Here is a 143,803-nt window from a genome sequence, read left to right as displayed (position 1 = left end):
GAGGCCATAAGAAGATCATTTGTAACCTTCACTAAAGCTGTTTCTGTGCTGTGATGAGCTCTGAAACCTGACTGAAACTCTTCAAATAAGCCATTCCTCTGCAGATGATCTGTTAGCGGTTTGACAACTACTCTTTCAAGGATTTTTGATGTGAAAGGAAGTTTGGAGATTGGCCTATAATTAGCTAAGACAGCTGGGTCTAGAGATGGCTTTTTGAGTAAAGGTTTAACTACAGCCACCTTGAAGGCCTGTGGTACATAGCCGATTATTAGAGATAGGTTGATCATATTTAAGATTGAAGCATTAATTAATGACAGGACTTCTTTGAGCAGTTTTGTAGGAATGGGGTCTAAAAGACACGTTGATGGTTTGGAGGAAGTAATTATTTGAAGTTAACTCAGAAAGATCAATTGGAGAAAAAGAGTCTAAATGAACATCAGTGGTACTAAGAGTAGCTGTAGATAATGTTACATCTGTGGGATGATTATTGGTAATTTTTTCTCTAATGATAAGAATTTTATTTGTGAAGAAGTTCATGAAGTCATTACTAGTTAACGTTAAAGGGATTGTTGGCTCAGTAGAGCTCTGACTTTTTGTCAGCCTGGCTACAGTGCTGAAGAGAAACCTGGGGTTGTTCTTATTTCCTTCAATCAGTGACGAATAGTAAGATGTTCTGGCTTTGCGGAGGGCTTTCTTATAAATCAGCAAACTATTTCTCCAGGCTGATGATCCTCTAAATTTGTGACACGCCATTTCCTCTCCAGCTTACGAGTCATCTGCTTTAGGCTACGTGTTTGAGAATTATACCACGGAGTCAGGTACTTCGGATTTGAGACCTTGGTTTTCGCCGGAGATACAGTATCCAGAGTCGTACGTAAAATTATTAACTAGATAATCGACCTCTGTCGGCATAGCGTTCAGATAGCTGCTCTGCTCTATGTTGGTACAGGCCATTGAAGATGATAACAGTGGGTGGATTATATTCTTAAACTTAGTTACAGCGCTTCCAGAAAGACATCTGCTGTGATAAAGTCTACTCTCCACTGCTGTGTAATCAATTATAGTAAATGTAAATGTTATCAGGAAATGATCAGACAGGAGAGGGTTTTCAGGAAACACTGTTAAATGTTCAGTTTCTATGCCATATGTTAAAACAAGATCTAGAGTGTGATTAAAGTGGTGGGTGGGTTCTTTTACATTTTGAGAGAAGCCAATTGAGTCTAATAACAGATTAAATGCCATGTTGAGGCTGTCATTTTTAGCATCTACATGGATGTTAAAATCACCCACAATAATTATTTTATCTGAGCTGAGCACTAAATAAGATAAAAAGTCTGAGAAATCAGAGAGAAACTCTGTGTAAGGCCCAGGTGGACAATATAACACAATCAACTTGCGTGTACAATAGGGAACATTAACAACAGTAAAATGTAATGGCCAGTCTAGGAAATTCAGCCAATCTTCAGTGTCTAATAGCATTTTCAGTGATAACCTTTGGATCATTTCAAATCTGCAGATGAGATAATCAGTCGTCTTACAGTCTGTTGTAGGCTTACACCAACACCCTTCCATCTGGTGGGACTTAATTAGGCCTTGAGTTGTTGGCTCCACTAGTGAGGCTCTCACAAATAAAACAAAAGCCTGAGTCTTATGAAAGCACTTAAAACATACAGATGAGATGAGCGTCGAACAGTGCTGTATGTAATGTTTGCAAAAATATTTACAAAATATTGTGATAAGTCAATTTTAAACCAGCTTTTCTGTTGAATTCTTAATTATTCTTAATCCATCCTCAACATTGTTCATTCATGTGGTACTTTACATGCATACACACACCCATCTGTCAGAGTTATTCTTATGTATACGCTTTTTTATTTGCCAAAAGAGAAATGAGGAGATTGATTTTACTTATACCTCTTGATTAAATATTAGGCCAACCAAGTTAAATAGCAAATGTATTGAGCACAAAATTAAAATATAAACCTAAATTGTTCCATGCCACCATTTTTATAAACTCTGACATCACAGAAAACTGCATAATGCACGATGTATAGCAAACACCAGTCAAACAGTGGTGAACTTTACTGGTATTTCTGGAAGTTGTTATGAATCTTCAGCCTTAACAGTAGAAAAAGAATTCTTCATCCTTTTATAATCTTTTCCTCCAGGAGACACCACAACAGCTACAGGACAGTTAATTAATGTACATTTTGCTGTTACACAAAAGAAAACAAACAAAACAAAAAAGCATCTGTATAAACAACAAATATTTGTTTTATTTAAAATCTTTATACACTTTGACATATATTAGTCCAACATTACTGTGACATACACAAACTAACATTTGTACAACTGTACCAATAGAAACTTAACTACTGGAGATTTAACCTAACTAAATGAAATAATTTTCACTGTACATGGATAAAATAAATCAAAGCAAAATCAGAGAATCAAAACAAAAGGAAAAGGAGAAAAGTGATGTGCCATAAGGTGGGCTGATATAGTGACAACTAAAATCTCCATCAATCCACTTCTATTTATCCAATTCAGGGTTGAAGGGGTGTTGGAGCCTATTCTAGCTACCATAGGGTGAGAGGCAGGGTATACCTTGGACAGGTCACTAGTCTGTCACAGTGCTGCAACTAAAATTTATTTTGAGCAATCATTTGTATTGATAGAAGTTTCAACTGAAGCCTTAGCAACCCTAATATTAAGCAGAATTAAACATTTTGTATATTGGACTAAAGCAGCCATAAGGTTAGAGAGGCTTTTTGTGGAAGCCAGTGTGTTCCAGGCAGATGAAATACAACCCTAATTCCATAGAAGTTGGGAGCCCCTCCCTCAATAATCATGATAATAATCATAATAATAATCATGATAATACTTTTACAAAATGAAAAGCTCATAAACTCATAAACAATTCACAAAAGAACATGGGAAACATACCAAGTTTTTAAACTGAGATGTACCTTTTTAAGACAAATATTAGCTCATTTTGAATTTGATGGCAGCAACTGATCTAAAAAAAAAGACTCTTCTACTATGAAGCCACCCTGCTGTAATAGAGCCAGTATGTCGTTTATCACTGTCTTATGCAACACATGCCCTGAAAAAATGTCATCAACATGGGAGCATATGTTGCTCTAAAATCTGTATATAACTTTCAGCATTGATGGTGCCTTTCCAGATGTGCAAGTTGCCAATTCAGAAATGTAAGCTTTCGAAGGCCCGTCTCTTTTTTAATCCAGAGAATTGATCTGACCACAAAACAGTGTTTCATTTTGCCCAGAAAAGAGGGTGGTATTTCTGGACCATGGGCTTCTTTTTCTTTAACTTGGATTTGTGGTTGGCACAGTAAATTATTTTCACATACAGCAATTTCTGCAAGTGTTCCTGAGCCCATGCGGTGATTTCCACGACACAGGCATACTTCAAATCAAATCAAATCACTTTTATTGTCACATCACATGTGCAGGTACACTGGTACAGTACATGCAAGTGAAATTCTTGTGTGCGAGCTTCACAAGCAGGTGTGTAAAAACACAATAACATGAGAACAAGCAAATTATAAGAATGGATACTTGCTTTTAATGCAGTGCTCTATTAAGGCGTGAAAATCACAGGGCTTTGTCCCTTGCGCACAGAGATTTCTCCACATTCTCATAATGCATTGATGATTTTATGTATTGTAGATTATGGGATATTCAAAGCCTTTACAATTTTAAATTGAGGGATGTTATTCTGATTTTTTTTTCACAATTTGGAGATGCAGTTTTTATAGACTGATGAAACTCTTCCTCTCCAAGATGCTCTTTTTATACCACATTACTGACCTGTCTTTCATGCAACTGAAAAATGTACAACAAGGAGACAACTTATCACAAAAACAAAGCAGCTAAACTAAAAAGACTAAAAAACACAATTTTTCTTCTGTTTTTCTTATCTGTTTGTTAAAAGGTGGTTTGTTTCCTGTCCTGACAGCATTTAGTTCAACAAGCAGTGACTTCCAGAAGTCTGATAATAGCTTTTTTTTTTTTTTTAAGTCTCTAACAGATTTAGACAGGCTACTTCCTCAGTTGTCAAGTGAACAAATATAAAGTAGATTTAATGAATTATTTGATTTTTTCTCTACACTGTTTTTCTCAACTGCATGAGAAATACTTCAGGAGAAGGCTTTAGAAGAAAAACACTTCAGTGCGTCTGAATACATCTTCTCATGTCAGATTGTTAAATCTGACAAACTGGGGATATTGACTGAACTTGACAAAAATAATATCTTAGTTGCATAAACTCAAAGTGTTGCAGCTGCCTTTTTTCACAATTTCTAGTAAAGCAGATGAGCCACCGGTCTTTCTGTGGTTGAGGCTTTCATGTTGCAGTAGAAAATAAAACATGAAACCACTAAGCCAAGCCAAGGCTTTTGCTGTTTCACTTTCTGTCTTTGACGCAAATGTCACTGAAGAAATGAATATTGATGGTTAACTGCTGAAAACTGTGCATGTGGTTGAACTAATTAAGAATCTTGTGCACAAACGAGCTACTTTGTGAAAAAAAAAAACCAGGCATGTATCATGGGACATCTGATAGCAACTCTACCAGGTCACTAATCTATAGTTCTCTTTCCATGTCCTATTTTTTCTTCCAGAAGGAGTCAAAAGAAAAATAATACATCAGAGGATCCAGACAGCAGCTCAAAACAGTCAGACATGCCAGTGGAGTTATAGTGATACTGCTTTTTGTAACTTTGTGTAGTGGCATGGGCAGAAAACATGTGCAGAACATAACCAAGTTGATGGCAAAAATCAGCATTACATTCACCTTGTTATTGACCTTTGCAGAGTCACTGAGATGGTTGTGTAGAGTCCAGCAAACCTTAATGGTGCACACAATGTTGACTGCTAGCATTGTGACCAGCAACACAATCTGAAGGTAAATAATTGCTGATCGTGTTACACTTTTATAATAATGAGATTCAAAACAACTGTGTTCTGTGTGGTTCTGTAAGTGTTTTAAAAATCCTATGCCCTCTGGGATATTTACCAGCAGCAAAAAACCCCAGATGAGTGCTGCTCCTTTCCAGGCATTGCACGAGGTCCGAAGATGGCGAGACCTCAGAGGATAAACCACAGCCAGCAGTCGGTCCACGCTTATGAAGGTGATGAAGGAGGCGCTGGAGCGGAGGTTGTTGCGAAAGATTAGTACGCTGAAGAGGCATGTGATAATTCCCAGTGGGGTGCCTGTTGCATGATGGTAGATCCTCATGGGCAAAGAGATGATGACTAGCAGGTCTGAGAATGCCAGGTTGACCATGAAGACAGCGTTGGGTGATCTGAGGCTGTGGCGACGAAGAAGAATCCACAGTGAGACTGCATTGAGTGGCAGACCTAACACCATAATGCAGCCAAAGACCCCAGCATAAACCCGGTGATCTTTTTGATGATATTTGATGTGTTCATGATGAGAAAAGAAATGTTTGCACGTCCTTTTTAAAGAACTGAAGCCGAGCAGCAAAGGTTCCTCTTTGTGTGGTTTTTCTTTGTGAGTGTGGCGTGACTAGTTTGTGACTGTTACCAGTCTGACTACAGGAAACTCAACCTCATCTCATCTCATAAGCTCTTCCTCTACATTTGTGCTTTGAAGGTATGGTGATCTTGGATGGCAGAGCCACTTTCATCATGCGGCTCTCTTTACTACGGAGAAACTATTGCATCTCTAAGATGCTGCTTTTATACCAACTCATGTTACTGATCTGTTGCCCATTAACCCATTAAGCTGCAAAATATTGCTCTCACTATTTCTGCTTTCTAGCTTTTGTTGCCTCTGTCTCCTAAGATATATTGCTGCAATCAAATTCAACCTTTCTCACTGTAAATATTTTACATGTCATATTGACATTTGGGACAGTGTCCAAACTTTTTGGAGGTGACATTGTAGGATTTTTACACAAATTGTTAACGCAATACGGCTATGTCTAATGTAGGGGACGGCAACCTTTAACATCCAAAAAGCCATTTTAGCCTCTCCAACCACAGGTCTATTTGAGTTCACACCTTGTGGAAAATTCATCAAATAACAAACAGCCCACTTTCAAATCAATAAAACGTAGCAGTGGAGTAATAATTTTAAAATAAAAAGAATAATCATGAAAACTTTTTGCATGAAATTATGACTTCAGTCCATTTCAGTGTACTGTCCTCTTCTCGACAGGCGGCAATAAAACAGCATGAGCTCCGGGTCGAAAATATATAGATTTGCAAAAGATAGTTGAGATATTTTGTGATGCAAAATAACAGCATATTAAATAATAGTGTTCTCACTTTCTGATTTCAATATCAGGGCTGTAAGAAGTTACTGTAAAATTCATGCAGCTCTACAGAATGTCAGTCAGGAAAGAGCGCTGTTTGGACTTCCTGTAGTTCATGTTTGAGAAAACCTGCACCCATTGATATGCGGATCCAATGATGCACAGGACTCCGAAATATGCAGAGAAATATGTCTCAAAAGCGTAAACTAAGCTTTACAAACGTGTGCAATGATATGTGTCTAACTTTTGAGGACTCACGCGCGTGCTTCAATCCACAAATATATCTGACCATGCGTAAAACTATTTTACAAACGTGTACATCCAAACCTGAATAGATACTGATCATTTACGCACAATTTATTAAGTTCAGCTTCAAGAATCCGATCATTTTGACTATCAAAAACCTTTCTGTGCGTACAAATGTTTAAGACTACACGAAAAATCTCTCTCGCGCGCTCACAAAACCTTACATACGTGTGGACGAATCACCTGATACGCACAGATGACGTCGGCATGCCCACGTAGGTTTTGAGGTAAATTTAACACTGCCAGCTTCTGCGTTCAAGTGCCAGTGTGAGTCAGAGTTTATCTCGTAGCTGCTATAGCTTCCTGATCTGGTATACTAACATTTCACTTACAAATGGGTCCTTTACGTGCCCCTCTGGTTGCACTAGCTAGTACTAATAGGTTTCTTTTTCCCAATTTCACTGCACTTCACTCAGTCGCTGGCGCGCACCGTGCACCGCGGTCAAGTGAGCCGTCATTAGTGAGCCGTCATTTGTGAGCCGCGGTCAAGCCAGCCGCTTCTTATCCGCCGCATAAATTTCGTTGCGCTTTTACACCAGTCTTTACGGTAGCACCTTTTCGCTTCATGTCCCGATTGAAAGCCTAGAGCCGCGCGCACGTGCACGCGCGCACACAAATTGCAATGGAACAGCCCAATAACACCAAAGTGACAGTCTGGTTGCATATTCAAAAATTCATTAAAAATCATCCTTAGTAGTTGAGGTCCCACTTTCAACACATCCCTCCTCTGGGACACCTACTGTACCTCTGTGCCAAGTTTCATCAAGATTTACTGTAAAATTCTTCAGATCTTAAAGGAGATTTATATTCAATTCACAACAGCCAATACACAACAATTATGTAAATTTCAAAAATTCATTAAAAATCATCCTCAATAGTTGATGTCCAACTTTCAACACATTCTTACTCTGGGACACCTACTGTACCTCTGTGCCAAGTTTCAGCCAGATTTACTGTAGTATTCCTCAGATATTAACGCAAACTTGTATTCAATGCAATACAGTCAATACAATAGAATTATGTCATTTTCAAAAATTCATTAAGAATCATCCTCAGTAGTTGATGTCCAACTTTCAACACATTCCTTCTCTGGGACACCTACTGTACCTCTGTGCCAAATATCATCAAGATTTATTGTAATATTACTCAAAAATTAAAGGACATGTATATTTTATTCAATAAACTTACTTAAATATTGCATCATATTCAAAAATTCATTAAAAATCATCCTGAATAGTTGAGGTCCAACTTTCAACACCGTCTTCCTCTGGGCGACCTACTGTACCTCTGGGCCAAGTTACATCTCAATCCGCTGTAATCTTTATCAAAAATTGAAAGAACAATTATTTGTCAAGGCTGGCTGTTTGCCTTTCAAAGTTACACTAAATAACAGAACTCAGGCACATCAGGGAATAATCCAAAAAGCGGTTTTATTAAACAAAACAACATACAAAAAAAAATATATTTTCATCAGTTTGGGTTTCAGTTTGAATTTTTAAAGAATCAAATCCTTTGTCACTATCCCTACCCCATACTACATAACTGTCAAGAAACTTCTATATCAAAAACACTCCACTAAAAACAATATTATACATTTGAAAAAAATATTCCCATACTACATAACCTAAAAAGAAACATAGTGGAAACAAAGGGACACTTAGACGCACAAGAAAACAATACTATACTGAAAGGGCAAGAGACACAGCCCAAACATAATCCACAACTAAAACGCCAAAAGTCATCCCACATAGCAGACAGGTCTGGCCTGGATCTGGTGTCAAGCCGGCACTGCTGGCTGACTTCTGGCATGGTAAGTGGTATGTCATCCAGATATGGGCCAGGCCTGGCGTAGATGGCACTGTTTATGTGATGGGATGCTATATCTGGCCTGATTGTGGTTCGCTGTATGTGGCCCAATGGCAGGGTGTATGTCAACCAGATGTGGGCCAGGTCTGGCAATGATAGCAATATTTATCTTCATATTTTACTGTTTTAGTTAGACGATCCAAATGCCATGTTGCAATACTATGCTGCTATGGTAGCCAACGTTTCAAATGCAGGTTTGTCAAGTTTGTGAGTGTACACTTTATCCAAAACATAGTGAGGGTTTACTCATGTTTACCAGCTGGTAGCTGTAGCTCAGGAGGTAGGGCAGGTCACCTACTGATCGGATGGTTAGTGGTTCGATCCCTGGCTCCTCCAGTCTGCGTGTCAAGAGTGTGAATGTAGTTAGGAAACATTCACAGTTTAGAGAAAGTGTGTGATTGGGTGAATGTGACATGTTGTATAGAGCACTTTGAGTAATATGGGAGAGTAAAAAAGTGGTATATAAGAATCAGTCCATTCACTGTCTGAACAGAGTTTCGTCATGTTACTTTTGCACTATTATGTTCCAGCACATGTTGTTATTACATGACTTGATTAAGGTACACATTAGGCTGACATCTGGGGCCAGAGCTGAAAGTGTTCTGGGCCAGCAGGGTGTCTGCAACTGGCCTTGTGCTGGCTGATGTGTGGGCCACCAAAGGGCCGTCATTCTTTGTGGTACACAGGTCATGTGTAAGCACATTGTGTGGGACAGATCCGGGCCATACCAATTTTGCTATGTGGGAGGAATTATGTAAAAATAGAAACATAGAAAGCGTAAGGAAATTTATGCGGCGGAGAAGAAGCGACTGGCTTGACCACGGCTCTCAAATGACGGCTCACTTGACCGCGGTCACCGTCTTCCACTTCAGCCTCTGGCACAGAATACATTACCCATCAGGTTACTTTCTTAAAGGGGAGACTATGGCTGTAACATTTCAAATGTTCCTAGTTTTATTTTATTTATTTATTGTAATATTTTTTACCCAAAGCTGCAAGCCAGTAAGAGCCATAGCTCAGGGGCGAAAGAGCCGTAGGTTATCGATCTCTGGTCTTATGGAAAACCATCAGGCAGCACACCAGTGTTCCCGTGTATGCTTGTAAACCCATCCATCCAGTTCCATCTTTTCTAATTTGGGCTTGAGTCTATCGCAGCTGTCAGTGGGTGAGAGGTGGGACAGGACACCAGTCTATCACAATACAAACACAGTGAGACAGAGAAGTATTCATGCTCACATTCACATCTACAGCTAATTTAGAATAACCAGTTAACTTCACAAGCATGCCTTTGGACTGTGGGACAAAGCCGAGGTACCCAGAGAGCACGGACAGAAAGTTTGTCTCCTTCCAGCTCACCCTATAAGGGAACAGTGCTGTATTCTACCATTGAATTGTTCTTTTCTTTTTAAAATACTTTAATAATTGCCCATATAAGGGTAGCAGGACAGATTAGGGACAGATACAGTTGTTTTTAATGAATTGTGAATTTGAATTGAATTGACTTTGATTACACAAACATTTTGTAGCAGTGGCTGATGGGTAACATGTATAACAGGACATGAATGACTTGAGCTGATTCTATAATATTATACTACAGTATACAGTAGCATTGCTATCACTTCAGATCAATCTCTGGACCTTGAAGGAGACGTCAGGGATCAGATCTGACATGATATTTTAAATCTTTATGCAATGCTTTCTATTTGCTGACCATACACACCATACCTGTAAGAACCATAGTTTAAGTTATGAGGCTTTCTTCACCCACTAAATCATTAAAGTTGACCTTGAAGACCTTGGTGGATGTAAGCCAAATTTTAATGAAGCGTTAATATGATCCCACTCTACACACCTACAAAGTTTTATCAGAATTCATGCAAAACTTTTTAAGTGCAAAACCAGAGAAAAAGAGGACAGGACTAAAACCTGTCTAACCACAACTGTTAAAACACAGAAAAACACTACTATAAATGGAATGTTCTGCCTGTGAACAAAGTGTTACCACTTTGCTTCACATTAAATGCATACATGGTTGGTATGATATAGTAAACATACCTCATAGGGCTCTACCAGTTAACCATGTCTTCTTTTTATGCGTAGAGTAAAAGATATAGTTTATCAGTGAATTAGCAAATGATAATGTATCAATACAGAAAAAAACAAGCTATTAAAGTAACTAAATGCTGCCCATTTAACATACCCAACAAGATATCAGTCAGCCACATGGGAAACACATAGCACAGTACTGGACGACTGCCAGAAGCTGGCTCTTTATCTGCCAGCAATCACCCATTTACCACTTTGTGCCCAATGTGTGGTTGAAAATTCTCCTGATTTCACTACAAGAGACTCTTATTTGTACTAAGTGGATATTAGATGGTCTATATTTACAAAGCAGTATTATATATATCTGTACAATTATTGTTTTACAAACTGACAAGACTGTCAGAATACATGAATATCTAATGTTAACTTTCCACCATTTGTTCTACTTACACAGATCTTTCCTGACAATGCCCAAAACATAATGCTGACACATTATTTGCAGCCATAGAAGTGAGCAGAGGGCCGTGAGGCTGCTGTCATTCATTTGACCACACACAGTGCCTGTGGCGTGACAGAGGACCCTCATGTGCAAAGTGAAGATGAGCAGCAGGCTGAGATGACCAGGTTGACCATGAAGACGACATTGGGTGATTTGAGGTGTGACAGCAAAGATGAATCCACAGTGAGCCACTTTGAGAGGCAAGACCTATCACCATAATGAAGCCATATATCCGGTCTTCTCTGGTGATGTTTGGTGTGTGCATGATGGAAAATAAGATATTTCTCTATCCTTTATGAAGTATTACAGCAAAAGTTCTTCCTTTTTCTGTTTATCTCTGTGAAGTGAGGCGAGGTTAGTGTGTGATGCAGCAGCTGGTCTAAAATGTAAGAGGAAACTCAGCTTTTGTGGTTGGTCATGTAAATAAGTTTACTTTCCATGACATTACAGACTCAATGAAATTATGAAACTCTGCTGCCAGCCCTTCAACACCACAGCACTTAACTTTTTGTTTTGCTTCTGAAGTGGAGCTACTATAGGGCCACATATACATATGTGAACACACACACACAAAATGAAGAGTTGTAAAAACTTCTGTAGCTACCATGTCGATATTTACATTTCGCTTACGATGGCAAGTAGTTGGGGAATTTTTTTAATTCAATATGAAAATACCTGACTAGACATAAAACTGTTTTACAGTAAATTCTACATAAATCATCAGCAATACTTTTACTGCAGAAAAGCTGTTCCCCATGTTGATCATATGAATACCGTTATATTGATCAGTATTACTGCTGCTGCTGATGTTTAGGGTTGACCTCATTTGAATTGCTTCATATGGTGTTTAATTTTTGGTAATGCCTGATATTCTATAAAATCATATGTTTGTGGAGGCCGGTGCATCTCTCAATAAACAGCTGAGATAAAAAAAAAACAAGTCTACAGCTTGATTTTAAAAACAAAATATATTACATTTATTTATAAAATAACACACACACAGCTAAAGAAAAGGTCTGAGCAGTGTGTGACACAGATTGTGGTATCCCCATTTGTGCACTTCATTTACACAACATCTTCTTTTTTCTTCCAGAAAGCGTCAAAAGAGAAGTAATACAACAGAGGATCCAGACAGCAGTTTAAAACAGTGAGACATATCAATGGCTTGACATGGGCACAATCTCTTGCCATAGTTATAGGCACAGGTAAGAATATAGCATATAAAATCAAGTTTATGGCAAAAATCAGCATTACATTCATCTTTTTGTTGACATTTGGAGAGTCACCTCTGAGATGTCTGTGTAGAGCCCTAAACACCATAATGGTGCACACAATATTGACTGACAGCATTGTGACCAATATTACAATCATAAACTGCATCATTCTTAATCGGATTCCTTTCAAAGGACATTTTTCAGATTCGTAAGACTCAAAACAAGTAGGGTGAGTTTGGTTGTTCAACTGCTTTAGAAAGTCCACACTCTCTGCGATATTCATCACCAGCAAAATCACCCAGACGAGTGCAGAAGCCTTCCAGGCATTGCACGAGGTCCGAAGATTGCGAGACCTCAGAGGATAAACCACAGCTAGCAGTCGGTCCACGCTGATGAAGGTGATGAAGGAGGAGCTGGAGCGGATGTTGGTGCGAAAGAACATTGTGATGATGAGGCACACCCCCTTGGGCAGAGTCCATTCCCCTGTGGCGTTAAAGTGGATCCTTAAGGGCAAAGTGAAGACCAGCAGCAGGTCTGAGAGTGCCAGATTAACCATGAAAACAGCATTGGGTGATTTGAGGCTGTGGCGGCGAAGAAGAATCCACAGTGAGATCGCATTGAGAGGCAGACCTATCACCATAATTAAGCTAAAGATCCCAGCATAAACCTTGTCTTCTGTTGTCACGTTAGTGATGTTTGATGTGTTCATGATGAGAAAAGAAATCTTTCTGCGTCCTTTATAAAATATTGTAGCCAAGCAGCAAGAGTTCCTCTCTGAGCTGGTTATCTGTGTGGAATGAGGTGAGGTTAGTCTGCGAGGGCAAACAGTGGAACAGGAAACTTTGTGACTTGACTCAACAGTTGTGGTAACTGACAGAAATGACGCTACATGACAACATAGTTTCTGCCACTTCTAAAAGTAGTATCCTGTTCACCCCCCTAAATCAAAATACATTTATAAGGCATGACACTATTTAGAAATAAGTGACACTAATGCTTATAATTAAATAATTCCGTTTTTGTTCCCATATTCCCATGGTAAGATAAGTGTAAACCCTGCATCTTGTGTTTACAGTTAGCCCAGAGTGGCTAACTATTTACAGCTAGCCACTCAAGGCTAAAGGCTGTTACGCACACTGAACGTGAAAAAGGGACACGAAATTCTGAATTTTATGGATCCAAACTTGCCGTGTAACCTGTATGCACACTGATCATATTGCATTTTTGTGGAAAAATCGTCCTCGAAAAGTGAAAAGTTGACATAAGGCGATGATCAGCTGGTTGTGATGCATCTAAACAAGAAAAGGAAGAAACAAAGATTCTGGGTTCATACAATTCTCATAAGAAAGCAGCATGAGGGAGAATATTATGGCTTGATCTAGTAGTTGAACCTGTATTACAGCTTTCAAACATATGAAAGGATGTCAGTGGGGCAGTTTGAACTCCTGTTAGCAGAGTTGGGACCTGATCTGAGGAGGCAGAGAAATCATTTGAGAGAGCCAATTGACGCAGAGAAGCCACTATCTGTGTGTCTGAGGTAAAAAGAGTATTTTTGAATTATTTACATATCATTGTATATGCAGTACCAGTGCATGATGTCAGCTATGAGTGTTGCCCAATGTAGTGATCTCAGTGGCCAGATCTGTTTATTCAGATCTGAAAAAAAACCTGATAAATCAAACTTGGTTCAAAACAATAAATGCTGCAAATTTGTCCTGTAAAAATACTCGGTTGGTGTAAACGGTTGCATTAAGAATAGGTGATTCTGAAAAACATTTTAATGGATTTTTCGTGTCAGTTGTGTAAAGGCCTTGAGTTTAACCAATGAACTTTAGCTAGTATACAGTTAACCACTGTAACTCTAGAGTTAGAGTGGGAGAAAAGACGGAGTTCTTTTTGGGAATGAATCAGAGATCAGAGTATAAAAGTGAAAATACATATTTCACTTAAGGCCCCGTGGAGCACAAAGAAGAAAAAACTAAAAACAGATTCTTAATAATTCTAAAGGATTCTTGCAGTTTTATTGAAATCTCCAAGAGGGCAGCATGTCTCTTTACATCTGTGCATATCTGTGTGTTTGTTAACTGAGAGATTCTATTGTTCCTGAAAATAACCCGTGTTCCAGTTTAGCTGGTTTCCATTCTACACTGGTTAAGCTTTGTTTTTATATCACATACTCCATTCTGACTGCTTTTTCAACAAGTAGTTGCTTCTGCCAGCTAGTATGTCATACTTGACAAAAGACCTCACTGACAAAAAAAAATGTTGCTTTCTAGTTCATACAAATGTATAAAATGTCAACATTATCTTCAGATAACAAAGCAAATTATACTGATTAAAAGTATTTGTAATGAATTTGAAATAAAAACTGCCCTTTGACTGGACCTGTATGTGTTTCTGTGACATAAAGCAAAGCACAAGCTATGGTTTTCCTCACGGCTGATCAGCTCGCAGTAGAGTTGAGTTCACCTGCATTCATCTTGTTCACTCTGTCTGCTGTTTTAACACCTGCTGCTGATTTAGGCTTCAGCTGGAAACTTGTTTTTATCCCTGGAGTAACTTAAAATTGATAGATCGGATTTTTTAAAAAAGGACTGACGGATGGAACATGTCAAATTTTTATTAAGGAACCAGGCTGGTGTAATTAATTCCAGCAGACTCATAAGTATAAGAACTATTTGTTTCAGCAGATAAAATTAAAGCGCTTGGAGTTGAGTAACTGAAGTTGCAGTGCAAGTGTAGCGAACCTTATGGAAATAATGAATTGCGACTGGTATTGTGGTGCAGACTAACCAATACATTTTTACCTGACAGAAACATTCTTTGTGTTTCCAGAGTATCGTCAGCCCTGCCTTTGGTTTTGGTTTGGTTTGGCCTTCTTTGCATTAGCTGGCTTGACAACATTTAAAACCCTAACTGTAGATAAAGGGTATCACAAGGGTTGTTATCAACGTTCTCTGTTAAATCTGTTAAGCTGGGCTTTTTGCTCGAGGCCTCTTTTACAGTCAGGGCATTCTGCAGATCATATCACTCTTCTTCTACACGAAATGATCCCTATGAGTGACGCCTACACCAAACTGACATGTTGTCAGATGATGATGATAAAATCCTGATTAAAAACGTGAAAAGAACATAAAAAATGTATCAGTAAAATGCAACACCGTAGCAAATTTATAGTTAAATATGTTGGCGTGAGAGCTTGAAGAGAACTGAGAATGTGTAGAAAACATGTGAACTTATATTTTGAATCTTTCACTTTTTAAGTTAAAACTTAACTCAAAACATTGATATTCTCATTGATATTTTCATAAATACTTGTTATTTAAATTTTACTTATATTTAAATATATATATATATTTTTACTACTGCTTAGAACCACAACTCTGATTACAACTTCTAAAATCAGTGAATATGAGTGCTCTACTGCACCTCCTCAAGTCACAAAATGACATATTTCTGTGCTTTGACTTCTGCACCAATTGCATTAAACATTTTCCCCTTCCACACACTGGCCTACTTTCCCTGCAGACGTGCTGATTTTTAGTTTTGGTTTCGTTATTTTCCTCTGAGGTATCTATTCTGTCACTAGTTAGCTAACATAACTAATGTAAGTCCTTTAGCCCAAAACCAACCACATGACATTACGTTCTGTACTGACAGAAAAACACTAAACATGTTTTTAACATTTGTGAAGTGTAACAGAGATACAGAAGTTACCAGAGAGTTAGCTCGCACATTTCCATCTATAATATACCGTGTTTTAACTAAGGGATTTCTGAAAAACTCAAACATACATCTCTTCTATTATTTGGGACATAAATGAAGACAGAAAACTAAACAGCAGCAATGTTTTGTAGGACTTTCAAAAGTCGGGCTAGCTGGTATATAATGGTGTGCATAGAGCTATGGTTAGGATAATATAAACACATTAGCACAGTAAAGCTGGAGGATGAACCCTAACTTTTTTCCTCTCAATAAAAGTTAACTTGAGGGTCCCCGATGGGCAGAAACAAATACAATCACATGAAAGGGAAAAGATGCAAAAACGGACCAAAGTTCAGTCAAGAGAAAATCTGAGATTGTCCATCGCCAGCACGAGGTTAGTCACTGCTGCATATGGTACTAGTTTGGATCACTCGCTATAAAAAATTCCTGACCCTCAGCTTCATGTACCCATTCAAATCTCGGTTAGCCTCAGAGTGATTCTTTTCTTACCTGTTCAGATATTTGGTGCCAACAAACTGAGAGCAGATGGTATGGAGGAAAACATCGTGAGACATCAGACTGCTAGAAACGTTTTACACTTCGTTTTTTTACAGAAATGAAGGAGAAATTTTTAATCTTATTTAAGTTAAATATTTGAGGCTAGAAAATAACAGCTAATGTTCATGAGACTAGTGTCATCTCACTTGTGTAATGAAAATATGATATGTTCAATATTAAATTTCTTGTATTACTAAATTAAATATATTTAATTAAAAATTTACAGCAGTAAAATTGAAGTTTCAAATACAGAGCTTCAGTAAAGATTCAACGTGCATTTATTTCTATTTCATATCACCTAATATCTTCATCTAAGAAAAAAGTGTCTTTCACACTGTATATATAGTTGTATTGTATATACAAGAAACAAATGCTAGACAATGGATAATGGTATGATTAGATAATGGTTAGACAATCGTAGAAAATAGCATAAGAGAAGGAGCATTTCTACACTTACTGTTTGTCTTATTAGGAGTACCAAATTAGATGCAATCCCAGTTGGCACATTGGTCATTAAACCACCTTTCTTTCAGCCAGGTGAGTGAACTGCCTGGTCATTAAAACAAATGTTTAACTCCGTTTGGTTCAACACCACCAAACAGGCAGAAAAATAGCTGAGTTAACATTAACATTAGTGCATTGAATCCTGAATCCTGTGTGTACTGGAACTTTAAGCGATATTCAGGACTGAAAAAGAAAAAAAAAGAAAAAAAAACACAAGCAGCATTCCCAACCTGTCTACAATTTTCAGTTTTTTCTGTTTGTGAATATTATTACTAGAATTAATTATCCATAAAATTGTCAAAATCTCTGTAACATTAAAGTCAACGTTGCTTTAAACTGCGTACATTTTAAAGTACAGGCTTTAAAAGCAAGTGGAACCTGAGCTGCATTAAGTACTAACATCACCAATGTCATGTAACTTTGCCAACATTCAGCCAAAATTAATGTTTTCATGTTCTTCAATACTGGAATATTTGTATTGCTACATAATTAAATTAGATAAAACTCAATACTTACCTTGTTACTACCTAGTTTACTCCTAGGCCATGCACAGTCTGATGCTGTTTTGACTGAGTCCTTATATTCTAATCATGTTTGGGCTGAAACCTTTTAGTCTGATGGCAGTTAGTCAGATGTCTGATGGGTCTTTTAATGAAACGTGGCGTGTTTTTTTTTTTTATGGTCTACTTCTGAGGACACGTTAAAAAGACAACAAAACGCTTAATGAATGCAGCTATTAGTTCGAGTTTTGCAAAACATTCCTTGCAAGAAGTGTTGCCAAAGTCAAAAGTCACTGTGTGCAATTGTTATTTGGGAGGTTGTAATCGCAGAGTAGTGGTTCTAAGTAGTAAAAAGGGAAATAAAAATGAGTAATATTTAATAATTACAATTATTACTCATTACGATGAGTAATAATTACAGGTTTGCAGTTCTCAGTATATTTGTGGAAATATCCACCTACACATTTGTGAATATTTTTTCAGTTACTGCAAATTTTAAAAAAACAACAAGCATGTAAAGAATGTTTACAAGTAAAAGTTTCAACATTTCTTTCTTTTTTATTCTGCAAGCTCTCACATTTTGCAAACGTATTTACCTTGATACAAATAAGACAAGAGATTAGTGCTGCCGTTAGTCTTGGGACTTATCCCACAGACCGGTAAAATAAACATTGTAATTCCAGTTAATTACTTTATCGCTGGGTGTGCTGTTTATGTCTGTTTATGTCTGTTTATGTCTGTTTAAGGCACGACTGCAGATTAGAGCTCTGAAACTCTATTTTGGATCCACTTAAACATTAAACGTTAAGTGTTCCAAAAAGTGAAATAATTGGTTGAACTGGTATACTTGTTTGTTTTACTTCTAGTATCTGCAATTTCAGGCGTGTAAGCGAAATTTAGCGGCAGATCAGAGTGCAACAACATCTACACATCCCCATGATAGTGCTGCACTTCATTCCATAGTTTTAGTAAGATACGGTATAATAACTTGTACAGATAAAGCTGTCTTCGCCCAGGAGAAAATCTGTGCTGCGCGTAAAACACGTTGTTAACACACATAGTAACACACATAGTAAATAAATAAATCAGCGCTTCTGGCCGATTTTAAACCGAAACTCTGAACATAACCTGTTGAGGTATGTGCTCAGCATACTCTTCAGGTCTTGCTGGCAGTTTGCGTGTTAAGCTGATAGCTATTTTATCCAGCAGTTGAAGACCTGTTTCTGGTGACCTATGTTTTTTCTTCTTCTTTATCATTATTATTATTATTACTTTGGAAACTTAAATCGTCTAAATGTAACCTTAATGAAACAACGTCCTTTTAAACCCCAATTTTCGCTTCTTCAATTTTCATAATTGTACCCAATCATCGACTAGAAGCGTCTGGAGTTTGATAAAACGGATTACAAAGCTGAGAAACATCAACAGCTCTCATAAAAACCATTTAAGCTGGAACAGCGGTCACGTCTGCAAGCCATCTGAAGAGGGGTTTAAACTAAAGTTTCTGTGCCTGACTGCAGCTTGAACTGCTTGAACTACTATATCTCTGTAATCTACTCTGCGTATTTTATTCAGGAAGCCTTCCTTTTTCTTGAGCGCCATAAGTAAAGGTGGACCTACTACGTACCTGCGGGTCCGCAACTCTTCTGCTGTCGCTTTCCAACAACGGAGCCCCCACATCTATCGGTGTGTTAGACTCACAGGGAAACAGCTGTATTTTAGGCGTGGCTTTTTAGGACATTCCTTAAACAACATAAACACCAAAAAAAAAGTTTTCCAGTTTAACAGGTTGCATTCCCATGCGTAAGACCGCCGCTGGAGTTCAAATTGTGAGACGTTTCCGCCAAACTCCGCATAATAAAGGAAATTGTGCACCTTTTGCTCCCACTGGACTCTTTAATAATTTTTCTTTGTATCTGACATCAGACATGCCAAGTGTGTACTGCTTTTCTTTACAGAGCCGGGCGGATTTGTATATTTGCAACGCCATTCAAAACGGCAAAACCGAAAATATGGTCTGGACTTTAACGCACTTACTTAGATTGACACGTTTTGCTTGCTTGATCTCAGCAAGCATAACACGTTCTGAGTGGAAGAAATAATAATAATAAAAAGCAGCGAGGCTTCTTCTGCTTTGCTGTGTGGTATGTATTTATTTTTTTAATTCCGTACAGCTGTAGGGAAAGCACTTAATTGCTGCATGCCATCGACTATGTACATCTAATAAAGCTCAGGGCATTGTTTATCTATCTATATTATTCTCATTTATAGATTTCACATCTATGATTTGTGTGATAGTCCTACAAGGTAGTTTTACTGGGCAGCTTCTTATTTCTGAGAATATTAAACCAAGTCCAGTCCCTGAATCCACTACAAGTTTTATCACTGCTGATTTTTAATCTCTTCATCTATGGTACGTTATGGCCCTGTCAGAAATATTAAAGAAACATTTATTCATTCATTTGTGAAACTTACTGATCTATAACCTAAATTATACATCAGTCACACTATGTCTGTCATATAAAAAGTTACATTTTATTTGAAATGTTGATCTAATATTGAGTTTAAATACAACTGACACATACATGTCTGCTTTTCACTTGAATGAATGTGAGCGAATATGCAAACTACTACACTATTTTATGCATAGTAAATAATAACTCTAAAACAAAACCTAGCAAGCTATTATGACTTTTTTTTTTTTTTGAGATTTCAAAACAACATTTCAGCAGGTCACTTCTATCACTTTTTATTGTGTTAGAAATGACTCTTGGGTTATATCAGATTAAAAATTTACACATTATCAACTAATACCTATAGTGTGGTAGTGAGGATAAAAATTGAAAACACTGTTGGTCAGCAGCAAGAGTAGAATAGATACTTAAATGTAAAGCCTTATCTTGTCTTTAATGATGGTGCCCAGAGACAAATTATATTTCATTACACTTGCTTTAAACCCTTAGAAGCGACTTTGTTTTTTTAATTTTGAACTTCAATATTTCAAACTTTATGAAAAGTTGTTTTAATCTGGTTTCATTTTGATACTCATCTTGCTAATTCCAGACTTAATTCCTGACATAAAATGTCCGTGTCACTGTGTTAAATGTAATTTAAGCTCAATAAAAAAACAAAGAACAACTTTATGAAGAAAAACAATCAAAATATGTATATTTTGATATATTGTGCAGTAATATCAACAGCTGATTTATTGAATTGGAAAACTCACCATTGAGCCATGTAAGAAACAGATTAAAAGACCTTAGTGAGAAAGTTGAAAGCTATTTTTGTGGCGCTGTTCCCACCCTAGCAACGGGGAGGAAGTGTACACCAGCCACAGCTGTGCCTAGAGGCCAAATCTGCTCTTTGCCATCGTGACATGGTGGGTCACATCCAACAGGGCAGAGGAGGATTTGGTCTTGGTGCAGTAACACCTCTCTGGCAACAGGCATCTGTACCCAAAGATCAGAAAATGGTGGTGGAGGAGGAAAGCAAGAGGAAATCCATCAATGCTCAACCTTTCACAAACCAAGAGAGTCAGTATCCATCAACATTTGTCTGGGAGGGGGACGAGCTGAGGACTAGCCCTTCAACCCCGGACCTGGGCCCACTGAAGGTCGCCAGGGATTGGCAGATGCAAGTGGACTTGGATCAGAGGCTCATTTTTCCCACAGAGATTGTAACAACTACTCTGCGACCAGACCTCGTCCTTTGGTCTAACTCCCGAAAACTTGCTTACGCCATGGAGCTGACGGTACCATGGGAGGAAGCAATTGAGGAAGCATTTGAGCGTAAGAAGCTGCAGTATACCAACTTGGCAGCTGAGGCAGAGGACAGAGGCTGGAAGATCAAGGTGTACCCGGTGGAAGTGGGGTGCAGGGGCTTTGTTGCCAGTACAACAGCAAAACTGCATAGAGAGATTGGAGTCAGAGGACAGGCGCAACATCAGGCTATAAGAGAATTAGCTAACACTGCTGAGAGGATCAGTCACTGGCTATGGCTAAAGAGGGATGACATCACTTGGGCACCTAAGACCAGGGGTGGGCAATCTCAGTCCACGAGGGCCGGTGTCCCTGCAGGTTTTAGATCTCACCTTGGGTCAACACACCTGAATCACATGATTAGTTCATTACCAGGCCTCTGGAGAACTTCAGGACATGTTGAGGAGCTAATTTAGCCATTTAAATCAGCTGTGATGGTTCGAGGACATATCTAAAACCTGCAGGGACACCGGCCCTCGTGGACTGAGATTGCCCACCCCTGACCTAAGACAGTCAGCTAACCGTGAGACACACACCAAGGATTGATCAACCTGTGGTGGGCCTGCCGCAGCAGAGAGCATCAAAGGGGTAGAAAACCTAATAATAGAATTTTCACTGTGATAAACCAGAACCCTGGTTGACTGATACAGCGGTCTCAGGGCCTCCTGGTGTCACAGTCTGGCTGGGGCAGACTGTATGTATTGTGAAAAAGGACTCAAGTGCAGACCAAAACTATGAAACGTGACGTGGTTTAACAGAAAACGAGCAGTTTATTAAGGCTGGCAAAATAAATACAAAGGGCATGGGTGAAACTAAATAATAACCTAAACTGGATGAACTAAAACATGAAAAAACCTGAAACATGGTGAACTGACATGGATACCTGAAGATGCGACGTGGATGAGCAGATGACCTGACAAGGAATGACTGAAAACACATGGACTAAATACACACAGGAGGATAATGAGGGAAGTGGGAACACATGGGGAAACAGCTGACACACGTGAACATAACAACGTCACAAGGGGAGAGTAAAACTAAACACATTGAACATAGGAACACAGAACCTCTTCCAAATAAAACAGGAAACATAATGAGATGCAGACATGACAACATGAACTTGACAACATAAGACACACAGACAGGAAACACATGAAGAGCAAGGGAGGCTTAACAGGGGTTGAAAATACAAGGGGAAACTAACAAGCAAATGAACTTAAACAAACCATAAACATCAAAATAAACTAAAACTCAAAATGCTGGGTCAAAGGACCCAGGATCGTGACACCTGGAGGCTGTGCAGTTAACCTCATGGTAGTGAAACGTAACGAGGAATATAAAAATGTTCTGCTATTCTCCCCTCTGCTCTTTTTCCCTTTTTTGGGAGGCAGTGGGGAGGTAGAACATACAGCCTGAACCGGCAGGGAGGTATGGGATACCAGATCAAGCGCCCCTCTGGCGCTCTCCTATCTTGTCTCTTTTGTCTTACTTCTCTCTGTCACCTTGTATATCCCTTTGAAGAAGTGAGGCTCTTTAAATATTATAAAGAGGTAAGAATTACTTCTCGTTTTGCAGTGAATTGATAGAGAAAATAAATTGTAGAAAAAGTTATTTCTGTTCTTGTCAAAGGAAAAAAACCTTAGAGAAGCAAGAAACACAAACTCAATTTATGGCATGTACATGGGCGAGGCTTACTGCGTGGCAAGACACAGGCAAGTCGCGCAGAGCCTCAGTCCGTTCTTTATTTTATAGCAGAGAATAGATTACGCAGCATCTCTAGGTGGAGCATACGTAATAGAAAAACATCTCTAGATATGGTTATCGCATGAGTGGCCGTTATCCATAAGACAAGAGGAACTAGTATCTTTTGTCATATCAGCTTCAGGTTGGAACTGTCTCTGCCTGAGCGTGTGTGACTTTGTAACTTCCTCACGCATGCTTCTGTTCCTTAATCTGTAGGTTGCAGGCACATCATGTTTTCACAAGAAATTATACTTAAGCAAAATAAAGGTTATCAAAGTAAGTAAATGTAAAAATCTCTTAACAGTTCTAAAAATGGAAGAGAAATAACAATTTAACATAAACCAGTGACACACTCCGGGGCCTGATCAACCCTGGCACCTTCTCCTCAGATGAGGGTGTCTAGTGATAATGGCCAAAACACCCAATGAATCCAAGGTCCACTACTGATGATTTTAATATAACCAAGATCAGATTTCTAATCCCAAGCAAGGTAAAAAGAAACTAAAAAATGGCAGAATAGCTTGTGATAAGAGACCGAAACACCCTGTGAAGTGGAGGCACACAAAGATGTGTCTCACTGGTAAAGTTTCCAGGCTGCTTTTCCTCATAGTAGCCATCCCTCAAGACTTTCTCCATTTGAAGCAATGCACTATCAGGGATTGTAACATCTAGTCCTTTTACTGAATTTTACTTAACCACTGAAAAATGTAATTTTTATAAATCATGAAAATGAATATTTTTAAACATTTGAGGGAAACACAATATATGGTAATAACTTTGATATAAAAAAAATTGTCGTGTGACAGAAATGAATGTGAACGTTAGAATAAGTGGTCATAAATTATATGTTTTATGCATAATGAAATAGTATTTGTGGGGCTTAAACTGCCATTGTCTACAATTGGTATCTGATGATTTTAAGGCTGTAACTGTTTAAGTCTCTTTCGAAGTGTTGACAACCCAGTACAATTCAAAATGTGCAGAAAAAATAATCTAATTGTCATGGTTTGGGAGGCAATGATGCAGGAGAGTGTTTCAAACTGAGAATGAGCCTTTATTGCAGCTGTAAGAATTACCACAAAACCACCAACAAAAACCCAAACTGGGGTCAGCTAAACATGAAACTAGAAACATAAAACTAAACAACCTGCAACATGGAAACGTAGCTGGAGAGACACTGGGGAAGATGAACAGGATGACCAAGAACCATGATACACAGAATGATACGCAGAAGCTCAGATGAAGAACAGAGGTAACCACGCACTAGATATGCACCCAAAGTAAAAAGGAAATGGCACACAGGAGGGAGACACAGCTGAACCTAATTAGACAAGACAACGGGAAAGCAAAACCCAAAACCCTGAACACCAGACATGGGACTCTCTAAAGTAAAACAGGAAATACAAGACAGAAAACCACAATTCCCAGAATAAAACTTAAACCAAAAACACAAAACACAGTTTGAGCAGCAGGTATATTCTTTCCTCTACGTCCACCTTTGTTGTAGCGTTCATGTCACATACTAATCATGTCACAGGATGCTCTGCGGCATTGCTATGACGACCACACACTAGGTGGTACTTGTTTGTAATGGAAAACCTGTTGCTCCAAGTCAAGTTGCAGCAATCCGTGGTGAGTCGATCCGAGTATTAGGTACTAATACAAAAAGTGCTTAAAGATCTGTGAGGTGGATGTGTGTCTGCTTTTCCAGAGACAGAAGACCAGGAAGTTTCCAGGACCTGATGGTGTGTCCCCCTTGTGCCTGAAAGTCTGTGCCGACCAACTGGTGCCCATCTTCACCCGAATCTTTAACAGATCTCTGAAGCTGTGTGAAGTTCCTCTGCTGATTTAAATGCTCCATTATCATTTCTCTCCCAAAGAAGTCCACCATTACATAATTAAATGACTACAGGCCTGCCGCCCTGATGTTTGTGGTCATGAAGTCATTTGAAAGACTGGTGTTGAGCCACATGAAGGACATCACAAAGCCGCTACTGGACCCCCTGAAGTTTGCTTACGAGGCAAACAGGACAGCTGAGGATACAGTCAATATGGGACTGCACAACATTCTGCGTCACCTCGACCTGGAACGTACAAGAGGATATTGTTCATGGACTTTGTCAGGAGATTTATTCTAAAACACTTCTTCAGTTGAGAATCAGAAAGGAGAAACACACACTGCAGTTAGTTACTTGCAAGCAAGGGCAGCCACAGCACTTGCACAGAAGTTCGGGCTCTGAGACTCGCGCCGTGCCACTGCCCTGGTCTTTATTTATACATCAGTGGGTGTTTGTTCCTTACATTGGAATGTGGATGTTTAGGTGTGTGTGTGTGTGTGGGGGGTGTCAAAGCATGACCCCATAAAGACTTCCCATGATCAAATCACATGAAGAACTGTAATGCTGTAGAAATGTTAGCGCTGCGCAGGTGTACACACACTTTCTCACAGTTACCTCTGTGAGCAACACAAGGTAGTGAATAACACCCCTGGTAGATGCAAAGACACAGAAAGTGGCATTTAAAAGGTTAAATCGGTATGGCCAAAGCTCACGCAACCTCAAATGTTGCTGTCATCTTTCTGCTCCAATAAAAAGAAACACACATAGATTTATCTGCACCTTTGTCAGGTGGGGGTTAACTTCACACAGTCGTGTTACATCAGTAAAGTCTTGTCAGCTTTTGTCAATCAGTCAGTTTTATTTCTCTTACTCATTTGTCATTCACTCATTCATGCATTCATCCATTCTTTCTTTGCTGGCAGTGGAAACTATCGTCGCATTTAGTTTCCACTCATAGCAAGATGACGTCAAAAAAAGAAAATTTCAAAAAAAAGAATTTAGACTGGATTACGTTGCTGAATCCTTTTTGACAGGGACTTTCATTTTAATTGTCCCAGATAAGTGACTTTCTCCTGAGCCCATTGTAATTTTTTGGAGAAAGTCACTTGCAACGGTTTTCTCGACATGTTGTATAGCGCTTTTGTTCCAATCGTGCAGATCTGCTCAAACAGAGATTATCAAACAAAACTTTCAGTGCACTGTGAAAGTATCAAAATAAAAAGGCCTCGTCAAGTCATGACACACACTCCTCATCTCAGGAGGGTAAATCATACTATTAGCATGATTTATCAAACCATCATACTAACTGGCAGGCTCAACTTCACAACAAAAGAAAAATCATCAGCTAGATTAATTCCAAACCAACCATCAGCCGCACAACACACAACATAAGCCTCATGTCTTATTAGCTATGAATTTAATCTGTACCTTTCACTCATTTAGGCCACAGATTTCATTTAGTTTTCCTTTTTTCCCCTTCATCATAAAACATGTGACATGTCATCAGGTATTTCACAAAAAACGTTTGTTCTTATGTATTCAGAGTTGTGTATCTGGGTGCAGGATTCACTCGCACATCACAACAGGAAACTCAGTGTTTTAGAGTCTCCACTCTAACAAACTCCAACACATCCCATTCACTCGTGCTAGAATTCAGTCACCTTTCATTAATCTAAGAACAATCAACTAATTTGCATCTCAGCTATTAACCCACTAAGATGACAGGACAACAGAAATGCATGTTCAAAATATCATCACAAAAATATATTTTTCCCCCATACAGTAAATTACTTGTGCTGCATCAGTCAAGCAGAAAGCATCTCCCAATTTACTATATTAACAACTAAATTTATTGTCTGATCACTGGTTGATCAAACCAGTCTTTTTTTTTTTCACAAAAATTAAACTGTTGTCCTGCAACCTAGAGAGTTAACTGTCGGCATTGGATAAATTCAGCATTTGATAACAAGCGTCTGCTAAATTGACACTATTTTAACACTGATGAGAGATAACAAGCTGATTTTCATTGCATGTATGTTTGTGTTATTAGGCAGGTTTAATCAATGTCTCTGGAGCTGCATCTCCAGCAGGGCATGTTCTTAAAGCTGCCTGTCCTACACACTTCTCTGCTATTATTTGATCAGTTTGTGACCAATGTGCTATGAGTCTAATGGTCTTTGCATCACACGAAGTGACTTGGACAAGATGATAAACAGACTCACATGCTCAAAATGGTGTCTAATCTTCATGAGCTCTCTTGTGTTTGTGTTAGTAGGGTTAATGCATGTTCTGCATGTGATTTTGTATATATTTCTTTTTGCAGTGTTTCAGATTCCTTCTCAATTTTCCACTTAAGCAGTCAGTTTTATTTCCCCAGGTTTGCTAACCCAAATTTTGATTTCCCACATTAACAACAGCATTCCTCTGTGTTCTCACCTACTGCTCTCACTCTGTTGTCCTCTCCCACTTCAACAGTCCAATAGCCGGCAGTTCTCTTCCAGCTTTGTCCTGTATTCTTCACTGTCTCTTCTTGCCATTTTCTCCAAAGGTGGCAAATGTCAAACTCCAACAGTCTCCTCAGTTCTCCTCAAACGTTCTTTTCACAAGCACAGTGAAGTTGCAGCTTGTTGGAAACACAGTGCCATTCATCCAATCAGTCAGGATGATTGATGGGTTTGCTCTTCTTCTCTGATGCTGTTTGTCCACACTGCTGCTGCTTGCTGGGTCTCTTTGCTCAGGACTTTGCTGGTGTCTCTTTATCTGCCATGTTATTGCTCTTTGGAACTGCATTCCTTGTCTTCAGGGAGGAGTGAGAGCTCGCTTGTGAGGTTGAGGGACACATGGTGCTGTAAATAAGTTAGCCAGAAACCTGGCCTGAATGTCTCCAATGATGTTAAACTATAACTTTCTTCCGACTGCTGCATGTGGAAAATTGATCCAGGTCTGCTTTTCATCTGAAAGTGACAAACTAAGACATTCTTCATTATTATCATCACTGCTTAACCAACACATCTCTCTCTCTCTTTTTTTTTGAACTCTCCTGTCTTGTTCTTGGCTGATAAACACAAAACCTTTTCCCTATGATTTTTTTTTCATCTTCAATGTAAATTTTGTCTCTTCTTTACTCTACACTTTTTTTTTTGCATAGTGACCTGCAGAATCACCATTCTCACAATTGGAGGCTTAAAAGTTACTTTTACACAGCGTACACACACACTGTGACATCAGACACATTCACACTCACTTTTTTTCATCTGCTTAAATAAACTATATGGCTGATGATGGTGATCCATAAGTATGATCACAAGTTTATCTAGTTAGTTTTCAACCCAACAAAACAAATAAACAAAAACATGATGCTGATGCTATAAACACTCTACACACATGAGTCAAGAGACAGGAAAACTGCTGCGCATCTGAAAGAACTCACGGAAACGCTGCACACTCCAGTTATCATAATTATCATAATTCTGTTTCCCTCTCTTTGAGTTCTCAGCCAGCTCCCAATCTGATAATGTGTAGCTTGCTAAACAGCTCAGAAGAGACCGCAACGCAACCTCACACAGTGGTTGCGTGCTTTGCCCCACAGTGGCAAAGACTTGCACTTTCATATTCAATTCAGCTTCTCCATCATGTAGTTTTCAACAGTTTCATACAGGGTTCAGCATAATAGTTTGTTTCATATCTGTGCTCTATATCTCAACAATGGCTCATATTAGGATGACAGTCTTTCAAACAGGTCAAGTGCCTCTATGCACGTCATTAGTTCAAATATTTACCTATTTTACTTCATCTCATATGTCGTTGTACTGTATTTGAGCAACCTTAAGCTTAATGCAGATTACTGTTACACAACGCACACACACACATATAGACATTTGCGCGCTTTTACAATTTGTTACGAAGTAATTACGGCTACTTCTAAAACCCAAGTCTAATTCGATTCCTTTCGGCGAACCCTAACCTATTTTAATTTGTTACGAAGTAATTTCGGCTACCTCTAAAACCAGTCTAAACACAGTTCCTTTCGGCAAACTTTAACCTATTTTACGCGTTTCATTAAACCTCTGCGGCCGTTTTATATATCAAAATAGTGTTTCTCACCCTCAGACGACTCACTGGTGGTTCGGATTGTCAGACTGAATCCCACCGCCGTGGACCAGACTATAAACACCGGTCCGGACCCGAATTCTAAGAGGGCTGTGCACAGACTTCGGTGCTGGCTTCCCACGGCGTCAGGACTCAGTGTGCCAGATCTTGGAACAGAGTCACAGATAACAGTTCTGATATTTCTGCTCCGGCTACGAAGGACCAAAACAAATGTCAGGAGATTTATTCTAAAACACTTCTTCAGTTGAGAATCAGAAAGGAGAAACACACACTGCAGTTAGTTACTTGCAAGCAAGGGCAGCCACAGCACTCGCACAGAAGTGCGGGCTCTGAGACCCGTGTGTGTGTGTGTGTGTGTGTGTGTGTGTGTGTGTGTGTGTGTGTGTGTGTGTGTGTGTGTGTGTGTGTGTGTGTGTGTGTGTGTGTGTGTGTGGGGTCCAAAGCATGACCCCATAAAGACTTCCTAAACCTGCTGGCCTGGAAGTCCAGCAGTTCATCTAAACAAAAGGCACTTAGCCTAAAACAGATATAGATACGTTTATCCTACCATAAAACAATAAAAGAAGGTACGACCTCTCCCATGCTCCCAGAGTGTGGGTGTGAAAACCAGAACACTCTGGAACCACACAAACTTCCTAGGATGAGACATTCTTTCAGGATACTATCAACTACATACTTCTAAACACAAATGATTACATGCAGCATTCTACCATAAGTAAACCTGTATAATTAAAAGATTATACTGACATTATATTGACATTCTATTGACAGACTTCATCTCAGCACCATAATCCCAGACATTCTCCACCAAAGGCCCAGCAGAGGTCGGGCTTCCTGTGTTAACTCAGGAAGTTCAACTGCCACAGGAGCTGCTGGCCATCTTCTACACTGTCATCACCTGTCCTGTGCACATGAATCACTCTCTGTGTTCGGCTTATCCACAAATCAGGACAGGGCCCGACTGCACAGGACAATCAGATCTGCAGAGAGGATCGTCAGCGCTGATCTTCCCTCCATCTAGGAAATGGTCAGACAACATTGCTACAGACCCCTCACATGCTGGACATACACTTTTCACACTGCTGCATTTTGGCAGGCGCAATAGAACACTGTTTACTAAAACCCACAGCCACAGTAACAGTTTGTTTCCCCAGGCTGTCATTCTGATGAACAGTGTGAAATATCACATTGTTATGAACTTATAGTTTGTATAGTTGCTTAAGACTTAGTTTGGAAGCCTTGAGATAGAAACATGGAAGGTTTCCCCCAAATCCAGCACCATGGGACTGTATGCTAAGTGAAAGAAAGGAGGCAAAAGGACTTGTGAGTGTCAGAACCACTGTCCAGGATGAGAAATCAAACATCCATGAGTACATCAGGAAGATGGCCACAAATGACCATGTGCTTCATGAATGCCTCAGGCTGCAGAAACCAATGAAAAAACAGAAACAAAGAGAATAACCATCATGTAAGAACAGGTTCCTGCAGGTATGTACCACCCGCAGAAAGAGAAAGTGGCTGACATCCAAAAACCGTACTCATGGCTGGGCAAAGCAAGACTAAAAGACAGAACAGAGGCACTAATCATGGCAGACAGGGATAAGGTTTTAGCACAAGGTCAGTAGAGGCTGGGGTTTACAGCACCAGGCAAGACCCCAGGTGTGTGTGTGTGTGTGTGTATACACATATACACATATGTTATGAGTTCTGCACTAAAGCCCAGAACTCATAAAGCCCAGAAACTCTTAAGGACAGGTCGCAGCAAGTCTGAAAAAAAAGCTGTTTGTACAGTACCTGAGGCTTTATGAGAGTGAAACAGAACTCTCTCTCTCTTTCACTTTCTTTGTTTCATCAGTTTTGGTGTGTGAGCATCTGCTATGTTATTTCAATAGTTTGGCTAGATGCTTTATTATAAATAAATCGAGTGAAAACCTGTCTCTTGTCTTGTCTCTCAATAAACCGGTTTGCTGTCATGAAAATGCCATTGCTAAGTTTCTAATCAAAACAAAATTTCCATAACTAAAAAATGAAATTAGAAACACTAAGCATTTGACTTTCCTACTGATTATAATAAGAGAGAAACAAAACTGTTTAACAAGCAAGGCTTATCATTTCAACAAAACTGCTACTACATGTTCTATGTTTACAGTTCTGTATTATACACAGAGATGTGAACAATCAGAAAGTTACAAACTAACAAGGCTATCAGATTCAGAAATATTTGATTCATAATATCTGAATTATTACGCTAACTTTCCACTTCCACAGATATTTCAGATGACAATGACCAGAGCAAATTCTTGACACACTCCTGCTCTTGGATTAATTTTGGTTGGCTGGCCTTTCCAGGGAAGCTCCATCATTGTTCCAAATTCTCCATTTGTGGAAAAATGCTCTCAGTGTGGTTTACCAGAGTTGGACTTTTGGCTTACTTAACAATTAAATTAATTAATTGATTTAAGAAGTTGGGATTACTTTTCAACAAAAGATCAGGTAGGTGTTAGGTTAGGGCTGTGTGCAGGCAGGAGTGGTAGCAGGAGGACCCAAAGTGCAGACGCTCGGAGGCAAAAGTGTATTTCAAAAAAACTCAGCTTTAATGCTGGATGGCAAAAAGTAACAGAAAACCCAAAAATACAAAATAAACTTACACAGGCAGGCAGACGGAACACACAGCAAAATAAACGGTAGAACGCGACAGAGAGCACAGGAAAACACAGGGCTTAAATACGCAGAGGGAGTAATCAGGGAACGGGCAACAGGAGGGAAACACAGCTGGGGCAAATCAGGACTAACGAGACAAAGAAGCATAAACTGAACACACTGAGAAAAGACAGAGACCTTCAAAGTAAAACAGGAAACACAACACAGACTGAACTTACAGACACAGACTGACTGGACACGGGAATATAGCAACTAAGGATACACAGAGACGCGAACTAGACAAGGGGATACAGCTGACAGGGGAGAGAGCAACTAGAGATGACAGAGACATAAACCATAAGACAGAACTCAAAGAAACCAAAGACTAGAAATTATAAATAATATAACAAACTCAAAAACCCTGGGTCAACGACCCAGGCCTCCTAACAGTACCCCTCTTAAGGGCTGGCTTCCAGACAGCCCAAACCAGAACACCAAAACGAAAAACAACCCAACCAGGGCGGGCGGTGGGGAAACAGGACGGAGGGCTCAAACAAACCAAACACAACCCCAAAACCAAAACGGAAAACACTGGAGCCCAGAAAACAACCAAACAAAACCAGGCACACGACAGTTCCAAAAAAAAGTTCAGGGGGCCGGCCCGGAGGCTGACGGCACCAAAGTCCAAACCTGGGTAGTTCAGGAGGCCGGCCGTGCGGCTAAAGCAACGGCGGCGAGGCAAGCGAAGAAGGTCCGGAGGCCGGCCACGCAGAGGGCAGCAGCGGCGACCCAGGCGAAGGAGGTCAGGAGGCCGACGGCCCAAGAGCCCAGAAAACAGTTCGGGGCGGCCGGGCGGGAGGCACCGGCGGCGACGGAGCAGGTCAGGAGGCCGGCCGGGCGGGAGGCACCGGCGGCGACGGAGCAGGTCAGGAGGCCGGCCGGGCGGGTGGCACCGGCGGCGACGGAGCAGGTCAGGAGGCCGGCCGGGCGGGAGGCACCGGCGGCGACGGAGCAGGTCAGGAGGCCGTCCACGACGGCGAGGACGCCAATCATCGGCCTGGAAAGCGGCCGGACAGGACGTGCAGGACAGACAGGGCGTGCAGGACGGACAGGACGGACAGGACGGACAGCGGAGCTGAAGCCGGCCGGATCAGGCGACGGCGAGGCAGAAGCCAGAGCTGGACCAGGCGACGGCGGCGAGAGAAGCCAGAGCTGGACCAGGCGACGGCGGCAGAAGCCAGAGGCGATGAAACAGATGGTGGCGCTGCAGGTGACGGCGTGGGAGCCGCAGGTGGTGGCACTGCAGGCAACGGCGTGGGAGCCGCAGGTGGTGGCACTGCAGGCGACGCTGAAGCTGGGGCTGGACCAGGCGACGGCGTGGCGCTGCAGGCGCCGAAGCTGGGGCTGGACCAGGCGACGAGGCTGAAGCTGGACCAGGAGACGGCTGAAGCTGAAGCTGGACCAGGCGAGGACGAAGCTGGACCAGGCGAGGACGAAGCTGCAGGCGACGAAACAGGTGGTGGCACTGCAGGCGACGGCGTGGGAGCCGCAGGCGGTAGCACCGCAGGCGACGGCGTGGGAGCCGCAGGTGGTGGCGCTGCAGGCGATGTGGATGAAGCTGCCGCAGGCGGGGGCGCGCCGCAGGCGGGACGCCGCAAGCGATATGTGGCGCTGCAGGCGGCGATGTAGGTGGTGGCTGAACGGTCTCCCGGAACCGTCAGTAGAGATGAGGATGTGTTGGCTGGGTCCTCCAAGACCCCCAGCTGACGAGGCAGGAGGCTGGATGGGCTCTCGGGCCCTCAGCTGACGAGGCAGGAGGCTGGATGGGCTCCTCGGGCCCTCCAGCTGACGAGGCAGAAGGCTGGAACGGTTCCTCGGACCCTCCAGCGGAGACAGAAGGCTGGACGGGCCCCTCGGACCCTCCAGCGGAGACAGAAGGCTGGACGGGCCCCTCGGACCCTCCAGCGGAGACAGGTGGCTGTGGCTGAACGGGCTCCTCGGACCCTCCAGCGGAGACAGGTGGCTGTGGCTGAACGGGCCCCTCGGACCCTCCAGCGGAGACAGGTGGCTGGACGGGCCCCTCGGACCCTCCAGCGGAGACAGGTGGCTGGTTTGGTTCACCAGAACCCCAGCAGGAACAGAAGGCTGGACGGGCCTCGGACCTCCAGCGGAGACAGGAGGCTGGACGGGCCTCGGACCCCCAGCGGAGGCAAACAAAGGCTGGTGGGGTTCTCCAGAACCCCCAGGGGGAACAGAAGGCTGGACGGGCCCCTCGGACCCTCCAGCGGGAACAGAAGGCTGGACGGGCCCCTCGGACCCTCCAGCGGGAACAGAAGGCTGGACGGGCCCCTCGGACCCTCCAGCAGAGGCAGGTGATGCAAAAAATATAGCCCCAGAATAAATAGTCCCATGGCCTGAAGAAACAGAAAAAGTGTCCTTTTCACTCACCACAGCCAGCTGTTTTGACATCCCGAAGTCCGGCTGTGGGGTGACACGCCGGTGGCGCGGCCGCCGCTTCCTCCTCGGTGATGGCTCCAATGGGCCGGGCAACTCCAAGTCCGGCAGGCTGGGCAGCACATCTTTCTCCGAGTTGGGTAGGTGAGCGGTAGCAACAGGGGCATGCAGATGAAGCTCATTAAGGAAAAACTCCTGTATGAGTGGGTGAAGTGAGTCCAAAAGCCAGGGGAGACCAGAAACCAGTCGCTGTAGCCGGTTCGCTACAGCACGCTGAAATTCCTCCCCTGGATGATTCAGCCACAGGTCACATAATTTTTCCACTGAATAAATTATATCGTTAGCTTGATAGCATAATTGCCTAAGTCATTTTTTTGTGTTTTCGGAAAACAAGAAAAAACTAATTTTCTAAATATCACATGCATATTTTTAATTGATATTTTCACAGAACATTTAAGTATATGTGAGGAAAAGTATGGAAAAAGAACAAAACCCAACATCATTTCTTTTGTCTAATAAAAGTGACTTAGGCAGATTATGCCTATGACTTAGGCAGTTTTTCTTCAAACTATAAAATGAACATGACATACTATAATGTAACCATAACACACTGTAACTTTTCAATTTTAATCACAAAATGGCAGCTAGAGTAAGGAGACTTACTCACTTCACCTCACCCACCCATTAATTTGCAGAGGAGGCCTGTAGGCTCATAAAAGAGGTGTGCGTGTGTCTATGTGTGTTTGTATCTGTCTGTGTGTGTTTGTCTCTCACTTCTCTCTTTTCTTTAGGTAAAGCGGGTGTGTGTGTGTGTGTGTGTGTGTGTGTGTGTGTGTGTGTGTGTGTGTGTGTGCGTGCGTGTGTGTGTGTGTACTATTTGGTAGGCTATGTATACTACTGATGAGGAAGATCATCATAGTACTTGTGGGCCACTCTTGGTAGTACATTTTCATTGACTGTAAGTCACTGTATTTCCTCAGGGTGATGGGCAACTGAGCAGGAAAGAGTGGGATCCACTTGAATGGCTTGTTATCGGGTATGCTGATGCGCCGAGGCAGGTCTTCCCAGTCAGATTCAAAATCCAGCTTGTACCTGATCCGTCCATCAGTCAAGTACTGCAAAGCCCGGAGGTCATGGACTGTGGGGTCCCCAACTTTTTGCCGGGTCGAATATTGGTGACATAGGTGCCAGATAACTTCATGAAGTCATTGTGGTATAGTTGAGTCACCCTGTATGGGGATGGATTAATGCGTGCAGCCTCAAAGATGACAACGTAATCTCGTGGAGTGTAAACGTCTTGCACAATGCGCCGTTCAATTAGACTGTGCATGGAGTCACACTCCATCTGTGTGTGGCCTGCAACTAGAAATTTCTGCTCAATGCTGACACCATGCTTCATGGCCAGGTAAAGGTAGGCGTTGCTGATGGTAGCACACCGGTTCTGATACCCGCAGCCATCACTCCAGACAATGACTTTCTCAATGTTTCTGTTGGCCTGTAGGACAGACTCAAAGTGGTTGGACTGCAGATGTGCAAAACCTCACTGCTGAGGGAGCCTTCATGTTCTTCCCAAGCATAACAGTACCCATCTCTGTTGTTCATGTTGAAGCAGGTAAAGTTGTGCATCTGTAATTTAGTTTTGTAGTACATTGTACTTGCTTTTGTCTGGGGGCAAAGAAGAACGCGTTGAAGGTCCATTGTCCACACTGAAAGTGTGTCACTGGATTCATTTTTGTCTGCAGCCTTTTCAGCTTGAGCCTGACTCTTCAATCTCAAGTGTGTAGCAAGAGCATCCTCATCTGTATTTCCTACCTTGGCGCTTACACAGATGTCACATTGGTCTTTTTTTGGAATGAACACAGAGTAATCCTGCTCTCCAAAAACCTTCCGAAAGTATGTCTCACTCACAGCACGCTTTCCATTCTCATTGGCAGCATTCTGGTATTCCTTGTGAAGCTCTCTCAAAACTGTTCCTGGCTCCAGGAACTTCTTGTTCTGATAAGAGGAACCTGGCGGCAGTAATGGGATGGGACTGTAGGTATTCCAGAGAGCCACTCTTTCAGGAAGGCCTGGTCTCCATCTGATATTGGCATATGAGGACCAGTCTTGTTGATCTTGGGGTTGGGCTGGGTATGAGTGTTGGGTTTCATGCCTGCAGTTAACCATGATCCAATGGTTCTCAGGGCAATACCAAGTGTGGAACAGAAAAGATTTTTGCACACAGGTATTTTGCATCTATCTGAGAGTTGCAGGTGGTATAGCAGAGATGTTGTTCTCCTTGAATCAACACCACCTTTCTTCTGTTTTATGGGCACATTTTCAACAACAGTCTGGATATACACCTTGCGTGTCTCCCAGGAAGGCATGGACCAGAAATTGTTGAAGATTCCTCTTCTCTCAACTTCAGTCAGTAGCTCACAACTTCTTGTCGTTGACTTGAAGCAGTGCTGTGATGTGCATGGTGGGCCCATGGCCTTTGGTGGTCTCTCCTGTCCCATTGTATTCTTGTAATTCTCTCCCTTCAGACGCTTTTCTTTGATGACATTTTTCTTCCACGTATGGGGCAGTGGACGCTTGTGACGAACAGCAGAAGTGCTGGGGGTTGGACTGGCTTCCTCTTCCTCTGCTTCCACCTCCCCTCCTTCCTCTTCCTCCCTTCATCTTCGTCTCCTTCCCTTTCTTTTCCTCTCCTTCATCTTCCTCTCCTTCTCCTTCCTTTTCCTCTCCTTCCCTTCCTTTTCTTCTCCTTCATCTTCCTCTCCTTCCCTTTCTTTTCCTCTCCTTCATCTTCCTCTCCTTCCTCTGGCTGCTTATCAGTCTGTTGCCCCATATCAACATAATTTCCTCCTTCTCCCTCATCTATATCCACCAACTCCTCTAAGTTCACATCAACTTCCTTTCCTGATGATACAACAGAAAATAAAATGCTGTTGGAGTATCTTAAAATGGTAAATCAAGATGACATCTAAATCTACTTGTGTAGTCAAAATGTCTGCTATGTAAAAAAAAAAAAAAAAATCAATTTGTACTATTAATATCAAATCAAATCAATTTATTTTTGTATAGCCCAAAATCACAACAACAGTCGCCTCAAAGGGCTACATGAATATTACTGGCAATAGAGTTCAACCAGTATCAGTCATTTGAACACAGTCAATATAAAGTCCAATTTAACAATTAACAATGAACCCAGGGCGTCCCCGTCCTTTAGACTCCCTCCTAATAAAAAGCAAATGTTTGAAACATAATATAATTTGCAAACTTGCTGAAAATGCTCAAATTGCCTTTGAAATTGCCAAAGATTTACTCTGGTAGCATGCTGCTGTTAGCTAGCTGCTAGCTTGTACTACATTACTATGCTAATGCTACACTACTAACGCTAATGTTAGCTAGCCATCATACTTTGTTTGCAACAAAAAGTAATCTTTAACATGGTCATAACCTCTTTGATTGAATGAAAATACATTTAGTGACCAAAAAACTAAAAAAATATGAACTTTTACCAGATGTAAATGAATCAAAAAGAAGAACAAGGGCTTCACTTGCGGTCAACCTCTTCTTCTTATCAGCCATTTTGCATACATCAAAACTGCCTAAGTCAAATTGATTGTAGCAAAACTGCCTAAGTCCAATGAAAACTGCCTAAGTCAAATGAATGACTTAGGCAAGTATGTTTTTTTGACTCTTATGAGTGTTGTGATTGGCCAATGACATAGGCAGACGGACAGGATGATGCAGCAGTGGTAGGGGAGTAAAGTTAGGCAAAAATCTCAATTTGACCAGAAAATGACTTAGGCACTTATGCTATGAAGCTAACGATATCCTCCCTGAGCTCATCAGACGGGGCGAGTGCTGCTGGGTCCATGTTCTGGTCGCGTTCTTCTGTTATGTTACGGCTGTGTGCAGACAGGAAAAGGACCCAAAGTGCAGACTCCGGAGACAAAAAGGTGAACTCAAAACAGCTTTAATGCTGAACTCAAAAAGGGTAACAAAACATACCTGGGAAAATCAAAATAAACTTAAACCAGAGAACTGACAGAACACACAGCTAGGTAAACGGTAGAACGCGACAGAGAGCACAGGAAAACACAGGGCTTAAATACGCAGAGGGAGTAATCAGGGAACGGGCAACAGGAGGGAAACACAGCTGGGGCAAATCAGGACTAACGAGACAAAGAAGCATAAACTGAACACACTGAGAAAAGACAGAGACCTTCAAAGTAAAACAGGAAACACAACACAGACTGAACTTACAGACACAGACTGACTGGACACGGAATATAGCAACTAAGGATACACAGAGACGCTGAACTAGACAAGGGGATACAGCTGACAGGGGAGACAGAGCAACTAGAGATGACAGAGACATAAACCATAAGACAGAACTCAAAGAAACCAAAGACTAGAAATTATAAATAATATAACAAACTCAAAAACCCTGGGTCAACGACCCAGGCCTCCTAACAGTAGGTTTGGATAGTCTTTTCCCCTTATTAAATGAGATCAAAATTTCTCGAGTTATGTTTGTGTAATATTAAAATGAGTTTGATGAGCTGAAACATGTAATTGAGATGAATTTTGAAAAAAATGAAACATCAGGAAAGAGCAAAAGGGCTTTTTAGAGCACTGTATTAAAACATATTAATGTGTAACTCACATGATTCACATGTTTCTTTCTGGAAATAAAACATGGTGAAGATTTAGATAGATTGATGCTTTCCTTCTTCTCCACAACAATCCTTTCCACATGTGAAGGATGTCGAAAGGACAATGATGTCACTAATCCACCTAAAGTTCTCTGGTCCAAAATATTTAAAACACTGTCTGATATTTTTTAAAAAACAGCTTTCCCCGGACCCAGTAATGGCACTTCTTTGTGTAGCTACAGTTAAAGACTTAAAAAACAAACAAATTCCTGTTTTGAGTTTTATAACATTGCTTGCAAGACGCCTTATACTTCTAAACTGGAAAAAATAAGCCCCCCCAACTCACTCTGCATTGTTAAGAGACACAATGTATCATTTACAGTTGGAGAAGATTAAGTTTTCATTGAGGGATAATGTAGAATGGTTTTAGCTAATTTGGCAACCCTTTATAGATTACTTTAATAAGTAAATTGAGAGAGATGGCCTCCTCCCATATCTGCTCCAGGTTTGTATATATATTGAGCTGTGCAGGTGTATTGTTTTGTTCTGTGATTGTTTATATAATGATAATTATGTTTTATGTATGTCTGACGTTAATAAGAAAACTAATAAAAAGATTTTGAAAAAAAAATGCTGGGTTATTTTCAGAACTCATCTGGTGTAAAAGCCGTAGGTTAGTAAGTTGGGTTATTGTGACCAAAAATTGGTTCAAAAGTCATGACTCAGGAGTTGGGTTGCTAATGTGCCGGCCGGGTGCCTGTTGGGTCATACGTTGGACAGCTTTGATAAAATATTGGGTCAAAATATAGTCTATCTAAACTATTTAATTTAATTCAATTATTTAATTTAAGGTAAATGACCCCTATGTTGATAACAACATCTTTCTATTTTAAAATTCAAAGGAAATGATAATTTGTCCCATTTAGATTTTTTAAAGATAGATTGCGCCAATACTCTGACCCCCTTTTTTCCTTCGTTCACTAGACCGCGCAAAGGGCACGTGCATCCCTGCGCTTAGCTCGCTTGCAACAGCATGGCAACAGCAACATACGTGAGTATTTATGCTACCATCACCCAATATTTAGCCACCATCTTCAATCCTCACTCTGAGACCTCGGTAGCTTTAAGGTCCGCCACTCCGAAGTTCACATGTAATCAAAGTAAAATAAAAAACACTAATTTAATACCTTCTAAATATCGTTTGTATTAAGCCTTTGTGTTCTTTCAACACACAAGGCTAAGTTGTTAAAGGGTTAACCTGGCAGGGCTGAGAATATTGGCTGCATTCAGACCCTGCTCAATATACAGCTAATCTGCTCTTCACTTAGATGGAGGCAGTGCTAGCTACTCTGTGACACTGAGTGAAAGCAGGCTGTCACGAAAGTCACCAACTTAATTGTCCGAATGATTGGTCCAGGGTACACAAGCTGTGCAATCACACTTGCTTATATATTTTTTAAACTTATATCTATGTACATTCACTTTAATAAAAAACAATTGCTAATTTTTGAGTATTATGATGGACCGAGCAGTGAAGGAATGTTAGGCACAGGTTAAAGTGCAAAAAAAGTTTTTTTTTATTTGACCCTAAAACAAACATGGTTAAATTATACAGAGCATTCAAAATCTTGGACCCATAAAAGAGGTCAAAGTAACAAAACTCTTTGTTGCCAGAGAAGCTGGCAGCAAACAATACTACTAACTCAAACAAACTAAGCTACCTAAACGAGACAAAGGGGAAACTTGGCTGATCAGCCAACAAAAATAAAACACACAAACCCAACTTAAACTAACATAACAAATTCCATTTCCCCCCATGATCCAGAATTGTGGTATGACCCAATTTGCAGGTCTCCACATAGGCTTGCTCTGCCCTTTTCCCACCTTTTAGTAGTGATGTGCGATACCATTGATTTCCTTTCCAATCCGATACCAAGTAAAATTCAGGGTGGTATCGATGATAGTGATCCGATACTGATACTTTGTACAAAAACTTAATATTTCATTGTATTTCATAATACAATATATAATTGTATTATATAATTGTAATAATAATATAATAATATAGCTTCATAATGATTACAGGACATCAGACTACTTGTTCTTATTGCTTAATAATGCAGGATAATCATATAGAAATAAAAAACCTGAAGTTGTGCGCTATTTGAACACGTTGCCTGCCTGCAGCACTAAAGGACTCCGCTAGAGACGTCTGTCTCCCCCTAGCAGCACCTGTCCCTCTCCTCCTCTTCAGTTCCCCTCAACATAAGCTCATATGATTTACTCTGAGGTGTTTGACGAGGTTAGTGGTGTTGCAATAATACCTCACTGTCTTGCCACGTGTCGCAAACCGCGTCTTGGCTGTTTGTGGAGGTAAAATACGTCCACACATGACTCCATTTACGCTCTGCCATTGTTGTGAGTGCACGTGCCAAGGGCTGCGACACATTTATACAGCCGTATTTCGCGTATGACTATGAAAGGCGTAAGAGGAAGTAGTTCATTAGTGATATAGTTTCTTTCCACTGCGTTCATTTTAATGGAAAAACTACGAATTTACCCCAGAGTACTAAAATATGGATATTTTAATATGAGAATCGATTCTAGAACATAAATTACTGGTATCAGAAGAATCGATATTTCAGTATTGATCCGCACACCACTACCTTTTAGCTCATCAACCACGGGATTGGGAGCAGCTGCCACTGTGGTAACTCAGAAAACAAAGAAAGATTAAATCATACATACATAACAGTGTAAACCAAAATGTGCGCACTTATTTTAGAGTACAGTGTTATGTGATAGAATAAGTAAATTAATTCTAAACCAAACCCAATTCTTTATTACCCTGTAAATTAAATCCTATATTTAAAGAAAGTGTAGTGTTATGGTTAAGCTTCTATTGTAACACTGATGTTCGGTAGATATTACCACTGTGAGGCTGTAACTGCAGCCATCACAAGTATATTCAATTATTCTAAAATTAACCCTCTCAGGCTCAAATTAAGTTTTAGTTACAGGAAAAATCTGATATTTGGGGAAAATTATCATATGGGGTAGTACAATAGAATCCTGGCTTTTGTTTTAGTGACACCTTCACATGCAAGGAGTTCTGGGATGTTGCGGATTTACAACATTGGCCCGGTGTGGTAAATTGACACTGAAGACTGAATATGATATGAACATTAACTTTATTTGTATACAACTTTTCAAAACAATGTAAGTGCTTTTCAGTAACAGAACAACAACAAAAACAATATGGGATCCAAATCCAAAATCTCAAATCCTCATTGAGCAGGCCATGTTGGCATATCACTTTGTGGTGTGGTACTCCAAGAAACAGTTTTTGTCTTTCGTAAAGCACAGAAGTACTTTGCACTTCAGGCAGGCCATTTGCGTGTAGCCATTCTTGCACAGTCTGCAACGTCCACGTTTCTCAGCATGAATGGGAAAATGATCGCATCGGTCGAGTCTGACGTCAACCGATGGTGTAACGATCCGCTGAAGTGGAGGTGGAGGTGGAGGTGGGGCAGCTTGATGGGATGTTGGATCATCTTCCAGTGACGGTCGTCCTCTTTTCCTGCTGTTCAAGTCAGCCTGTTTGCCAACCTTGATGAGGGCATCTGCAACTTGAACACGGAAGTCAAGAAGTGGCATATACTTCTTCTCCTGCTTCTGGGTGAGATGACGGCGATAGAGGAGCCAGCCATTGACCAATGATAGGTCAATCAAGTAGTACAAGATGCGCAGGTACCATGACGTGGGCGGATGTCAATGCGATAGAGAGCTGCAAACATGTCTGCTAAGTCTACTCCTCCCATGTTGTGGTTGTACACCTTGACAATGTGGGGTCTGTCCACTTCCACATATTCCTTCTTCTCTTTTGACCACCTTCTGCATCTCTTGTTGCTAATGCACAACCAAGTCCTGCTGTGGTACTTCTGAATAAAAAAACCTCATAAAATATGTATGTGGGGTAATCAGGTTGTTAGTTTTTAACTGTTGCAAATCGGCAACGCCTGCCTCAAGAGGGTTAACATTAAAAATGTTTTAACTTTAATTATTTAACTTTAGAACATCCATGAGGGGGATATATGTGGTTGCCAGTCTTGAGGAACACCAGCACATATCCATACAGGAAAGATGGAGGGTCCGGATACTTACTTTACACTTAATGGAGCGCTATGAAGAAAAGGGAGTATTTCTTGTACATAAACTAAATCAGCTATAAGTTTTTTGTTTGTTTTTTTGTTGGTGGTGGTGGTTTGTGTGGCATTTTCACTGTGGCTACCTTTAGGCTTCTTGGTCAGAACGTCAGGGACACTGCGCTGTGCTGGCCCAAGTAAAACGACTCCAGTGGCAGCTCCTAAAGTGTGTGCGCTTGGTGATGAAAACAAAGAAGATCAGTCAAAAATGTTTGATTTCTTTTTTTCCCCCAAAGCTTCTGCTCTTTGTATTTGTTTATTTTACAATAAATCTACAGAAAAGTAAATTTTTTGTTTATCCAATTTTATTAAATGCAACTGTTTTTGCTTGCAGCCCAACTTCAGGAATAAAGGCAATTTTGGCCTTATAGTGGATCATCATAGTGGATCAGTTTCCATCTTTAAAGGACTGCTGTAGCACTGGATATGTAGGTATCTATACTTCAGTGGATACACACAACAACAATTAAAAAACCTGAATACTGGGATTTTTTTTAGTCAATATACTGAGTGTCATTGTGATTATAAAAAAAATATACAGTTTGTATGTACTCAATTTCCATATCTTTAAAAGATGTATGCACATTATATGTCACTCATCCAAGTGATATCTTCAGTCATATGAACATTATAGATGGATAAATAATAACATTTGTTTAAATCTATTACGAAGGTGGCAAAAAGGTTTGTACAACCTTGTGACAGTATAAAGTGTGTGAAACATGATACTTGATCTTAGCTTAGTCCATCTCCTAACAATTCATTGCAAGCACTCAGAACCACAGACTGGTCTGCTTCATGTTGTTTTGTCCTCTCTGAGCAAATGTCAAGCACAGTGTTGGAGCTCACCGCTCCAGGATTACAGACAACTTGACATTAACCAAACAACTGCAAATAATCTTTTAAATCTTACTTTACTGACCCTTTTCTTTTGTTTAAAAATCACAGGACGCGTGGTTCAGCCCTTGCAGAACTCATAGGCCAGCAACTGGATTTCTGGAGGAGTGTCTATGTACTGTCAGGAAAAGGCTTCGTTCTATCAGGAAGAAGAATTCAGCACCAAAGGAACCCCGAGAAAATCTTGCCTGATACTAGAAGTTAGGTTTGTTTCTGCTTTTTGCAGCAATCTAAGGTCTGATGGTTGCTTCAAAGCGTTTTTGTTTTTGATGCAAGTTACCCAAAGTCATGCACCCAGTAGTGATGGGAATTCCGGCTCTTTTTAGAGAACGGGCTCTTTCGGCTCGGCTCACTAAAAAGAGCCGGCTCTTTCAGCTCCCAACCGGCTCTTCAGGTTGTTTTGTTGCTTTAATTAATTTATTATCAACAACAATGTAAAATTATTGCACAAAAGGAATTGCTAATGTAAAAAAACTTGGTTTTATTTATATATGTTTATATATAAATCAATACGGTGGCCCCTAGAGACAAAGCATGTACAAACTCCGAAACAAGTACAAACTCCAAAGCACGTAAAAACTCGGAAGCACGTACAAACTCCAAAACACTATCCCAGGAATAGATGAATCCTAGGACATGAACCAAATATGATCAAATGAATGAGGGCTCATTTAGCTATGATGGAAGCGTAAAACCTCTTGCCACTTTTCCAATGTGTTGATGTATGTTAAGTGCTGAAATAATCATCAATTTATCAGTTTTTTAAGGTTAAGAGTTTTTACATGTAATTTGTTCTAAAAGTAGAGCCAACTTTACATAGCATGTCTTCATGTGTGTTAACATATATATGTGCTGTAACCAAAGACTGATTTGAAGTAATGGATATAATATAACGAATTATATACTTTTGTGTTACTTGCTTTTTACTTTCATTGATATATTTTTTATGAATTTTGCTCTCTATGTTCTATGTATCATATGGCAATAAAAATATTTTTTTGAGAAAATCTTTTTTGAGTCTAGTTTTTATATGCTGAATTTTATACTAAGTAGAAATCTTAATCCAAACGTTAATGGTAACATAACCCTTGTGATGGGTTCTGAGTTTTGACCCAATTTTTAGTAACCTCAACTTTAAATATTGGTCAATTTAACCCAATTTTTGGATAGTTATCCTAACCCAGTCTGCTGGGTCAAACCAGTAACCCAACCCTGTTAAGTTGAAACAACCCAGCGTTGGGTTACAAATTGGGTCATTTTTAACCTAGCATTTTTGAGTGTGTACTACTTACTGGTATTTGGATCACCTGTAAAGCCTGTAAAAATGACTGGTTTAAAACAAATCTCTGTGCACAGACATGTTGTCAAGCTGATTTTGCAATATTTTGATAGCAGGAGGGCTTCCATTTCCAGGCAAAGTGGACCAGATCTTTCTTAGTTGCAGGGCGCGACTAGGGTGTACTGCTGGAATTTCCATTGCATCTGAAGACCTGAAGCAGTCTGAAGTAAAGCTTCCCACAGTTTTGATCTCCAGCTTAACACAGAGTTAAAGATGCTGCCAGTGACAGTGACAGGTCAGACCAAGGAGCTAGTCTTATCTCACATACAGACACTGTAGAAATGCTGCCTCTAGGAATTGCAGTCCAGAGCTATCCCTCTGTCCCTCGTGTGTGTTTACAGGTCTCATCAAGGCCGGAGGTCTAATATATGTTCTGGAGAATTCTCAGTGGACGCAGCCTATGAAGGTTGCCATTGATGGCCTGCTAACAAAGAACCTCAGGCAAAAAAGATTTCCTCACCATGTACAGGCTGCCTCCAGGGATCCCAGTAGCCTCTTACACCCCATCAGCAAAGGTCACATCTTGCACTGTGTAGAACACTAACGCCAGCTCATTTCTGAACACCAGTCCAGAGAAACTCTTGGAGACTCAGCATTAGTTTTTTGGGGGGGGTTTTGTTTGTTTTTTTTCTTTCATTTATTTATCTTATTTTAATTTTAGTTAATACAGACGGGACAGACATCGCTGGGGGATAGGAAAGGGAGAAAGAAAGAGAGGAAGGAAAAGAAAAACAGAGTGGAAGAGGGACAGTGAGAAAGGGCACTTAAAAAGAAAAAATCTCCTGGATCACCTGTTGAGAGAGGAAAAAAATTAGAAAAAAAAGAAAACAAGCAAAAAAGAGAGCAACATAATAAATGTAACACCATAACATTAATCTAGCTAAGTGTAATTCCAGTAAATACTAAATATTGAATGTTGTTGTGCAGCACGCAGGACTGAAAGCGCACAATGTGCTTTGAGGTAGCAGCCAAGGAAGGTTTAGTTTGTGTCTATGAAGAGTGAACGCCCGTGTGCACACCTGTGTGGATCAGCGAGCTTGTATTCAGAAGGTTTCTCCATGTAATAATCTGCTAGAGGGTGTGGGGAGCCATAGCCCCGTCCCCCAGGGCATGAAGCAGGCATGGAGAAGATCCAGGCCCCAGACATCCAGAGGCCCCAGAGTGCGAGAGGCCAAGGAGGACCATCGGAGGGGCATCTGTGCCACCCTCCTGGGAAGACCTGAGGAGATCCCCAGACAAGGGGTCACCCAGCAGCCACAGAGCATTAGCCAAGTGGTCACATGACTGCATCATATGACTAACATGCTTCATCGTTTTCAAAAGTCTCTGTTTTCGCTGACCACACTGCGATGCAAAAGCACCATTTTCAAATTTATGCGTTTTCGAGAGCGTTTTTAAAACGCTGCATTTTCCTTGAGCGAAAACGCCGTCTCAGTGTGGACGGGAGGCCGAAACGGAGAGAAAACAATGCGTTTTCAAACGAAAATGCACTAGTGTGGACGTAGCCTAAGACCCGACCTGACACAAAGACACAGACGAACAGGCACATACAGACACAAATGTGCATTCCCTCCCTCATGCACACATATACCAATAGACTCAGCATTTGTGACATCATCTTATAGAAACCAGTGAAACTCCACATATAGCAGCGGTGACCCTCAAAAGACTCTGTGGGTGGCTTATTGCAATAGTTTATCATTTACCGAAATTTTACTATGGTTATTTGTGGTGATATAAACTGATTAACAGTTAAGTTTATATGCATATTAAAAATGTTTCTATAGTTTGTGGGGGAGCACGGTGGCACAGTGGTTTCACCGTTACCTCACAACAAGAAGATGCCGAGTTTGAAAATTGTTTCCTACATTTTTACATGTAATACTAAATGGGTGTCTCTCCTATTCCAGTTTTTGTACCATATTTATACTTCTGTATTTGTATTTGCCATGAAGATTTGAACTTGAGACATCATGGTTGTCTCAAGTAAGCTTATTTCCTAAAATGTTTTAAATAATTAGTGAATGTACTAGTTAGTGCATGAATACTTATAAAACAGCCTGGATTGTTTATTTTTTTGAGTTTGAAACTTTGTGTCAGGGTCCTTAGGTCCTGGATCCACGGTTTTGAGTTTTTCTTTTAAATTCATGATTTGTGTTGCTTTTAAGAAATGATTTATATTTAGGTCTTTAGTCTTCTGATGGTAGTTTGATCTTTTTTTTACTTTTGAGTTTGTCTCTGTTGTTTTCTGGTCTCGCTGTTTAGTTATGTCAAGCTAGTCTTGTCTCCCCAGTAAGTCATGTCTCTGTGTCTGTTTATCTTTTCGTCTGTGTCTTTGTCTCTGTCTCACTATTGTGTTTTCTGTTCTGTTTTGACAGTCCCCCGTCTCATGTGTGTCATGTTTAGTTTTGCTTCCCCTTGTCACGCTAGTTAGATTCTGCCAAGCTGTGCTCCCCAGGTGAATCCACTCAGCTTTGTAAGCTCATGTGTATTTACACCCTAAATTCTCATCAGTTCTTTATTATGTTGTCCCTTAATGCTGTGTGTCATTTGCCTTGTGTGTTCCCCATTTTCTTCGTAGTTCCTTAGTTTCTAAGTTAACAATTTCTTACTTCCCTGAGTTAGTATCAGTTTAGGTTAGTATCAGCAATATGTCCTGCACGTGGGTCCACTCCATGCCCACTCCAGAGCCAAATTATGACACTTTGATGTTGCAGCAAGAATCTGTTCATGATGCTTAGAGCCCTGAGAAAGTTCAAAATTGCTTAACTGCTTTCGAAACCTCACGCACTCTGTGATTTTCCCCACCAGCAAGATCAGCCAGGCGTGTGCAGCTCCATTTCAGAGACAGAAATAGGTTTGAAGTTGACCTCAGAGAATAAACCACAGCGAGCAGACGTTGCAAGCTGCTAAAGGCAGCATAGGAGACGATGTTGTATTGAACAAGCCTTGCAATGAAAAGTTGAAACATTTCTGTTAAAATGTGGTTTGTAACCTGTGCCCTACTGTATCTTGTACTGCAGCAGTGACTTCCGGAGGACAAACCATGACATTTTTTTTTCTTTAGCTCTCCAGCAGATGAAAGCAGTCTGCTTCCTCAGTCTGCTTCCTCAACTGAACAATGAGCAAAATGTAGGCTCTCAATAGGCTCTCAATCAAAACCCTTTTCTCACACTGTCTTTTTCAACTACTTGAGAAAGTTATTTTCTTGCAGTTATTTATTTATTTATTTTAGAAAAATCATTCAGGAGAAGGCTTTAGGAGAAAAATAACAGAAGTGTACTAAACTTTGCGCATGAATAGATCCAAATAGTCAAACTAAATATGAAAAACTTAACAAAGGATATTGATTGAAGTTCTTAAGCTGACAACAAGTAACCTCATGAATGTGTAAAATAAAAAAAGCATTGCAGCTGTCTTTTTTAAGCTTCAGTTTCTACTACAGCAACCATTCTTTTGGAGGTTGACGCTGTCATGCTACAGCATAGGTCTAAATAAAGCACGGAACCACTACTTCAACTACCCTTTTCACCATCTCTCTCACACGCAGTTTCACAAACATGTTACTGTTGGTTTATTGGTGAAGCCATACAAATTGTTGAACTACAGAAAAGTTTGTGATGAGTTTAAGAGGAAAAGGTTGTTCCTCTTAAAAATATATATCCCATTGTAAATCGAATATCAACTTTTGGAAATAGCAGGTCTTTTATCTAGAAATCTCTTTTTTCTTCCAGAAGGAGTCAAAAGAAAAGTAATATAACAGAGGATCCAGACAGCAGTTAGAAACAGTAAGACATACCAGCGGCATGATTTCTTTGCCATGTGCAGCCATTCCTATAGGCACAGGTAAGAACATGGCAAACAAAACCAAGTTCATGACAAAGATCAGCATAACTTTCATCTTGTTGTTGACCTTTGCAGAGTCACTGAGATGTCTGTGCAGAGTCCAAGACACCATAACGGTGCAAACAATGTTGACTGTTAGCATTGTGACCAGTAACACAATCTGAAGGTAAATAACTGCTAATCGAGTTTTACTCAATAAAGGCTCGTAAGAGTAATAAGATTTAAAACAGGTAGGTTGAGTGTGGTCCTGCAAATGTTCTAGAAAGTCCAAACTCTCTGGGATATTCACCACCAGTATAAAACTCCAGACGAATGCAGCTCCTTTCCAGGCATTGGATGAGGTTCTTAAATGGCGTGACCTCAGAGGATAAACCACAGCCAGCAATCTGTCCACACTGATGAAGGTGATAAACATAGAGCTGGAACGGATGTTGTCACGAAAGAGCATTGTGATGATGAGGCACGCCATATTGCTCAGAGGCCATTCACGGGTGGCATGAAAGTAGATCCTCATGGGTAAAGAGATGATGAGTAGCAGGTCTGAGAATGCCAGATTGACCATGAAGACAGCGTGTGGCGATTTGAGGCTGTGGCGGCGAAGAAGAATCCACAGTGCAACTGCATTGAGAGGCAGACCTATCATCATCACGCAGCCAAAGACCCCAGCATAAACCCGGTCCTCTGTGGTGACATTTGATGTGTTCATGATCAGAAAAGATGTTCTTTTTGGTCCTTTATGAAGTATTGCAGCCAAGCAGCGAACGTGTCCTTCTGTGCTGTTCATCTGTGCGACGTGAGGAGAGCTAGTAAGGAACAGGAAACTCTGGTTGTGGTTGCTGACGTAAATTAAGTTTGCTGTTTTCAAATGCAACACATGACATATCAGTTGATATTAACAGCTCTACTCATTAGGATATGATTTATGGCAAGATGAAAGTAAGAGACGATAATGACCAACAGCAGGTCTGAAATAATCATATTGCCCCAGCATAAACCTGTGCGGCCATAGTGAATGTTTAATGTGCTCATGGCGATAAAAGAAATGTATACATACCCTTGATTAAAACTGCAGCTGAGCACAACACTCACACATTCATCTCTGTGATCTTTAGCTGTATCAAGTGAGATGACTGGAGAGGCTAAAAAGTCAAGTATTGCAACAGGAAATGTAATGATGCAATCTAAGAGTTATATCACTTACGTAAAAGAATAAAACAATTTGTTTTTCACATGATTTTGAATTTTTTTAATGTAATATCTTCTTATCTAAAAAAGCAAACATAGTTTTATAAGATCTAACAAAGTTTAGAAATAATTGAAACGAATGGTTGTTAAGGAATAAAAAGCCATTGATCAAATTTCACAGTAGAACTTGTAATAAACTCAAATATAAACTGTTCAACAAGTAAGTACTATAACATAAACATAAACATAAACAGTGCACACAATGTTGACTGCTAGCATTGTGACTATTAACACAAGATGTACATTTGCTATACCTTTAGTTAAACCTGGTCTCCTTTTAGGACTGAAATCAAAACATCCACTGTGGTTTGCATTTTTTGGAAAGTCCAGTCTCTCTGGAACATTCAATACCAGCACAAATAGCCAGACCACTGCTGCTCCTTTCCAGGCATTGGATGAAGTTCGAAGATGGCGTGACCTCAGAGGATAAACCACAGCCAGAAGTCTGTCCACGCTGATGAAAGTAATGAAGAAGGCGCTGGAGCGGAGGTTGTTGCGAAAAAGCATTGTGATGAATTGGCACACCATATTGCTCAGAGGCCATTCACGGGTGGCGTGAAAGTAGATCCTCATGGGCAAAGAGATGATGACTAGCAGGTCTGATACTGCAGACCTATCACCATAATGCAGCCAAAGACCCCAGCATAAACCCGGTCCTCTGTCGTGACATTTGATGCGTTCATGATGAAGTTTCTTCCTTCTTTATGAACTGAATTGCAGCTGAGCAGCAAACCTTCCACTCTCTGATGATTGACAAATAATAAACATACTTTTTATACAATTTGACAACATTTAGAACCAATACTATTAACATCTGTATCCAAGGCTAAATTTAAAGGCTGTATTTTTCCCAACTCCCACTGACAAACAGGTAGCATTAAAACCAGTTGCAAGTTTTTACCATTTTGTTTTACTGTTTTACAGCTATAAACTAGTTTTACTGTGAAAAAGACAAACCAAACCAGGCTGCAGGTCTACACCAACGCATAAAAGTGTTTCCACAGTTACAGAGCCAGCTATTTCCTTTTTTTCCCAGTAGTTGTGTTATGAGCTCTCGATTTGGATTTTGCATAGAGACATGTAAACTTGAGATTTCCTGATTTTCACAAATAAGCTTATTTCATAAAATGTTACAAATAATTAGCAAAAAATGAATGAATTCTCATAAAACAGCCTAGATTCTTTTGCTATTTGAAGTTTTCATGATGCCGATTAACCTTTTTATGACTCTTAGAGCCCTGAGAAATTCAAGATTGTTCAAATGCTCTCAAAACCTCACATTGTCTGTAGTTTCTCCACCAGCAAAATGAGCCAGACGAGCGCAGATCCTTTTCAGGCACAGGACGAGGGTCTAAGATGGCATGGCGTCAAGGAAAAACCACAGCCAACAGACGTTCCAAGCTGATGACAGGGATGAAGTTGGCGCTGGAGAGGATCTTGTTGTTAAAGAGCATTGTGATGAACAGTGTGTGAAGAGTTAAAAGGTTTCTGTTAAAATGTGGTTTGTTTTACGTGCTTGACAGTATCTTGTTCTGTGGTATGGACTTCCGGAGGTCTTTTTAAACTCTCCAGCAGATAAAGACAGGTTGTTTCCTCAGTCATCAAGTGTACAAAATGTACAATAAATCAGCTACAGTCCTGAAGCTTTAAATTTGAAGAATAGTTTTATAAAACTGAAGCTAACAAGTCTTTTCTCTCTCTCTCCCACTGCCTAAGCTTCACAAGTACATTTAACTGACAATTATTGTTGAGTTACTGGTGAAAATTTCATTCGATTTTATTTATATAGCACCAATTCACAACAACATTCACCCAAAGGTGCTTTATATTATAAAATAAGGAACCCACAATATTAGAATGAAACCCCCAAAATTCCATGACTGAACCCCCTCTGAACAAACCTGTGGTAACAGTGGGTAGAAAAAAAGTTCCATTCTAACAGGAAGAAACTTCCTACAAACCCAGGGTCAGGGAGGGCACCAGCTGCCACAAATGATTGGGGTGAGTGGAAAGACAAGAAAGCAGAGAGGGAGTCAAAAGACACACAATAGTACAATAAGCTCAGTTTCAGAATTTAGGAATTGGGAAAATATGCTTGAACTAAATGAGCATTTTGGGCAATAACAAATTAGTTCACCAAAAAAAGAAAAGAATGCATGTCAAAAAGAAAATATCATACCAAAAATATCATGTCTAGCATCTACATTTCTCCTCCGTTCGTTGCATCTTCCTTTTTCTTCCAAAAGGAGTCAAAAGAAAAGTAATACAACAGAGGATCCAGACAGCAGTTAGAAACAGTAAGACATACCAGCGGCATGATTTCTTTGGCATGTGTAGCCATACCTATAGGCACAGGTAAGAACATGGCAAACAAAACCAAGTTCATGACAAAGATCAGCATAACTTTCATCTTGTTGTTGACCTTTGCAGAGTCACTGAGATCTCTGTGCAGAGTCCAAGACACCGTAACGGTGCAAACAATGTTGACTGTTAGCATTGTGACCAGTAACACAATCTGAAGGTAAATAACTGCTAATCGAGTTTTACTCAATAAAGGCTCGTAAGAGTAATAAGATTTAAAACAGGTAGGTTGAAAGTGGTTCTGCAAATGTTCTAGGAAGTGCAAACTCTCTGGGATATTCACCACCAGCATAAAACTCCAGACGAATGCAGCTCCTTTCCAGGCATTGGACGAGGTTCTTAAATGGCGTGACCTCAGAGGATAAACCACAGCCAGAAATCTGTCCACACTGATGAAGGTGATAAGAGGCCAGATGCCTGTGGCATGAAAGTAGATCCTCATGGGTAAAGAGATGATGAGTAGCAGGTCTGAGAATGCTAGATTGACCATGAAGACAGCGTTGGGTGATTTGAGGCTGTGGCGGCGAAGAAGAATCCACAGTGCGACTGCATTGAGAGGCAGACCTATCACCATCACGCAGCCAAAGACCCCAGCATACACCTGTTCATCTTCTGTGGTGCTGTTTGATATGTTCATGATCAGAAAAGATGTTCTTTTTGGTCCTTTATGAAGTCCTTTATGAAGTTTTGCAGACAAGCACATGTCCTTCTGTGCTGTTCATCTGTGTGACGTGAGGAGAGCTAGTAAGGAACAGGAAACCCTGGTTGTGGTTGCTGACATAAATTAATTTTGCTGTTTTCAAATGCAACACGTGACATATCAGTTGACATTAACAGCTCTACTCATTAGGATATGATTTATGGCAAGATGAAAGTAAGAGATGATAATGACCAAAGGCAGGTCTGAAATAATCATATTGCCCCAGCATAAACCTGTGCGGCCATAGTGAATTTTTAATGTGCTCATGGCGATAAAAGAAATGTATACATACCCTTGATTAAAACTGCAGCTGAGCACAACACTCACACATTCATCTCTGTGATCTTTAGCTGTATCAAGTGAGATGACTGGAGAGGTTAAAAAGTCAAGTATTGCAACAGGAAATGTAATGATGCAATCTAAGAGTTATATCACTTACGTAAAAGAATAAAACAATTTGTTTTTCACACGGTTTTGAATTTTTTTTAATGTAATATCTTCTTAGCTAAAAAAGCAAACATAGTTTTATAAGATGTAACAAAGTTTAGAAATAATTGACACAAATGGTTATTAAGGAATAAAAAGCCAGGGATCAAATTTCATAGTAGAACTTATAATAAACTCAAATATAAACTGTTCAACAAGTAAGTCTTCTCAAGTTTTGTTCACTGCTGCAAGATGCTTTATATTTATGGTTATATATATATATATATGTGCGTTTGTGTGTTTATAAACAGATACTTATTGATACTAAAAATTGCTATCAAAAATTGCTATCAGATTAGATGTCATCGGTGCTGTCTTTACCTTCCTCCTGCACACAGGCAAGCACACAGCCCCTCTCCTCAGTAGCAGCTGAAATAGCTGAAGTTCAGAACACTGACAGTGGCGCTGTCACTTGGTGTTCGCTCGCTCTGTGGTATAGTATCACTTCCTGTTCCTGCTCAAACACAGTGGTGTTTCTGAGTAGCTTTTCTGCTTAGCAATTTAATTTAAATCTTTTGATACATCCCTTTTCATAGTATAATCTTAACGTGCTTCATCTGAATCACCCTTTCTGTGTACTCACTACCTAATTTATACCCAAAGTATTCACTCACTGTCTCTTTACTGTTTCGCTAGCTTAGCTTAGCTCGTAGCCGACTCGTTAGCACCATGGCTACTTCACCTGTCCCTCCTGCACTTTCCTGCTCATTGTGTCAGATGTTTAGTTACTCCTCGGCCTCCTTTAGCAGTAATGATACCTGTAATAAATGTAGCATATTTGCAGCTCTGGAGGCCAGGATTACTGAATTGGAGACTAACTATTACCCGTAGCTAGCCAGGCCCCTGTAGCTGGTGCAGCCGAAGATAGCGTAGGCCCCGCTAGCTGTTCCCCGGCAGACCCCAAGCAGCTGGGGAAAGAGGGGCGGCTGGGTGACGGTGAGGAGGAAGCATAGTCTTAAACTGAAGCCCCAGGTACACCACCAACCTGTTCATGTGTTCAACTGCTTTTCCCCACTCGGCGACACACCCGCCGGGGTCAAACTCTGGTAATTGGTGATTCTGTTCTCAGACATGTGAAGCTAGAGACACCGGCAACCATAGTCAATTGTCTTCCAGGGGCCAGAGCAGGCGACATTGAAGGAAATTTAAAACTGCTGGCTAAGGGTAAACGTAAATACAGTAAGATCATAATTCACGTCGGCAGTAATGACACCCGGTTACGCCAATCGGAGGTCACTAAAATCAATATTGAATCGGTGTGTAACTTTGCCAAAACAATGTCGGACTCTGTAGTTTTCTCTGGTCCCTCCCAATCAGACCAGGAGTGACATGTTTAGCCGCATGTTCTCCTTAAATTGCTGGCTGTCTGAGTGGTGTCCCAGAAACGATGTGGGCTTCATAGATAATTGGCAAACCTTCTGGAGGAAACCTGGTCTTGTTAGGAGAGACGGCATCCATCCCACTTTGGATGGAGCAGCTCTCATTTCTAGAAATATGGACCAATTTATTAAACCCCCAAAATATGACTATCCAGAGTTGGGACCAGGAAGCAGAGTTGCAGTCTTACACGCCTCTCTGCAGCTTCTCTCCTCCTGCTACCCCCAAAACCCATCTCCATTGAGACTGTGTCAGCTCCCAAAAGACAAAAAAACAAACTAAAACCAGCAATAAACAACTTAAACATAAAAATCACAAAGAAAGAACAATACAGTATCCACATCTGAACCAAAGAGTAAAACAGTGAAATGTGGATTATTAAATATTAGGTCTCTCTCTCCAAGTCTCTGTTAGTACATGACTTAATAATTGATCAACAAATCGATTTACTCTGCCTTACAGAAACCTGGTTGCAGCAGGATGAGTATGTTAGTTTAAATGAATCAACACCCCGAGTCATTCTAACTACCAGAAATCCCGAAGCACAGGCCGAGGGGCGGTGTGGCAGCAATTTTTCACACCAGCCTATTAATTAACGAAAGACCAAGACAGACTTTTAATTCATTTGAAAGCCTGATGCTTAGCCTCGTCCACCCCAGCTGTAAAACTCAGAAACCAGTCTTACTTGTTATCATCTATCGTCCACCTGGGCCTTACACAGAGTTTCTCTCTGATTTCTCAGACTTTTTATCTGATTTAGTGCTCAGCTCAGATAAAATAATTATTGTGGGTGATTTTAACATCCATGTAGATGCTAAAAATGACAGCCTCAACATCGCATTTAATCTGTTACTAGACTCAATTGGCTTCTCTCAAAATGTAAAAGAACCCACCCACCACTTTAATCACACTCTAGATCTTGTTTTAACATATGGCATAGAAACTGAACATTTAACAGTGTTTCCTGAAAACCCTCTGCTGTCTGATCATTTCCTGATAACATTTACATTTACAATAATTGATTACACAGCAGTGGAGAGTAGACTTTATCAAAGTAGATGTCTTTCTGAAAGTGCTGTAACTAAGTTTAAGAATATAATCCACCCACTGTTATCATCTTCAATGCCCTGTACCAACATAGAGCAGAGCAGCTATCTGAACGCTACTCCAACAGAGGTCGATTATCTTGTTAATAATTTTACCTCCTCACTACGTGCGACTCTGGATACTGTAGCTCCTGTGAAAACTAAGGCCTCAAATCCAAAGTACCTGACTCGTGGTATAATTCTCAAACACGTAGCCTAAAGCAGATAACTCGTAAGCTGGAGAGGAAATGGCGTGTCACAAATTTAGAGGATCATCATTTAGCCTGGAGAAATAGTTTGCTGCTTTATAAGAAAGCCCTCCGCAAAGCCAGAACATCTTACTATTCGTCACTGATTGAAGAAAATAAGAACAACCCCAGGTTTCTCTTCAGCACTGTAGCCAGGCTGACAAAAAGTCAGAGCTCTACTGAGCCAACCATCCCTTTAACGTTAACTAGTAATGACTTCATGAACTTCTTCACAAATAAAATTTTTATCATTAGAGAAAAATTACCAATAATCATCCCACAGATGTAATATTATCTACAGCTACTCTTAGTACCATCAATGTTAAGTTAGACTCTTTTCTCCAATTGATCTTTCTGAGTTAACTTCAATAATTAATTCCTCCAAACCATCAACGTGTCTTTTAGACCCCATTCCTACAAAACTGCTCAAAGAAGTCCTGCCATTAATTAATTCTTCGATCTTAAATATGATCAACCTATCTCTAATAATCGGCTATGTACCACAGGCCTTCAAGCTGGCTGTAGTTAAACCTTTACTTAAAAAGCCATCTCTAGACCCAGCTGTCTTAGCTAATTATAGGCCAATCTCCAACCTTCCTTTCATATCAAAAATCCTTGAAAGAGTAGTTGTCAAACAGCTAACTGATCATCTGCAGAGGAATGGCTTATTTGAAGCGTTTCAGTCAGGTTTCAGAGCTCATCACAGCACAGAAACAGCTTTAGTGAAGGTTACAAATGATCTTCTTATGGCCTCTGACAGTGGACTCATTCTGTGCTTGTCCTGCTAGACCTCAGTGCAGCATTCGATACTGTTGACCATAATATCCTATTAGAGCGATTAGAACATGCTGTAGGTATTACAGGTACTGCACTGCAGTGGTTTGTATCATATCTATCTAATAGACTCCAGTTTGTACATGTAAATGGAGAGTCCTCTTCAGACACTAAGGTCAATTATGGTGTTCCACAGGGTTCAGTGCTAGGACCAATTCTATTTACTTTATACATGCTTCCCTAGGCAACATCATTAGAAGACATAGCATAAATTTTCACTGCTATGCAGATGACACGCAGCTCTATCTATCCATGAAGCCAGGTAACACACACCAATTAGTTAAACTGCAGGAATGTCTTAAAGACATAAAGACCTGGATGGCCGCTAACTTTCTGCTTCTTAATTCAGATAAAACTGAGGTTATTGTACTCGGCCCTGAAAATCTTAGAAATATGGTATCTAAGCAGATTCTTACTCTGGATGGCATTACCTTGGCCTCCAGTAACACTGTGAGAAACCTTGAGTCATTTTTGACCAGGACATGTCCTTCAATGCACATATTAAACAAATATGTAAGACTGCTTTCTTCCATTTGCGCAACATCTCTAAAATTAGAAATATCCTGTCTCAGAGTGATGCTGAAAAACTAGTTCATGCATTTATTACTTCCAGGCTGGACTACTGTAATTCACTATTATCAGGAAGTCCTAAAAACTCGCTGAGAAGCCTTCAGCTAATCCAAAATGCTGCAGCAAGAGTCCTGACAGGGACTAGAAAGAGAGAGCATATTTCTCCTGTTTTGGCTTCCTTCATTGGCTTCCTGTTAAATCCAGAATTGAATTCAAAATCCTGCTCCTCACATACAAGGTCTTAAATAATCAGGCCCCATCTTATCTTAATGACCTTGTAGTACCATATCACCCTATTAGAGCACTTCGCTCTTGCACTGCAGGCCTACTTGTTGTTCCTAGAGTATTTAAAAGTAGAATGGGAGGCAGAGCCTTCAGTTTTCAGGCCCCTCTTCTGTGGAACCAGCTTCCAGTTTGGATTCGGAGACAGACACTATCTCTACTTTCAAGATTAGGCTTAAAACTTTCCTTTTGCTAAAGCATATAGTTAGGGCTGGACCAGGTGACCCTGAATCCTCCCTTAGTTATGCTGCAATAGACGTGAGGCTGCCGGGGATTCCCATGATGCATTGAGTTTTTCCTTTCCAGTCACCTTTCTCACTCACTATGTGCTAATAGACCTCTCTGCATCGAATCATATCTGTTATTAATCTCTGTCTCTCTTCCACAGCATGTCTTTATCCTGTCTTCCTTCTTTCACCCCAACCGGTCGCAGCAGATGGCCGCCTCCCCCTGAGCCTGGTTCTGCCGGAGGTTTCTTCCTGTTAAAGGGAGTTTTTCCTTCCCACTGTCGCCAAAGTGCTTGCTCATAGGGGGTCATATGATTGTTGGGTTTTTCTCTATTTATTATTGTGCAATCTACTGTACAATATAAAGCGCCTTGAGGCGACTTTTGTTGTGATTTGGCGCTATATAAATAAAATTGAATTGAATTGAATTGAATTGAAACTTCATGAGGAATTTGTAAAGGTCAGGCAGGTCAGAACACTCAGTATGAATGTAAGCCTGGTTGATATGCACATTCATTTAAAAAATGTAACTATTAGCAATTACCAGATAGCTGCACTGTTGATCATCCTGGATGAGTATTATTACAATGAAGAGTAATGCTGCAACCGGCCAGTCACGTTGTGTGATGTCAAAGCTATGCAACGGTGGAAAAAAGAAAACAAAAATACCTTTGTTTATATAAACTCTCTTCTGGAACAAATAGTAAATGTTTCAAGTGGGTTTTTTCTATTAATTAATGCAATATAAGAAATTCATTATCAAATTAGGTTTGCTGTTTGCCAAATTTAGCTTGCTTTGCTTGTGATAGTTTTTAATATCATTAGTTAGCTTCTTAGCTAATGCAAACTGAATGCTCTGACAATGTGATTGGTCAGTTGCGATGTTGCAGCTGGACTAACATTGCTTTGATGATACAGGAACAACACCATCACAGGGGTAACAGATTGTCTCTGACTGAAGCTGAGAAAAGTCTACCAGCAACTCCACCTTTCCTGTTTATGTGCTATAAGATCTGCCTCTATGTCTAATTCTCAGATGAGCATATTTCCCCAACTATTAACAATTCTTTGAAAACAGAAGAAGTGTTCAAAATTTGCCAAAATTTCCTGACTCTAATAACAAGCCTTTTACAATCTTAGTCCATCATTGTTGTTCGAAGCTTCAGAAACATTTTATTAAACAATTACCTACAAAAAAAAAAAAAAAAATCTCCCAATACAGTTGAACAAAATACCTGTCCCATGGCTACACAATCACTTTTTTTGGAAAATAGGAAAACCATAATATGACTGGAATTATACATTGAAATGGCATGTCCTAAGGTTACTGCTCTCTTGCCGGATCCGCATCTTCTTTTTTCTTCCAGAAGCCATCAAAGGAAAAGTAATATAAAAATGGATCTAGACAACAGTTCACAGCAGGGGCGGATCTAGAAGGGTGGCATGGGGTGGCAAGTGCACCCTAAAATGATCCCTTGCCACCCCAAGTGCCACCCCAGTTTTGCATATGACAGTGTTGTTTATTAAAATAAGATCGCATTAACAGTTTGAGCGTAGTTACAGTTAACAGTGAATATAAATGCCAAATCTGAATACATTGGATAGTGTCCCCCCCGCACCATTAACAAATGGTTCAGCCCATAGCAGGACCGACTTTTTTCTTGTTTTCAGTAGCAAGCGGTGCTTATGATTGTGCCAGAGCACATTTTGAACAACACCATGGGAATTTCGCTTTTTACACAGGTGGTTGGATGTTACACTCTGGAAATGGAAGGAAGGTGAGTGTTATTAACCCTCTGTGGTCCATGGACACGCTGCACCTCCAAATCACATGACTGATGTAAGCTGACATAGCAACAAGCTGCAGCCACGCTGAGTCTCTATTTCAGCCCACATTGAAAGTTCGGACTTCAAAGTTTTTAAATTTTAATTACAGGCCAGTAAATCCAGAGTTATCATAATATATACAAGCCACGCTTTTTTCTAAATACTGTCGTCATGTTTTTGTGTGTGTGTGTTTTAAACGTTTTCTAAGGAAAGCGCGAAAACAGTAAAGAAAGGAAAAAAAGCCACCTCTTTCCTATCGGTGGAAAAATGTACCATGTCGACCAATTTAAAAAAAAAAAGTCAACACGTGATTTGGTTGTTTAGGAAGAGGGAGAGTTTTGGGAGTGACGGTAACGGCAGCGAGACAGAGCGAAGCGAGTGAGAGAGAGAGAGAGAGAGAGAGTTTTAGATGTGGGAGATTTGTGACGTTTAGTGTGGAGTGTATACTTAGTGTGTTGTGTTGTCTTGTGTAGTTGTTCTGTTGTGTAGTCGTTTTGTTTTGTGTGTCAGTGAGGGCACTAATGAATGTCACAAAGGCACATTTGCAATATAAACACTGTCACTAAGTAGAAAACCAGTGGAGTGATACACCTGTTGTCAGGCCTGCAGGTTTCTCCCTGTGCTGTTCTCCTCTGTCTTTTGGTGGACAAACTTTTTTTTTACTGGCACACATCATTTGTGGGGCATCTTATTGCGAAACCTGATTGTTCTCTCATTTTAGTTTTAGTAATATTTTTAAATGGTTGTACAAAATGGAAAAAAAACCACCCCGCAGGTGTATTGGCTCCATTTTTAGATAAATAGTTGTATATGTTTACAAAATGTACAATTTATATTTGCATTTCAAGTTATAAAAATTTACTCAGCATGCCTGTGGGGTTTTTTTACAGTAAAAAATACTACTAGGATTTTAAGTTCTTTGTGTGATTTCAGATCAGTAATTCTAATGCAGTATGTCAGTGAAAAAAAGAACCAAATTCAGTTGAGCTGAAAAGAATGATACCAAACAAGGCAAGGGGGAAAAAATAAAATGAAACAATTTGAGGGTGAAATACAAATGTAAACTCAAAAGGAGTCAAAAATGGCCGGTTATATTTTGGACCTCAGTGGGTTAATCCAACAAATCATGAAAAATTAGGTTTAAATTTTTGTTCATGACAGTGCAGATTTCTGACATTTTGTGTAATTTAAGCTGTAACAATGTGATTGATTTCTAACAAAAAACAGTGTGAAACTTAAGTTAGACGTGTGTTTGTAAATGAACCGCCCCATGTTGTGTAGCTTTCTGGATTTTATACTTATTGGGCTACATATTTATTTATTATACAGGCTATACAGTACATAAGATCAAAACTCACATGTTTTATGTAACTAAAGTGTGTAATTATGTGGGCTACAGACAATAATTAAGTTATACACTATATTTATATGAAAAACGTGTATACTTACTACATTTGAATTATTTTAACCATATGTAACCACCTGCATATGTGTTTGAAAAAAAGGCTTTGATTTTGCCACCCCATTTGATTCCTTTGCCACCCTCATGCCACCCCAAGAAAATTTCTCTAGATCCGCCCCTGGTTCACAGCACTAAGACATATCAATGGCTTTAATTCAGTAGGTTTAACTGTAACTACACCTATTGACAAAGGTAGGAAACAGATAGTAAACAAAACCAAGTTCATGACAAATATCAGCATTACATTCATCTTGTTGTTGATCGCAGAGTCAATGAGATGTCTACGCAGTACCCAAGACACCGTAACAGTGCACACAATGTTGACTGCTAGCATTGTGATGATTAACATAAGATATACAAATGCTATACCTTTAGTTAAACCTGGTCTCCATTCAGGACTGAAATCAAAACAACTACTGTTGGCATTTTTTACAAAGTCCAATCTCTCTGGAACATTCAATACCAGCACAAATAGCCAGACCATTGCTGCTCCTTTCCAGGCATTAGATGAAGTTCGAAGATGGCGTGACCTCAGAGGATAAACCACAGCCAGAAGTCTGTCCACGCTGATGAAAGTAATGAAGAAGGCGCTGGAGTGGAGGTTGTTGCGAAAAAGCATTGTGATGAATTGGCACGCCATATTGCTCAGAGGCCATTCACGGGTGGCGTGAAAGTAGATCCTCATGGGCAAAGAGATGATGGCTAGCAGGTCTGAGAGTGCCAGGTTGACCATGAAGACAGCGTTGGGTGATTTGAGGCTGTGGCGGCGAAGAAGAATCCACAGTGCGACTGCATTGAGAGGCAGACCTATCACCATAATGCAGCCAAAGACCCCAGCATAAACCCGGTCCTCTGTCGTGACATTTGATGCGCTCATGATGAAGTTTCTTCCTCGTTTATGAACTGAATTGCAGCTGAGCAGCAAACCTTCCACTCTCTGATGATTATCTGTGTGAAGTGAGGGTAGAATAGACTAGGGAGTGTGAAATATTGCAACAGGAAATCTGGTGGTGCAATTCGATCGCGGCCACTGACGTTAATAGTTATAACATTTTTAATTGAAATATTTGAATTAATTTAACATTTTTAATTGAAATATTTTGTTTGACAAACAATATATTATGACTCTTAGAGCCCCGAGAAATTCAAGATTGTTCAAACGCTTTCAAAACCTCACATCATCTATAATTTCTCCACCAGCAAAATGAGCCAGACGAGCGCAGATCCTTTTCAGGCACAGGACGAGGGTCTAAGATGGCATGGCGTCAAGGAAAAACCACAGCCATCAGACGTTCCAAGCTGATGACAGGGATGAAGTTGGCGCTGGAGAGGATGTTGTTGTTAAAGAGCATTGTGATGAACAGTGTGTGAAGAGTTAAAAGGTTTCTGTTAAAATGTGGTTTGTTTTACGTGCTTGACAGTATCTTGTTCTGTGGTATGGACTTCCGGAGGTCTTTTTAAACTCTCCAGCAGATAAAGACAGGTTGTTTCCTCAGTCGTCAAGTGTACAAAATGTACAATAAATCAGCTACAGTCCTGAAGCTTTAAATTTGAAGCATAGTTTTATAAAACTGTGAAGCTAACAAGTCTTTTCTCTATCTCTCCCACTGCCTAAGCTTCACAAGTACATTTAACTGACAATTATTGTTGAGTTACTGGTGAAAATTTCATTCGATTTTATTTATATAGCACCAATTCACAACAACAGTCACCCAAAGGTGCTTTATATTATAAAATAAGGAACCCACAATATTAGAATGAAACCCCCAAAATTCCATGACTGAACCCCCTCTGAACAAACCTGTGGTAACAGTGGGTAGAAAAAAAGTTCCATTCTAACAGGAAGAAACTTCCTACAAACCCAGGGTCAGGGAGGGGCACCAGCTGCCACAAATAATCGGGGGTGAGTGGAAATACAAGAAAGCAGAGAGAGGCAAGTCAAAAGACACACAATAGTACAATAAGCTCAGTTTCAGAATTTAGGAATTGGGAAAATATGCTTGAACTAAATGAGCATTTTGTGCAATAAAAAGTTAGTTCACCAAAAGAAAGAAAAAAAAATGCATGTCAAAAAGAAAATATCATACCAAAAATATCATGTCTAGCATCTACATTTCTCCTCCGTTCGTTGCATCTTCCTTTTTCTTCCAAAAGGAGTCAAAAGAAAAGTAATACAACAGAGGATCCAGACAGCAGTTAGAAACAGTAAGACATACCAGCGGCATGATTTCTTTGGCATGTGCAGCCATTCCTATAGGCACAGGTAAGAACATGGCAAACAAAACCAAGTTCATGACAAAGATCAGCATAACTTTCATCTTGTTGTTGACCTTTGCAGAGTCACTGAGATCTCTGTGCAGAGTCCAAGACACCATAACGGTGCAAACAATGTTGACTGTTAGCATTGTGACCAGTAACACAATCTGAAGGTAAATAACTGCTAATCGAGTTTTACTCAATAAAGGCTCGTAAGAGTCATAAGATTTAAAACAGGTAGTTTGAAAGTGGTTCTGCAAATGTTCTAGGAAGTCCAAACTCTCTCGGATATTCACCACCAGCAAAAAACTCCAGACGAATGCAGCTCCTTTCCAGGCATTGGACGAGGTTCTTAAATGGCGTGACCTCAGAGGATAAACCACAGCCAGCAATCTGTCCACACTGATGAAGGTTATAAACATAGCCCTGGAACGGATGTTGTCGCGAAAGAGCATTGTAATGATGAGGCACGCCATATTGCTCAGAGGCCAGGTGCCTGTGGCATGAAAGTAGATCCTCATGGGCAACGAGATGATGAGTAGCAGGTCTGAGAATGCCAGGTTGACCATGAAGACAGCGTTGGGTGATTTGAGGCTGTGGCAGCGAAGAAGAATCCACAGTGCGACTGCATTGAGAGGCAGACCTATCACCATCACGCAGCCAAAGACCCAAGCATATGTGACAGGTTGAAGGACCACTGTTCAAGGACTACTGCATATAAAACTGTTCAGTTAATACTAATTCATATCAGTTGATATAAGGACAAAAATAATGTAAATATGGTAAGAAAATGGTTAAGAGTTTATTATTTTTCATGTTCTATTAATGGCTTTCATGTTACTTTAGAGCAGAGGTTCCCAAAGTGTGGGGCCCGCCCCCTAGGGGGGGCACAGAGCCATTGCAGGGGGGCGCGGTATGAAAAGAAAAAAAAAAAAAGAACGCGAACATTTTTCTTGTAAAACAAAGGGGGGCCTGACAAAAAAAGTTTGGGAACCACTGCTTTAGAGAAATGCAATCTATACATCAGTGATCGGCTAGTAAGCCTTTTCTGGGATCGATTAGTAGTGTCTCTATTCTCCACTAGGGGGCTTCCGCGCGTTCTCCTCACTAGGAGGAGATGGTAAATTCGATTCTTTTTACTGAATCGAGTTTTAATGAGTCACTCACCAAAATGAATCGGGTTTCTTGAGTCATTTGAGTCACTGAGTCAGTTGACCAGAGAGTGCAAAAATGTATATTTTCACTCAAACTTAATTTGTTTCTCTTTTTTTTTTTTTTTTTTTTTTTTTTAACCTGTCCCGTTTGGTTCTTTTGCCATCAGAATTATTGTCTAAAGGCGAAGAAAGATGCCCAACGGATTTACTTTACCAAATGGACCATCCCAGCCTTGCCGTAATGGTCCATCTGATTCAACTTTTATTGTTTATTTTATTTTCACTTGCTGAATACGGGACAGACTTGACTGGTGGAAAGAAAGGGAGAAAGAAAGAGGAAAGAAAAAAAAACCTGAGAAGAGGGACGGGGAAAAAGGGCAAAAACAAAACCAACAGAATAAGCAGACAAAAAAAAAATACATATCGATCACCTGGATCACCTGTTGAGAAAGAAAAAAGAAAGCAAGCAGAAGAAGACAAGAGTAATAAACAAGATCACAATGATATATGGGAATATGACAGTAAATACTAAATATTAAACATTATGGTGCAGCACGTGAGATCGACAGCGCACAGTGTGCTTTGAGGTAGGAGCCCAAAAGGGTGTAGTTTGTGTGTGTGATCACCCACACCTGTGAGCATGAACGCGCTTGTTTTTAAAAGGTTCCTTCATGTAATGATCTGCTAGAGGGTGTGGGGGGGCCACTGCCCCGACCTCCAGGGCATGAAGCAGGTATGGAGGAGATCAAAACTCCAGACATCCAGAGGCCCTTTGTTTCTCTTTTAATCTAAATCCTACTGCTAAGATGAATGATTGTAAAAGAAAACTATTTTTTTAGAGCACTATATATCAGCATTAACAGGACCTCAGTTTGGTGTTTCACAAAGCTGCTGATCTCAGACCTGCACAGCTTCCGTTTTTGATGTACTCAGCTGCATGAAGAGCATATGAAATTTTCTCACAATTAAATAAAACCTGATGAAGGTCAAAGGTCGTCACTTGTATGTTGAACTACAAACTTGTCATCTGGAATTCTTTCACAGTTTTTTGCACATAGTGTGTTATTTACCATAAAGTGATTCAGAGTTGTTCATACCAGAGTAACTAGAGAGGATCATATATTTTTAAATATATAACTTTCTACAGGACTGAATATAATACCTTTATGTAAAAGTCCGTAGCTTCTGGGGAGTATCCGAGTATTTATAACATTACACAAACCAAAGTAGGGCTGTTCGATATAACGATATATATCGGATGACGATAGAAAAACGTCTATCGTTTCATTTTACGCTATCGTTTGTTTCGTGGTGTCGCAAAATAAACTGTTTACGGCAATATTTTTTCATTATTTTGATCGTCACTGTAGTGGCTATATTAATTTCCTAAAGTTCTCTTTTTCTCTTATATTTAATATAACCACACTACAGACGGACAAGCGCTTGTTTTTATGCGTTGTCGTTAGCAACAACGAAGGTAAAACCACCTCGTGTCCGCTTGTTTATTTTCCACATAAACCTTTCACAATAAAGCTCAAGATCCTGTTGAGACTTTTCAAAATAAACTGAATCACATGAAAGATGCAGAGTATTTACGGATGAGAAGCAAAAAAGAGCCGTCAGGTGCTAAAAAATAAACCTTAGACTCAAACGTTAGAACAGGCTTTTCCCCGCAGCACGCTGTGTAATAAATACTCACAAAGAAAACAGCGGCCGTTACAACTTATGTCTAAAAATGTATCGTTTCATGTATCACTCGACTCCAGGTACGCGACGCCCAGCTGGAAACACTTCACGCAAGTCGAGCTGCCCGACATTCACAGAATTTACAGAAAATGTTACATTTTTGTGATTTATATCGTTATCAGACGATAGATGTCTTAATATCGGGATATGAGATTTTGGTCATATCGCACAGCCCTAAACCAAAGGTCTCCATCACAGTGTTCATGAAATGCTGGGTTTATCCATCGCCTGGGGCGGGTCTACAGAGGAGTGCTGAAGATTTCCCTGTGAGGGAGCTGCTGGTAAAGATCATGAATCCTGCTTGATCAATGCGATGGGCTTCAGTCTTCCTGGTGTTTCTTAAATGATGCCTCTTTCAGTGGGTCAACAGAACTTCTGGCACAGGACAGCTGTGATGAAAGAAAGGGAAGAAGTTTCTCCAAACCTCTGGACCCAGGAAACCCAGCTTGGTCCTGATGGTCTCCCTCACTAGTTTCTCCCCAGGGTGAATGTAGCTGTTGATAAAATATGGACTCTATTATTAAATGAAAAGAACAAATTAGACTACACTACTGAAACGTTCTGCTGATGTTTTTAAAGTCTCCATGTTACCAGGCTGTAGAGGGCTCTGAAGATTTAAACAGTTTTAGATCCATTACACTCACAGTCTTATGTTACAGTTTTTCTCCATTGGTTTGGCTCATTTCTTGAAACAGAGATTACATTCTCAAAACTCTAAGATCATTTGGCAAAACACTCTTACAGTTCAGCACAACACTATAGCTCACTTGCAAAAGCTCATATCTCTTCCAAAACTGTTCACTCAGGCTTCAATCTAAATCCCTTTCCCATCTAAACAGTCAGTGTCTCCAAAATGGCAAAGATCCTTCTCAAGGATCTTTGCCAATAGCTTTGGCTCATTTCTCGACACAGATTGGACATTCTCATTATTCGTGGTGCTTTTGTCAAAAGCAACCTGGATGGTTGATCACAACAACATGATCCACCTGCAAAAGCTCATATCTCTCCTAAAACAGTTCACTCATGTGTCAAAACTACATTTCTTGCTAATCTGAATAGTCAGTGCCCCCAAAATGCATCGTCCCTTTGGCATTGTGTGAGTACTGCCATACAAAATGTTTAGATGTTTTGTCACTATGGCAGAGGACCAACAATATAACACAGAAAAGAGTAGCCTCCAAGGTTTGACATCACAGATTGCACTCACACTACCAAGGAAATTATAACCATTTCATATTCACACGCAAAGAAAGTTTCATACATATGTAAAAAGAAAATGTACATTACAGTAGTAAATTGTATGAACACAAAATCAAAAAACAAGGACTTATTCAGTGGTCGCTGTACTCATTCTCCCGCCCTTGTCCACAGTCTTCACCCTCCTGATTATTTACACGCTGTTGTCCGTCTGGCCACAGATTCTCGTCCACATCACAGCGGATACTTTCTCTTGCGATGCAACGAGGGAAGAAACGGCATGCATGCCGCAACCATCCCCTGCATTGATCTCCTGTAATGTCGTCACACGCTGCGTCCATAGCATGGAGCAGGGACGGCTGATCCTGAGCATGATGCTCATACACTCTCCACCTCCAAGCAGAGAAAAACTCCTCTATCGGATTGAGGAAAGGAGAGTAAGGTGGTAGGAACCCCATGACCATCCTTGGATGCGTTGCAAACCAGCCCCTAACGAGTGGGCTATGGTGGAAATTGACATTGTCCCACACAATTACATAAATGGGTAGGTGAGGCCCTATGAGACCTCTCTCATTTTCAGGGATAAGATCGGTATAAAGGCGATCCAAGAAGATGAGGAGCTTGTGTGTGTTGTATGGGCCAAGACTGGGGATGTGGGTGGCCACACCATTTTCAGAAATGGCAGCACACATAGTTATATTGCCCCTCGCTGACCTGGGACATCCACTGTGGCCCGGTGGCCAATAATATTACGGCCACGTCTTCGGCCCTTGGCCAGGTTTAAGCCAGCTTCGTCCACGAACACCAGGATGTGAGGGGTCTCATGTCCTTCCAATGCCATTATTCTCTAAAATAGAGTAAAGAACATAAAATCAGTCATACAAAAGAGTCATATACTACAGTTAGACAATTACATGTTCTCCCCCACAGGTTCAATATACTACAGGCCACTACTCCAGTGGTTCTAAACTAGTGATAGGCCTATGAGGAAGTACTGCAGGGGTATATGATAGAAAGGGGAGTGGGAAATACTGATGACTCACTGAGATGTTACAGTAAAACCTACAGTATTAGATAGATTTGATTGGGAGACAACAAAATAAGGATTATAATGAGAATTGTATCATACAGTAAGCTGCAGTTTTCTGTTGAAATTGTTGAAGTCAGATGCAGCAAATACTGATTCTGAAATCAGGTACAGGAGGTATTGAAACCAAATAAGTGAACTACTGCTTACTGTGATTACAGGTAAGGTTATAATGAGAGACAACCAGTAACTGACTTACATTTACATACTGGTAGCGCAGCTCCTTCACTCTGTCAGAGTTCCTCTCAAATTGTACCCTGTAGATTTGTTTCATTGTCATCTGATGCTCCTTCAAAACCTGGTCTATTGTGGAGATGCTTATTGTGTTTATATTCTGGAATATATGATTGTCTTGAAGGATGGCATCACGGATCTGTCTCAATGTGATGGCATTATTTGCCATCACCATGTTACAAATCTCTCTTTCCTGTTGTTCATTGAGCAGTTTTCCTCTGCCACCCACGCGAGGTTGTCGTCCAATCCTACACATAGAACAGAATACAGTAAGTTACCAGTGTAATTGTATTATTGTTTTACTCACAGTAACTTCACCACAATCCTAATGCAACATTGCACAGTGACTGGAATACTACTCTAAACTGTATGAATTATGTAATTCCATAGTTTACAGTAAGTTGTTCAATATCTTTCTTGTCATATTTAGTATCACAACATTCCACTAGTCCTCTCCACCTGCTAGTATAGACCTACTACTGTAGGCAGATGCACATAAAATCTTTACAGTAAGTTATACATTTTTTGCCTCACGCACAGTGCCCTGTCCTATACAACATATAATTCCATCATAGATTACATAGAGTACATACCTGTTTTCCCTGCGAAAGGTTTGGATGATGGAGGAGACTGTAGAGCGAGGCAGATTAGGCTGCACTCGACGACCTGCCTCTGCCATTGTGAGGCCATGGTTTATGACATGGTCTATAATTGTGGCCCGAATTTCATTTGGGACAGCACAGTGTCTTCACGCACCTCGGCCTCTTCCCCCTATTCCTCCACCACGCATTCTCAGTCCTCCTCTTCTTCTTCTTCCTCCTCTTCCTTGAGGGAGAACTTCCCTTTGTCCGTTTGCTTGGCCTTGTCTATCCATGTTCAGAGATCGGACTGGCTCTGGTCAAGCTCTATATATCTGTGTTTGGCAGATATATGGAACACACCTGTGTGTGACACTCCCCCTTCGTTAGTCTAGTTTCACCTGACTATCAATGACTGTCATCAATTTATCAAATATTCAAAGAAATTCATATATGGTATTCATGGTATTATGTTCTTGACCAATTTTGACAATTGAACAGACAGTTGTGCATGCGAGTACTTATACAATGAAATCATGCTGACATGTTTTGGAGAGAATGATCATTAGACTGGGAATCAACTAATCAGTTTAGATCTACAAGATCTATTCATTTGGAAAATGTGCTAAATGTGGGCTAACTGTATAACTGTAGGCTACTTGTACTTAATCATTTGCAAAGATGCACTGAGACAATTGAGACATGTACTAAGGCATTTGCGATTTGATAAAATGAATGGGAAATGCCATTCTGTTGTGAACATTTGCCAAGAGGTTTGGAGGTTTGTCCATGTTATTTTGAGAATGTAATTTCTGTTTCAAGAAATGAGCCAAACCAATGGAGAAAAACTGTAAAATCTCAAAGGACAGCATTATATTTTTGATATTAACAGTAACTCTGGGCCTCTGTAGAGTGTGCAGCTTGTCTCATCGCTGTCTAAAAATGGATAACAAACATAAGAAGTGCTGAATCCTTCAATAACACAGACTATTAAGAGTATTAGGTGTGTAGCATCGCTAACTAGCTAGCAACAAGCCTCCAACACAGTGCGTATGCTAGCGGCTAATCTAACTACTGAATTAACAACAGAGTGATTTTAGAACTATAAGATGATAAGCTGTGTGTGTTTTTTTATAACAGTGACATGGTTGTATTTACCTTAATTAAAGGAGTCGTCAGCCGCGGTAAACCAGCAAAAAAACTCGAGCAGCCGGGCTACGTAAAAAGTGTAGGGGGGCGTGTTTGCGGTCACGTCCAGCGGGTGTGTGGGCGGGAGCGTTACACAGTCGCTCCACCTCAAGTCACTACTGCGCAGACTCTGGCTCCAAATTTGCAAGATGGCAGCCTCCACAAGCGGGATATTTTGGCTTCATTTTTGCACAATGGTAGGAGGCGGAGTCGTGTCGTCCATGTTTTCTACAGTCAATGGTCCTGAGTGATTCGCTTATGCTATGATTCAGCACAGCAAGGGAGGGGGTGAGTAACTCAAATGTGCTGTTAGCATGCTAGCTGAGCGATGCTACTGTGAACCGAGGAGCTATTGTCTTGATGTGAGCTTCTACTCAGGATTTTTTCTTCCAGTTCAGAGCAGAAATGTTTTTGTTAAGAAACTGGCTGTTGTTTTTTTCCCCACAATTTTAATTATAAGCTAGATATATTTCTACTAATGGAATTAGCTTGCTAACAGCAACAGGGATGAGTCAGTGACTCAGTTGCGCTTGTGAATCATGATTCATGAGTCAATAAAGTGATTCTCGAGTATTGAACGATTCGTTCATGAATGGAACATCACTACTCCTCACTGCAATAAACTACTGCATGAGAGACGCAAGTCATAATCACTCTCGTGATTCTTTTCCCCCTGTTTTCAGGTAAAAGTGTTCAAAAGTTGATATATTTCCAATTTGTACACTGTTAAGATATTTAAGAGGTAATCCTTCATTGTTTTGTAAGCGTTAGAAGCATTATATTACAGTTTTGTGCACATATACGTGGCGGTTTTGAGCCTCAGTTTTGTACTGTATAATGGCCATTAAGATAACGGAAGGAGCTAAAAACGCCGCTTTTGTCAGCCATTTTGTCAGGAAACCTGTTCTGGCATATATAGTGAGCACTTTAGTATTTTGGTTTATTATTTAGTGTTTGTCTTCCACCATGTGACAGTAAGCAGTACAGAATGTGAAACGTTTCTGTTCATTTTCACTGCAATAAACTACTGCATGAGAGACACAAGTCATAATCACTCTCGTGATTCTTTTCCCCCTGTTTTCAGGGGTGTAACATTTGGAGGCACCGCTGTGATTGCTGCTTAGATGTCCGGTGTCCACAATCTGCACATCGTAGTCCAAGCCAGCTAAATCCCCCCATACAACCCAGGCAGACTGCAGTGAGGAAAGTTTGCTATCGAAGCGAACTGGTAGCTGTGTTTTAGCGCATGTTTCCTGAGGCCAGCCAGAGATCATCAGGGGCTGCAAAAACGACTCAGCTCAGCGTCACCTGTACATGCAAAATTCTTCCTGCCTACTGCCACAATGTCTTCGGTGGAAGAGCTGCGAGAAGAGGTTGTGCGTGAAATGCACACTCTGTCCAAAGATCAACTAGTGTCAATCTGCGAGTTCCTCGGCATTGCAGAGAAAATAGATGTTAGCAGAAAAACACGACTGTCACTGCTAACACACATCCAAATACACATTGAGAGAGAAGGTATAACAGTACTTGAGGATGAAGGAATGTCAGAACTGTTGTTGCTTAATGATAAGATTGCTGAAGTAATGAAAGAGACAATTGTTGAGACTGAACCAAATGCAAATGAAGGGGGTTATTCAGGGCACAGAGAGCAACTAAACACTGCAGCCTCACTGGTAACAGAGACAGCTAATGCAGTTAACACAGCGGTTAGTTCTCACTCCCTAGCTAATCGCTCTGTCCCTAACTCATCTGTGTCAAGTGCCCCCCAACGACCAAGCCCTTACTGGCAAAAAGATTTCAAAATATCAGGCCAGATCGGTGAACCAGGTCAAAAGATAAACTGACATTTTCCAGTCTTGCTCACCAGATCGAAAATGGACTGAGCAGAGGCTACTCAGAGCTTGACATTGTAGATGCTGTCATCAGAGCTATCTTGCCAGGTCTACAACTACGCAGCTATTTGGAGGGAAAAGCTCAACTCACCCTTCCGACTCTACGCCGCATCCTGCGCTCCCATTTCCAAGAGAAGAGCGCCACCGAACTCTATAAACAACTTGCCTCTGAGGTACAGACCCCAAAAGAGACTGCTCAAAGCTTCCTGATGAGAGTTTTAGATCTAAAGCAGAAAGTCTTATTTGCTTCCCAAGAATCAGAGTCAGGATTCAAAAACGACCCAGTAGTGCTGGGCAATATGACGATATATATCGTGTGGACGATAGAAAAGTTTCTATCGTGCCATTTTTCTAACCCTAATTTTATAAATTATTACATAAAATATATCATTAACCATTTACAACCGGTCGGAACAGGCACACTCCGTTTTGCCTAACTATTTTTAAATCCCTGTAGAACTGGAACCACGTAAGGTAGCGCAATAATTTTTTTTGCATATGAAACCGTAGGAGTTGTACTTACATGTTATTCCATTAGCTTGCCCTAGGTCACGGTTTCCTTCCACATATAGCTTTGCAAAAATTGCATAAAAAGCACTTCCAGCAACAAAAACATAATATTCCAGACTTGCAGCAACAAAAACAATATTCCAGAAACCCGCTTTGCCGATCCGATCAGCTGTTCATAACACTTCCTACGTTGGAATATAAGTCAGCGCAAACTATCGCATGTCCGCCATTACCTGTCCGAAACCGGAAGTGACGTAATTTTCGCGGAAAATGTAGCTTTTTACTTTTTACAGCCTATGTTGGTGTTTTTAAAAGTCATGTTTGACTTTATGCTTTTCTGTATCGTTTCCGGGATGCTTAGAAGTCAAATTACACTGTTGGAAATAGTTTATTTTGATGCACATGCTGTTTTTTTGCAAATTTGCATTATAATATTTGTTTTCATTTTTCCTGTAGTATATAAAAATTAGTGTATCTCAAAAATAAAACTATGAAGACACTCAAAATAAATTTCTCGGAAAGTATTTTGTGCAACTTTCTTGTATTTACAGTTTTGAGGGATAAGCCTCTTAAATTTCTCTAACTAGAAATACATGTAAAAAAAAAAAAAAAAAAGATTTTCAATTTTTTTGTAGTTTATTGCACTTTTTTGCAATTTATGTAGTTACTATGGACTTAATGCATACATATCATTAAAATTTGGGCTATAACGGTTGTATTGATGTATAGCAACTTGAAATGCTCCCACAAATGGCACTACAGCATGTAAAATGTAAAGATAAGCTCTGGTGGACTTGGTCTCATGGTAGGTCTTAAAGGGTTAAATAGCCTGTGGCAAATATATTAGTGTTGTCTTCTCACTATACATACTCTTAACTTTATGCAAGAGAAAATAAAGTATAAAAAAATGATATTTTTCACAAAGAAACTCCGTCTTGTGGTTTTGCGACATGGTGCTGCTTTACATGCACCCGTATTTGCGACATACTTTACGGTAACTCAAAACAAAGACTGCACCCTCGGCACTTGCTGTTTACAGACTGCATACTTTCCAGATGACCACAGGTCAGTTGGTATATCGTGATATATATCGTTATCGTGATATAAAATAATTCATATCGTGATAAATATTTTTTCCATATCGCCCAGCACTACGGCCCAGCTTTAGTCCAGCGTATGTGTTTACACACTATACTCACAGGCTTCCAGAGTGACATTGTCAGGATAGATATGCAGCCACTCCTCTTAGACTCTAAGACACCTGATGAACTCCTGTTAGAGAGGTTAAATATGGCTTGTGCCAATGAGGCAGAAAGGAAAAACAAGAAAAGATGTTTAGCATCACAGACGGCTACAAGTGTGAGTGCAGTGCAGTCAGATGATGTGTCGCCTGCTAAGAACCCTGTGAAAGAAGTTAAAGCTAAGATACCACCAGAGCTTTTAACTGAGTTAGCGGAGCTTAAGACAGGTGTAGCCTCCCTGAAAGATCTCAGTGCAGAGATAGCTCAGATTAAAGAGACTCTACAGCAGCCGGTGCCTGGTCCTCAGTCATATGCCCCACCACCAGTTATGCAGTATGCTAGGGACCAGCAGCAACAGCAGTATTATAGCTTCCAGGGCCCCCATCAAAGACCACCACCCCCTCAGTATCCTGTACAGCACTACACAGTAGGGGTGGGTTTTTATAATCGATTTATCGATTAAAATCGATTCTGGCTTGGATAACGTGAAATCGATTCATTAAAATCCTGAATCGATTTTTTAATATAAATTTATTTTGCCCGAAATGCCAGAATCTCAGGTGAAATCTCACAAAATTTCAACAACCACCAAACAGCTAAGACAGTAAATGAGAGCAGGTACACGGATTTTGCACAAAGACGTAAACACGCAGCGCGGACCCGCGGATCAGAATCAGTGAGATGTCGCCTTTCTTACCCGACGGCACGGATACGGTCGGGGCTGAAAGCCGACAACTCGCTGATTCTGATGTTTCGGCGGGTCCGCGCTTTGTGTTCACGCCCTTTTTGCGCTGATTCTAAAGCTGTTAGTTTGATCTCTCTCCAAACAATATTGACTGAACCAGCAGCAAAAGAAGATCCAAACTACGCTTCACATAAACATCGTCATGAATTCACTCTGACTTTTACTGTTTTGCTTCCACCACGATAAAAATCACACTTCATGCACAGCTCTCTCTCTCTCTCTCTCTCTCTCTGTGTGTACTTCAAGAGCAGTTTCCCGTCTAAAAATCTGTTTTCTGCATTATTTGCTTGCTTGTTACGCACAAGTCTACCGTTGTTTACAGCGCTGTCGGCCGCTGTTTTTTCCTTTTACTTACTTCCGAAAAGAAAACCTAATTTCTGCCGTTCAATACTGAACAAATTTAAACTTTTTAAAATTATGCAAAATGCAAAACGCTTAGCCGTGTCTCTAATAAAACCGCTGTAACGTCAGAGGTAATGTTCATATGTTTATTAATGGTTTTCTTTCATTTTTGATGTACTGCAGAATATTTTTATAAAATCCCAGGCCAGGAAAACCACCTTCATGTTTTTCTGTGTTTTATCTTCAGCTACTTTGACACAAAGGCATCTGCTGTGACGCTCACACCTTTGATAAAGTCTTGCGTGTGTCAGCTTCCTTTTTATAGATACAAAAACATGTAAATGTACTGATTTGAATCATAATATTTCTGACTGTCAAAATTTCCCAGATTCAAATCGAATTGAATCGAATCGAATCGAATTGACTCATGCATCGAATCGATTCGGGACCTTGTGAATCGGAAACGAATCGATTCTCGAAATCAGTGACGATACCCAGCCCTACTACACAGGTAGTCCAGCCCGCTGTGAGAGGAGGTGCCACATTTGCCAGCAGAATGGAGTCAACGAACGCTGCACACACTGCTACCTCTGTGGGAGTAAAGAACACTTTCAGGCTGGATGTAGAAGCAGAGGTATGAGACCATATAAAGAGAAACATTTAAACCAGCAATGGTTACCACCGAGGGATGAGTGTTAACCATGCCCATCATCCACAAGTCCCAACATTGCTCCAACTGTAAACAAGAAAAGTCAGGCATGAGACAGTGTTCAGTATGTAAAAATGCACTTTATTGTTCAAAAGCATGCCAGAAACAACACTGGAGACAACATAAGAGACAATGCACTGGCTTAAAGACTAACAAAGACAATGAGACTGTTCAGGTACCACTGCCGCCAGCTCATGTAAACACCCCTCACAAAGTCACGTCTCTGGTGGGCAGGCAATGTCTGGTTGAGTGTCTCCTGGACGGCCAGAGGCTTCAAGCTCTATGGGATTCAGGCTCACAGATGTCGATCATCGATGAGAAATGGAAAAAGGACTATTTGCCACACACAGAGCTGAGAGATGTAGCCGATATTATGGACACATCTGAACTCACCCTGACCGCAGCAAATGGGACCAACATGCCATATCTTGGGTGGGTTGAGACAACCTTCCAACTTGTTTCCGGAACTGAACAAACTGAGAAATTGACCATCCCCATGTTGGTAATGAAAGGTTTTCAGCTCACATGCCCTCTTATAGATTACAATGTCATTGAATACATTGTGAATAAGACTGACCAAGCTAAACTGTACAGCACAGTAAGGAAAGCATTTCCCAGCCTCAAAAGACACAAAGTGAAAGCTTTTATACAGGCTGTTAGTGCAGATACTAGAGATGGACCGATCCGATATTATGTATCGGTATCGGTCCGATACTGACCTAAATTACTGGATCGGATATCGGCGAGAAATAAAAAATGTAATCCGATCCATTAAATATCAAAAAAGCACCTCAAAAAAATTGCGACGTAACTCGGCTCATAACCGTAGCACGTCGGAGCAGTATGTGTCATGTGATAGAGTGGCTGTGTGTATTTGTAGCCTCGCTACCAAACCAGCATTTCATCTCCGAGGAAGTTATCCCAGACAGAAGTAAAGCAAGTGTGTAAGTTCATCTCTGAATGTTAGTAAAGCATTCCCACGTTAAGCTTAACAACCGATATATGGAGCGACTGCCTCTCTCTCCCTCTCCTGCTGCTACTTCAATCGTGAAACTGATCAATGATCAGCTGATCGGCTTCTCTGTCGCGAGTCCGTCTCTCTTCTTTGTTTTTGGCCCACTTTGCACCAGAAAGAGGAAACCAGCGGCTGAACAACAGCAGCACATTTAACCTTGATAAGCTGTTAGAATTTATTTAATATTACTTTCTAGACCAGGATCCTTTTCTACGTAGCTGACGGCTGGTAACTGTGCAGGGGCGGATCTAGCAAAGTTTAGCCAGGGGGGCCGATAGGGCATGAACAGGGAAAAGGGGGCACAAAGACATACTTTTCTTTCTTATTCTCATTTAAAATGTCTAGCTTTTAATAAATAATTATCTGAATATTACACCCAAAGTTTTAATCTGATGTAAAATGTATAGAAGTCCATTACTGTATATAGTAACTGTTAAGTCTAATATACCCTAGTAAGCTATAGTACTTTTTCCTTTGGGAAGGTACCGTCTGTGAATTCTGCAATTCTGTTGAAGAAAGATGTTGAATCTATTTAATTATTCTTGAAAAATAATTTATTTCTGTGCATTTTTTTCACCCTGCATCAAATTAAAGTTGATTACGTCGATTAAGCATCATGAGGTGGAGGGTGGGGGGTGGTTCCCTATTTTTTTTGCTGGGAGTTTGCCACCCTATTAGTTAGGTTGCTTAATATTTCTGCTAAGTACTCTTTAAAATACCAGAATAGGGAGGATGGAGTAGGTTTAAGTTTATTAGATTGATCAGTGTTGCTGAACTATGAACTATTTTGGGCGCAGTGTAATAGCAGAATAACTTTAGTGTTGTTGTTTATTTAAACTTGAGTATGAACATATACAAAATCCAGCAAGATATTAAAAAAAACAGTTTTATTGATTAAAAACACACTATATCGGATTCATATCGGTATCGGCAGATATCCAAATTTATGATATCGGTATCGGTATCGAACATAAAAAAGTGGTATCGTGCCATCGCTAGCAGATTATGGCTGTGTCCGAATTCAGGGGAAGGATGCTCAAAATGCCATATTTGGAGGCAATGACGTCACAGAGACGCGACGAGGACTGTCCAAATTCAAAGAGCACTCAAAATGTGGCGACAAACGTGTCCTACTCCTCCGCGAATTTGCGGGTTAGTCGTGTCCGAATTCACGGGAAGGATGCGCCAATGCCACATCTGGAGGCAATGACGTCACGGCGACGCGACGAAGGCTGTCCGAATTCAAAGAGCACTCAAAATGTGGCAACAAATGTGTCCTACTTTGTCCTGAATTCTAAGGATGGTCCGATGTATCCTCCGTGTCCTACTATATCCCAGGATTCATTGCGGGCCACCTGCCGCATAAATTCCGAACCAGTAGAATGATTTTTGAGTGGAACAATGGCGGGCGAACCAGGCGTGACAGTGGGAGAGGAATCCACATTCAAATGTAAGTACTTGAAAATCTGGTGTTACAAAAGTTAAACCCCCATAGCGGTTCTGTTGGTAGTCCCTGGGCATATGCCTGTTTTTAGCTTATAATCCATAGAATCCCCGTGATAGATTGCACGTGAACTAGTATGGTGGCCCCAGCAGTCTGTCATGCATTGCCACTCACATACAGCTACGTTATATCTTGCTAATTAATCGTTTTGTGATACGTTGCAGGGAACAAAGAGCAAACAACACTCCTCATCCGATTACGAGGGGAAAACGACCACCTCTTCACTGGGGTGAAGAATTCTGCCACTGTGGCATGGAGGTACAGGAACAAATCGATTCACACCCATATATGAGTTTAGTTTCATTAACCCTCATGCTGCACAGAACCTGTGATGTCCAGACGGTATTACTCTGGCGTTCTGCTGTGCAAACGTTCAGATGTGGGGATCAACATAGTTGCCAAAGTTTCTGTCTGCTCTTATTTTTCGGGTGTGATCAGGAGTACAGGGAGTGCAGAATTATTAGGCAAGTTGTATTTTTGAGGAATAATTTTATTATTGAACAACAACCATGTTCTCAATGAACCCAAAAAACTCATTAATATCAAAGCTGAATGTTTTTGGAAGTAGTTTTTAGTTTGTTTTACTTTTAGCTATTTTAGGGGATATCTGTGTGTGCAGGTGACTATTACTGTGCATAATTATTAGGCAACTTAACAAAAACAAATATATACCCATTTCAATTATTTATTTTTACCAGTGAAACCAATATAACATCTCCACATTCACAAATATACATTTCTGACATTCAAAACAAAACAAAAACAAATCAGCGACCAATATAGCCACCTTTCTTTGCAAGGACACTCAAAAGCCTGCCATCCATGGATTCTGTCAGTGTTTTGATCTGTTCACCATCAACATTGCGTGCAGCAGCAACCACAGCCTCCCAGACACTGTTCAGAGAGGTGTACTGTTTTCCCTCCTTGTAAATCTCACATTTGATGATGGACCACAGGTTCTCAATGGGGTTCAGATCAGGTGAACAAGGAGGCCATGTCATTAGTTTTTCTTCTTTTATACCCTTTCTTGCCAGCCACGCTGTGGAGTACTTGGACGCGTGTGATGGAGCATTGTCCTGCATGAAAATCATGTTTTTCTTGAAGGATGCAGACTTCTTCCTGTACCACTGCTTGAAGAAGGTGTCTTCCAGAAACTGGCAGTAGGACTGGGAGTTGAGCTTGACTCCATCCTCAACCCGAAAAGGCCCCACAAGCTCATCTTTGATGATACCAGCCCAAACCAGTACTCCACCTCCACCTTGCTGGCGTCTGAGTCGGACTGGAGCTCTCTGCCCTTTACCAATCCAGCTACGGGCCCATCCATCTGGCCCATCAAGACTCACTCTCATTTCATCAGTCCATAAAACCTTAGAAAAATCAGTCTTGAGATATTTCTTGGCCCAGTCTTGACGTTTCAGCTTGTGTGTCTTGTTCAGTGGTGGTCGCCTTTCAGCCTTTCTTACCTTGGCCATGTCTCTGAGTATTGCACACCTTGTGCTTTTGGGCACTCCAGTGATGTTGCAGCTCTGAAATATGGCCAAACTGGTGGCAAGTGGCATCTTGGCAGCTGCACGCTTCACTTTTCTCAGTTCATGGGCAGTTATTTTGCGCCTTGGTTTTCCACACGCTTCTTGCGACCCTGTTGACTATTTTGAATGAAACGCTTGATTGTTCGATGATCACGCTTCAGAAGCTTTGCAATTTTAAGACTGCTGCATCCCTCTGCAAGATATCTCACTATTTTTGACTTTTCTGAGCCTGTCAAGTCCTTCTTTTGACCCATTTTGCCAAAGGAAAGGAAGTTGCCTAATAATTATGCACACCTGATATAGGGTGTTGATGTCATTAGACCACACCCCTTCTCATTACAGAGATGCACATCACCTAATATGCTTAATTGGTAGTAGGCTTTCGAGCCTATACAGCTTGGAGTAAGACAACATGCATGAAGAGGATGATGTGGACAAAATACTCATTTGCCTAATAATTCTGCACTCCCTGTATACTGGAGAAGATGGGCTTGCAGGGGACAGTCACCCCCTCGCAGGCAAGGAAAAAGTCGGATAACCTCAAGACAAAATACAAAGTATGTTGTCCTCAAGCAGATAAGTCATGAGGACACAAGTCAGTAAATGGACACCTACTAAGAATTGTTGTGGTGTTATCATGTGTTAAGTGTCGTGTTTTTATTCCCCCTGCCTTTAGGAGTGCAAGTATCCAGGGTCAGGAGAGGGTGTAAGTGGTAATCCCACTGCTGCCACCTGGCCCTGGTTTGCCCTCATGGACGAGGTAATAGGATAGAGGCCGTCCATTAGGCCCCCTGTCCTACTGTCCACGCTCCGTGAGGACACTCCAGGGCCAAGTTCAGCAGTGGGTGACCGAAACGGAGCAGAGTCTGACACTGATGAGGGGGAAAGTCAGCCGACCACATCAGCAAGGAAGAGGAAACGGGATCGGGATGACGAGCTGCTCAACCTCATCAGGGAGGACATGCAGCAACAAAGGGAGGCGGAGGAGAGAAGGGCGCAGGAGAGCAGGGAGCGAATGGACAGACTCTTCTCAATCCTGGAACGTCTGATCCCAAAATGAGTGCTGTGCCCCTCTAATTTCCTTTGACAGTTTTGTGACATTTGTGTTGAGATGATTCCCCAGGCACCAGACACCTTCTATTTTCTGCATTGCAGACACTTTCCTTTAAATTATTTTTTTACATTGTGCCCTTTGTGTTGGAAGTTACGAGTCTTATTTTTGCAATAAATGGAATCAAACAGTAATGGTAACTGAATCCATTTTATCAACAGTTATTGTGCAACAGGTACATGATGCCAAGTCATAATAAGTAATGGACATTCACAGAGTACAAATCAGGAACAACAACAAAAAAAAAAAACAAATGTGCAATGCATAAGCAGCATTTGAAGACTACAAACTTTGCAGCTATGTACATGTGTTCACACAAGATTAAACTGAGTGACCTGTTCCCGGACCATTACATTCACAACCCCAATACATGCCAGGAAGTCCCTGGCAGTGTTGCTGGATCTGCTGAAGACAGAACTGACATGGAAGGGGGTGCTGCAACTGTGACCTGCGGTCTGTCTCGTCTAGTCAGCGAGTGGAGGATCACACAGGGTGGTCTGCAAAGGGGGCTTAGGGATGCGTCCTCCCAGTGTCCACTGCAACATCCATCCACAGGTTTGCAGTGCTGGCTCTATCGACGGCTGCAGCATCACTAAGATGTCAGAGATATGCAGGCAGGAGTGCCATGAAGTGCCATATGCCACCAGAGAAAAGGTTCCTACACAAATTTGCACTTGCCTGTTAACAGTAGTCGTGGTCTGGTGGTACCTCCTCCAGGGCTGACACCTCAGATGACAGTTGGTCCCGCCAAAGAGCACCACTGACTGCCTCCAACCCAGCCTCCCCTCCCATCCTCTGCACCATCGTCCTCAGGCTCATCCACTGGGGCCACGATGTCACCGGCACTGAGGCAGATGTTGTGGAGGACGGCACAGGCTGTCACAACCTGTAGTGGTTACAACACACACGTGTATGTGTGTAAATACATATACACACACACACACACACACACACACACACATATATATATATATATATATATATATACATATATATATATATTTGTGTATATATATATATATATATATATATATATATATATATATATATATATACACACACGTATACATATATATATGTGTACATGTGTACATATATATATATATATATATATGTATGTATATATATATATATATATATATATATATATATATATATATATATATATATATATATATATATATATATATATATATATATATATATATATACATGTTTACACACACACACCTATATATGTGTGTAATACACACACACCATTTGCGCACAAACATTAGATGTTGCAATATTCACATGTCATTGGATGGTCACTTACGTGGGGTAAAAAGGTGTGGTGCACCTCCAGCGCTTGCAGGAAGATGGCCCTGAACCTCGTTTTCATCATTCCTAACGCACGCTCTATGATGGAGCGTGCCCTGGAATGGTGGCTGTTGAAGCGCTGGGCTCCTACACCTCGGACTGGCCTCTTGTAGGGTGTGATGAGGGGGAGTGGACGTTGGAGGCATGGGTACCCCCCATCTGCGAGGATGAAATGTCCTGGAGGAGGGTAGACCAACTGTCTGTACAGTGGGCTGTGGCGGAGCACCCTGGCATCGTGCACCGAACCAGGCCAGCCCACGTAGGTGTCGATGAAGCAGCCCTGATGGTCACAGACTGCCTGCAGGATGATAGAAGGAAACAGTTTCCTGTTTCTGTAGCACTGACCATCAGGGCCGCATCAGGGCCGCTTGGACACTTGATGTGGATGTGGCAGCCGTCGATTGCACCCACCGCTTTCAGGAAGGCTCTGTGACGTGCCAGCCCTGCAAACCCACGGGACACTGCCTCCAGGTCCTCTGGTGTCTTTGGGAGGTGGATGACCTGGTGGCGAATGGCCACCACTTCTTCAGTGACACGGTGGACAATGGTGTGGACAGTGGAACGAGGCATCACAAACACTCTTGACACCAGCCTGTAGGATGCTCCACTTGGCAACCAGAATGTGAATACCAGGATCTCAATTGTGGCACCCCAACCATGGCGCCGATCCTGGTCCAGGAGATTTAGCAACACTGCCAAGGACTCCCTGCTTAGCCGAAAATCGGGCCTCGTGTCCTCCTGGTTGTAGAAACGGTCCAGGACGGGAACACTTAGGTTGATCCTGCAGTATATGGTTCTACTCTGCTTGGATGAAAGGTGGAGAACGACATGAACAGTTATGGTGGCAGCGTATGGTTTCATTTATTTTGAGGGATCCAAGCATTATTCTGATTATTATGGTTATGTGACATGTACTACTGCACTGTGACAATACTTATGCTTTCATGCATATACAGTTCATCTGTGTAACTCAGCATGTTTCTGTATTCTAGGGTACCCTGTTTTCAGCTTTGTGGCATTTTTACTGCCATTCCAGGTACACACATGAGTTACGGGATCCAATTCATGATTGTGAATGCATACTGCATGTTGTCATATCAGCTTCAGGGACATTTATTTTATCTATTTCTTCATGGTGACTGTGTACGCATGACTGGCTAGTATTCAGTTATTGACATTAGCAAATGGACTTAACAGTTGATTCTGTTCATTTGGATGTCGCGTTTTCAGTGGGGGACACGTTTTGGTCACTCATCCAAATGACTTCTTCAGTCTCAGCTGACTGCTGGTTTCCCTGGCTGGGATGGCTGAGTGCTTCCTAAATGTGTGTAGTTTAGGGTAGCTTATTTTACCTGGATGTGACTGGCTCTGATGAGCCTGAGGTACCACACATGCCGGCAATGTTTGTGCTGGTTTTGTAGCTCATCGTGGATTAGAACAGTGCACATGGCACGGAGCAACATTATCCGATCCATTTTTCCCGTTTTCGCACGTGCCGTTTGCGTTTGGCATAAACGTTGAGTTGTGGGCGGACTCGAACGACGGCAGGTTGTCCGCAGCCATTTAGATGTTGTGACTCATTGTTTGTTCAATAAAGTTTCTATGGAGAAAAAAAGGGGGCTGTCCACAGCCGCTCACTTCCTGACTACCCGTCCGTCTAAGGACACTACCTTGTGACGTAGGTAGGTAGTGTCCTTATGCGCATCCTTCCCCTGAATTCGGACACAGCCACAGTGGACGAGTACAAAGTGATGACAAAGAAAGACTGTATTACTGTACCTAAACAAAGCCACATGCATGTTGAGGGTCATATAGCAGCAGGGCCATTTAAACAGGACATGGTCATGATATTTGAGCCAGACTTAAACCCTCAGTGGCCAGACAATCTTGAGTTTTTTGACACTTTGGTTAAAGTTAAGAAGGGTACTTTACCAGTCATAGCACTAGGTGTCTCTAACCCCACTGACCATGAAATTGTCATTCCAGGCCGTACGTTAGTTGGCTCGGTTCAGACTATTACAGCTGTTTTACCTGCCCAGATGTTTGAAAAAGCCACATCTGTAGCTACTGTTAACCAGACAAACACACAAGCCCAGTGTGGCTCTAGTGAAGAGTGGGACCCACCTGTAGATCTTAGCCACCTGGGTGAAGAGCAGAGAGTATTAGCGAAACAGATGCTCAGAGAGGAATGCCATTCTTTCTCTAAAACAGACAATGATATAGGCTGTATTGAAAAACTGAAAATGACCATCTCACTCAAAGACAACGAATCACTCAAACGCACATACCTGTCTGTGCCACGGCCACTCTACCAAGAGATGAAAAGTTACCTGCATGATTTAATAGCACAAGGCTGGGTCAGAAAGTCAGACTCGTCATACTCCTCACCAGTCGTTTGTATTAGAAAAAAAGATGGTACTTTAAGACTGTGCATAGACTACAGAGACTTGAATCGGAAAACCCATCCTGACCGCCAGGCCATCCCACGTGTCCAGGACATTATGGACAGTTTGGGTGGAAACTCCTGGTTTTTGCTTTTAGATCAGGGGAAAGCATACCACCAGGGGTTCATGTCAGAAGAAAGTCGTCCACTCACTGCTTTTGTGACCCCCTGGGGATTATATGAGTGGATTCGCATCCCCTTTGGACTTATGAATGCCCCTGCAGCATTTCAACGCTGTATGGAAGAGTGCCTGGATGGGCTGCACGACAACATCTGCATCCCCTATCTGGATGACACATTAGTTTACAGCAAAACGTTCAAAAATCACTTGGAGGACATGAGAAAAGTGCTCCAGAGATTGAGAGGCTTTGGTATAAAGCTTAAGCCAAGTAAGTGTGACATGTCTGAGGTGCGCTATTTGGGCAGAATAGTGTCTGCAGAGGGCAGTAAAGTGGATCCTGCAGACTTTGAAGCTGTCACGCCCGGTGTGGCGGGCGTGTGGAGTTTATAAAGAGGACCCAAAAGGCGGCAGCTCTGGTGCAGGTGAGTCTTTATTACACGCGTGGGTACAAACAACAAAGGCAGGTGAACGAGAACTGAAAAACCTAAACTGGGTGAAACTAACAAAACAAACCAGAAACACAGATGCAGGGAGGTCCGGGGAAATCACACATGGCGAGACGCAGGGAGAACGAGGGGAAACAACACAGACGAACCAGCGACGAGGACGAGGTAACACACACTATAAATACACACGCCAGGAATCAGGGGAAGGGAAACAGGAGGGGAACACACCTGGAAGACATCACAGCTGACGAGGTGGAGGAACGTAAACAGGACACACTGACATAAGGCACAGACCGTCACAATAAAACAGGAAACACATACACACAAAGACACAGACTAGCAAACGCGGACTTAACACAAGGGTAGACGGCAGAACAGAACAACACTAAACCGGAGGAAGAACAGAACCAAAATGACACTAGTAGAAAACACAAAACGCTGGGTCAAAAGGACCCAGGATCGTGACAGTACCCCCCCGTCAAAGGCTGGCCCCAGACAGCCCAACAAGGAAACAAAACAGCCAGAGAGAAAAAAAAACACCACAACAAACAACCCGACCAGGGCGGGCGGTGGGGGTCCAGGACGGAGGGCTCGAGGCAAAACCAAAACAGGAGCACAAGAGGGACAAAAAACCAAAAGCAAAACACGAGCCAGCACCAAAAACAACAAAAGAAACACACTGGAGCCCAAGGAAACAGAGTCTAAAACAGAAAAAAGTTCAGGGGCCGGCCAGGGGCCGACCGCACAGGAGTCCAAACAGTTCCGGGGGCCAACCGTGCGGAAGGCCACGGTGGCGATGTGGACCCAGGTCAGGGGGCCGGCCCGGGGGCCGACAACCCAGGAGCCCGGACAGTTCAGGGGGCCGGCCGTGAGGACGGCAGCGGTGCCGACGTGGGCACAGTTCAGGGGGACGGCCAGGGGGCCGACCGCACCGGAGCCCAGACAGTTCAGGGGCCGGCCGTGCGGAAGGCAGCGCGCCACGTGGAAGCAGTTCAGGGGCCGGCCGTGCGGAAGGCAGCGGCGGCCACGTGGAAGCAGTTCAGGGGGCCGGCCGTGCGGAAGGCAGCGGCGGCCACGTGGAAGCAGTTCAGGGGGTCGGCCAGGGGGCCGACAGCACCGGAGCCCAGGAAACAGTTCAGGAGGCCGGCCGTGCGGACGGCAGCGGCGCCGCGACGCGGGCACAGTTCAGGGGCCGCCGTGAGGACGGCAGCGGCGGCGACTCAGGCGAAGGCGGTCCGGGGCCGCCCACGACGCGCGCGATGTCGCCTGGCCAGTGGCCTGGAAAGTGGCCAGTCAGCAGCAGACCCCGACGGGATAGGACCAGGCGACGCCAAGACTGGAGGCTGGACCAGGCGACGCTGATGAGGCCGCAGGTGACGGCGTGGAAGCCGGAGACGATGAGGCCGCAGGTGACGGCGAGGAAGCCGGAGACGAAGAGGCCGCAGGTGACGGCGAGGAAGCCGGAGACGAAGAGGCCGCAGGTGACGGCGAGGAAGCCGGAGACGAAGAGGCCGCAGGTGACGGGCGAGGAAGCCGAGACGAAGAGGCCGCAGGTGACGGCGAGGAAGCCGGAGACGAAGAGGTCGCAGGTGACGGCGTGGAAGCCGGAGACGAAGAGGCCGCAGGTGACGGCGTGGAAGCCGGAGACGAAGGCACTGCAGCTGGCGGCGTAGATGGTGAGGCTGCAGCTGGCGTGAATGAAGAGGCGGCAGCTGGCATGGAAGCCAGAGACGGAAGTGCTGCAGGCGGCGGCGTGGAAGCCGGAGGCGGCGGCGCTGCAGGCGGCGGCGTGGAAGCCGGAGGCGCGGGCGCTGCAGGCGGCGGCGTGGAAGCCGGAGGCGGCGGCGCTGCAGCTGGCGGCGAGATGGTGAGGTTGCTACGCTGGCGTGGATGGTGAAGCTGCAGCTGGCGGCGGCGTGAAGCCGGAGACGGAGGCGCTGCAGCTGGCGTGAATGAAGAGGCGGCAGCTGGTGTGGAAGCCAGAGACGGAAGCGCTGCAGGCGGCGGCGTGGAGCCGGAGGCGGCGGCGTGGAAGCCGGAGGCGGCGGCGCTGCAGCTGGCGGCGTAGATGGTGAGGCTGCGCTGGCGTGGATGGTGAAGCTGCAGCTGGCGGCGGCGTGGAAGCCGGAGACGGAGGCGCTGCAGCTGGCGTGAATGAAGAGGCGGCAGCTGGTGTGGAAGCCAGAGACGGAAGCGCTGCAGGCGGCGGCGTGGAAGCCGGAGACGGAGGCGCTGCAGCTGGCGGCGGCGTGGAAGCCGGAGACGGAGGCGCTGCAGCTGGCGGCGGCGTGGAAGCCGGAGACGGAGGCGCTGCAGCTGGCGGCGGCGTGGAAGCCGGAGACGGAGGCGCTGCAGCTGGCGGCGGCGTGGAAGCCGGAGACGGAGGCGCTGCAGGCTGGACGGATCCCTTGGACCCTCCAGCGACGACAGGAGGCAAAGGCCGGACGGATCCCTTGGACCCTCCAGCGACGACAGGAAGCAAAGGCCGGAGCAGTCCCTTGGACCCTCCAGCGACGACAGGAAGCAAAGGCCGGAGCGGTCCCTTGGACCCTCCAGCGACGACAGGAAGCAAAGGCCGGAGCGGTCCCTTGGACCCTCCAGCGACGACAGGAAGCAAAGGCCGGAGCGGTCCCTTGGACCCTCCAGCGACGACAGGAAACGAAGGCCGGAGCGGTCCCTCGGACCCTCCAGCGGAAGCCATGACTGAGCCAGCGGTCATGGAGGCCACTAGCTGACACAGAGGTGACTGGCAATGCACCGAGCACTGGTTTTGCCCAGGCAACACTGACACGGAGGAGTTCTCTGAGAGCTGCTTAATCTTCAGGGGTCCAGAAACAGCTGGGGGGTGAAACCTAGCTTCTGGGGAGGCCCTGGAGTGCATTACTTCGCTTGAAGCAGCTAAAGCGCAGGAATCTCCCTGGGAGGAACTTAGACCTTCTCCCTGCATGAAGTGAGTGTGTGAGACTGGTGACGGAATGAGCGACGGAGCTACGGGGGACACAGGGGCCTGAGCTACAGGCGGCACAGGGGCCTGAGCTACAGGCGGCACAGGGGCCTGAGCTACAGGCGGCACAGGGGCCTGAGCTACAGGCGGCACAGGGCCTGAGCTACAGGCGGCACAGGGCCTGAGCTACAGGCGGCACAGGGCCTGAGCTACAGGCGGCACAGGGGCCTGAGCTACAGGCGGCACAGGGGCCTGGGCTGCAGGTGAAACTGGGAGCACTGGAGACTGGGCAGCTAAGTGAGCTACTGGAGGCTGGGCAGCTAAGTGAGCTACTGGAGGCTGGGCAGCTAAGTGAGCTACTGGAGGCTGGGCAGCTAAGTGAGCTACTGGAGGCTGGGCAGCTAAGTGAGCTACTGGAGGCTGGGCAGCTAAGTGAGCTACTGGAGGCTGGGCAGCTAAGTGAGCTACTGGAGGCTGGGCAGCTAAGTGAGCTACTGGAGGCTGGGCAGCTAAGTGAGCTACTGGAGGCTGGGCAGCTAAGTGAGCTACTGGAGGCTGGGCAGCTAAGTGAGCTACTGGAGGCTGGGCAGCTAAGTGAGCTACTGGAGGCTGGGCAGCTAAGTGAGGCACTGGAGACTTAGCAGCTAAGTGAGGCACTGGAGACTTAGCAGCTAAATGAGGCACTGGAGACTTAGCAGCTAAATGAGGCACTGGAGACTTAGCAGCTAAATGGGGCACTGGAGACTGAGCAGAGTGTGGCACTGGAGACTGAGCAGAGTGTGGCACTGGAGACTGAGCAGCTAAGTGAGGCACTGGAGACTGAGCAGAGTGTGGCACTGGAGACTGAGCAGAGTGTGGCACTGGAGACTGAGCAGAGTGTGGCACTGGAGACAGAGCTGAGAATGGCTGCGAGGCAGCTAACTGAGCTGAGAATGGCTGCGAGGCTGCTAACTGAGCTGAGAATGGCTGCGAGGCTGCTAACTGAGCTGAGAATGGCTGCGAGGCTGCTAACTGAGCTGAGAATGGCTGCGAGGCTGCTAACTGAGCTGAGAATGGCTGCGGGCAGCTAACTGAGCTGAGAATGGCTGCGGGCAGCTAACTGAGCTGAGACCTGCAGAGCAGGCGATAAGCTGTTCCTATCATTATCTGCTGCACAGAACACAGCCCCAGAATGAACAGTCAAACAGTCCGAAAACGGAAAAGAGTCCTCACTCACCACAGCCGGCGAATTAGAAGTCCGAACGTCCGGCTGTGGGGTGCGCGCCGGGCGCGCCGATCGGCGTTCTTTCCCCGCAGATGGCTCTGACGGGCCGGGCAAGTTCACCTCCGACAAGTCGGGCAGCGAGGCAGGGTGGCTGAGAGAAGGTGAGGTGTGCGCCGGAGAAAAGCCTGCATGGTCGGAGGAAGAGATCCCAAAAGCCAAGGCAGGCCAGAAAAGAGCCGTTGAAGCCGGCTTTCAACAGCACGGCGAAGCTCATACGGAGGGTTCTCCAGCCACTTCCGAGGAGAATCTCCACATTATAAGCGATGTCATCTTGGAGCTCCTCGGATGGATTGAATGCCGAGGGTCCATGGTGGCTGGTTCCCAGGCTGTCACGCCCGGTGTGGCGGGCGTGTGGAGTTTATAAAGAGGACCCAAAAGGCGGCAGCTCTGGTGCAGGTGAGTCTTTATTACACGCGTGGTACAAACAACAAAGGCAGGTGAACGAGAACTGAAAAACCTAAACTGGGTGAAACTAACAAAACAAACCAGAAACACAGATGCAGGAGGTCCGGGAAATCACACATGGCGAGACGCAGGGAGAACGAGGGGAAACAACACAGACGAACCAGCGACGAGGACGAGGTAACACACACTATAAATACACACGCCAGGAATCAGGGGAAGGGAAACAGGAGGGGAACACACCTGGAAGACATCACAGCTGACGAGGTGGAGGAACGTAAACAGGACACACTGACATAAGGCACAGACCGTCACAATAAAACAGGAAACACATACACACAAAGACACAGACTAGCAAACGCGGACTTAACACAAGGGTAGACGGCAGAACAGAACAACACTAAACCGGAGGAAGAACAGAACCAAAATGACACTAGTAGAAAACACAAAACGCTGGGTCAAAAGGACCCAGGATCGTGACAGAAGCAGTCAAAGCACTCAAAGGTATAAAACCACAAAATGTTGGTCAGCTCAGAAAAATGTTAGGCCTTCTCTCCTACTACAGACAATACATAAAAGACTTCTCCAGAAAAGCAGGTTGTTTGTATGAACTGTTAAAAGCTGACAAAACCACAGAGAACTCAGACACCACAAAAGGGCCAAAGGCAAGACCAAAGAGAGCCAGTCAAGTTGTGCCCTCCTCAAAACAAATCGTGTGGACTGACCAGCATCAAAGTGCACTTGAGGAACTAATAGACTGTTTGCTCCACCCACCAGTGCTGGGATTCCCAGATTTCACACAGCCGTTCATCGTACACACAGACGCCTCACACAAAGGGCTAGGCGCCGTGTTGTACCAGAGACAAGATGGTAAGCTGCGAGTTATTGCTTATGGCTCCCGTACTCTAACAGCAGCTGAAAAAAAACTACCACTTCCATGCAGGAAAACTAGAATTTTTAGCATTGAAGTGGGCTATCACTGACAAATTCAGAGACTATTTGTACTATTTGTACTATTTGTACATTTACTGTCTATAGCGATAACAACCTGAACTGAATGCCACCACATCAAGATGGGTCGCTGAGCTCGCTGATTTTCACTTCACCATTAAGTACAAACCAGGGAAGGAAAACAGTGACGCAGATGCTTTATCAAGAATGCCACTTGATGTAGAAACCTTAATGAGAGACTGTTCTGAGGAAGTGCCACCGGACACTATCTCAGCTGCTATCCAGGCCATTGAGGTACAGAAAGGCACACCTGCCACATGGACACTGTCAGCTGCAGCAATGTCAGTCACAGCAGAAGGTGAGCCAGCAGAAGCAACATTTACACCCATACCAAAAGAACAGCTTAATGAAGCGCAAAAGTCTGATCCTGTTATAAGCCCTGTATTACAGTGTAAACAGACAGATTCAAAACCACTGCCCAAAGAGCTAAGAACATTTGACCCTAAGACAAAATGCTTGTTCAGAGAGTGGGGCAAGTTAACGCTAGATAACCATGGCATCTTGTACAGACTCACTTCTGCCCGGAAACAACTAGTCCTGCCAGATCAGTTCAAAAAGACTGTACTTGAAGAGCTACACAATAATATGGGCCATCAAGGTGTTGATCGCACAGTGTCTTTGATACGTAAACGCTTCTTTTGGCCACACATGCAGGCAGACATTGAGCATTATGTGACCAACGTTTTTTCCTGTGTAAAGCAGAAAAAGCCCAGCCATGAAACAAGACCTCCTTTAACAAACATTGTAACTACGCAGCCCTTTGAGCTGGTATGTATAGACTTTCTCCATCTTGAAAAATGCAAAGGTGGTTATGAATATATTTAGTGAAACTGACCACTTCACACGTTTTGCGCAAGCTTATGCCACCACCTCAAAGTCAGGCAAAACTGCTGCAAACCTGATATTCAATGACTATGCCCTAAAGTTTGGCTTCCCCTGTCGCATTCACCATGACCAAGGAGGTGAATTTGAAAATCAGCTATTCAGTCAGCTCAAGAAACTGTGTGGCATGGCCGGTTCTAGGACAACACCCTATCACCCAATGGGGAACGGTCAAGTTGAACGTATGAACAGGACATTGTTGCAAATGCTTAGAACACTAACTGAAACACAAAAGTCAAACTGGAAGGAATCTATCAACAAGTTAATGTATGCATATAACTGCACACGTTGTGAAGTCACTGGCTACTCCCCATTTTACCTACTGTTTGGACGGTCACCCAGGCTACCAGTAGATATGCTCTTTGGACTGTACTCAGAAACAGATTTTAGTGACCACAGAGACTATGTTGAAAAATGGAGAAAGGGCATGGAACAAGCATACTCTATAGCAAATGAGAATGCAAAGAAAGCTGCTGAAAAGAGCAAAAGACACTACGACACAAAAGTAAGGAGTTCTGTGTTACAACCTGGCGAGAGAGTTCTGGTCAAAAACCTGACACCTAGAGGAGGCCCAGGGAAACTGAGAGACTATTGGGAGGACACTGTTCACACAGTAGTCAGACAAATGGGGCCTGACCTCCCTATCTATGAGGTAAGACCGGAGAGAGGCAGAGGGCGCTCTAGAGTGCTTCACAGAAACTTGCTTATGTCATGTGACCACTTACCTTTTGAAAAAGTGCCTGAAAAAGATAATCGTACAAGACATGAACAGAAAAAGGTTGATAAACCCGTCGCTGTTGTGCCAGATTCTGATGATGAGGGCAGTGTTGATGAATACCGCTGTCATTACGCACCACCTCAACCTGTGTCCCAGCCATCAGATCAAGAACTTCTTACAGCAACGTCTCAGCCCGCAGCTTCAACCCCTGCTCTTGCACCAACACCAGAGCCTCTTGCTGGAGACCGTCTGGAGGCGCCTGACCCAGCTGTCGTGGAGACAACTTGTGAGGAGGCAGAGCCCACTGCAGGTGACATACCTGCTCCTCCCCCACCTGTTGTACTCGAGAGACTTGAGGAAGAGTCACCTCAGCGGCCACAGCGAGAGACACACCCGCCGAGACGGATGACGTATGACCAACTGGGCACCCCATCCTGCTAAAGTGTTCAGCCAGCACCGCAACTGCTTCCTGTGTACCCGGGTCTGGTCCCATGGTTTCCAGCTGTGCAGTCATACTGCACTCAGCCCATTGGTTTGTATGGAATGTAAGTTGACACTTTTTAACGGATGACTTGAAAACTGGACTTACAGACTGTCATCAAGAAAAAGACATTAACTTTTCCCCATCTGTGGATTACAACCATAGACAATAGACTTTGTGAAGACTCACATATGGACTGGTTATAGACTTTGTCTTCAGTCACCAGTGATGGACTGTGGTGAAACAGGTGTTAAACCCACAGAATTGAGGACATTGGTTCACTCTACTGTTGATGTCCTGACTACAAGAGAATATAGACTGAAAAGATAGTGGTAGATGTCTTTCTGAAAGTGCTGTAACTAAGTTTAAGAATATAATCCACCCACTGTTATCATCTTCAATGCCCTGTACCAACATAGAGCAGAGCAGCTATCTGAACGCTACTCCAACAGAGGTCGATTATCTTGTTAATAATTTTACCTCCTCACTACGTACGACTCTGGATACTGTAGCTCCTGTGAAATCTAAGGCCTCAAATCCGAAGTGCCTGACTCCGTGGTATAATTCTCAAACACATAGCCTAAAGCAGATAACTCGTAAGCTGGAGAGGAAATGGCGTGTCACAAATTTAGAGGATCATCATTTAGCCTGTTGAAATAGTTTGCTGCTTTATAAGAAAGCCCTCTGCAAAGCCAGAACATCTTACTATTCGTCACTGATTGAAGAAAATAAGCCCAGGTTTCTCTTCAGCACTGTAGCCAGGCTGACAAAAAGTCAGAGCTCTACTGAGCCAACCATCCCTTTAACGTTAACTAGTAATGACTTCATGAACTTCTTCACAAATAAAATTTTTATCATTAGAGAAAAAATTACCAATAATCATCCCACAGATGTAATATTATCTACAGCTACTTTTAGTACCATCAATGTTAAGTTAGACTCTTTTTCTCCAATTGATCTTTCTGAGTTAACTTCAATAATTACTTCCTCCAAACCATCAACGTGTCTTTTAGACCCCATTCCTACAAAACTGCTCAAAGAAGTCCTGCCATTAATTAATTCTTCGATCTTAAATATGATCAACCTATCTCTAATAATCGGCTATGTACCACAGGCCTTCAAGGTGGCTGTAGTTAAACCTTTACTTAAAAAGCCATCTCTAGACCCAGCTGTCTTAGCTAATTATAGGCCAATCTCCAAACTTCCTTTCATATCAAAAATCCTTGAAAGAGTAGTTGTCAAACAGCTAACAGATCATCTGCAGAGGAATGGCTTATTTGAAGAGTTTCAGTCAGGTTTCAGAGCTCATCACAGCACAGAAACAGCTTTAGTGAAGGTTACAAATGATCTTCTTATGGCCTCTGACAGTGGACTCATCTCTGTGCTTGTCCTGCTAGACCTCAGTGCTGCGTTCGATACTGTTGACCATAATATCCTATTAGAGCGATTAGAACATGCTGTAGGTATTACAGGTACTGCACTGCAGTGGTTTGTATCATATCTATCTAATAGACTCCAATTTGTTCAAGTAAGTGGAGAGTCCTCTTCACACACTAAGGTAAATTATGGTGTTCCACAGGGTTCAGTGCTAGGACCAATTCTATTTACATTATACATGCTTCCCTTAGGCAGCATCATTAGAAGACATAGCATAAATTTTCACTGCTATGCAGATGACACCCAGCTCTATCTGTCCATGAAGCCAGGTATCACAGACCAATTAGTTAAACTGCAGGAATGTCTTAAAGACATAAAGACCTGGATGGCCGCTAACTTTCTGCTTCTTAATTCAGATAAAACTGAGGTTATTGTACTCGGCCCTGAAAATCTTAGAAATATGGTATCTAACCAGATTCTTACTCTGGATGACATTACCTTGGCCTCCAGTAATGTTGTGAGGAACGTTGGAGTCATTTTTGACCAGGACATGTCCTTCAATGCACATATTAAACAAATATGTAAGACTGCTTTCTTCCATTTGCGCAACATCTCTAAAATTAGAAATATCCTGTCTCAGAGTGATGCTGAAAAACTAGTTCATGCATTTATTACTTCCAGGCTGGACTACTGTAATTCATTATTATCAGGATGTCCTAAAAACTCGCTGAAAAGCCTTCAGCTGATCCAAAATGCTGCAGCAAGGGTACTGACAGGGACTAGAAAGAGAGAGCATATTTCTCCTGTTTTGGCTTCCCTTCATTGGCTTCCTGTTAAATCCAGAATTGAATTCAAAATTCTGCTCCTCACATACAAGGTCTTAAATAATCAGGCCCCATCTTATCTTAATGACCTTGTAGTACCATATCATCCTATTAGAGCACTTCGCTCTCGCACTGCAGGCCTACTTGCTGTTCCTAGAGTATTTAAAAGTAGAATGGGAGGCAGAGCCTTCAGTTTTCAGGCCCCTCTTCTGTGGAACCAGCTTCCAGTTTGGATTCGGGAGACAGACACTATCTCTACTCTCAAGATTAGGCTTAAAACTTTCCTTTTTGCTAAAGCATATAGTTAGGGCTGGACCAGGTGACCCTGAATCTTCCCTTAGTTATGCTGCAATAGACGTAGGCTGCCGGGGATTCCCATGATGCATTGAGTTTTTCCCTTCCAGTCACCTTTCTCACTCACTATGTGTTAACGGACCTCTCTGCATCGAATCATATCTGTTATTAATCTCTGTCTCTCTTCCACAGAATGTCTTTCATCCTGTTTTCCTTCTTTCACCCCAACCGGTTGCAGCAGATGGCCACCCCTCCCTGAGCCTGGTTCTGCCGGAAGTTTCTTCCTGTTAAAAGGGAGTTTTTCCTTCCCACTGTCGCCAAAGTGCTTGCTCATAGGGGGTCATATGATTGTTGGGTTTTTCTCTGTATTTATTATTGTGCTATCTACTGTACAATATAATGTGCCTTGAGGCGACTTTTGTTGTGATTTGGAGCTATATAAATAAAATTGAATTGAATTGAATTGAAAAGCAATTTGTTGGTATAATGTCGGGACCACATTTTTTGAGTGGGGGAGAGTGTGACAGGTTGAAGGACTACTGTTCAAGGACTACTGCATATAAAACTGTTCAGTTAATACTAATTCATATCAGTTGATATAAGGACAAAAATAATGTAAATATGGTAAGAAAATGGTTAAGAGTTTATTATTTTTCATGTTCTATTAATGGCTTTCATGTTACTTTAGAGAAATGCAATCTATACATCAGTGATCGGCTAGTAAGCCTTTTCTGGGATCGATTAGTAGTGTCTCTATTCTCCACTAGGGGGCTTTCGCGCGTTCTCCTCTCTGCAATAAACTACTGCATGAGAGACGCAAGTCATAATCACTCTCGTGATTCTTTTCCCCCTGTTTTCAGGGGTAAAAGTGTTCAAAAGTTGATATATTTCCAATTTGTACACTGTCAAGATATTTAAGAGGTAATCCTTCATTGTTTTTTAAGCGTTAGAAGCATTATATTACAGTTTTGTGCACATATACGTGGCGGTTTTGAGCCTCAGTTTTGTACTGTATAATGGCCATTAAGATAACGGCAGGAGCTAAAAACGCCGCTTTTGTCAGCCATTTTGTCAGGAAACCTCTTCTGGCATAATATAGTAAGCACTTTAGTATTTTGGTTTATTATTTAGTGTTTGTCTTCCACCATGTGACAGTAAGCAGTACAGAATGTGAAACGTTTCTGTTCATTTTCACTGCAATAAACTACTGCATGAGAGACGCAAGTCATAATCACTCTCGTGATTCTTTTCCCCCTGTTTTCAGGGGTGTAACACATACACCTGTTCATCTTCTGTGGTGCTGTTTGATATGTTCATGATCAGAAAAGACGTTCTTTTTCGTCCTTTATGAAGTATTGCAGCCAAGCAGCGAACGTCCTTCTGTGCTGTTCATCTGTGCGACGTGAGGAGAGCTAGCATGGAACAGGAAACCCTCGTTGCGGTTACTGATGTAAATTAAGTTTGCTGTTTTCAAATCCAACACATGACATACCAGCTGATATTAACAGCTCTACTCATTAGGATATGATTTATGGCAAGATGAAAGTAAGAGACGATAATGACCAACAGCAGGTCTGAAACAATCATATTGCCCCAGCATAAACCTGTGCGGCCATAGTGAATGTTTAATGTGCTCATGGCGATAAAAGAAATGTATACATACCCTTGATTAAAACTGCAGCTGAGCACAACACTCACACATTCATCTCTGTGATCTTTAGCTGTATCAAGTGAGATGACTGGAGAGGTTAAAAAGTCAAGTATTGCAACAGGAGTTATATCACTTACGTAAAAAAATAAAACAATTTGTTTTTCACATGGTTTTGAATTTTTTTTAATGTAATATCTTCTTATCTAAAAAAGCAAACATAGTTTTATAAGATGTAACAAAGTTTAGAAATAATTGACACGAATGGTTATTAAGTAATAAAAAGCCAGGGATCAAATTTCATAGTAGAACTTATAATAAACTCAATAATAAACTGTTCACCAGTAAGTATTCTCAAGTTTTGTTCACTGCTGCAAGATGCTTTATATTTATGCTTATAGATATATGTGTGTGTGTGTGTGTGTGTGTGTGTGTGTGTGTGTGTGTGTGTGTGTGTGTGAATAAACAGATACTTATTGATACTAAAAATTGCTATCAGATTAGATGTCATCGGTGCTGTCTTTACCTTCCTCCTGCACACAGGCAAGCACACAGCCCCTCTCCTCAGTAGCAGCTGAAGTAGCTGAAGTTCAGAACACTGAACAGCACTTCATGAGGTATTTGTAAAGGTCAGGCAGGTGAGAACAGTCAGTATGAATGTAAGCCTGGTTGATATGCACACTCATTTAAAAAATGTAACTATTAGCAATTACCAGATTGCTGCACTGTTGATCATCCTGGATGAGTATTATTACAATGAAGAGTAATGCTGCAATGGACCAGTCACGTTGTGTGATGTCAAAGCTATGCAACGGTGGAAAAAAGAAAACAAAAATACCTTTGTTTATATAAACTCTCTTCTGGAACAAATAGTAAATGTTTCAAGTGGGTTTTTTCTATTAATTAATACAATATAAGAAATTCATTATCAAATTAGGTTTGCTGTTTGGCAAATTTAGCTTGCTTTGCTTGTGATAGTTTTTAATATCATTAGTTAGCTTCTTAGCTAATGCAAACTGAATGCTCTGACAATGTGATTGGTCAGTTGCGATGTTGCAGCTGGACTAACATTGCTTTGATGATACAGGAACAACACCATCACAGGGGTAACAGAATGGTCGTGTCCAAATTCATGGGCTGCATCCTCCTGAGGACCCGGCCTTCGCGGTCTACGTGGGCCGAGTCCTCAGAAGGTCGGGTAGGCCGGAAGTAAACCGCTGGGGAAATTGGACGGTCTAGCCTTCAGATTTGCGTCACCGCTGTGTCGGTGGAGTTTAATAAACTCGGCTGTCTGCTCCTTGCTATCTAAACTATAACAGGACACTGGCGTAAATTCTCGACCATCTCATACTTCTTTTTAATCAGTTTTCTGTTTGACGTTTAGTCAGCTGTGTGAAAACCAAGGAGGAACCCACCCGGGGGATTAATAAAGTTTTATTTTATCTAATCTAATAACTTTAATTTCAGCCAAACCGATTTACTCACTAACAAACAAAACACTGAAAAAAGCCCAACAATAACATTTTTAGGTTGTCTAAGTGACATATATTACGTTTAACCTGAGTAGCGAAAGTCCGCAGTGATCTGAAAATGATGTGCCGGGAGTTGTGCCGTTCTCGGCGGCTTCAGTGACCCTTGAGCTCCCTGCTAGCTATCGAGCTGGTGGGTAACAGACGTCTCCGAAAACGTCAAAGCACTTTTTTAAATATGCGATATCTTAATAAACCGAGCAGATATTTGATGTTTACACAGCTACTTTCTCGCCTGAAAATATGTTAAAAGTTTATGTTGTGACTCAGAAAGATTAGTAAGAGTAATTTTAAAACTTAGTAGCAGCCGCCATTGTTGGAAACCGGAGTTTGGCTGGGCCGCGCTATGAATTCTGGGATATAGTGGGCCACGAAGGACACACCCGACCCATCCTTCAAATTCGGGGAAAAGGAGGACGCATTTGTCGGCTGCATTCGGAGGAGTCTGCGAATTTGGACAGCCTTCGGCGTGTCGCTGTGACGTAATAGGTCTACAAATGCGGCCTCAGGAGGATGCAGCCCATGAATTTGGACACGACCATTGTCTCTGACTGAAGCTGAGAAAAGTCTACCAGCAACTCCAGCTTTCCTGTTTATGTGCTATAAGATCTGCCTCTATGTCTAATTCTCAGATGAGCATATTTCCCCAACTATTAACAATTCTTTGAAAACAGAAGAAGTGTTCAAAATTTGCCAAAATTTCCTGACTCTAATAACAAGCCTTTTACAATCTTAGTCCATCATTGTTATTTGAAGCTTTAGAAACATTTTATTAAACAATTACCTACAAAAAAATAAATAAAAAAAAAACTCCCAATACAGTTGAACAAAATACCTGTCCCATGGCTACACAATCACTTTTTTTGGAAAATAGGAACCATAATATGACTGGAATTATACATTGAAATAGCATGTCCTAAGGTTACTGCTCTCTTGCCGGATCCGCATCTTCTTTTTTCTTCCAGAAGCCATCAAAGGAAAAGTAATATAAAAATGGATCTAGACAACAGTTTACAGCACTAAGACATATCAATGGCTTTAATTCAGTAGGTTTAACTGTAACTACACCTATTGACAAAGGTAGGAAACAGATAGTAAACAAAACCAAGTTCATGACAAAGATCAGCATTACATTCATCTTGTTGTTGATCGCAGAGACACTGAGATGTCTACGCAGTACCCAAGACACCATAAGGGTGCACACAATGTTGACTGCTAGCATTGTGACGATTAACACAAAATATACAAATGCTATACCTTTAGTTAAACCTGGTCTCCTTTCAGGACTGAAATCAAAACAACTACTGTTGGCATTTTTTACAAAGTCCAAAGTCTCTGGAACATTCAATACCAGCACAAATAGCCAGACCATTGCTGCTCCTTTCCAGGCATTAGATGAAGTTCGAAGATGGCGTGACCTCAGAGGATAAACCACAGCCAGAAGTCTGTCCACGCTGATGAAAGTAATGAAGAAGGCGCTGGAGCGGAGGTTGTTGCGAAAAAGCATTGTGATGAATTGGCACGCCATATTGCTCAGAGGCCATTCACGGGTGGCGTGAAAGTAGATCCTCATGGGCAAAGAGATGATGACTAGCAGGTCTGAGAGTGCCAGGTTGACCATGAAGACTGCGTTGGGCGATTTGAGGCTGTGGCGGCGAAGAAGAATCCACAGTGCGACTGCATTGAGTGGCAGACCTATCACCATAATGCAGCCAAAGACCCCAGCATAAACCCGGTCCTCTGTCATGACATTTGATGCGTTCATGATGAAGTTTCTTCCTCCTTTATGAACTGAATTGCAGCTGAGCAGCAAACCTTCCACTCTCTGATGATTATCTGTGTGAAGTGAGGGTTGATTAGACTAGGGAGTGTGAAATATTGCAACAGGAAATCTGGTGGTGCAATTCGATCGCGGCCGCTGACGTTAATAGTTATAACATTTTTAATTGAAATATCTTGTTTGACAAACAATAAACACACTTTTTATACAATTTGACAACATTTAGAACCAATACTATTAACATCCGTATCCAAGACTAAATTTAAAGGCTGTATTTTTCCCAACTCCCACTGACAAACAGGTAGCATTAAAACCAGTTGCAAGTTTTTACCATTTTGTTTTACTGTTTTACATCTATAAACTAGTTTTACTGTGAAAAAGACAAACCAAACCAGGCTGCAGGTCTACACCAATGCACAAAAGTGTTTCCACAGTTACAGAGCCAGCTATTTCCTTTTTTTCCCAGGAGTTGTGCAATGAGCTCTCGATTTGAACTTTGCATAGAGACATGTAAACTTGAGATTTCCTGTTTTTCACAAATAAGCTTATTTCATAAAATGTTACAAATAATTAGCAAAAAATGAATGAATTCTCATAAAACAGCCTAGATTCTTTTGGTATTTGAAGCTTTGATGATGCAGATTAACCTTTTTATGACTCTTAGAGCCCTGAGAAATTCAAGATTGTTCAAACGCTTTCAAAACCTCACATTATCTATAATTTCTCCACCCGCAAAATGAGCCAGACGAGCGCAGATCCTTTTCAGGCACAGGACGAGGGTCTAAGATGGCATGGCGTCAAGGAAAAACCACAGCCATCAGATGTTCCAAGCTGATGACAGGGATGAAGTTGGCGCTGGAGAGGATGTTGTTGTTAAAGAGCATTGTGATGAACAGTGTGTGAAGAGTTAAAAGGTTTCTGTTAAAATGTGGTTTGTTTTACGTGCTTGACAGTATCTTGTTCTGTGGTATGGACTTCCGGAGGTCTTTTTAAACTCTCCAGCAGATAAAGACAGGTTGTTTCCTCAGTCGTCAAGTGTACAAAATGTACAATAAATCAGCTACAGTCCTGAAGCTTTAAATTTGAAGAATAGTTTTATAAAACTGTGAAGCTAACAAGTCTTTTCTCTATCTCTCCCACTGCCTAAGCTTCACAAGTACATTTAATTGACAATTATTGTTGAGTTACTGGTGAAAATTTCATTCGATTTTATTTATATAGCACCAATTCACAACAACAGTCACCCAAAGGTGCTTTATATTATAAAATAAGGAACCCACAATATTAGAATGAAACCCCCAAAATTCCATGACTGAACCCCCTCTGAACAAACCTGTGGTAACAGTGGGTAGAAAAAAAGTTCCATTCTAACAGGAAGAAACTTCCTACAAACCCAGGGTCAGGGAGGGGCACCAGCTGCCACAAATGATTGGGGGTGAGTGGAAAGACAAGAAAGCAGAGAGAGGCGAGTCAAAAGACACACAATAGTACAATAAGCTCAGTTTCAGAATTTAGGAATTGGGAAAATATGCTTGAACTAAATGAGCATTTTGGGCAATAACAAATTAGTTCACCAAAAAAAGAAAAGAATGCATGTCAAAAAGAAAATATCATACCAAAAATATCATGTCTAGCATCTACATTTCTCCTCCGTTCGTTGCATCTTCCTTTTTCTTCCAAAAGGAGTCAAAAGAAAAGTAATACAACAGAGGATCCAGACAGCAGTTAGAAACAGTAAGACATACCAGCGGCATGATTTCTTTGCCATGTGCAGCCATTCCTATAGGCACAGGTAAGAACATGGCAAACAAAACCAAGTTCATGACAAAGATCAGCATAACTTTCATCTTGTTGTTGACCTTTGCAGAGTCACTGAGATGTCTGTGCAGAGTCCAAGACACCATAACGGTGCACACAATGTTGACTGTTAGCATTGTGACCAGTAACACAATCTGAAGGTAAATAACTGCTAATCGAGTTTTACTCAATAAAGGCTCGTAAGAGTCATAAGATTTAAAACAGGTAGGTTGAGTGTGGTCCTGCAAATGTTCTAGGAAGTCCAAACTCTCTCGGATATTCACCACCAGCAAAAAACTCCAGACGAATGCAGCTCCTTTCCAGGCATTGGATGAGGTTCTTAAATGGCGTGACCTCAGAGGATAAACCACAGCCAGCAATCTGTCCACACTGATGAAGGTGATAAACATAGCCCTGGAACGGATGTTGTCACGAAAGAGCATTGTAATGATGAGGCACGCCATATTGCTCAGAGGCCAGGTGCCAGTGGCATGAAAGTAGATCCTCATGGGCAAAGAGATGATGAGTAGAAGGTCTGAGAATGCTAGATTGACCATGAAGACAGCGTTGGGTGATTTGAGGCTGTGGCGGCGAAGAAGAATCCACAGTGCGACTGCATTGAGAGGCAGACCTATCACCATCACGCAGCCAAAGACCCCAGCATAAACCCGGTCTTCTGTGATGACATTTGATGTGTTCATGATCAGAAAAGACGTTCTTTTTGGTCCTTTATGAAGTATTGCAGCTAAGCAGCGAACATGTCCTTCTGTGCTGTTCATCTGTGTGACGTGAGGAGAGCTACCATGGAACAGGAAACTCTGGTTGTGGTTGCTGACGTAAATTAAGTTCGCTGTTTTCAAATGCAACACGTGACATATCAGCTGATATTAACAGCTCTACTCATTAGGATATTATTTATGGCAAGATGAAAGTAAGAGATGATAATGACCAACAGCAGATCTGAAACAATCATATTGCCCCAGCATAAACCTGTGCGGCCATAGTGAATGTTTAATGTGCTCATGGCGATAAAAGAAATGTATACATACCCTTGATTAAAACTGCAGCTGAGCACAACACTCACACATTCATCTCTGTGATCTTTAGCTGTATCAAGTGAGATGACTGGAGAGGTTAAAAAGTCAAGTATTGCAACAGGAAATGTAATGATGCAATCTAAGAGTTATATCACTTACGTAAAAGAATAAAACAATTTGTTTTTCACATGGTTTTGAATTTTTTTTAATGTAATATCTTCTTAGCTAAAAAAGCAAAAATAGTTTTATAAGATGTAACGAAGTTTAGAAATAATTGACACAAATGGTTACTAAGGAATAAAAAGCCATTGATCAAATTTCATAGTAGAACTTGTAATAAACTCAAATATAAACTGTTCAACAAGTAAGTCTTCTCAAGTTTTGTTCACTGCTGCAAGATGCTTTATATTTATGGTTATATATATATATATATATATGTGCGTTTGTGTGTTTATAAACAGATACTTATTCATACTAAAAATTGCTATCAAAAATTGCTATCAGATTAGATGTCATCGGTGCTGTCTTTACCTTCCTCCTGCACACAGGCAAGCACACAGCCCCTCTCCTCAGTAGCAGCTGAAGTAGCTGAAGTTCAGAACACTGAACAGCACTTCATGAGGTATTTGTAAAGGTCAGGCAGGTCAGAACAGTCAGTATGAATGTAAGCCTGGTTGATATGCACACTCATTTAAAAAATGTAACTATTAGCAATTACCAGATAGCTGCACTGTTGATCATCCTGGATGAGTATTATTACAATGAAGAGTAATGCTGCAACGGACCAGTCACGTTGTGTGATGTCAAAGCTATGCAACGGTGGAAAAAAGAAAACAAAAATACCTTTGTTTATATAAACTCTCTTCTGGAACAAATAGTAAATGTTTCAAGTGGGTTTTTTACTATTAATTAATGCAATATAAGAAATTCATTATCAAATTAGGTTTGCTGTTTGGCAAATTTAGCTTGCTTTGCTTGTGATAGTTTTTAATATCATTAGTTAGCTTCTTAGCTAATGCAAACTGAATGCTCTGACAATGTGATTGGTCAGTTGCGATGTTGCAGCTGGACTAACATTGTTTTGATGGTACAGGAACAACACCATCACAGGGGTAACAGATTGTCTCTGACTGAAGCTGAGAAAAGTCTACCAGCAACTCCACCTTTCCTGTTTATGTGCTATAAGATCTGCCTCTATGTCTAATTCTCAGATGAGCATATTTCCCCAACTATTAACAATTCTTTGAAAACAGAAGAAGAGTTCAAATTTTGCCAAAATTTCCTGACTCTAATAACAAGCCTTTTACAATCTTAGTCCATCATTGTTGTTCAAAGCTTCAGAAACATTTTATTAAACAATTACCTAAAAAAGAAAAGAAAAACCCAATACAATTGAACAAAATACCTGTCCCATTGCAACACAATCACTTTTTTGGAAAATAGGAAAACCTTAATGTGACTAGAATTACATTGAAATAGCATGTCCTAAGGTTACTGCTCTCTTGCTGGATCCGCATCTTCTTTTTTCTTCCAGAAGCCATCAAAGGAAAAGTAATATAAGAATGGATCTAGACAACAGTTCACAGCACTAAGACATATCAATGGCTTTAATTCAGTAGGTTTAACTGTAACTACACCTATTGACAAAGGTAGGAAACAGATAGTGAACAAAACCAAGTTCATGACAAATATCAGCATTACATTCATCTTGTTGTTGATCGCAGAGTCAATGAGATGTCTACGCAGTACCCAAGCCACCATAACAGTGCACACAATGTTGACTGCTAGCATTGTGACGATTAACACAAGATGTACATTTGCTATATCGTTAGTTAAACCTGGTCTCCTTTTAGGACTGAAATCAAAACAACTAATGTTGGCATTTTTTGGAAAGTCCAGTCTCTCTGGAACATTCAATACTAGCACAAATAGCCAGACCATTGCTGCTCCTTTCCAGGCATTAGATGAAGTTCGAAGATGGCGTGACCTCAGAGGATAAACCACAGCCAGAAGTCTGTCCACGCTGATGAAAGTGATGAAGAAGGCGCTGGAGCGGATGTTGTTGCGAAAAAGCATTGTGATGATGAGGCATCCCATATTGTTCAGAGGCCATTCACGGGTGGCGTGAAAGTAGATCCTCATGGGCAAAGAGATGATGACTAGCAGGTCTGAGAGTGCCAGGTTGACCATGAAGACAGCGTTGGGCGATTTGAGGCTGTGGCGGCGACAAAGAATCCACAGTGCGACTGCATTGAGAGGCAGACCTATCACCATAATGCAGCCAAAGACCCCAGCATAAACCCGGTCCTCTGTCGTGACATTTGATGCGTTCATGATGAAGTTTCTGCCTCCTTTATGAACTGAATTGCAGCTGAGCAGCAAACCTTCCACTCTCTGATGATTATCTGTGTGAAGTGAGAGTAGAATAGACTAGGGAGTGTGAAATATTGCAACAGGAAGTCTGGTGGTGCAATTCGATCGTGGCAACTGACGTTGATAGTTATAACATTTTTAATTGAAATATCTTGTTTGACAAACAATAAACATACTTTTTATACAATTTGACAACATTTAGAACCAATACTATTAACATCCGTATCCAAGGCTAAATGTAAAGGCTGTATTTTTCCCAACACCCAATGAAAAACAGGTAGCATTAAAACCAGTTGCAAGTTTTTACCATTTTGTTTTACTGTTTTACATCTATAAACTAGTTTTACTGTGAAAAAGACAAACCAAACCAGGCTGCAGGTCTACACCAACGCACAAAAGTGTTTCCACAGTTACGGAGCCAGCTATTTCCTTTTTTTCCCAGTAGTTGTGCAATGAGCTCTCGATTTGGATTTTGCATAGAGACATGTAAACTTGAGATTTCCTGTTTTTCACAAATAAGCTTATTTCATAAAATGTTACAAATAATTAGCAAAAAATGAATGAATTCTCATAAAACAGCCTAGATTCTTTTGGTATTTGAAGCTTTGATAATGCAGATTAACCTTTTTATGACTCTTAGAGCCCTGAGAAATTCAAGATTGTTCAAACGCTTCCAAAACCTCACATTGTCTGTAGTTTCTCCACCAGCAAAATGAGCCAGATGAGCGCAGATCCTTTTCAGGCACAGGACAAGGGTCTAAGATGGCATGGCGTCAAGGAAAAACCACAGCCATCAGATGTTCCAAGCTGATGACAGGGATGAAGTTGTCACCGGAGAGGATCTCGTTGTTAAAGAGCAGTGTGATGAACAGTGTGTGAAGAGTTAAAAGGTTTCTGTTAAAATGTGGTTTGTTTTACGTGCTTGACAGTATCTTGTTCTGTGGCATGGACTTCCGGAGGTCTTTTTAAACTCTCCAGCAGATAAAGACAGGTTGTTTCCTCAGTCTTCAAGTGTACAAAATGTACAATAAATCAGCTACAGTCCTGAAGCTTTAAATTTGAAGAATAGTTTTATAAAACTGTGAAGCTAACAAGTCTTTTCTCTCTCTCTCCCACTGCCTAAGCTTCACAAGTACATTTAACTGACAATTATTGTTGAGTTACTGGTGAAAATTTCATTCGATTTTATTTATATTGCACCAATTCACAACAACAGTCACCCAAAGGTGCTTTATATTATAAAATAAGGAACCCACAAAATTAGAATGAAACCCCCAAAATTCCATGACTGAACCCCCTCTGAACAAACCTGTGGTAACAGTGGGTAGAAAAAAAGTTCCATTCTAACAGGAAGAAACTTCCTACAAACCCAGGGTCAGGGAGGGGCACCAGCTGCCACAAATGATTGGGGGTGAGTGGAAAGACAAGAAAGCAGAGAGAGGCAAGTCAAAAGACACACAATAGTACAATAAGCTCAGTTTCACAATTTAGGAATTGGGAAAATATGCTTGAACTAAATGAGCATTTGGGGCAATAACAAGTTAGTTCACCAAAAAAAGAAAAGAATGCATGTCAAAAAGAAAATATCATACCAAAAATATCATCTACATTTCTCCTCCGTTCGTTGCATCTTCCTTTTTCTTCCAAAAGGAGTCAAAAGAAAAGTAATACAACAGAGGATCCAGACAGCAGTTAGAAACAGTAAGACATACCAGCGGCATGATTTCTTTGGCATGTGTAGCCATACCTATAGGCACAGGTAAGAACATGGCAAACAAAACCAAGTTCATGACAAAGATCAGCATAACTTTCATCTTGTTGTTGACCTTTGCAGAGTCACTGAGATCTCTGTGCAGAGTCCAAGACACCATAACGGTGCACACAATGTTGACTTATGACCAGTAACACAATCTGAAGGTAAATAATAATAAGAATCCACAGTGCGACTGCATTGAGAGGCAGACCTATCACCATAATGCAGCCAAAGACCCCAGCATACACCTGTTCATCTTGTGTGGTGCTGTTTGATATGTTCATGATCAGAAAAGACGTTCTTTTTGGTCCTTTATGAAGTATTGCAGCTAAGCAGCGAACATGTCCTTCTGTGCTGTTCATCTGTGTGACGTGAGGAGAGCTAGTAAGGAACAGGAAACTCTGGTTGTGGTTACTGACGTAAATTAAGTTCGCTGTTTTCAAATGCAACATGTGACATATCAGCTGATATTAACAGCTCTACTCATTAGGATATTATTTATGGAAAGATGAAAGTAAGAGATGATAATGACCAACAGCAGGTCTGAAATAATCATATTGCCCCAGCATAAACCTGTGCGGCCATAGTGAATGTTTAATGTGCTCATGGCGATAAAAGAAATGTATACATACCCTTGATTAAAACTGCAGCTGAGCACAACACTCACACATTCATCTCTGTGATCAAGTGAGATGACTGGAGAGGTTAAAAAGTCAAGTATTGCAACAGGAAATGTAATGATGCAATCTAAGAGTTATATCACTTACGTAAAAGAATAAAACAATTTGTTTTTCACATGGTTTTGAATTTTTTTTAATGTAATATCTTCTTATCTAAAAAAGCAAACATAGTTTTATAAGATCTAACAAAGTTTAGAAATAATTGACACAAATGGTTATTAAGGAATAAATAGCCATTGATCAAATTTCATAGTAGAACTTATAATAAACTCAAATATAAACTGTTCAACAAGTAAGTCTTCTCAAGTTTTGTTCACTGCTGCAAGATGCTTTATATTTATGGTTATATATATATTTATGTGCGTTTGTGTGTTTATAAACAGATACTTATTGATACTAAAAATTGCTATCAAAAATTGCTATCAGATTAGATGTCATCGATGCTGTCTTTACCTTCCTCCTGCACACAGGCAAGCACACAGCCCCTCTCCTCAGTAGCAGCTGAAATAGCTGAAGTTCAGAACACTGAACAGCACTTCATGGGGAATTTGTAAAGGTCAGGCAGGTCAGAACAGTCAGTATGAATGTAAGCCTGGTTGATATGCACACTCATTTAAAAAATGTAACTATTAGCAATTACCAGATAGCTGCACTGTTGATCATCCTAGATGAGTATTATTACAATGAAGAGTAATGCTGCAATGGACCAGTCACGTTGTGTGATGTCAAAGCTATGCAACGGTGGAAAAAAGAAAACAAAAATACCTTTGTTTATATAAACTCTCTTCTGGAACAAATAGTAAATGTTTCAAGTGGGTTTTTTCTATTAATTAATGCAATATAAGAAATTCATTATCAAATTAGGTTTGCTGTTTGGCAAATTTAGCTTGCTTTGCTTGTGATAGTTTTTAATATCATTAGTTAGCTTCTTAGCTAATGCAAACTGAATGCTCTGACAATGTGATTGGTCAGTTGCGATGTTGCAGCTGGACTAACATTGTTTTGATGATACAGGAACAACACCATCACAGGGGTAACAGATTGTCTCTGACTGAAGCTGAGAAAAGTCTACCAGCAACTCCACCTTTCCTGTTTATGTGCTATAAAATCTGCCTCTATGTCTAATTCTCAGATGAGCATATTTCCCCAACTATTAACAATTCTTTGAAAACAGAAGAAGTGTTCGAATTTTGCCAAAATTTCCTGACTCTAATAACAAGCCTTTTACAATCTTAGTCCATCATTGTTGTTCAAAGCTTCAGAAACATTTTATTAAACAATTACCTAAAAAAGAAAAGAAAAACCCAATACAGTTGAACAAAATACCTGTCCCATTGCAACACAATCACTTTTTTGGAAAATAGGAAAACCTTAATGTGACTAGAATTACATTGAAATAGCATGTCCTAAGGTTACTGCTCTCTTGCCGGATCCGCATCTTCTTTTTTCTTCCAGAAGCCGTCAAAGGAAAAGTAATACAAGAATGGATCTAGACAACAGTTCACAGCACTAAGACATATCAATGGCTTTAATTCAGTAGGTTTAACTGTAACTACACCTATTGACAAAGGTAGGAAACAGATCGCAAACAAAACCAAGTTCATGACAAATATCAGCATTACATTCATCTTGTTGTTGATCTTTGCAGAGTCACTGAGATGTCTACGCAGTACCCAAGCCACCATAACAGTGCACACAATGTTGACTGCTAGCATTGTGACTATTAACACAAAATATACAAATGCTATATCTTTAGTTAAACCTGGTCTCCATTCAGGACTGAAATCAAAACAACTACTGTGGTTTGCATTTTTTAGAAAGTCCAAAGTCTCTGGAACATTCAATACCAGCACAAATAGCCAGACCATTGCTGCTCCTTTCCAGGCATTAGATGAAGTTCGAAGATGGCGTGACCTCAGAGGATAAACCACAGCCAGAAGTCTGTCCACGCTGATGAAAGTGATGAAAAATGTGCTGGAGCGGAGGTTGTTGCGAAAAAGCATTGTGATGATGAGGCACGCCATATTGCTCAGAGGCCATTCACGGGTGGCGTGAAAGTAGATCCTCATGGGCAAAGAGATGATGACTAGCAGGTCTGAGAGTGCCAGGTTGACCATGAAGACAGCGTTGGGCGATTTGAGGCTGTGGCGGCGAAGAAGAATCCACAGTGATGCTGCATTGAGAGGCAGACCTATCACCATAATGCAGCCAAAGACCCCAGCATAAACCCGGTCCTCTGTCATGACATTTGATGCGTTCATGATGAAGTTTCTTCCTCCTTTATGAACTGAATTGCAGCTGAGCAGCAAACCTTCCACTCTCTGATGATTATCTGTGTGAAGTGAGAGTAGAATAGACTAGGGAGTGTGAAATATTGCAACAGGAAGTCTGGTGGTGCAATTCGATTGTGGCCGTTGACGTTAATAGTTATAACATTTTTAAATGAAATATCTTGTTTGACAAACAATAAACACACTTTTTATACAATTTGACAACATTTAGAACCAATACTATTAACATCCGTATCCAAGGCTAAATGTAAAAGCTGTATTTTTCCCAACTCCCACTGACAAACAGGTAGCATTAAAACCAGTTGCAAGTTTTTACCATTTTGTTTTACTGTTTTACAGCTATAAACTAGTTTTACTGTGAAAAAGACAAACCAAACCAGGCTGCAGGTCTACACCAACGCACAAAAGTGTTTCCACAGTTACAGAGCCAGCTATTTCCTTTTTTTCCCCAGTAGTTGTGCAATGAGCTCTCGATTTGAATTTTGCATAGAGACATGTAAACTTGAGACTTCCTGATTTTCACAAATAAGCTTATTTCATAAAATGTTACAAATAATTAGCAAAAAATGAATGAATTCTCATAAAACAGCCTAGATTCTTTTGGTATTTGAACCTTTGATGATGCAGCTGATGTCGTGGATGAAGTTGCCACCAGAGAGGATGTTGTTAAAGAGCAATGTGATGAACAGTGTGTGAAGACTTAAAAGGTTTCTGTTAAAATGTGGTTTGTTTTACGTGCTTGACAATATCTTGTTCTGTGGCATGGACTTCCGGAGGTCTTTTTTAAACTCTCCAGCAGATAAAGACAGGTTGTTTCCTCAGTCGTCATGTGTACAAAATGTACAGTAAATCAGCTACAGTCCTGAAGCTTTAAATTTAAAGAATAGTTTCATGAAACTGTGAAGCTAACAAGTCTTTTCTCTATCTCTCCCACTGCCTAAGCTTCACAAGTACATTTGTGGCACCAGCTGCCACAAATAATCGGGGGTGAGTGGAAAGACAAGAAAGCAGAGAGAGGCAAGTCAAAAGACACACAATAGTACAATAAGCTCAGTTTCAGAATTTAGGAATTGGGAAAATATGCTTGAACTAAATGAGCATTTTGTGCAATAACAAATTAGTTCACCAAAAAAAAGAAAAGAATGCATGTCAAAAAGAAAATATCATACCAAAAATATCATGTCTAGCATCTACATTTCTCCTCCGTTCGTTGCATCTTCCTTTTTCTTCCAAAAGGAGTCAAAAGAAAAGTAATACAACAGAGGATCCAGACAGCAGTTCACAGCAGCAAGACATGCAAGTGGGGTTACATGGGTAAAACTTTTTGTGGCTAAACGTATGTGCACAGGCAAGAAACAGATCGTGAATAAAACCAAATTCATGGCAAAAATCAGCATTACATTCACCTTGTTGTTGATCTTTGCAGTGTCACTGGGACGGTTGCATAAAGTCCAAGACACCATAACGGTGCAAATAATGTTGACTGCTAGCATTGTGACTATTAACGCCATATACAAATAAATAACTGCTGATTGTGTTGCACTCACAGAATCAAGAGGTCCAAAACAAGTGGTATTGTTTCTGTTTTTAAAATATTTTAACTTCATAAATTCTGGGACATTCATTAACAGAACAAATAGCCAGACCACTGCTGCTCCTTTCCAGGCATTGGATGAAGTTCGAAGATGGCGTGACCTCAGAGGATAAACCACAGCCAGAAGTCTGTCCACGCTGATGAAAGTAATGAAGAAGGTGCTGGAGCGGATGTTGATGCGAAAGAGCATTGTGATGAATTGGCACATCATGTTGCTCAGAGGCCATCTGCCTGTGGCATGAAAGTAGATCCTCATGGGCAAAGAGATGATGACCAGCAGGTCTGATACTGCCAGGTTGACCATTAAGACAGCGTGGGGCGATTTGAGGCTGTGACGGCGAAGAAGAATCCACAGTGCGACTGCGTTGAGAGGCAGACCTATCACCATAATGCAGCCAAAGACCCCAGCGTAAACCCGGCCCTCTGTAGTGATGACTGATGTGTTCATGATCACAGAAGAGATTTTTCTGTTCTTTATGAAGTATTATAGCTGAGCGTTCAAAGTTCCTCTCAGTGCTGTTTATCTGTGTGAGATGCGTTGAGGAAAGTCTTCAAGGGTAAATTATGAAGTAGCACAGGAAATTTGTATGACTCATCTCAAGAGTTTTTCTGTGTGGTGTATGCTATAATTAAATCCAAATGTACCTCATACCTCAAATAAATACCTCAAATAAATATATCTTAACTATCTCAGATAACTATCTGAGATAGTTAAGATCTAGCTCACATTAATGGTTACTATGAATTAAATATATATGTTACATCTCCTGTCTAGGCTAACTGTAAACATTGCTAGTTGTGTGATTCCTTCCACCCCACTTCCTCTAACAGAAATTGTTAATCAGTGTTCAGAGAAAAACTGTCATTACATTCAGATATGAACCAAGCTTGAAAAACCAAACACACTTTCACTTATCAACATTAAACTTCCTTAGCAAGAAAGTCAAAGTATAAATAAGTGTTTGACCTAAAATTCTATGGATTACAAATAAGAAACAAAAATATAACTGAGGGGAACTGTTAAACAAGAAGAGCTTTTCATTTAAACTAAACTGCTGCTAGATGCTCTTTAGCTGCAATGCAATATTATATGAATAGATATGTACACTTGCAACTAATTCAATAAAAGGACTAGATGTTACAATCCCTGATAATGGGTTAGGGTTGCTCTATTGCTTCAAATGGAGAAAGTCTTGAGGGATGGCTACTATGAGGAAAGGCAGCCTGGAAACTTTACCGGCAAGACACATCATTGTGTGCCTCAACTTCGCAGGGTGTTTCGGTCTTTTATCACAAGCTATTCTGCCATTTTTTAGTTTCTTTTTACTATCCTTGGTTAGGTTTAGGGATTAGAAATCTGATCTAGATTATAATATTACAATTTTAGGACACATCATCAGTAGTGGACCTTGGATTCATTGGGTGTTTCGGCCATTATCACTAGACACCCTCATCAAGGGTCAGGCCCCGGAGTGTGTCACTGGTTAATGTTAAATTGTTATTTCTCTTCTATGGTTCTCATATAGCACTTTTCTACTCTATATGAGCACTCAAAGCTTTACACAACTAATTCATTCCTCCATAACACCAATTCACACAAGCACTTTTTCTAACTGTTAAGTGCTTACTCTCTAACATTCATACACATTCACAGTTAGTATCTTGCATGCAGACTGGTGGAGCCTGGGATCGAGCCACCTGAGCTGCAGCCACCCCGCTTTCATTTGTTCTACAATTTTTCTACAATTTATTTTATCAATTCAGAGAAGTAATACTTACCTCTTTAATATTTAAAGAGCCTCACTTCTTCAAAGGGATAGAAAAGGTGATAGTGAGAAGTAAGACAAAAGAGACAAGGTAGGAGAGAGGAGAGCGCCAGAGGGGTGCCAGCTCTGGCATCCCACACCTCCCTGCCGGATGGGGCTGTACCTCCCCACTGCCTCCCAGAAAAGGGAAAACGAGCAGAGGGGAGAAGAGCGGAACATTTTTACATTCCTCTGTTAGGTTTCACTACCATGAGGTTAACTGCACAGCCCCCAGGAGGCCCTGAGACAGCTGTATCAGGCAACCAGGGTTCTGGTTTATCACAGTAAAAATTCTAGTGTTAGGTTTTCTACCCCTTTGACGCTCTCTGCTGCGGCAGGCCCACCACGGGTTGATCAATCCTTGGCGTGTGTCTCACAATTAGCTGACTGCCTTAGCTGCCCAAGTAATGTCATCCCTCTTTAGCCATAGCCAGTTACTGGTCCTCTCAGCAGTGTTAGCTAATTCTCTTATAGCCTGATGTTGCGCCTGTCCTCTGACTCCAATCTCTCTATGCAGTTTTGCTGTTGTACTGGCAACAAAGCCCCTGCACCCGACTTCCACCGTGTGCACCTTGATCTTCCAGCCTCTCTCTTCCGCCTCAGCTGCCAAGTTGGTATACTGCAGCTTCTTACGCTAAAATGCTTCCTCAATTGCATCCTCCCATGATACCGTCAGCTCAATGACGTAAGCAAGTTTTTGGGAGTTGGACCAAAGGACGAGGTCTGGTCGCAGAGTAGTTGTTATGATATCTGTGGGAAAAAATGAGTCTCTGATCCAAGTTCACTTGCATCTGCCAATCCCTGGCGACCTTCAGTGGGCCCAGGTCCGGGGTTGAAGGGCTAGTCCTCAGCTTGTCCACCTCCCGGACAAATGCTGAGGGATGCTGGACTCTTGGAAGGCTGTCTTCCTCTTGCACTCAACTTTCTCAGCTAGATGTGTATCTTCTTCTCTACAACCAACCAATTAGATGAGCAGAATGTCTGAATTCTAAAAGCTACCTTTTCACCAGTTACTTCCCTTACACAGATCTTTCATGTCTCATTGATTGCTTACTTGTTGTTTGAGGTTATAGAAGTAATGAGAGGAGAGAGCAAGATTCCAGCTACACCTTAACAGTGTGCTGTCAATCACTGGCTCAATCCAGAGGAAGCAGTCCCATCAAGTGGACCAATTACAGGGCTGCACACAAGTTCAGCAGCACCCATGGATACCGTTACCCCTGTGAACAAATCATTCCCTGACATAGTCCTTTTCACTGTGTGCATTGCTGGCAGCTCCTCCGTAAACCTCCTCAAACAATTTCATTATTCCACTTACAAAGATGAGTAACTGGGCTCTGTCAAGGACATCACAGCTCCCCATTCAAAGTTAATGAAAAACATCTAAATTCCTCAATTTTTCAACTGAATCTCCAGATTTTCCGTGATGCCCTCAATATGTCCCATTATGGGTCACCGGAGGAGGGGCACTTTCTTAAATGCTTCTTTTTCGTGGGGTGGAGGCTCTGTCCCGAAAGTTATAGGTTAGTGCAAGGGACAGAAAACAGACCCATGGCTGAGGGTCATATCACCTTAGGGTGTGTGTATTGGTGATAGAGTTCAGACTCTATCACTGAGGAGCCACGACATTGAGGTTTGTAACAGAGCAGAAGGATCTTGTAAGTGACCTGGCAGCTGATTTCTTGAAGCTGTCTAGGGTTTTGGTGGAAATCCCTCATAAGATCTAACCAGGTGGTGACAAAGGCATAGATTAGGGTCTCTGCTTCAGAGTGAGTGAGCAGGCCAAAGTTGAGAAATAGTCATTAGATACTAGGTAAAAGATGCTTTGGTGACAGATTTGATATGACCTTGGATTAAAAGTGTGGAGTCCAGAAAGACACCCAGGTTGGAAACTTCTGGGGTTGGTGAAATGGGGCAACTGTCTTTGTCACTGAATAAAAGTCCAATCCTCCAGAGTAGGGTTTTGGAGATCACAACCAAGAGCTCTGTTCGAGCAGATTAGATGACTTCATGCAGACGGCTGACAAGTGACTGTGGAGGGAGGTGGTTACAGGTTTCGGAACTGAGATAAAGTTGTTTGTCGTCAGCATAGAAATGAAAGCACAGACCACAGCAGCCGATGAACTGATCAAGAAGCAGCATGTAGATGGTGAAGAATAGCGGTCTAAGCACAGAACCTTTGAGGGTAAAACACTGCAACAGGGTAATTCAGGGCAATTCAGTTCTTCTGTTCTGCTGTCTGACATGTTCATGGTGAGAAGGCATGTCTCTGTCTCTTTAATGAAAAATTGCACCCGAGCACAACATTCACAATTTCCTCGTGCAGTTTGTGTAGGTGAAATAAGATAAGACAAGACTATGGAGGGTAGAAAGTACAACAGGAAGTTTGCTGAGGTAATTCAAGAGTTGTGGCGTAAATTAATCATGCAGTTTTCTTTCAATATGCTTTTAAACATTTTTTAATGTAATATGTTATTACACATCAGCTTTTATAAGATCTGATGTAGTTTAGAAACCACGCACACGGTTATATGGTTACAATAAAATAATATTATAAATAATCCATTTTGTCACATCCCCAGTCTATGCAAAATATAGACATGTTGTGTGACTCCCATGTTCTTTAAAAGTCCAAAGAGTGACCACAGAATGAATGGATTGCAAGCACTGTACAATATTTACACATTGTGAGTTATACTTATAGCCGTTATTTAGTGGTCAAGTAACATTTATACAACTTTCATATTTTTTTTAATAAAATTATTGTTTTTTGGATCAGTGGCACAAATCTGTTTAATGTGCAAATAATGTATTTGCTAGAGGACCCTACAAATATGAGGGTTTACCATCTAAAAGTAACCACATATCAACTTGTCAGAGAGTCTGTTTCACTTTTCAATGTTATTATTGTCATTTTAGTGGTCTGTATTGGCTAGTGAGATTTCCTGTTTGTGTTCTTATGATGGTACATTTTTACTGCAAGGACTGATGCTATTATGCATATTTTCTATGGATGATGAGGAGTAGCAAATTCCAATCTTGTGTGTTCATGCTAGCTAAAAGTAAATTTACAAATATTTGATAATACAAGATCTGAAAGTACAAGATTTTTTATTTATTCTGAGAATAGGTCAGCTAGTTTAGATCATAAGGAGAAAATGTGTCACAGTCTGGCTGAGGCAGACTGTATGTGTTTGCAAAAGAGGACTCAAACGCAGACCAAAAACTGAACGTGACGTGGATTTAACAAAAAACAAGCCGTTTATTGAGGCTAGGAAACAAGGCACAAACAAAGGGCATAGGTGAAACTAAACAATAACCTAAACTGGGTGAACTAAAACTAAACATGAAAAAAACCTTAAACACGGTGGACTGGCATGGATACCTGAAGTTGTGACGTGGATGAGCAGACGACCTGACAAGGAATGACTGAAGACACACGGACTAAATACACAGGAGGATAATGAAGGAAAACGGAAACACATGGGGGAACAGCTGACACACATGAACATAACGACGTTACAAGAGGAGAGTAAAACTAAAAACACTGAACATAGGAACACAGGACCCCTTCAAGATGAAACAGGAAATATGAGATGCAGAACCTGAACTTGACAACATAAGACACAGACATGAAACACATGAAGGGCAAGGGAGACTTAACAGGGGTTGGAAGACACAAGGGGAATCTAATAACAAATGAATAAGAAAACCTAATGAGCTTAACCATGTACTATAAACATCAAAATAAACTAAAACTCAAAACACTGGGTCATAAGACCCAGGATCGTGACAAAATGTTATATTTCTTGGTAATATTGCTTACATCCTTTATGTATTCTTGTTTTAAGAGTGTCATATTAATGGAATATAGGCATTCGACTTGATTTACTGTTGTTCTGCTAATCATGGCAGGTTTCAGTGTTGCACTTGTGTTTTTCAGTAATAAAGAGGCTCTGTTGACCACCAATATAATATTTCTTTTTTCTTCATTTTTTTGGAAAGCACTGTACACCATTTGCCATGCAACTGATCTGGTATTCAACTACAGTACCAATCATTAAAATGTATGTGAGACTGAACTCTCAGTGCCCCACTCTCTGACCGGAGTCCCTGTCCATAAAGGAGTTACCAAACCAGCTTCCCAGTGATATTTGCTCTAAGATCCTTAAGCATCTCTTGGGCACAGCAAAAATAAGCTGTAAACATATTGGCTTATTGTCCACTTTTAACATAATGCAGTAAACGTGTTTCTAAACTTGCAGCTGGGGCTTTTTATATACTTTATAGCCTTAAATGTGCCTCTCTATTGTGTTCTACTCTCTTCTGAAACGCTGATAATGTAAAACAAGCCATGCAAATGTGTCCTCTGCATTGATCTGAATGGAAGATAACCTTAACCAGAGCAACAACTAGCACGGTGATAAAACCAGCCTGACATTATGAACCTGTGAAAGCATGCTACTGCTTGCCATCTATGTGGGTTTTATCTGCGCTCACTTAGAGCAAATTGCAAGACATAGAGATGTCTGCCAGCGATACTGAAGATAACGCTGATGGTTCTGCACAGAGTTAGCAGTGCCTTTTCCTCTTGGGCCTGACTTCTTATCTTGTTTTGTTTTTTGGGGGGGGTTTTGAGAAAACAAAAATTCCCCTGAGATATTTGAACCAGTCCCTCTCTGCTAATGTTCAAGCAACCAAAGTAGAGTTGGCTAACATGACTAGCATTCAGCTGTGTGCTCATAATTTTACCACATGTCTGCTGCGACACTGGCTGACTTGAACATTGCAATTGCTGCTGCTGCTCCTGTCTGCAATTGAAAATTCAGTGAGACAGCTCTGTGAGGCGCACATGACAACCAAATAAAAAAAGTTTTAACAGAAAAAACTGTAATACAAAATCTATTAGACTTAATTTGAAATTCTGGTAGAACTATATAATATAATATAGTATTTGTTCTAAAATTAAAGTCTAATTTGTATTTACCTACAAATATTTACTGATAGATACACTAGTAATGATTCAAGTTTTTAGTGCGAAGAAGAAATAATTATACTGTAAGTAATTTGAAGTATACTTTAGGTATATCACAGGAAGGAGAAATAACTTTAGGTAGTTCATAACTACTTAACAGTTACGCACAGGTAAGAGTCTCACTACCTCTTGGTGAGTAGTTTGCTTTGGCAGACATTTGCAGAATCTCCGTATCTTCCATGTAACCTTTCCAAAACTGCACTGGTCATATATCAACATTGTACACATCCTGAATGTAATGGTGTCGTTCCATAATGTTTGGATTGTATTTTTTAATGACATCTTTAATATAATATACACTATATTAATATTTAATATATTATAGATAGATAGATAGATAGATAGATAGATAGATAGATAGATAGATAGATAGATAGATAGATAGATAGATAGATAATCAGGAAGCCGCAAAAACTGCCCTTCTAACTCAACCATTCAAAAAAAAGCTGTTACAAAGCAGAGAGGTCTAATTACAGGATGAGGCTGATGCTCATTTCTGCTGAGCAGTTTTTATTAGCGTGCGCGCACACACACACACACACACACACACACACACACACACACACACACACACACACACACACACACACACAGGAGCCCTTCAGGGACTATATATGGGACCCATAGAGTGACGTCTTGTGTGTTACAGAGTGGATATATATTTTAAGATGAATTTCTTAACATTGCGCTGTCTCCTTCCTCTGCTACTTTTGAACTTTGTTTATTCTGGTGAGTTAATGAAAATTCCACTAAATGTGATACTTTAGATCTTGATATAAAGTACTGTGCACAGGCCCTGACCAGTTCCTTATTGCTTCATAATTTCCTAGGGAATTAAGAAATAACTGCTTGTTAAAATGTTTAAAATGTATACAATATAGGATATAAGGCAAAAAAAGTTTTTTTCCAATTCTATGAATTTATTCTTAAACACAGCTTGAACTCTTTGTCAGACTTTTTTTGTAATTTCTCTAGTCTTCAGGAATATCTCTCTTCTTAAAGGTCATTCAAAGCTCTTCTTTGGATGTTTCTGCCTTTTGTCCTGTTCTCTGTTGAGATAATCCCACGCTGGGGAGTCCATGACAGACAAATTTGGATTCATTCATCATCTTCAGTCACATGAGCATCAAGCAGTTGTTTAGATATAACAAAATGTGGTTCACCTGTTTATATCACTAATCTGGCCAACAGAGCTAAGACGGTGCCAAATTTTCCATTATTTTGCATAAATTATGTTTAGCTTATGATTTGAATTACAAACTATTCAAGTTTAAATTCATGAATTTAAGCAGTCTCACAGTTGTTTTTCTGTCCTATGTTTTTTGGTTTGTTGTTTTTTGCTAACAGGACGGATTCTGAGGACGATCAAGAGGCGTGCACGTGATAACCAACTTCAGAAAAACAAGCAGCTTCTCCTGAAGCTCACGGTCAGCCTTCATCAGCCTCTCCACCAAGTGAAGGAGGGTTGGATTGTCCAGCCCCTCGACCATTTCAACCAACAAAATAGCAACACCTTCCCTCAGGTAGAGGAACACTGAGCAATGCTTTAATGCTTTACACCCCTGCCTGCACATAAAAGTTATTCACTTAAAGGCAGTTAAAAGAAAAGGACTTAATGAGCTTTTAAAAAAAAATCTTTTATGTAACTGAAAAATATATAAAATAAACACATGTGGGAAAAGGAAATTTTGCTATTGCTCTAGCAAAAATAACTTCTTGTAGGTGTTTTGTAATGACGTTTTTTTTTTAAATTTTTGATTCCCACTTGGATTGAAATCTGAGTTTTTCACTGAATTTGGCAGCGTGTTTAGAATCTTTATCATTACAAAAGGTTCAGCCCGAACTTTCAGATAAACGATCTTAATATTTTCAAGCACTCTTTGACTTGATGCAGATTTTGCAGTTGAATCATTGACTGCAAGAAGAACATTTCCACCGCAGTGCTTCACAGTTGGTTCTTCTCCCAAAATGCTATTTTTAGTATGCAGCAAACACATTTCCCTTCAGAGCACATCATTCCACAACACCTGCTTTGTAGGCGTAAAATTTGCATTTTTAGGTATCACCATTTGCAAGAGTTATTTACAGGTTCTCTGATAATATTTTGTGGTTCTTGAGAATTTCTATTTCAGGTTTTTTTTTCTCGGGCTGAATTTGCTGAAGCAGCCAGTCCAGGACCAACTTCAAGTTGTCTAAACGATACAGGGGAATGCTTTGTTTGAAATTTAGAAAAATCATTTTTATTCTCTGTTAGACTAATAAGCTCCAGCTTGTCTTTGAAGGCCTCAGAGAGCTCTTCCAACTTTGACATGAGATTTAAACAGACAAAATAATACAGCATGCCAGAGGTTTGATCAAAGATAGAGTCTGCCTGTCACTCCCTTAGGAGCATCTCGTCACCTATTTTAATATTTTGGATTTGAAATAGTGTGGTTATGTCATTAGGGACTTTTTTAAAAAGATAATGAAGAATATTATGAAATGTTGGTTTTTGGTGTCATTTCAGCATATAGTCTTATCTTATCTGTAGGCATTGCATCAAAGAGAATCAAATGTTTGCTTGGCTAAATATGGACAATTTCCATTTTCCACTTTTTAAATATGACTCTAAATTTACATTTCACTTCTGGGCACAGACCTCTCCAGTGTGAGTGCATGGTGCTGATAATTAAAGGCTTGATGTTTGAGAGGTCTTTGAAAATATATGTTAACGATAAGAGAACTCTTCCATCAGTCAGATTCTGTGAACCAAAAGGAGGCCATAATTTATTTAAAGCATTAGAGAAGATGCCATCGTGTGATATTTCCGAAGACTGCTTGGATTGCAGTGACGCTGATAAAACAGATGCCCTGTCAGCTCAAATCACAAAATGGGCTGCGTGCAGCAGAGCAAGTGTCCCGTCCCACTGAACCCTGCTGCTTTCACTTTGTTGTGGAGACAAGAGCTAAACTGAGTTGCTGTGGTTCTTAAGAAGCAGAGAGTGAGCGCTCCATTCAAAGAAATGTAGACTAGATGAACCTTTTTCCTCACTCCCGATTCAGCAGGGAGCGACAGGGTGGCATTTCCTGACAGCATGAACTTCATTTAGCTCTTGCAGCCATTTGAGGCTGCCAATGTGCAAATTTGTCCACTTCAGCATCAAGTAAAAGATTACTCAGAGCAAGTCCTTGAATGTGCACTGCTGCCGGTTTGGGCAAACATAAATAAAGCATGTCTTTCTTCTTGTACTTTTCTCAATGTCCTCCAGAGATTCTTTGTGAATGAGGCATACTGGCAGCATCATGATGGCCCGGTGTTTCTCTACATTGGGGGAGAAGGGCCCCTCGTTGAGTATGATGTTCTGACAGGTAGTGTAAAATACACCACATATCGTCACCTGTTTGCACCTTTCACAGATCAGACACGCATATGATATCAGTGTTCAAAACACTCAAAGGCCTGGCAATATAATGAATTAAGCATCAACTTTGGAGGTAAAGTCATGCTCATTTGCAAGCATATCTGTGTTTTGTCTCTTTTGTACCCTAAAATTTGTTTTCTAAGTACCTGTAATCCCGCAGAGAAGTGTGTATAGGAGACATAGGAAAAAGTAGATGTTGGTACTGGGTTACAATTTTAAAAAACACAGAAACGATGCTTCTATACTAAATTCACCTGTATATCATACTTTACTGCTAAAAATATACTGTGGGACATTTTTGTAATATACAGTAGATCACTAATCATCATTAATATTATGTAGATTGTTGTTTCACAAGGACAAAACTTTAAAGGAGACCTATTATATATTAATACAGTCACTTTGCAAGCTCTTTGAACTCATCCTCTTTTCCCCTTTTCGGCCATCTTTCTTTTAAGCAACCTTTCTTCTGATTGGCTTCCCCACATAAACAGAATATTTGAAAAGCTGGTACGCAGAGCTTCTGTGCTCATATAGGCAGAAGTGTGTGGCAGAGATCTTCATCTCTTCATCTTCATGGGGCGATCGTGGCTCAAGAGTTGGGAGTTCGTCTTGTAATCGGAATGTTGCCGATTCGAGCCCCGTCTCGGTCGTTGTGTCCTTGGGCAAGACACTTCACCTGTTGCCTACTGGTGGTGGTCAGAGGGCCCGGTGGCGCCAGTGTCCGGCAGCCTTGCCTCTGTCAGTGCGCCCCAGGGTGGCTGTGGCTACAATGTAGCTTGCCATCACCAGTGTGTGTGAATGGGTGGATGACTGGATATGTAAAGCGCTATATAAATACAGGCCATTTACCATTCATATTAGTGATATCCCATGTCACTAATATGACATGTCACACATCGCCACTCCCTCACGTTCTCTAACGTCCTCCTGATCTGCTTGCCTCACCATCATGGGCTTTCAGCCGATTGGCCCCTTGTCTTTGTAACTGTCTCCACATTTGCGACACTGATTCTCTCACTATCCTTAATATGAGCATAGACAGCAGCCAGTCACAGTGTATTCATGACAGAAAATAAGGAAAAGGATAATAGGTCCAGCAAGGTCAGGGAGGAGGCTGTATTTAAATGGCTATAGCTATTAGCTACATGTAGATGTTGTTTTTTAGAAATCATTAGTTCATTATTTTGATAATAGTTTAGATAATTTAGGATTTTTCTAAGCACAATGCCAAAATGATGGTTAACAAGAAATTATACTTATTTTAACAGCTAATTCAACACTATCATTTTGATATTTTCTTGTTTTTCACATTGTATGGCAGTACAGGCTCAACCATCACCATCATTCATATATCAAGAAGATTATAGATAAATAGCCTTTTTGATGGCACCACTGTCATATTATAACCAAAAAAAAAAAAAAAAAATCTACCGAGCTTTAAGAGTTCATTCATTTGTGTTTTCTAAAATTAGTCTTCAAATATGCAAACAGTGTAGCCCAAGAGCCTCTTTCAAGAAATGACCAAAGAGAAGAAGAAATGTTAGGAGAATAGTAAATAGGAAGTGTAAAATATCTACGGTGGCCCTGAAGTGCAAACCACAAAAACAAATCACAAAACGCACAACAAATTGAAAAGCGCAAAAACAAATTGAAAAGCGCAAAAACAAATTGAAAAGCGCAAAAACAAATTCACTTAACGCAAAAACAAATTGAAAAGCGCAAAAACAAATCACAAAACGCACAACAAATTGAAAAGCGCAACAACAAATCACTTAACGCAAAACAAATTGAAAAGCGCAAAAACAAATTGAAAAGCGCAAAAACAAATTCATAACGCAAAAACAAATTGAAAAGCGCAAAACAAATCACAAAACGCACAACAAATTGAAAAGCGCAAAAACAAATTGAAAAGCGCAAAAAACAAATTGAAAAGCGCAAAACAAATTGAAAAGCGCAAAACAAATTCACTTAACGCAAAACAAATTGAAAAGCGCAAAAACAAATTCACTTAACGCAAAAAACAAATTCACTTAACGCAAAAACAAATTGAAAAGCGCAAAACAAAATGAAAAGCGCAAAAACAAAAACCAAACCGGAAGAGGTAGGTACCAATGCTGCAACAACAGGCATCACTGATTGGATGATGGATCCGGTAGCCTTTTGAACCGGAAGTTGTTCTGTTCGGAAGTTTGGTGACTGCTCTACCAACTTTTTTCCACAACTTGGACAAAACATGTTGGCTGTATCCCAATTCAGGGTCTGCAGCCTTAAAGGCTGCATTTAAGGCCGATTACGTCACAGCGGCGCGCCGAAGGCTGTCCCAATTCAAAGGCTGCTCGAAATGCGGCCCTCAAATTCGGCCTTCATTTCCCTGAATTTTAAGGCTGTGGCGGTGTAGACTTCGTGGCCCAACATATCCCACAATTTATAGCGCGGCAGTCACTGTGGATAATTTTGCTGCAGACGGCAGAAGCGTAGCGGCCGAAGAGTAAACTGTTAAACGTAAGTACTGAATATGATGTCACTTTTTATGTGCAAATGTTTAATAATGAGGAACATTAAAACATTACTGTTGGCCACATGTCGGCAAAGTTATTTGCCATTAGCGATGTTTGTACTTTAAGCGTTTACTTTGTTTTAAAGCATTTAAAATATAATAATACAATAGTTGACCTTAATCTTACAGAGAATGTGATGATTTTATGGATAATTAAAGTCAGTCATATATCTACAAACACAACAAGCTGAAAGTCAGTGATGCTGCTCGGTTTGCAGTCCTGAATATCACGGCACAAGCAGGATTCACTGCACTGTTAATGTTAGCTATGTTATATTGCTAGCTATGTTATATTGCTGCCTCTGTTCGGTGGTGTCGAGCCAAACGGACTTTAACGTGTGTTTGAACGAGCTGACGGTTCACTCGTTAAGCTGAAAGAAAGATGCTTTAATCACAGGAGTCACACATGTGTCCACTGGACCATCTGGGAACTCTTCTTGTTTAGCACTTGTAATAACACAAACACTAAATCCTACTTCTCTTGTGCTGTTTTGTAGCAGTGTATGTACACCTGAGACTGTCACCTGTCTGTCTGTCCTGCACTCTCTCTCTGTTTCTTTCTCTCTGATTGTGGAATAAAAGTATGAACATGTATTTATAAGTTACACTTGTGTTTGAATCCTGCAGCTTATCACACATTTGATTTCCATGTGTGACAACTGCAAGTGTCCAGAGTGAGGACAGACTGAGGGACCCACTGCTGCACATCATCTGTGAGGCTTTGCACCCCTGATGATCCACCAGGACAAACTCAGCAGTGTGTGAGGAAGAGGAGGAGGAAGAGCCAGCAGCAGCTGACAGATGGGGAGAATAGACATACTGTTCCTGTTTGTGAAGGACTGCTAGAAACATTTAAAATAACTAATTATCTGTCGTGAATCATTATTAGGTAATGTTCAGATAATTTGATCATTCCAGTGTTTTCAGTGTGGGAGAAAGTACTCAGGGCCTTCAAGTTACACACTATGAAAGGCAGCACCAAGTTTAATATTCAGAAACCTAAAGTATGTATCAGCAGCAGAATGGAGCTAAAAATAAATGTTTGTTTCAGTTCTATGAAGCTTTGAGTATTTTGGATTAGTAGTACTGCTGTGTTTGTTGCATCATATTGCTGTAATTGTTTATATGCTTTATATATTCTGAGGTAAGTTGATCTATAGTGTTACATCATATTCTATAAGGATGTTATGTGTTTGTATACTTTCTGCCCAGTTTGACCCATTTAGCAGAAGTCAGCCTGTTTAAGGCTCTGATATCTATTCTGTATGACTTAAAGCAGTTATGACATGGTCTGATTTTCTCACCCAATAAAGGGATATTTAATGTATCAGTCTACTCTTCATTCTATCAGACACAGTTATCACAGCTCGTACATTTTCTTTTTACACATATATGTAAGCATTGAGCCAAATTTAGTAATGCCAACATATTACACGGACAATATTTGTCTCTTATATATAATACATCTACATATACACTGTCAAAGATACTTGAGTGTCTTTGAGTGAAGATTTAAGGTGATAGGACATAAATAACTGCAACTTGAATCTTTACTGAAGCTCAGTATTAGACACAGAGTTCACTCACATGAATTTCACTCACATGTGCTGTACCAGTGTACCTGCACATGTGATGTGACAATAGAAGTGATTTGATTTGAGAGTTCAAACTCACTGCTGTAATAACTTATGATTAATATAATAACTATAATATTGGCCATATCATATTTACACTGACTTTAGTCTCATGAACAACATTAGCTAATTGTTATTTACTAGCTAATCTTAAATGACTGTTCAGTACAGATATGAAGGCCAGCAATCATATTTTACAGTCCTGTGGTCTCAGCCTCAGATACTTATTAAATCACACAAAGCTCGTGTAGAAACAAACACACGAACAAAATATGTTCTCCTTCATTTCCGTCAAAGCTGTATGAAACGTTTCCAGCGGTTGGTGTTATGGTTGCTAGGCAACCTGGGCAGCGCGACGGAGGCTAGACCGTCCCATTTCACAAGCCTCGCACTTCCGGCCTTAGCGGTCTTTGAGTACGCGGCCCTTGAGGATCGTTGAGGCTGCGTACTTAAAGGCTGCAGACCCTGAATTGGGATACAGCCGTTGACTGCTCTTTCTCATAACCACGTTCGGCAGAACAACTTCCGGTTCAAAAGGCTACCGGATCCATCATCCAATCAGTGATGCCTGTTGTTGCAGCATTGGTACCTACCTCTTCCGGTTTGGTTTTGTTGTTGCGCTTTTCAATTTGTTTTTGCGCTTTTCAATTTGTTTTTGCGTTAAGAGATTTGTTTTGCGCTTTTCAATTTGTTTTTGCGCTTTTCAATTTGTTTTTGCGCTTTTCAATTTGTTGTGCGTTTTGTGATTTGTTTTGCGCTTTTCAATTTGTTTTTGCGTTAAGTGAATTTGTTTTTGCGCTTTTCAATTTGTTTTTGCGCTTTTCAATTTGTTTTTGTTAAGTTATGATTTGTTGTTGCGCTTTTCAATTTGTTGTGCGTTTTGTGATTTGTTTTGCGCTTTTCAATTTGTTTTTGCGTTAAGTGAATTTGTTTTTGCGCTTTTCAATTTGTTTTTGCGTTAAGTGATTTGTTGTTGCGCTTTTCAATTTGTTGTGCGTTTTGTGATTTGTTTTTGCGCTTTTCAATTTGTTTTTGCGTTAAGTGAATTTGTTTTTGCGCTTTTCAATTTGTTTTTGCGCTTTTCAATTTGTTTTTGCGCTTTTCAATTTGTTGTGCGTTTTGTGATTTGTTTTTGTGGTTTGCACTTCAGGGCCACCGTAAATATCACATCATAGATCAGCATTCTCCATAAAGCCCTTTTATCTATAAACACACTTCCACCTGAAATTAAATTAATCACAGACCTTAAATCTTTCACGGTAAAGGTCAAAGTTCGTGAAAAAGCACAGAGCTGCAACTATTTTAATTAATTAGAATTTCATAATTATTCATATTTTCTAGGAATCATGTTATAATCAATACATCTCTATATGTCTTTTGTAGATTTCTACATTTTGTGTCCTGTTAGTATGTATTTACCATAGTTTTGTATCTACAGTACATTGTGGTCTTATGTGACTGAATATTATAAACTTTTATTTGTTAAACTGCATCATCTGGATCATATAAAATGTAATATTAATGAGATTGATCAATAGTGCAAATAGTCATTAGTTACCACTTAATAGTTTCCATATTTTTGCTCAGACCTTAGCAGGACTTTAACGGTGTAGCTGGACACATCACACTTTGTAACTTTTTAAAGTTACACTCACTTTTAAGCCTCTCGTGTACTGTACCTGCATTTCTAAAAAATATTAGGGCTTGCTTCACTTATCTTATGAATCTTATCTGCTTTGAACATGTTTTCCCAGGTCACCATAGTGACATGGCTGAAGAGCACGGTGCTCTACTTCTGGCTCTGGAGCATCGTTTCTATGGTGACAGCATTAACCCTGATGGCCTCAAAACAGAGAACCTGGCAGACCTAAGCAGCCAGCAGGCGTTAGTGCTGACTCTCTACCAGTGTGTGTGTGTGTGTGTGTGTGTGTGTGTGTGGGCGGGTGTGTGTGTGTGGGTGTGCATCATGCAAATGTGTATTTTTCCCATCGCATTTCTCGTCATGCTCACTGCATATGAATGCACACCTGCGTCTATCTTAGGATTCAGATAACTTTTCCCTCTTCTTTTTTCTGTTCACTATGACAACATGTAATAATCATACAATGAAGAAAACAGTGATCAACCATTTACATCAGTGCAGTTTCCTCTCATGTTGTATGTTAAGAACTCAGATATGAATACACATCCTAGATATGGACATAAGGGCAACTTTAAGCAACATTTAAACAGTTTCTGTCTACATTTTACATGACTGGCCATCAAAAATAGGGACATAGGCTATCAGTAATTTTATTTGTAAGTCAGACAAATCTAGTGTAATTTTGTACATTTGATTCCAAGTATCTCTCTGTCTTTTCATCTATCTGATTACATTTGTCTGCGTGTCTTTTGTGCAGACCTCTTTAGATGCATGTAATTTGTTTCTTTTCATTCAGACTTGCTGACCTGGCTACATTCCACCAGTACATCAGCCAAAGCTTCAATCTGACGCACAGAAACACATGGATCAGCTTCGGAGGCTCATACTCTGGAGCTCTATCAGCCTGGTTCAGAGGAAAGGTACAGGCATGGTTTACATATGGAAGCATTCAAAGATGCATAAGGCTTAAAACTTTAAAATAGAGCACCTAACAATCTTTAAAAATCAGTCCTGTAAAAGAGAGAGATAGATTTTATTGACTGCTCTTCTGGAACAACACTTCTTCTTCCTGATACTGTGACTGAGATATTTTTTGTTCTATATCATTTTACAAAAACAGATCAGAGCAACATATCTGTATTTCATACTGATAGGAAAGATCTAGTTTAGGGACAGGTACAGTGTGAGTCATCTTTTTTTTGGAGAACTGTAGACAGGCAATAATTCATAGATGCTCTTCTGTTTATACCCCGAGGAGATAAGAAAGTACTGAATCTCATCTTACTATATGAATTTATGAACTTGCTTTTTTTACTTACATTTCCAAGTCCACAAACTAAAAGAAGAAGATTCTTTAAGTGAATATTTGTGGTCTATTGTACTCAAGTGTAATGATTTTCTAGACAAAGAGTTAATCAGTACCCTTTCTGAGGTCATGACATTACTGTGCTACCTCTATGGTTTTGTTAGTAAATCCCACAAAAAGACTAAAATCAACTACATTATGAAAAAGTGTTTCCCCCTTCCTGATTTTTTTAACATATTTTTCACATGTTTGAATTGCATATTTCAGATAATCAAACACATTTTTATATTAGCCAAATATAAGCAGAGTTCATACAAAATGCAGTATTTTAAATAGTGATTTCAGGTAATAAGGGGGGGGGGGGGCTCAAAGGTTTGGATAGCCTAGTCAAAGTCCAGACTCATGATGTTTGGCATGACCTTAAAGACGCCGTTCATGCTCAAAAATCCTCCAATTCCTCCAAAGTGATGTGAAAGACTCATATTATTAGTTATCACAAACATTTGATTACAGTTCTTGCTGCCAAAGGTGGCACAACCAGTTATTAGCTTTAGTGGGCAATTACTTTTTAAAAAGAGGATCATGCAGGTCTGGATAGCTTTTAATACACTGAAAAAACCTACTACTTAAAAGCACTTAATCAATTTTGTATTTAATCTGGTTATCTTTGTCTAATATTAGAATTTGTTTGATAATCTGAAACTTGCAAGTGTAAGAAATATGCAAAAAAATAAGAAATCAGGAAGGAGCATATATTGAGTGCTGTATATAGAAGTACATCGATTGCTGCTTCCACTCTTCATAGCCTGCTTGCAGCTCTCAATGAATTCATTCCCAAAGAAAGAGGAAGTCTTTAAGTTGTGTTTGGGCCAGGAGATTTTAGGAAATACTTTTAGAATATCTGGGGATGAAGTCACTTTCAAGTATGGATTTGACTGCTGCATTAGTCTCTGTATAGCAACAGCAAGGAGCTAAACCGAGCTCAGTCACCATATTAAGTGGAGTCATGTGTTAGGTAGTGTAACGGTGTGTCTTTGGACAGTGATGTGGAGAGGAATGTTACATGTTAAGCTTTGGATATAAAGACATGTATAGATTATTGGGTTGTTAGCATTGATCTTCATGTTTTACAAAAAACATGTAAAATCAACAGAAATATGTTAATTGTTTTTGTGGGTCTTCTCTCTCTCTACTGCAGTTTCCCAATCTGGTGCATGGAGCTGTGGCCTCCTCTGCTCCAGTCAAGGCAAAGCTGGACTTTTCTGAGTATAACAACGTAATACGACACAAACCATGGTCACAGGATTTAATATCACCATTCATTTAATTATTATTGATTTCTTTGTGTTTTCCATTGCTGACTCTTATGGGCTGAATGTGTTTTTCACCATCAAAGAAGTAACTGTGATCAAGTCCAGTTTTTCCCTTCTGATGTCAGTACACCACAAAAGTTCCTCCATAACCAGGACTTGACCTTAGGTTCCTCTGTTGTACCTACATCCCTCCAAACAACTAAGGTGTCTACTGAAGTTCATTTCCTTTTGAATCACATATCTGCCCTTTTCTTTCTGTTTCAGGTTGTTGGCTTGAGCCTGTTGAATGAGGCAGTTGGTGGCTCAGAGAAGGTGAGAAGTCTGCCACCTTCATGTCTGTGCAGGGATTAGATTTTAGTCTGTTACTTTTGTCTGTTAACTTCACACCCATCCTCTTCTTGCAGTGTCTGTCTAAAGTGCGTCAAGCGTTTGCTGCTGTGAAAGAAGCACTGATGAGTGGAAATATCAACCGGGTAGCCTCAGACTTTGGATGCTGTCAAATCCCCAAGGATCCTTATGATCAGGTGATGACATGCATTGATGAACAGCTAGCTCTTGTTCAAGCAGTTCTGTTCATTTGTTGCTTTTTTTAAAAATTTAATATATGTACTTTTTTGTGATGACTTTTCTTTTCCACTGCATGCTGGTAATAAGCTCTGTGTTTGAAACTTTGCAATCATGTAAAAAAGAAAGCACAGCTTTATTTTAAACCTGTGTACAGTCTTTCTGTGATAAACACAGGACAACTGAAAGGTATATTATTGCATTTTATTGCAAAGTTCAACTTGATGGTAAAGTGCCATAGCTGTAGTTGCTAGAGCTTCACTGCAAAACATAATATGGTACTTGTCCAGTATAGAGTGTTGAGATCTTGCTAAATATATTTAAACAAATATGGAGGTTAATTCAAAATTATTCATTTGCCTGACTAATAAAGAGCTATGGGTCACTAAGTCCAGACTTTACTGAAGAGGGTGCTCAAAATGGGAGTCATGACATGAGGTTCAAAAACTGGAACTTAAACCATGTACTGTCACCAGTTCTTCTTGTGGACCGCCGTGTTAGCCATTAGGTGTTCTCTATGTACTAGCATGATCCTTTCAGAGGCCAGAAAACAGAAACGAAAAACAACAGCAACAACAAACGCTAACCCCAAAAAGCAGAAGCAGTGTGTAAAGCACACACCATGACTTATTAGCTTGTAGAACTACTTTTAGCAGCAGTAACTTGAAGTATCTGTTTTCTGTATGTCTTTATCAAGCTCTCACATTGTTCTGGTGGAACTGTGGCCCACTCTTCTTTACAATGTTGCTTCAGTTGTTTGAAGTTTGCGGGCATTTATTTATGCAGAGCCCTCTTAAGGTCCCACCATAGCATTTCAATTGGACCAGTGGTCCATTCCAGCACCTTGATTGTTTTCTTTTTCGACTATTCTGTTGTAGATTTGCTGCTGTGCTTGGGATCACTGTCCTATTTCATAACCCATTTTCAACTAAACGTTATCTGATCTGTCCCACAGATAAAGAGAAAGAAGCTTTCTCAGGAAGCAACCCTTCCAAATAATGTCCTGATAATGCCCTGATATCTAAAACCTGAACTGAAAGAGGATGCAAGCCTCCTTTACTTTTCACATTCAATATAATGCGGCCACTAAACTGCTGGTCATAGCAGTTCATGGCTTCTCCAGATCCCTGGGAAAGCTCTCTTGTTAGACCTAGCCCTGCTTTCACAGTCCAGGTCAAATGAAAGAGTTTTTTAAATAGTAGTATACATAAAGTGGGCTTAATTATTCGCCTACTTGTATTGACTGCATGTGGGCTGTCAAAGTGTTTAGGCTGGTGGGCAAACACTGTACACACATTCAACTTTTCATGTTAATCTCTTGTTACCATTTATTCATTACTTTTAACTTTAATATCATTCAGTTTTTAGTATTTATCATCTAAAGTTAACAAGTTATTTACTGTATGTTCGTTAATTTAAGCATTAAATTTGCTCAGTATTTCAAATGAATAATTTTAGTTAATTACCATTAGTCTATTCTTAGATTAATAGCTGAAATATACATTTTACTTTTAGTCAGATTTGTTTATTTATGTATTTATTGTACTTTTTGTATATTATAGTTTTATCATCTTTTTCTTGCACATTTATTCTAGCAGTTGCTTTTTGCAATTTCTTTTATTAGTATTTAGTTACTGTTTCCATTACTTCAGCTGTTTACTTTATCCATTATATTGACATGGCTTAACCAGTTATCTCATTTTAGTCTTTTCACTTACACATCTGCCGGCAAATATTGGTACTATAAATTGATAAAAACACATAATCCCTTGGTCCATTACTTTTGCCTCTTAAATCTAGTCGCCTAAATCAATTTTGTTCTCTTATTTGAACACTGGGCCTCAAATGTTAGTATACTTTTCAACTTATTTCCACGTGGTCTCCTAGTTGGCAATCAATATTTTTCCTCATTTAATCCTGTTTTCTTTTTCTTTATGTCTTCCCTTTATTTATAGTTATCTCTTTCCAGTTTTTATGCAAGTGGACAATAACATATTCCTTTACTTTAGATTGAGCTGATGCAAAGCTTGGCCGACATTTTCATGGGAGCAGTGCAGTACAATGAAGAAGGGGTGCTCATGTCGATTAATGAGCTCTGTGGCATAATGACCAACAGCAGCCAGGAATATCAGGATGAGATGGAAGCCTACAACCGCCTTGTTAAACTCTCACAGGTATGGAGAACAGAGCGGGCTCCTTCTCCCCCTTTACATGTAGAGATGTGTCCACCAGATGTCACTGCTGAGCCATTTTCCTGTATGTCTGCTGTCCCTCTCAGAGCTAAAAACAAGCAGTGCAAGCATTTGTGATTCCTGTTTGCCTTTACCTTTATGCAACTCCTACAACATCCGTTTACTAGTTTTGTTTCTTTTCTTTTTTTTGTCTCTTTGCATGTGTTTGTGCACTTGACAGATTTACCGATTCACCAGTAAGGAGCCGTGTTTGGACATCTCCTATGAGAAATCAATGAAGGATCTGATGGACACGTCAGTCCATGCCGGTAGAAGAGGAGAGAGACAGTGGACCTACCAGACATGCACTGAATTTGGCTTCTGTACGACACAAACACACACAGACACTTGTTTTCATATCTTAGCGAGGACATCTAATTAACATAATGCTTTCCCTAGCTGCTTACCCTAACCATCAAAAAATGAATGCCTAAACCTAACCATCACCTAATTGTAACCCTGACACTAAAACAGCATTTTGAGCCTTGAAAATGCCTTCAATCTTGTGGAGATGGGCATCTTGTCCCCATAAGTGACTGTTGGTCCCCGCGAGTACAGAGGCATGCCAATTTTCTGTCCTCACAAAGGCATGTAGACATGTACACACACACACACACACACACACTAACACTTCTATACAGTGATTTTTTTCTGTACCCTGAACCCCTTTTCGTGTGTGCAGACCAGACTTGTGAGGACGCCACTTGTCCTTTCTCTGGGATGTTGACCCTGCAGGATCAGACTAAGCTCTGTACCACGCTGTTTGGTATTTCCCAGCATTCCCTGCCTGCTCGCATCGCTTTCACAAACACTTACTACGGAGGAGACAACCCCCACACACACAGCATCCTTTATGTTAATGGTGAGAGTGGGTTTACTACAGACAAAGTCAAAATATTTACAGAGAAAATACAAAAGTAAGGTGAGACAGAGAATACTGCCTACATATTTAGATAACCAGCAGGGCTGCAGCACTTTCTTGACTGTTGAAGACTGTTTTATCACTGCCACAGGGGGAATCGACCCGTGGAAGACGCTGTCGGTGGTGCAGGACGGGACTGAGGAAGGAGAGGAGGCCCAGACAGTTTTCATTAAGGACACTGCTCACTGCGCTGACATGTCGAGTAGAAGAGTCACAGACCGCAGCTCGCTCACGAAAGCCAGACAGGTACGCACGCCTCGCTGAGAAGTTTTCAATCTGAAAAGCATTTCTCAGAGCAGCTTCAGACACCAGTCAGTGCTGTAATCCTTTAAAGCATATTTTCCTCTCTTTCCATGTCTGTCTTAAAACAGCACACACAGTATGTTCAGAGGTGCGCTTGAAAAGTAAACAGATCCTATCCTGACGTTATTTCAGCCTAAGAAACAGAGGACAAAATCCACAGCACCCACATTTTAAAGTAAAACTCAAATCAGTGCATTTTATTTAAAGTTTTGGCTATTTTTGAAACTTGCAAACCTCAGAGTCTGTTAGCACTCTCTAGTCAAATACATGCAACTGCACATTGCTGGTTAATTACATCGCAGCATTTACACCATATATTTCCAGAGCGTGCTTGTCTCTTCTAAAGAAAAATGAGGTAATTCCAGCTTTAATAACTGTCAGAGTTGTAAAATACAGCCTCGTGATACAATAAACTATACTGTGAAAGTGTCAGTTAAATGCTGGAATGCATTTTTACACAGTATTGTGGATTTTGTCCTGCATATATATAAATATATAATCTATAAATCTCAAATTAGTTGTGATTTATATCATAGTCCACAAAACAACCACTTAAGTGCTGCTCGGTGGTGCACAATCACAAATCAAGTGCTTACTGCACACTTACGAATCACACACTGCAGACATCCCATATCAAAACCAGCCTTTTAAACCACATACTAACACAGGAAGCACCTTTGCCTTGTGGTAGTTAGTGTGGTAACAATCCTCAAGCAGTTGTAGCATTAAAAAAAAAGAAAAACCTTAATGTATGTTTGCCTTTCTTTCTCATCTTTCCACCTCTCAGGAGATTGAAAAACACGTGTCTAACTGGCTGAAGACAGCTGCCCAGAAGAAGCTGGAGAAAGGAACGTCCTGATCAGATCACGTTATAACCCGATCAGCCCTTATCACCCTCGTCTGAAGCTGATAAGAAATAGTTAATAATCTGGCCCGCCTGTCCTCCGTCTCCTCCTTCTCCTGCTCATCATCTTCCATTTCCTCCTGTTCTCTGCCCCTTTGCTGTCCATCTATAACAATCTCACAGCACAGAGGCCGATCTGTGTATTTATGTGTTGTTGTTTTTTTAAAGATTGTGTGTGCTTTTGGAGATTTCCCTCTTATGTCTTTATTTTGGACTTTGTGCTGAACATTTCTGACGTTAGGCTGATTGAGTTTTTAGAGGTTTGTGTTCTTAACGGCCATTTCTGACCGATTAATTTTTAAATGGTGCTAGTAAAATAAAATGTTTTTTGTTATTTTTTAGCTGAGTTTTGTTTTTGAAGTATTCCTCACTTGTCATAACCATTAAGTGTCACTAGGGTGTGATATTGCTACATGATGAAGCCCATTTTTTGAGGCACTGCATATCAAAGTCCTGAGTGGCTTATCTGTTGTTTTTGATGAAATACAGTAAGCATGCGAATCTGAAGCATTTGGCTCTGATGTTTTTCTTTCGTTTTGTTTCCATTCATTAAAATCAATGAACTTCTGCGGATGTGATGAGATGGAGACCGTTTGTGACAGAAAGGTGAGGAAATTGTCCCAAGGCCATCTGTTTCCTTGTTTGTGTGTGTGTGTGTGTGTGTGTGTGTGTGTGTGTGTGTGTGTGTGTGTGTGTGTGTGTGTGTGAGAGAGAGAGAGAGAGAGAGAATATCTCAGTAGGGGGGTCAAAAGTGGGAGGTCATGACCCTGCTGACCCCGTGGGAGTGAAGATCATCAATCAGCTAGAGGCTGGACAGAACAGCAGGAGGGGACAAGCGCACACACACAGACACACAAACACAGGCATACCTAGATACTGTAACAAATGCTGGCCATATAGCACAATGAAAGTGCATTTAAATGGACTAAACAAGTAATTGAATCAGACATCAAGCATTTATTTTACATTCCAGTCCCCCCTCCTCCTTCTCAGCCACACACCCACACGGCACACTGCTGTATCCATAAAGGACCGCCAGAGGTTTGCTGTTGGTAAATGTGTGTGTGTTTTCTGTGATCATATATATGCTGTCTCATTTATGGCACACTCACAGATGCTATCACACACCTCAGAAGATGAATAAACCCAAAGGACTTTTTCAGCCCAGTGCTTCTGTTTTATTCTGTTTTTAACAATCTAGCTACTATAGTAAACAAACAAACACACACACATGCACGCACACTGCCACAAATTCCACTATCTGGATTATCAGCCAGCACTTGCAGGGCGACAGGGCATGCTTTTTCTCTCTCCTCCTCCTCCCCCTCTTGCAGCCTGTCCTGTTGATCAATGAGGAAGTTCTTGGGCCTCAACTATTAATCAGAGCCTATCGGCTATCTGTCCGCCGGGCCAACCAATCAAAGCCCTACGACAGCTGGGCCATGAAAAATGTGGCCCAGTGGACTGAGGGGAGGCTGGATAAGTTGGGGATGAGGGGGAGGGGTTGGTGGCAGTGGGGTCGCAGAGAAGAGGAGGGAGGTGAAGGAGCACTCTATCTGTTCCAAGTCAGATCAGGCTGCACGACTGCACTTAATGCACTTACAGTTGATTCTTTACATGCTGATGGCTGCCACACACACACACACACCTACACATACATGATGGAGCACATAGCTTTCATGACACACAGAATGATTCATTTCAATCAACACACATTTTCTTCCTGATTTACATTTACTTCAGACAGAGACATTGTGCAGCCATACAGCACCCACTGTGTTACCACTTCTTGTTTTCATCTGGTGGCAGCCAGCGTGATCAAATCTGTCAAAAAGTACGACAAACACAGCGTTTTTATGGAGCCTTTGCAGCAGAAAGCTCCCCAGCGAGGCCTGTCTGTTGATCTGTTGTTTAATAACAAGGCCTCGAAGCTTCATCAACGCACTGCCATCCCTCTTCTGCATAATCACCATGCTCACACTCATCCATTCACATCTTATTGCCATGATTAGATTACATCTAATGCTATTACATCGCTCCCATCTCTCTCCCTCTTCTTCACTCCACCTCTCTTCCTCATCATAGATTTCTTGCAGATCTTATTAGTGTGTGATGCGGACCAGGTCTCTACCCTTTTGGATTTATGAACCCTCAGACTTCTCTCCTTTAATCTCTCTCCTCCTCCACTCCCTTCCTGCATCTGTCCATCTATCATTCTCAGGGTTGGCTTGGGCGGAAGAGTATTAATCCCTCCATCCCATCTCTCTCTCTTCTCTGGACAGATGAGGAGGTGGAGGAGGAAGATGGGGAGAGAAGGAGGAGGGGTCGAGGGAAGGAGACCTCAGATTACTTTTCATAACATTTCTGCAGCATTGTGGGGGGAAAAATGAAGAAGTGCTGCAGGTGATGTATGCAGATTTACTCTGTGATAGGTCATGATGTCTTCAACAGGTATGAGAAGGAGCTCAGAATGTTGGAGAGCTGAGTGTGTGTGTGGGATGCTAAACAACTTAGTTTGGTTGTATGTGTGTGTGTGTGTGTGTGTGTGTGTGTGTGTGTGTGTGTGTGTGTGTGTGTGTGTGTGTGTGTGTGTGTGTTGTGGTCACCTTTCTGCATGTTTATCACTTGAGTTCTAGTGTGGATATATATGTATATGTTATGAGGTTTATGCAAAGTGTGGGTTTCTACAAAAGGGCAATAGAATCTGCATCTCATTACCTGTTGATGCCTGCCGAACATGCACACACACTTCAAACACACACATGTGGTATGCTCAGCAGAATTGAGTGGGCCCTGGGAAATCAATTAAACTGATCTGGATATTTAATGTCCCTTTCTTGCAGGCCAAGTTCTGCAAAAAAAAAGAAATTTTGTGTTAAAAAAAAAAGCTTCGACCAGCTGTGGATGTAAAGCCGACTCTCTTCTTCCCTTCGGCCCCTCCTCTACCCATGCAAGCCATGCAGTGACAGGTAGATTAAGGGGTGTGATAGATGCCCCCCTCTCTGTGGCTCCCTCCTCTCCACCACCCCCCTTTTCCCTCCCCTCCATCCATCATGGCGGCTGGTGTAATTGCGGCTGCGTGGGGCTGGCAGAGGGAGCTTCCATCCATCTCCTTAACAACAAACAGTCACGAGGACGGATGGCGCTGCTCTCCCCAGTTAATCTCCATCTATAAGGGGGTAGGGTGGGGACCAGGGGGGGGGGGGGGGTGGAGGAGAAGGAGGGGAGGAATGGAAGAGAAGAAAATAACTGAAGGGAATAAAGGTGGTTTGGGCCTTTAAAGACAAAAAATATGGCAAAGCAGAAGGCAGAGGAAACGGGGGAATGGAAATATGGTAAGATGGCAGCGGGGACGTGAAGGAAGACGAATGACTCGGGTCGAGGGGACTGAGCGAAACTGGGGGGAAAGTTTGCAAACAGGCTGCAGGAGCAGGTCGATAAGGGCGGATTTGCTTGGCCAGAATGCCAGAAGAAAACCGGAGAGAGATGGAGGAACACGGGCAATGAGGGAGGGAGGGAGGGTGAAAATTTATGTCCACACAGCCAGACAAAAAAGAAACTAGATAGGCATGGCCTCATAAAAATGCACTCTGCACCCACTAACTGCACCCCACTTTTACCTCTCTCTTGTTCCTTTCCTCATCCCCTCATTCTCAAAGCAGGCGGCAAAGGCTTACGGTTGTCTGATGTTTTGGGTGGTTCAGTGTGGTTGCCAGAGGTCATGGCAGCCATATTTTCTTAATGGTGGAGTCACTGAAGTCAACAAGGCTGGGTGGCCTTCTCAGGTCGAGTAAAACTAGAATTTTGTTGCGAAATGGGGCAGCAGCAGCAGCAGTTGCTGGAGGTGGTTGATTTTCACCTTGCAGATGATGAAAAGGATGGACTGGAATTTTAAAAGTGTCAACAGCTGGCAATGTCACATTTGTTTTTGCAGCAGCAGCTGCATTTAGCCAAGAACAGGAAGAGGAAAGTGGGAGGAAATTCTGCTTAGAGCTTGATGAGTTTACAGACAAACCCTCTTTCTATTTTTCCTGTGTCACACAAGAAGAACATAAAGACACATGCGCTCTCACGTTCACACAGTTCCACAAACAACTCTGCCTGTTGTTTCCTGTTTTTTAGCCCTGGGCATCGCCTGCAGTGAGGCCCAGATTAGAAGAGCACCACCTTGACGGTTACCCTCCAGCACACAAGCAAACAAGCAAACGAGCACACACATATACATACACACACATGTATATACATTCCCGGGTCTACCGCAAGCACGTGCACCCAACAGGCCTTGTGCAGTGGAAAGAGCGCTGGAGCCTTGACAGGGAATGACAAATAACTGCAGCAGCCCTGACATGGCGAATGGTCCCACAGTGAACCTGCCTGACTGATTTTCAGCTCTTTGGTGTAGAGAGCGAGCCCGTTCTTTACACAAGGTCCCCAACAACACAAGGCCAACACGTAAAGCTGAATTAACCTGGGAGTCAGACAAGAAGCCAATACTACGTTTTAATCAGCCACCGCACATGCAGTCGCACTGTCTGCCAAACACGGACTGAATTACTGCACAAGTGATAGCATGTGACCTCATATTCAGACTGGGTTTTAAATAATTATGCTGAAAATGTACGCGCATCCAAACAGCATGTTATAAGAAGAACAAGGTGGGGATCATCTAAAGGCAGCAAAAGGAAATCTAGTTTATGGCATACGAATAAGGCTTTGTGTTTTGTTGGCATGCATGTATACAAAAAAATTAGCATTAAGATTAATATTGCTTTGATCTGATCTATGAAAAGTCTTTAATCATGTCACAATTGTCAGGAATGGAAAAACTAACAAAGTAGCGATGGTAAGTCATCTACTTTACATTAACAGATGATCAAGCACAAACCCACAGAGACTTTTGTGCACATTTGGAAGAGGTTGTGTAAACAACCCAGTGAATCACACATGTAGTAGGTGAAAAAATTCAATTAAATCGTATTCATATAGAACCAAATCACAACAACAGTCGCCTCAGGGCGCTTTAGATTTTAAGGTAAAGACCCCACGATAATACAGAGAAAACCCAGACAATCAGATGACCCCTTATGCACACTTGGTGACAGTGGGAAGGAAAAACTCGCTTTTAACAGGAAGAAACCTCCAGCAGAACCAGGTTCAGGGAGGGGCGGCCACCTGCTTCGACCGGTTTGGGGTAAGGGGAGAGAGACAGGATGATCTATTCTCTGCTATTCTCTATAGCAGAGGTAGTGCAACTTTTATTGTTGTTTTATTGAGCTGATAAAGCAACAATATAGCAAAGATAGAATCCTAACTACAAGCTAATTTACTGTTTCAGTGTTGTAATCTTGTTTCACAACGTGTTGTTTTAATGCACACATTTTTAACTCTTTATATTTAGAAAAACACTTTATAATACCTATAAGTATTTATTATTATTATTAATAATAATATTAGGATCCGAAGGGCCAGCTCTGTTCTAGGATGCCCTCTGGACCCAGTGGAGGTGGTGAGTGACAGGAGAATGGTGGCTAAGCTGTCATCCCTGTTGGACAACATCTCCCACCCCATGCATGAGACTGTGACAGCACTGAGCAGCTCCTTCAGTGGGAGACTACGGCACCCACGGTGTGGGATGGAGAGATTTCGCAGGTCTTTCCTCCCCACTGCTGTCAGACTCCACAATAAAGACTTTTGCAGCTGATCAATCACACAAACCCACACATGTGCAATAAGACTGCTATATGTGCAATTCTTCTTCTGACGAAGTTGTATTTTTGTATTTTCCTACTCAGTTGTATATAGTATTTGTATTTCTGTTTTATTCTATTGTATATATTATTCTATTCTATTTTATTCTATTGTATATAGTATTTTATTTTATTCTATTGTATTTTATTGCATTCCAGTGTTTTCTAATTTCTGCTACATAACTTTGCACTTTTGCTGTAACAAAACAAATTTCCCACCTGTGGGACTAATAAAGGTCATCTTATCTTATCTTATTAATTATTCCAACATGATTATCAACTGCATATTGGCTCATGGTTAGTAATTACAATGCACTTTCTAAGGCTTTTTCACTACACACACATATTCTACAACTCAATAACACACTATAAATACAAGTGCTAAAAACTCTTAATAAATAGTGGGACATTACACTGTAGAAAACATGAATTTTACTGCTAACAAGCAAACAAGTAATCATTAATAATGCATACTTGTGAGTAGCAAGGGGGTAATTTATGTTAATGACATCAATTTAGGGCTTATTTCTAAACTGATTGAATAGCTGATAATAGACAGTAAGGATAGCATTCAATTACACTTATACTACATGTAATATTTATAAATACCATATTATGTATTTGTTAATGATTGAATGTTATTTCATTACTGAGCAGTAAGCCTGTCCTCACTGGTCAAAGGATGTCAGATACTGCTGCTTGCATTTTATTTCAGCCTAAATCACGATCTTTTTCTCAACTTAATCAGGTCTAAACATAACCAAACAGATGGCAGCGTAAACACATAGCAGAAATAAAAAATAACAGTAACTGAAGAAGGTCAATGAGCCACAGTCTTCATGTTTGGAGTCTTAGCATTCTACTTTACCTGCTTTTTCACATATTCTTTCAACAAAAGACATTTTAATCTAAGTTTTTTAATCATAATCAAATTATGTTCAAATGTGTTAAAATGTTCACTCCACAGTCTTTATGAGTCATTTATAGAGTTTGATAAGCATTACTTGTGAACTTACAATACCTATTTAGATGATATTCAATTATTAACCAATTACCAAGCATTACCAACTATTATTTCACAGTTTGTAAACAATAAATACCTTTTAGAGGGAGGTTAAATTAACATGTAATGTGCCATTTATTAACTGATATCAGCATTTACTCTAATATTCTGTAGCAAAGCCTACAAATGATAGTTAGTAGTGTTAAATTCAGTCTGTCTGTTTCTGAAAATTTAAAGAGAACTCCTTCCAACAGGTAGTTTGTCACTTATTAAGCGATAACTGGGATGTTATTAGGAGAAAAGTCTTACTAACTTACAATGTGACTGTGCAGAACAAGGGAAGTGTTATATAATGACTAATGAAGAGCTAATAAACCACTAATGAATGTTGATAAGCCACCAGCTGATGGTGAATATAAGTGTCGCCCTGCAGTTTGCTCTGTGAGTTATTTTGGGGCATCTGTGTGTGCCTCCGTGAGAACATTCAGACCAGCCTTGTTACCCGTTAGCACAAACTTAATAACATATGTTGTGTTAAAACGGTGTTGTTATGCTGTGAGTGAAAGGAGGTGTTACAGCTGTGATAAAAGTGATGGGTCGTTTAAGTGTTTGTGATGTAAATGGCTGTAATCTGTGTTTAGATAAACAGACTGTTGGATAGAGTG

The 143,803-nt window shown here is 41.2% G+C and overlaps 11 protein-coding genes and 1 pseudogene across 17 annotated transcripts; 1 reads left to right on the top strand and 11 right to left on the bottom strand.

Moving 5' to 3' along the window:
* Positions 1-4,608: 4,608 nt before the first annotated feature.
* On the bottom strand, positions 4,609-6,819 carry LOC116321659 (annotated as a pseudogene).
* Positions 6,820-11,974: 5,155 nt separating this feature from the next.
* On the bottom strand, positions 11,975-19,460 carry LOC116321660 (lysophosphatidic acid receptor 6-like). Of its 5 annotated transcripts, XM_039598370.1 has the most exons (3): positions 19,130-19,460; positions 13,424-13,527; positions 11,975-13,022 (listed from the first exon to the last, which is right to left on the bottom strand). In XM_039598370.1, the coding sequence occupies exons 2-3, from the start codon at positions 13,496-13,498 to the stop codon at positions 12,087-12,089; spliced, it is 1,011 nt and encodes a 336-aa protein (XP_039454304.1). In that variant the 5' UTR covers positions 13,499-13,527; positions 19,130-19,460; the 3' UTR covers positions 11,975-12,086. The 5 variants fall into 5 exon arrangements, with proteins under 5 accessions (XP_039454304.1, XP_039454307.1, XP_039454305.1 ...); XM_039598373.1 differs by lacking the exon at positions 13,424-13,527 and having other exon boundaries at positions 11,975-12,816; XM_039598371.1 differs by having other exon boundaries at positions 11,975-13,527; positions 19,130-19,459.
* A 29,222-nt stretch (positions 19,461-48,682) lies between these two features.
* LOC116321642 (lysophosphatidic acid receptor 6-like) lies at positions 48,683-49,854 on the bottom strand. Its single transcript, XM_031741545.2, has one exon. The coding sequence runs from the start codon at positions 49,760-49,762 to the stop codon at positions 48,839-48,841; it is 924 nt and encodes a 307-aa protein (XP_031597405.2). The 5' UTR covers positions 49,763-49,854; the 3' UTR covers positions 48,683-48,838.
* A 2,410-nt stretch (positions 49,855-52,264) lies between these two features.
* LOC120443596 (lysophosphatidic acid receptor 6-like) lies at positions 52,265-53,287 on the bottom strand. Its single transcript, XM_039622511.1, has one exon. It carries the CDS (start codon positions 53,285-53,287, stop codon positions 52,424-52,426), a length of 864 nt encoding a protein of 287 aa, XP_039478445.1. The 3' UTR covers positions 52,265-52,423.
* An 8,501-nt stretch (positions 53,288-61,788) lies between these two features.
* Positions 61,789-62,567, bottom strand: LOC116321662 (lysophosphatidic acid receptor 6-like). The gene has a single exon (XM_031741568.2). It carries the CDS (start codon positions 62,557-62,559, stop codon positions 61,789-61,791), a length of 771 nt encoding a protein of 256 aa, XP_031597428.2. The 5' UTR covers positions 62,560-62,567.
* Positions 62,568-63,265: 698 nt separating this feature from the next.
* LOC120443541 (lysophosphatidic acid receptor 6-like) lies at positions 63,266-68,499 on the bottom strand. The gene is made up of 2 exons (XM_039622403.1): positions 68,364-68,499; positions 63,266-64,635 (listed from the first exon to the last, which is right to left on the bottom strand). Exons 1-2 carry the CDS (start codon positions 68,497-68,499, stop codon positions 63,791-63,793), a joined length of 981 nt encoding a protein of 326 aa, XP_039478337.1. The 3' UTR covers positions 63,266-63,790.
* Positions 68,500-82,447: 13,948 nt separating this feature from the next.
* Positions 82,448-83,940, bottom strand: LOC120443540 (putative nuclease HARBI1). Its single transcript, XM_039622402.1, has 3 exons — positions 83,425-83,940; positions 83,036-83,377; positions 82,448-82,606 (listed from the first exon to the last, which is right to left on the bottom strand). The coding sequence occupies exons 1-3, from the start codon at positions 83,938-83,940 to the stop codon at positions 82,448-82,450; spliced, it is 1,017 nt and encodes a 338-aa protein (XP_039478336.1).
* Positions 83,941-100,046: 16,106 nt separating this feature from the next.
* On the bottom strand, positions 100,047-101,353 carry LOC120432946 (lysophosphatidic acid receptor 6-like). Its single transcript, XM_039598378.1, has one exon. The coding sequence runs from the start codon at positions 101,226-101,228 to the stop codon at positions 100,386-100,388; it is 843 nt and encodes a 280-aa protein (XP_039454312.1). The 5' UTR covers positions 101,229-101,353; the 3' UTR covers positions 100,047-100,385.
* Positions 101,354-102,011: 658 nt separating this feature from the next.
* Positions 102,012-103,824, bottom strand: LOC120432944 (lysophosphatidic acid receptor 6-like). The gene has a single exon (XM_039598376.1). The coding sequence runs from the start codon at positions 103,817-103,819 to the stop codon at positions 102,881-102,883; it is 939 nt and encodes a 312-aa protein (XP_039454310.1). The 5' UTR covers positions 103,820-103,824; the 3' UTR covers positions 102,012-102,880.
* A 1,574-nt stretch (positions 103,825-105,398) lies between these two features.
* Positions 105,399-107,323, bottom strand: LOC120432945 (lysophosphatidic acid receptor 6-like). Its single transcript, XM_039598377.1, has 2 exons — positions 107,136-107,323; positions 105,399-106,482 (listed from the first exon to the last, which is right to left on the bottom strand). The coding sequence occupies exon 2, from the start codon at positions 106,409-106,411 to the stop codon at positions 105,569-105,571; it is 843 nt and encodes a 280-aa protein (XP_039454311.1). The 5' UTR covers positions 106,412-106,482; positions 107,136-107,323; the 3' UTR covers positions 105,399-105,568.
* Positions 107,324-110,125: 2,802 nt separating this feature from the next.
* On the bottom strand, positions 110,126-113,276 carry LOC120443506 (lysophosphatidic acid receptor 6-like). 3 transcript variants are annotated; one of them, XM_039622340.1, is made up of 2 exons: positions 112,344-112,354; positions 110,126-111,215 (listed from the first exon to the last, which is right to left on the bottom strand). In XM_039622340.1, the coding sequence occupies exon 2, from the start codon at positions 111,142-111,144 to the stop codon at positions 110,296-110,298; it is 849 nt and encodes a 282-aa protein (XP_039478274.1). In that variant the 5' UTR covers positions 111,145-111,215; positions 112,344-112,354; the 3' UTR covers positions 110,126-110,295. The 3 variants fall into 3 exon arrangements, with proteins under 3 accessions (XP_039478274.1, XP_039478273.1, XP_039478275.1); XM_039622339.1 differs by lacking the exon at positions 112,344-112,354 and adding an exon at positions 111,788-112,338; XM_039622341.1 differs by lacking the exon at positions 112,344-112,354 and adding an exon at positions 112,581-113,276 and having other exon boundaries at positions 110,996-111,215.
* A 7,000-nt stretch (positions 113,277-120,276) lies between these two features.
* LOC116321663 (thymus-specific serine protease) lies at positions 120,277-136,802 on the top strand. The gene is made up of 13 exons (XM_039622401.1): positions 120,277-120,337; positions 120,956-121,131; positions 122,857-122,956; positions 128,958-129,087; positions 129,642-129,765; positions 131,350-131,427; positions 131,729-131,776; positions 131,869-131,988; positions 134,038-134,202; positions 134,441-134,582; positions 134,942-135,121; positions 135,273-135,427; positions 136,272-136,802. Exons 1-13 carry the CDS (start codon positions 120,277-120,279, stop codon positions 136,341-136,343), a joined length of 1,551 nt encoding a protein of 516 aa, XP_039478335.1. The 3' UTR covers positions 136,344-136,802.
* The last annotated feature ends 7,001 nt before the right edge of the window (positions 136,803-143,803 follow it).

The sequence above is a fragment of the Oreochromis aureus genome, linkage group 14, assembly GCF_013358895.1.
Source record: "Oreochromis aureus strain Israel breed Guangdong linkage group 14, ZZ_aureus, whole genome shotgun sequence".
Lineage (NCBI taxonomy): Eukaryota > Metazoa > Chordata > Actinopteri > Cichliformes > Cichlidae > Oreochromis > Oreochromis aureus.
The sequence above is the reverse complement of the archived record's forward strand: the minus strand, read 5'-3'. Positions and strand labels throughout refer to the sequence as shown.

What these genes read in the sequence shown, in the direction of transcription:
- LOC116321660 (XM_039598370.1), bottom strand. Translation starts at nt 13,498, where the DNA reads ATGTCAACTTTTCACTTTTCGAGGACGATTTTTCCACAAAAATGCAAT. An exon ending in GTGTGCATACAGGTTACACG is followed by an intron (nt 13,023 to 13,423) that starts GCAAGTTTGGAT and finishes CATTCCACACAG; the next exon opens with ATAACCAGCTCAGAGAGGAA.
- LOC116321642 (XM_031741545.2), bottom strand. Translation starts at nt 49,762, where the DNA reads ATGAACAGCACAGAAGGACACGTTCGCTGCTTGGCTGCAATACTTCAT.
- LOC120443596 (XM_039622511.1), bottom strand. Translation starts at nt 53,287, where the DNA reads ATGTGCTTGTCTGCAAAACTTCATAAAGGACTTCATAAAGGACCAAAA.
- LOC116321662 (XM_031741568.2), bottom strand. Translation starts at nt 62,559, where the DNA reads ATGAGCGCATCAAATGTCACGACAGAGGACCGGGTTTATGCTGGGGTC.
- LOC120443541 (XM_039622403.1), bottom strand. Translation starts at nt 68,499, where the DNA reads ATGGTCATGGGGTTCCTACCACCTTACTCTCCTTTCCTCAATCCGATA. An exon ending in CCATGCTATGGACGCAGCGT is followed by an intron (nt 64,636 to 68,363) that starts GTGACGACATTA and finishes GTCCTTGAACAG; the next exon opens with TGGTCCTTCAACCTGTCACA.
- LOC120443540 (XM_039622402.1), bottom strand. Translation starts at nt 83,940, where the DNA reads ATGAAACCATACGCTGCCACCATAACTGTTCATGTCGTTCTCCACCTT. An exon ending in GCCCTGATGCGGCCCTGATG is followed by an intron (nt 83,378 to 83,424) that starts GTCAGTGCTACA and finishes ATCATCCTGCAG; the next exon opens with GCAGTCTGTGACCATCAGGG. An exon ending in ACCACACCTTTTTACCCCAC is followed by an intron (nt 82,607 to 83,035) that starts GTAAGTGACCAT and finishes TAACCACTACAG; the next exon opens with GTTGTGACAGCCTGTGCCGT.
- LOC120432946 (XM_039598378.1), bottom strand. Translation starts at nt 101,228, where the DNA reads ATGAACGCATCAAATGTCATGACAGAGGACCGGGTTTATGCTGGGGTC.
- LOC120432944 (XM_039598376.1), bottom strand. Translation starts at nt 103,819, where the DNA reads ATGAACAGCACAGAAGGACATGTTCGCTGCTTAGCTGCAATACTTCAT.
- LOC120432945 (XM_039598377.1), bottom strand. Translation starts at nt 106,411, where the DNA reads ATGAACGCATCAAATGTCACGACAGAGGACCGGGTTTATGCTGGGGTC.
- LOC120443506 (XM_039622340.1), bottom strand. Translation starts at nt 111,144, where the DNA reads ATGAACGCATCAAATGTCATGACAGAGGACCGGGTTTATGCTGGGGTC.
- LOC116321663 (XM_039622401.1), top strand. Translation starts at nt 120,277, where the DNA reads ATGAATTTCTTAACATTGCGCTGTCTCCTTCCTCTGCTACTTTTGAAC. An exon ending in ATAGCAACACCTTCCCTCAG is followed by an intron (nt 121,132 to 122,856) that starts GTAGAGGAACAC and finishes AATGTCCTCCAG; the next exon opens with AGATTCTTTGTGAATGAGGC. An exon ending in TGAGTATGATGTTCTGACAG is followed by an intron (nt 122,957 to 128,957) that starts GTAGTGTAAAAT and finishes ATGTTTTCCCAG; the next exon opens with GTCACCATAGTGACATGGCT.